Source organism: Pelophylax lessonae (assembly GCF_965119305.1).
Source record: "Pelophylax lessonae genome assembly, chromosome: 11".
Lineage (NCBI taxonomy): Eukaryota > Metazoa > Chordata > Amphibia > Anura > Ranidae > Pelophylax > Pelophylax lessonae.
The window spans coordinates 207,652,692-207,774,957 of record NC_138778.1 but is presented as its reverse complement, the minus strand read 5'-3'; the positions used below and the strand labels follow the sequence as shown (position 1 = coordinate 207,774,957).

The 122,266-nt window shown below is 45.2% G+C and overlaps 1 protein-coding gene across 3 annotated transcripts; it reads right to left on the bottom strand.

Moving 5' to 3' along the window:
* Positions 1–18,989: 18,989 nt before the first annotated feature.
* Positions 18,990–92,505, bottom strand: ZNF512B (zinc finger protein 512B). Of its 3 annotated transcripts, none has more exons than XM_082271528.1 (17): positions 92,424–92,497; positions 89,191–89,289; positions 70,216–70,289; positions 69,969–70,097; positions 66,204–66,376; positions 64,073–64,224; positions 58,120–58,191; positions 55,602–55,730; positions 48,263–48,387; positions 43,133–43,225; positions 41,612–41,710; positions 39,235–39,402; positions 36,410–36,613; positions 35,595–35,696; positions 29,013–29,075; positions 25,286–25,384; positions 18,990–19,729 (listed from the first exon to the last, which is right to left on the bottom strand). In XM_082271528.1, exons 2-17 carry the CDS (start codon positions 89,285–89,287, stop codon positions 19,442–19,444), a joined length of 2,067 nt encoding a protein of 688 aa, XP_082127654.1. In that variant the 5' UTR covers positions 89,288–89,289; positions 92,424–92,497; the 3' UTR covers positions 18,990–19,441. The 3 variants fall into 3 exon arrangements, with proteins under 3 accessions (XP_082127654.1, XP_082127655.1, XP_082127656.1); XM_082271529.1 differs by having other exon boundaries at positions 66,213–66,376; XM_082271530.1 differs by lacking the exon at positions 41,612–41,710 and having other exon boundaries at positions 92,424–92,505.
* Between the last annotated feature and the right edge of the window lie 29,761 nt (positions 92,506–122,266).

Below are 122,266 nucleotides of genomic sequence, written 5' to 3'. Positions count from 1 at the left end.
CGGCTTATACTCGAGTATATACGGTAGTTACTATACATCTCTGGGCACTAGATTATATTGTATACCCCCCTAGACATGGCACGGGCACTAGATTATATTGTATACCCCCCACAGACATGATATGGGCACTAGATTTTACTGTATACCCCCACAGACATGACATGGGCACTATATTATATTGCATACCCCCCATAGACATGGCACGGGAAATAGATTATACTGTATACCCCCATAGACATGACATGGGCACTAGATTATACTGTATACTCTCATAGACATGACATGGGCCCTAGATTATATTGTATACCCCCACAGACATGACATGGATACTATATTACAATGTATACCCCCCCCCCCCCAAAGACATGACATGGGCCCTAGATTATATTATATACCCCCCATACACATGACATGGGCACTAGGTTATATTGTACCCCCCTCCCCACAGACATGGCATTGGCACTAGATTATATTGTATACCCCCACAGACATGACATGGGCACTATATTACATTGTATACCCCCCATAGACATGACATAGGCACTACATATTATTGCATAACCCCTATAATCATGACATGGGCACTAGATTATATTATACACCCTCATAGACATGTAATTGGCACTGGATTATATTATATACCCCCATAGACATGTACTTGGCACTGGATTATATTATATACTCCCATAGACATGACATGGGCACTAGATTATATTATATACCTCCCATAGACATGAGATTAATACTAAATTGTATATGTCTCACGTATGACCTATGTGCCCCCGAATCATACCGTGTGTAACAGAGAGCCCAGATCTATCCTTCCTTATTATATACATTTATAATTATATTTATCAATCATATACTAAAAAAAACCTGATTCCAAAAAAAGTTGGGACACTGTACAAATTGTGAATAAAAACAGAATGCAATGATGTGGAAGTTCCAAATTTCAACATTTTATTCAGAATACAACATAGATGAAATCAAATGTTTAAACTGAGAAAATGTATCTTTTTAAAGGGAAAAATACGTTGATTTTAAATTTCATGGCATCAACACGTCTCAAAAAGTTGGGACAAGGCCATGTTTACCACTGTGTGGCCTCCCCTCTTCTTTTTATAACAGTCTGCAAACATCTGGGGACTGAGGAGACAAGTTACTCAAGTTTAGGAATAGGAATATTGTCCCATTCTTGTCTAATACAGGCTTCTAGTTGCTCAACTGTCTTAGGTCTTCTTTGTCACATCTTCCTCTTTATGATGCGCCAAATGTTTTCTATGGGTGAAAGATCTGGACTGCAGGCTGGCCATTTCAGTACCCGGATCCTTCTTCTACGCAGCCATGATGTTGTAATTGATGCAGTATGTGGTCTGGCATTGTCATGTTGGAAAATGCAAGGTCTTCCCTGAAAGAGACGATTTCTGGATGGGAGCATATGTTGTTCTAGAACTTGGATATACCTTTCAGCATTGATGGTGCCTTTCCAGATGTGTAAGCTGCCCATGCCACTCGCACTCATACAACCCCATCCCATCAGAGATGCAGGCTTCTGAACTGAGACTTGATAAGAACTTGGGTTGTCCTTGTCCTCTTTAGTCCGGATGACATGGCGTCCCAGTTTTCCACAAAGAACTTCGAATTTTGATTCATCTGACCACAGAACAGTTTTCCACTTTGCCACAGTCCATTTTAAATGAGCCTTGGCCCAGAAAAAACGCCTGCGCTTCTGGATCGTGTTTAGATATGGCTTCTTTTTTGGCCTATCGAGTTTTATCCAGCAACAGCGAATGGCACGGTGGATTGGGTTCACCGGCAATGTTTTCTGGAAGTATTCCTGAGCCCATATGGTGATTTCCATTACAGTAGCATTCCTGTATGTGATGCAGTGCCGTCTAAGGGCCCGAAGATCACAGGCATCCAGTATGGTTTTCCGGCCTTGACCCTTACGCACAGAGATTGTTCCAGATTCTCTGAATCTTTGGAGAATATTATGCACTGTAGATGATGATAACTTCAAACTCTTTGCAATTTTTCTCTGAGAAACTCCTTTCTGATATTGCTCCACTATTTTTCGCCGCAGCATTGGGGGAATTGGTGATCCTCGGCCCATCTTGACTTCTGAGAGACACTGCCACTCTGAGAGGATCTTTTTATACCCAATCATGTTGCCAATTGACCTAATAAGTTGCAAATTGGTCCTAGAGCTGTTCCTTATATGTACATTTAACTTTTCCGGCCTCTTATTGCTACCTGTCCCAACTTTTTTGGAATGTGTAGCTCTCATGAAATCCAAAATGAGCCAATATTTGACATGACATTTCAAAATCTCTCACTTTCAACATGATATGTTATCTATATTATATTGTGAATAAAATATATGTTTACGAGATTTGTAAATTAGTCCATTCCTTTTTTACTCACAATTTGTACAGCGTCCCAACTTTTTTGGAATCGGGTTTGTACCTATAATATGACCACTAGTTTTCAAACAGAAGGAACAGAACCTACTTTACTATCTTGAATGACAGAGAGGTAACACTGAACCCAAGCCTGACAATGATATATGGATTATAAATCAATGTTTTGATACTATGTATAATAATCATAGAGACAGAATGCAGGGTCTACATAGTACAGGTATTATTTATAGGGTACATATGCCTCATAGATATAACAAGGCCAACTGGACTGTAATATAGGGCATGTGGGTCTATATTGTACTGTATATTGCACTGATCATAGTACATTTATGGTGAGGTATACTACACACACAGAAATCAGGAACACAAAGAGCTGCAGCCGCTCAGGTGTAAGCTATAAGATCCTCAAATAATGGGTGCACGTCCGGTCCTCGACCTGAGCAACATTCAACAATCAGGAAAAGTAGACCGCACTCCGAGATGAAGATCAAACGGACTTCATTGATGAAGTAATGTTCAATCGTGACAAGCATCAAGGACACACGAACAGGAACAGTTAATGCATTTCAAAAACTAAATTTGCTTAGTCACAACATGACTAAGCAAATTTAGTTTGTGAAACGCGTTAACTGTTCCTGTTCGTGTGTCCTTGATGCTTGTCACGATTGAACATTACTTCATCTATAAAGTCTGTTTGATTTTTATCTCGGAGTGCGGTCTACTTTTCCTGATCGTTGGATATACTCCACACACACACCGCTTCTAACTTCAAGCGACATTAAAACTTCATTTAAAAAAAAAAAAATTTAAATAAATAACAAACATGTTATACACAACTGCTCTGTGTAATGGTTTTGCACACAGCAGCCCTGATCCTCTTCTTCAGGGGTCCCCCCGTCGGTGCTCCAGGTTCCTCCTCTTCAGTAAGTGCTCGCTCCCGAGCCACCCTGTCTGTGTCACACAGAGTGGGTGGCTCAGCCCTGCTCCCCGTTCACATGGCTCCTGTTGCTATCAATCTGTCCAGGGAGGAGGGAGACAGTGCCAAGGGCCGCAAGGGAGACAGTATCGAGAGCCGCAAGGGAGACAGCATCGAGAGTCGCGAGGGAGACAGCGCCGAGAGTCGCGAGGGAGACAGTGCCGAGAGTCGCGAGGGAGACAGTGCCAAGAGCCGCGAGGGAGACAGTGCCGAGAGCCGCGAGGGAGACAGTGCCGAGAGCCGCGAGGGAGACAGTGCCTAGAGCCGCGAGGGAGACAGTGCCGAGAGCCGCGAGGGAGACAGTGCTAAGAGTCTCGAGGGAGACAGTGCCAAGAGCCGTGAAGGAGACAGTGCAGAGAGCCCCGAGGGAGACAGTGCAGAGAGCCCCGAGGGAGACAGTGCAGAGAGCCGCAAGGGAGACAGTGCTGAGAGTCGCGAGGGAGACAGTGCCGAGAGCCGCGAGGGAGACATTGCTGAGAGCCGCGAGGGAGACAGTGCTGAGAGTCTCGAGGGAGACACAGCCGAGAGCCGCAAGGGAGACAGTGCTGAGAGTCGCGAGGGAGACTGTGCCGAGAGTTGCGAGGGAGACAGTGCCAAGTGCCGCAAGGGAGACAGCACCGAGAGTCGCAAGGGAGACAGTGCTGAGAGTCTCGAGGGAGACACAGCCGAGAGCCGCAAGGGAGACAGTGCTGAGAGTCGCGAGGGAGACTGTGCCGAGAGTTGCGAGGGAGACAGTGCCAAGTGCCGCAAGGGAGACAGCACCGAGAGTCGCGAGGGAGACAGCACCGAGAGTCGCGAGGGAGACAGTGCTGAGAGTCTCGAGGGAGACTTTGCCGAGAGTAGCAAGGGAGACAGTGCCTAGAGCCGCTGCTCTCATGCACGTCACTGGATTGGATCTGGCTCAGATAAGTAGAAAGGAGGCTGGGGGGGATTCTGCAACACATAGAATGCATTAAGGTGAAAAACCTTAAGGCTTTAGAAACACCTTAAGGCTTCAGTTGAGCTTCGAAAATTAAAGATAGAAGCTGATTGGTTGCAACACACAGCTGCTTAAGGTTCTTGCTGCTCCAATCCTAGTAAATTCCCCTCATTATATTTATAGGGTATATACTATACATAGATATAATATAGTCAGCAGCTGGACTGTAACACAGATCATAGGGCTCTACATATTACATTACTAAACACTGGAAACAGAATGTTGTTGCATCAGAGAGAACATATTACATATATCATTGCATCTATTCTCCTATTCCCTTCTATTCCAAATACTGTCAATGGGTTTCCTCTAAAAAAAAAAATATGTAAAAGTGGCCAAAGCCTTAAAAGTAATGAATTCAAGTTCTGTTACTATTAATGATTAGCTGCTTAAAGTAGTTTCAAATAGTTTTGTTTCCTAAAATAAAAAAACATATTAGGCTTACCTGCTCTCTGCAATGCTCTTCTTCTGGGGTCCCCCATCAGCACTCTCCCCTCCTATTCTTATAAGTGTGCCCTCATAGCAAGCTCTGTGCCATGAGGACACATGTGCAGGTGCGCTCCAGAGCTGGGTTGTATGCATCCATAGACTCACACAGCACAGTTGCCCCCCCCCCCTCCCCTTCGGTTCTCTGCTTATAAGATTTGACATTGCCTCCCAAAGCTTCCTCTGTGTCCTGTGACAGCAAGGAGAGAGTAGAGGGTCACTGCAGACAGGCACATCACTGGATTGAATGAGGACTCAGGTAAGTATTGTGGGGCTGAAGGGCATACAGTTACTGGGACATGTTTTAGCTTGATTCAGGGAATGTCTTGAATTTAGAACCACATAAAATTATAAAGTGCTTTGCAGATCATCGTGGTTGATCCAGTGCCAGCGGCCCTAAAACAAAACCCATCACTCTGCATAGACAAGTCTGTTCTCACTAAAGCAGGGGTGGGGAACCTTTTTTCTACCAAGGGCCATTTGGATTTTTGTAACATCATTCGGGGGCCGCACAAAATGTATGCATAAATGTAATAGGCATTGCTTTGCGGCAAAAAACGCTGTAAAAAATTGCGTGACTTTGAGGTCACAAAAGTGTGAAAGGGGCCTTCAGTAATCAAGGTATAGTGTGCCCTCTTTCAATGCAGACTGACCACAGCATGCCCCCTTTCAATGTAGACTGACCACAGCGTGCCCCCCTTTCAATGCAGACTGACCACAGCGTGCCCCCTTTCAATGCAGACTGACCACAGCGTGCCCCCTTTCAATGCGGAGTGCCCAGAGCGTGCCCCCTTTCAATGCAGACTGACCACAGCATGCCCCCTTTCAATGCAGACTGACCACAGCATGCCCCCTTTCAATGTAGACTGACCACAGCATGCCCCCTTTCAATGCAGACTGATCACAGCGTGCCCCCCTTTCAATGCAGACTGACCACAGCGTGCCCCCCTTTCAATGCGGAGTGACCACAGCGTGCCCCCTTTCAATGCGGAGTGACCACAGCGTGCCCCCTTTCAATGCGGAGTACCCACAGCGTACCCCCTTTCAATGCAGACTGACCACAGCGTGCCCCCTTACAATGCGGAGTGACCACAGCGTGCCCCCTTTCAATGCGGAGTGACCACAGCGTGCCCCCTTTCAATGCGGAGTGACCACAGCGTGCCCCCTTTCAATGTGGAGTGACCACAGCGTGCCCCCTTTCAATGTGGAGTGACCACAGTGTGCCCCCTTTCAATGTGGAGTGACCACAGACTGACCACAGCGTGCCCCCTTTCAATGCGGAGTGACCACAGCGTGCCCCCTTTCAATGCGGAGTGACCACAGCGTGCCCCCTTTCAATGCGGAGTGACCACAGTGTGCCCCCTTTCAATGCGGAGTGACCACAGCGTGCCCCCTTTCAATGCGGAGTGACCACAGCATGCCCCCTTTCAATGCGGAGTGCCCAGAGCGTGCCCCCTTTCAATGCTGAGTGACCACAGCGTGCCCCCTTTCAATGCGGAGTGACCACAGCGTGCCCCCTTTCAATGCGGAGTGACCACAGCGTGCCCCCTTTCAATGTGGAGTGACCACAGTGTGCCCCCTTTCAATGCAGACTGACCACAGCGTGCCCCCTTTCAATGCGGAGTGACCACAGTGTGCCCCCTTTCAATGCGGAGTGACCACAGCGTGCCCCCTTTCAATGTGGAGTGACCACCGTGTGCCCCCTTTCAATGCAGACTGACCACAGTGTGCCCCCTTTCAATGCAGAGTGACCACAGCGTGCCCCCTTTCAATGCGGAGTGACCACAGTGTGCCCCCTTTCAATGCAGAGTAACCACAGCATGCCCCCTTTCAATGCGGAGTGCCCAGAGCGTGCCCCCTTTCAATGCAGAGTGCCACTTTCAATGCGGAGTGCCCACAGTGTGCCCCCTTTCAATGCGTAGTGCCCCCTTTCAATGCGGAGTGCCCAGAGCGTGCCCTCTTTCAATGCGGAGTGCCCACAGCATGCCCCCTTTCAATGCATAGTGCCCCCTTTCAATCTGGAGTGCCCAGAGCGTGCCCCCTTTCAATGCGGAGTGCCCAGAGCGTGCCCCCCTTTCAATGCGGAGTGCCCAGAGCATGCCCCCCTTTCAATGCGGAGTGCCCAGAGCGTGCCCCCTTTCAATGACCACAATGCAGAGTGAACAGCGTGCCAAGCCCCAGTGCACTTAACTTACCTGTTGTAGCGGCGGGCGGCTTCCTCTCTTCGTCTCTTCGAGTCCTCCCGCGTCCCGCCTCCTCCTCGGCCAATGACATTGGCCGAGGAGGAGGCGGATCCGTGAGACAGTAGCGAATTTTCATTCGCTATTGTCACACAAATGGGCGGGCTCGAGGTGCACTGCTCTGCTGCGCCTCGGGTCCACCCACAGTGTCAGAACGGAGCCATCGGCTCCTTCTGACACAGCGGCACGGGGGGGGGGCGGATCGCAACGATTGTGCGGGCCGGACAGAAGAATTGTGCAGGCCGCATGCGGCCCGCGGGCCGGAGGTTCCCCACCCCTGCACTAAAGCCTCGTACACACGCAACGATTGTTGGCTGACCGATCGGCCGTCTTTTGTCCAGTGTTGTTGTGTTGGTTGAAATGTGCTATAGACTGCACACAAATTTTCTCGGCCAACCACAACCAACTTCAGAAGTGATGTCATGTTCTGGTTTACTTTCCGTGTGTTTTTTCTTCTCTGAGCATGCCCAGTCTTGCTCATCTGATTTTTGTCTGCCGAAATCTGTACTGACTGATGGAAAATCGGCCGTTCTGTTGACGCCAACAAAAATTTTATAGCATGCACACCAGATTTTGTTCGGCCGAAAAGTCGCAGTCGGTTGTCGGAATCATCATACTAACAAGCCGAAAATCGGCCGATCGGACGTTGGCCGAAAATTCACGGCCAACAATCGTGTGTACGAGGCTTAAAGCTAAACAGAAAGCAGTAACTTTCACCTTCATAGCCTACCCATCAAACAGGGCATAGAAACAGCCTTACCTGATCTTCATAGACGTGAAGCAATGGATACCATGGTGCACAAAAAACCTTACATCCATAATGAATGATACTCATACCAAATACCTGAAAACATGGTCTTCCTGGCTGGAATATAAATAGGACCTTAAGTTGGACAAATCTTTACTCTCGCTAATGTGTTAGACCAGCCTCTTTCAAACTTTTTAACACAGGGGAACCCTTGAAAAAACTTTCTGATCTCAGGGAACCCCTGCTAAAAATGACTGTATCTACAACTCATCATACAGTAGCTCATAAAAGTAAGTACACCCCTCACATTTTTGTAAATATTTTATTATAGCTTTTCATGTGACAACACTGAAGAAATGACACTTTGCTACAATGTAAAGTAGTGAGTGTACAGCTTGTATAACAGTGTAAATTTGCTGTCCCCTCAAAATAACTCAACACACAGCCATTAACGTCTAAACCGCTGGCAACAAAAGTGAGTACACCCCTAAGTGGAAATGTCCAAATTGGGCCCAAAGTGTCAATATTTTGTGTAGCCACCATTATTTTACAGCACTGCCTTAACCCTCTTGGGCATGGAGTTCACCAGAGCTTCACAGGTTGCCACTGGAGTCCTCTTCCACTCCTCCACGACGACATCACAGAGCTGGTGGATGTTAGAGACCTTGCGCTCCTCCACCTTCCGTTTGAGGATGCCCCACAGATGCTTAATAGGGTTTAGGTCTGGAGACATGCTTGGCCAGTCCATCACCTTTACCCTCAGCTTCTTTAGCAAGGCAGTGGTCCTCTTGGAGGAGTGTTTGGGGTCGTTATCATGTTGGAATATTGCCCTGCAGCCCAGTCTCAGAAGGGAGGGGATCATACTTTGCTTCAGTATGTCACAGTACATGTTGGCATTCATGGTTCCCTCAATGAACTGTAGCTTCCCTCAATGAACTGTAGCTACCAGTGCCAGCAGCACTCATGCAGCCCCAGACCATGACACTCCCACCACCATGCTTGACTGCAGGCAAGACACACTTGTCTTTGTACTCCTCACCTGGTTGCCACCACACACGCTTGACACCGTCTGAACCAAATAAGATTATCTTGGTCTCATCAGACCACAGGACATGGTTCCAGTAATCCATGTCCTTAGTCTGCTTGTCTTCAGCAAACTGTTTGCGGGCTTTCTTGTGCATCATCTTTAGATGAGGCTTCCCTCTGGGACGACAGCCATGCAGACCAATTTGATGCAGTGTGCGGCGTATGGTCTGAGCACTGACAGGCTAACCCCCCACCCCTTCAACCTCTGCAGCAATGCTGGCAGCACTCATACGTCTATTTCCCAAAGACAACCTCTGGATATGGCGCTGAGCACGTGCACTCAACTACTTTGGACGACCAAGGCGAGGCCTGTTCTGAGTGGAACCTGTCCTGTTAAACCGCTGTATGGTCTTGGCCACCATGCTGCAGCTCAGTTTCAGGGTCTTGCCAATCTTCTTTTAGCCTAGGCCATCTTTATGTAGAGCAACAGTTATTTTTTCAGATCCTCAGAGAGTTCTTTGAAAGGAGGTGCCATGTTGAACTTCCAGTGACCAGTATGAGAGAGTGAGAGCGATAACACCAAATTTAACACACCTGCTCCCCATTCACACCTGAGACCTTGTACCACTAACGAGTCACATGACACCGGGGAGGGAAAATTGCTAATTGGGCCCAATTTGGACATTTTCACTTAGGGGTGTACTCACTTTTGTTGCTAGCAGTTTAGACATTAAGAGTTATTTTGAGGGGACAGCAAATTTACACTGTTATACAAGCTGTACACTCACTACTTTACATTGTAGTAAAGTGTCATTTCTTCAGTGTTGTCAAATGAAAGGGTATAATAAAACATTTACAAAAATGTGAGGGGTGTACTCACTTCTGTCAGATACTGGACGCCCTTATCCTTTATGATGTTACGTGGATCACCATTGTGTTATAAATATTGCCACCCTTCATCAATAACAGATATTCTAGATTAGTGCTGAGGGTGTTCTCCATACCAAAGCTCATCCTTGGGTTGATCCGATACCCAGACCCTTTCTCCCATTTTGTTACCTATTCCTGTTATCGCCATCTTAGCAACCAGCTGACTGTCGCTAAATGTGCATATAGATTTAGGATTCTCCACCAGGGCTCTGTGAAACCTTAAGGTTAAGAGGTTGTTAGAGGTTCCTGGAGCTGTGGCTTACTGCCCTCTCATCTTAAGGGTGCCTCCATGGTTCCAGGTCCAGTGCCATTTGGCAGAACCAGTGGTATGACACCAATTAACATATTTACTGTGTGTGTGGCATTCTGACCACCACTGTAATAATTTAGTTCTTCCTACTGACCACCAATAAAAGGGGCTTTTTTCCTACTGACCTCTGATGAATTACATTTTTGCATGGGTTCCTCAAGACCCAAAAATTCTTTCAAAGATTCCTCTGGGGTAAAAAGGTTTGGAAAGGCTGATATACTGTATATGTTAGCATGCATGTTGGGTACCTTCCTTTGCAATTTACATGTTTTCTCTCATTTTGTACAACATACAAACTGAATGTACACCTATGGTATCCACTGTTGTATTTTGGATAATGTAAACCTTTTGGAAAAGAAATATAATTATACAGACCTGCTGTATAATTCTGATACAGCACGTCTTCCATGCCTGGAAGCATTTACAAAATTGAAAAGCAAGGGGGATTATGGAAGGTGTGTGGGAACCAGCCGGTCCCTAGTTTGATATACTTACCCACCAGTCTGCTAATAAACCAAATATACCTGTCTAAAAAATTGGGTTAAAAACAGGGGTTCAGTTAACACACATTTGCAAATGCATGTATAAGCTGCAAGGCCAACAACAAGGCACCCTGTGTTTCCCAGCTGATCACTTTTAGTTTACACCCTATGGCTTTTACACAGCCATTAGTTTTTCATTACCAGTCATGGATTGGAGCAGATTGGGGGAGGATTGGGCGATCTCCAGCCCATCTTTTTCCCATCCATCCATCAGCATTCATGTACTTCCCTTGTGGAGACACTCAGACACTCAGGTTGAGTAGTGCTAGGAAGTGTTAGGACTGCAAGATACACAGGGTGCCTTGTTGGCCTTGCAGCTTATACATGCGTTTGCAAATGCGTGTTAACTAAACTCCTGTTTTTAACCTAATTTGTTAGACAGGTATATTTGGTTTATTAGCAGACTGGTGGGTAAGTATATCAAACTAGGGACTGGCTGGTTCCCACACACCTTCTATAATCCCCCTTGCTTTTCAATTTTGTTATGTATAGTGATGGAGACGCTGAGCAGTGCTCGCCATGTCTCATCTAAAGTCCCAAAACTGCCCATTTTTTGGAAGCATTTACAAACCTTAATGTGCTCAGAATCGGCAGGGAAGCCTTTCAGAAGAAGAAAATCCAAACTGGTAGAACTTTTGGCAAGCCCGGGGACAGCAAGAGAAACAATGTGGAAGGTTATGTTTGCAAACTTGCTTGAGTTGATATGATAACTGAACTGAAAATGCAGCGCTGAAATAGACAGCAAATGAGTTTCCAAATGATAAATACAGTATGTATGCCTTTTTATAGTAAAACCCCCTATTCCAACTGCCGGGCTGGTATGGGAATATTGGGCGTTAATTCAGTCCTTACATTAAGGAACCAAAAGCACATACAAGAACCAAAAAACATTACAATATTAAATCATGTGAATTTATTGTATTATGAAGCCAGCTGCTACATGACAGATAAAGTATGAGAAAGAACAGTCAGTAATCAGCAAACGTCCTACGGAAGTAAACCATAACATAGGCTAGTCCTGTATATTCAGCTTTGTTATGCTGTAGGCACCTACACACATATATTTCTACAGGTGTCTGTAAGTCTAGCCATATACGAAGGTAAATATGTGCATAAAATGTAAATGTTGTGTACAGACGTGTGCAAAGGAAGCATCTATGCAAGTTTCAATAAACGCGTCTAAGTCAGCCATTTATACTCAGCAAAGATGGAGAAAGATTTTCATCACTGTCCATCCTAAAGTGAAGATAGCCATTTTGGACCCATACAGAATACAGCCTATCCGTTCACTAGAGACCAGTGACATCACTGAGAATACAGCCTATCCATTCACTAGAGACCAGTGACATCACTGAGAATGCAGCCTATCCATTCACTAGAGACCGGTGACATCACTGAGAATGCAGCCTATCCATTCACTAGAGACCAGTGACATCACTGAGAATGCAGCCTATCCGTTCACTAGAGACCGGTGATATCACTGAGAATGCAGCCTATCCATTCACTAGAGACCAGTGACATCACTGAGAATACAGCCTATCCATTCACTAGAGACCGGTGACATCACTGAGAATACAGCATATCCATTCACTAGAGACCGGTGACATCACTGAGAATACAGCCTATCCATTCACTAAAGACCAGTGACATCACTGAGCATACAGCATATCCATTCACAAGAGACCAGTAACATCACTGAAAATGCAGCCTATCCATTCACTATAGACCAGTAATCTCAAAAGAAATGTAACCTATCGATTCACTAGAAGGTGGTGACATCACTGAGAATTCAGCCTATCCATTTACTAAAGACCAGTGACCTGAATGTGAATGCAACCTATCCATTCACTAGAAACCAGTGACATCACTGAATGCAGCCTATCCTTTTACTAGAGACTAGGGACCTCACCAGCAGTGTTGCCTATCCATTTACTAGAGAACAGTGGCCTCAATGAATGCAGCCTATCCTTTTACTAGAGACTAGGGACCTCACCAGCAGTGTTGCCTATCCATTTACTAGAGAACAGTGGCCTCAATGAAAAAGCAGCCTATCCATTCACTAGAGACTGGTGAACCCATTGAGAATGCAGCCTATTCATTTACTACAGACCAGTAATCTCAATGGAAATGTAGCCTATCCATTCACTAGAGACCAATGACCTCAATGTTAATGCAGTCTATCCATTCACTAGAAACCAGTGACATCACTGAAAATGCAGCCTATCCATTTACTAGAGATCTGTGACTTCAATCGGAATGCAGCCTACCAATTCACTAGAGACCAATGACATCACTGAAAATGCAGCCTATCCATTCACTAAAGACAAGTGACATCACTGAGAGTGCAACCTATCACCACATCGGCAATATCATTTATTTACAAAGCACCACCATATTCCACAGCACTATACAATGATTTCCTGTTGACACTGAATCCGATTGGACCAATAACCTGCAGTCACCACATGGCTTCTTCTACAGTCTCGCATTAAATGGCCGACTTCGCCTTTTTTGAAACAGAGTAAATTATTTTCAGTAGGTGCAGTAACATCAACCTATTTATTATGTGCAGCTGTCTCCTGAGAACAGTCTACTCACCAAGGCTCATTTACAAACAATAAAAAGGCCCCTGGCTCCTGCCAAGTCAGCAGTTTTAATTTAGTAAATGACCCTTACTGACTAATTAATAAGTGCTTATTGAATATATAAATTAAATGTATCATAAAAATCTAATCGCACTGAATAAAGAATTTACATCCTTTTTGTAGCTAGCAAACCCCCTGTATGTACTGCAATCTGATATATTGTCATTATATTTACTCTCTGTTTTAAAGTGCAACTCCACAAGAAGCTTCTAGTGATCAATGCAGAATAAGTGCAGTTTTCACCAGTATTAATGTTTTCCTTAATTTTATCTTTCTGTTGGAGAGACTTTCTCCTTTGCCTGTTAAAAAAAAAAAATCCTTATTGGGAATCCATCTTATATTTTTTTTTAAAGCCCAACCCCAGTCTCATTTTTGTTTTCCATTGCTCCTCTGGCCCCATTAGAGAAGGTTCCCCTTGCTCCTCGGACAAGAAATATGGGGAATGATGGACTCGCCTAATCCAGATTAGACAAGGTCTGTTGGACCGCTCCTGCTGGACAATGGTCAGCTGACGGTGCCTGTGCCACTGACCTAAGACTGACATCTGATCTGGGCTACAATGGGCAATGGTCCCTCTCATGCCAATGGCCATCTTAACAATGAACAGACAGCATGGCCTATTAGGCACCACATGACCCTCTTGTTTGTGGTCGGAATTTTGAATGCAGTACCAAGACCTGCCCATGCTCACACACGACCTATGCACAGTTACGTTAGAAAGGACTCAAAAGGCAAAACACCATTGCTAGTAAAGAGAACCAGTCACATTGGGCTTATGCAAGAAAGAACATGCAATCCTAAATTATTACTAGTAAAAGTGTATCCATGTGGGCTATTGGAAGCCCAGTTGAAGTTTCATACCTTTTTATCTCTTTACTGTCCTGTAAAAGTGCCTTAAAGTACCCTTTTCCCTCAGTAATAATTCTGCTTCCTACCACCACACCATGGTGCTCTATGATGGCATAGTTGAGCAACAGCATGCACGTCATCTCAAGTGTCCTCACACAGACTCGTACTGCTGGGGGGGCTTGTCTGGCCAGGTCTGTTACTGAGAGCTGAGTGGGTAAAAAGCTGGCCATATATCTTCCACGGGTAGAAAGAAAGAAAATTTCTCGACTCCCTGTTGTGGAAATTCTATTGTGGACATTTCTTTAGTTAAATTGCCAGAATGTCTCCCAGTGTCAGTTCACCGGTAATCGCTATGCACAGTGAATATTGCTTTAACTGGCATTGAGTGAAAGATCTGTTAGTGAAAATCTTCCATTAAGATGGGATGGCACAATACTTGTAGCAAGGAGAGTCTATCGCACAAATATATACCCGCCATCCGGGGCCCCATCTATTTACTCCGGAGATGTGTTTGTGATGTAGAATTCTTATTGTTTTACCAAGATTAATGGATGGCATCTTTCACTCGTATTTGATCCATATGACTGAAATACTGCTGCTATTATCTTATGCAGATAAAGCCCCATTGACTGGAACAAATAGCATGGTCACTATTAAATATGGTTTTCTATGAACTATATTTGATGGGATCCACTAACAGGTAATGAGCCCATGTTTGTGAATTAACATGGCTGAATCATTAGAAGCCATGTGCTCTGTCCTTTGTGGCAGTTGGGAGTCTTAGTTTCAGTCATGTTCATTCATAGGCATTCACTCCTATTGTACTTTTTGAATGTATACATGTTCTGTGATTGGTGGTCTTGAAGCCACTCCTTGTAACCCCCTTTTGTTCATTTGCTGTAAATAAACCAAGCCCTGGCCTGAGACTCACCTGGCAGGAGACTCACACAGGAAGCTCGTAAACAGAGGACACAGACCACACATAGACACAACCACTCACACCCATTCATGCATGCAGACACAGAGAGACTTTAACACAGAGAACACGCACACACACACATCCACAACCACTCGCTCTCACCCACTCTCACGCATCCACACACACATACATACCCATAGAGAGAGACCCGGGCAGATGGCATCGATATGACCCAGCGTGTCTGTTCCTTTTTTTGTCGCCGAGCCCTTGGTAAACCTTATGCAAAAGAGCGGTACATTTGTACTTTTCAGTACAAGTGATTAATGGCGTTTGGTGCGTATTAATATCCACAAATGGGCTTTCCAGCACAGCAAAGTCTTCAGCACACTGAGCGGGTTTCTATGCTCCAAGCCCTATTAATTTCTACAACACTCCCCCATCAACACAGTCAGTGTTGAGGGGGGAATGCCTCCCACAACGTTATTGAGTTCTGCCGACAGGGAGCCTTCCCAGCCAGCAGAACACAATGAATACTACTAGCAACAATATCCACTGACAGTAATTGCATGTAAAAAATCCAGCAGGCTGGCTGTATTCAAGTCGATCGATGGATTGACTTGGGTACAATCAGTCTGCCCACAGATGGAGAGAATTTTGGCAGGTCACTGCTGACGCCACTGAGATTCGATACAACTATGACCGGCTTTAGTTTATTTTCGTTCAGCCAAATAAGGTGGAGGGAAGAATCCCACCTGCTGGCACATTGTATTCGAGCAGTGGGACCCGCCACAGCCAGGATACACCGTTTAGTGGCTGCAGCTGCTGATCGACAAAAGTTTTCCAGCATGTCCCTTCGACAGAGGGAAAAATCCCTGATGCCACGGAGTCCTATGGTGGTAATAAGAGAGACCACCTTAGGTTGGGCTCCCGCCAGGCCACGACCCCAATGTGTTTTGCTCTGCCCCCGGAACTTATTCATGGCTAACCCCCATGACTAAGCTCTAGGGGACGGAGCGAAACATGTTGGGGGAGTGGCCTGGTGGGAGCCCAGGCTGAAGCTTTCTCTCTTATTACCACCATAGGACTCCGTAGATGTGTAGCACCATGGATCTTTCCTCTCTTCCTTCCAGTGACTACAGGAGGCGGGACAAGCTCCATCCCTTGCTGGCACTCCTGCAGCAGAGGCAGCATCACCCACACAACTCCCCACAGTTAATGAGCCTGAGCGGCACACTAATAAACCGTGGGTCCCTTCGACAGAAGTCTTTCAAACGATCAACTTCTGTCAAGCAAAGACAGCCACACAATGATCGAAATTCATCCGGGTTCCTGTGTGGAGAGGTGCAGCGTGGTGCGGCGGCAGTAAACACTCAGGGTCTAGTTGCAGAAACAGAACTGTATAGTACTTAAAGCTCAACTACCAAGCGTAAAGATAACCCACCTGGGCGCACTCACAGAATGTTGCTGTGAAGATTTCAACAGTAGGTCTCAGGTGCAAGGACAGCGTCTGTGCGCAGAATGTGGCCTGGCAGGTTCATACCCAAACGGGGAGGCTTCCAGGAAGAATAGATTGTCCCTGCTTTTTTCCTATTCCCTGTCAGACGGGAGACCTGTCCTCAAACTGTTCACACACGATATGCAAGCCAAGCCTGTGAGCCAGGGTCTTAAATAGACTCTGTCTGTCCCAAGGTGTTCGCCAAAGTCACATGGAGCACCAGCATCCAATTGGATAGCTTCCCCAGTGACCCAGGAAACCATAGATGAACCATGCTCTTCTTGACTTTCTCTCTCTCTGCTGCTGTGGTTGAGTGCCACCTGCAGTGGAGAAAGCAGACTGCACCTGCCTATGCTTGTTGAACTGGTGGAATTTTGTTTAGAGATCTGTGGCCAATTTTACTGTGGTGCCTACTGGACTGCACATTCATACTTAATTTCATATCATGCTTGTTCCATCTTTGTTGCAGCTTCCATAGGGATGAACAGTAAAAGGCATATAAAAACACACTGTGCTGCAGCCATATGGCATGAAAACTCAGGCATACGTGTAACTTCTTTGCTGGAAGATGCTTGGCTCACATGCGGCAAAAAAAAAAAAAAAATAAAAACACCTTCCTTTCCCTATAGAACTCCCAGTCCCAGCTGCCAGGAAGTGTTCAGTGTGCGTATGATAAGCAGTCCTTTAGGGTAGATTTAGACATGCGTCTAAATCTCTCTTGCCTCTGAAGCCTGATCCGCGTTAGGATTGTGCTCAAGAGGTTACTGACAGGTGGTGAAGAAGTGATGCGACTCCCCCTCACCCCCTTTTTTAACCCCATTTGTGCCAACAATCGTGCCATTGCACACGGTTGCGGGGCGTTTGTGGTGCTTCCAGCAGGGGCAGTTCGCGGGTGGCAAAAACGTGTCTCATCGGCACATTTTTGCTGACCTCCAACCGCTAGTCTAAACAAGGCCTTAGGAGAGAGGTGGACCATGTGCATTCTTTCAATGAGCTTCATTAAGATGCCCGATTCCTGAGTGAGCACAACAGCATCAAACAACACGGCAACGACAATTTAAAATTATGTTGTTTTTTTTACTTGAGACTATTATGCAAACCCAGAAGCTGGGAGACAGGGCACTAATAGTCAGACTTCAACTGACTGCTGCACATCCAGCTGAGGCCCTCGTTCACATTGGAGTGACTTGTCAAGTTGAACCTTATTGTCGGCAATGGCTATGTTGAAATCGGTGCGACGGCGACTGTGCAGTGCAGCATCGATTTGAAAAAGTAGTTCCTGCACTACTTTTGCTGATTTTGGGTGGGACTTGCATACACATCTGTGCATGAAGCCGCACAGATGTCTTCAAAGATGCACTGACATGCGGCTTTGAAATAGTGCGAGTTCAGGTGAAGTTGCGCGATTTTAATTCAGCTTTCAATGACTTCATATTCTGATTCATGCACAAGTCCAGTTGTCACAGGTTCTCTTATAGAAGAAAGCCACTACATGACTAATTTACCCCATACTAGCTCGGGGATGGACTGAAGAGATTACGCTTTACTATCTCAGATATACACACACTAGTCATGCAATGACTGCTTCCATTGAAGCCTGACCACACCGGTGTTTTGCTTTATGACCAGATGGTTACAGATGTCCACATACACTATATTGTCAAAAGCATTGGGACCCCTGCCTTTACACACACATGAACTTTAATGGCATCCCAGTCTTAGTCCGTAGGGTTCAATATTGAGTTGGCCCACCCTTTGCAGCTATAACAGCTTCAACTTTTCTGGGAAGGCTTTCCACAAGGTTTAGGAGTGTCTATGGGAATGTTTGTTCAGGCCAGTCAAGTTGCCCCACCCCAAACTCGCTCATGCATGTCTTTATGGACCTTGCTTTGTGCACTGGAGCGCAGTCATGTTGGAACAGGAAGGGACCATCCCCAAACTGTTCCCACAAAGTTGGGAGCATGAAATTTTCCAAAATGTCTTGGTATGCTGGCGCCTTAAGAGCTCCCTTCACTGCAACTAGGGGGCCAAGACCAATGCTTGAAAGACAACCCCACACCATAATCCCCTCTCCACCAAATGATTTGAATCAGTGCACAAAGCAAGGTCCATAAAGACATGGATGAGCGAGTTTGGGGTGGAGGAACTTGACTGGCCTGCACAGAGTCCTGACCTCAACTTGATAGAAAATCTTTGGGATGAATTAGAGCGGAGACTGTGAGCCAGGCCTTCTCATCCAACATTACTGCCCGACCTCACAAATGCGCTTATGGAGGAATAGTCAAACATTCCCATTGACACACTCCTAAAGCTTGTGGACAGCCTTCCCAGAAGAGTTGATGCTGTTATAGCTGCAGAGGGTGGACCAACTCAATATTGAACCCTACGGACTAAGACTGGGATGCCATTAAACTTCAAGTGCATGTAAAGGGAGGCGTCCCAATACTTGTGACAATATAGTGTACACTGTCCCAGTCTAGCAATGGAGCAGACTTTTCCTACCAAGCCAATGGTTCTCCCAATTATTGTGCTCATTTCTAAGCCCTTCAAACAGTCAAAATCATGGGTGCTAAGCAATTTTTCTCTCCCTAGTTTGGGTTCCTCTGATGGAACTAAGAACTGGCCATGTGACTTCTCATCAACTGTCGCTTCCTTTTCCACAGTTTAAAATTTAATATTGACAGAATCATTTACATCTTCTTATTCCTCAGTCCGCATTATAAATCTGAAGAGCGATATTTATATCAATCTTATTTGGTCCTGTGCAAGGTGGCAGAAGTGCATCAGTGTGAAAGCCTCAGAAACGCCATACATACCATTTACTGAAGGCTACAAAACTGGATTCTGGGCTTGGCGCCATGCGTCATATTGTGTTATTTCCCTCTCTTAAATGTTGCGGCTTTCTGAATTTTCTCCTGGGGCTCCACATTATGTGCATTAGCGATAACGCTACCCGTGGCTGTGTTCGAGTGTGTATTTAGTGCAAGCGCAGTCTCTTTGTCCAGGGATGTGGCAGTACGGGTGGAACAAACCAAGTGTGTCTCCTCGATCTTCCTCTTTTTCTTCTTGCCGCTCACTTCCATTGCTGACTTATTAGAGGAGAAGTTCTGTTTTATTTTCCTTTTGACAGCTGAAGAGACGGCAGAAACCCGGAACCAGTTCTGGGAATACAAAAAGATTTAGGCACTGCACTATGACAACTCAACTATGGGACAACTGTAGAAAGTGTTTTTTTTTCCTTTCGGTAGGAAGAATAACTGGATTTTTGTAAGAACTTACCATAAAATCCTTTTCTCTTGAATCCATTGACAGACGCAGCTCTTATACTTCTTAGACCTTTGGGCTAGGCAGGAAAAAATTCACTGACACGCCTACAGGGACTGTCCTTCACGGCATAACCCCACACACACTCTGCCACAATACAGTTTCGTAGCAAGCAGTGAAAAAGAAGACACAAACCATCCCCCATAACAGAGGGGCGGGAGCTGCGTCTGTCAATGGACTTCAGAGAAAAGGATTTTATGGTAAGATCTTACAAAAATCCAGTTTTCTCTATGGTCCATTGACAGACGCAGCTCTTATGCTTCTTATACCATAGGGACATGCCAAAGCAGTGTAGGCTTGAGTGGTGGGAAGAACACAACCAAAAAAAACAGGTAACGTTTTTCCAAAGGCTAAACATAGCCAACTGGGTAACAAAGCGCAACCAGGAACCACAGGAGTTTACCAATAGAAAGCAAATATAAACCCCTGAAAGAGAAAAACAAGTCTCTTTAAACAGCAGCCTGCAAAACTTTGCGGCCAAAGGATGCATCTGAAGATGCCAACAAATCTACTGGCTTGTGGCAGAGAGTGTGTGGGGTTATGCCGTGAAGGACAGCCCCTGTTGGAGTGTCAGTGAATTTTTTCCTGCCGAACCCAACGGTCTAAGAAATATAAGAGCTGCGTCTGTCAATGGACGATAGAGAAAATTTTGTTTTCTCTTCCAGTGGCTAAGTAAAGAAGGTCAAAGCTAATCTTTATTGCTATACATATCAATGTCATGATTATGCTATGTGGCCATTCTTTGATATTGCATTTCCTTATGTGTGGAATCTCTGGAATGTTCTTCTATTTTTTTTTTTTCTGAATGGTTTGTTGATCTCTCTCCCAAAATGTTTTTCCTGATTAAAAAAAAGATATAAGCTTTGTGCCAGAAGTTTTTCTTACTCTACAGGTGGCACGTGTTTCCTGCTGTACCCAGCGCCACCATCCTAAGAGTCTTACCCAGAATGGCTTAACCCCCTTCCTGCCTACCCAGGGGTACCCTTTAAAAGTTAACGTCCAGGGGGTGGGAAGGATCGACAATCATGTGACCATTGTGATTGGTTATCTCAGAAGTGACATGATCGGCTACCAAGGTTTTCTCTGAAACGAGAGCTGTTTTCGAGCGGGCGCGGTCTTTGTGCTCCCTGCGCACTCCCAGCACATAAACATTGCCCGCCCAGCAATGCAAATGTGTGGCATGGGGGTGTCAAAGCCCAGCTTTTTACTGCCACACATATGGGCTATTGGGCCATAAAGGGGTTAGAATGGTCAAACATTCCCATAGACACACTCCTAAACCTTGTGGACAGCCTTCCCAGAAGAGTTGAAGCTGTTATAGCTGTAAAGGGTGGGCCAAGTCAATATTGATTTATACTCAACTTCAACAATGATTCCAAGGTGTATTCCCTACGTTCTCCTACATTCAGCTCCTCTCTTCCTGTTGCCTCCCCCGTTCTCGTCTATTACCAGCAATTACCCACTGTCAAAATGACAGCCGAGAATTGCCATGTATTACATAGCAGGAGCGGCTGTCAAGCGGCTGTCAAAATGTAGCTGCTGCTGCGTAACATAACACTTGCAGACTGTCTGCACGTGTCTTTGAGTAATATAGTGTAACAATGTATTCATTCAAATCTTTTTACTATTTTCATATATATATATATATATATATATATATATATATATATATATATATACATACATACACACATACATATACACAGTGCAACCAGAACGTATTCACAGCGCTTCATTTTTTCCACATTTTATGTTACAGTCTTATTTCAAAATGGATTAAATTCATTATTTTCCTCAAAATTCTACAAACAATAGCCCATAATGAAAACGTGAAAGAAGTTTGTTTTAAATCTTTGCACATTTATTAAAAATAAAAAATGAAAAAAATCCCATGTACATACGTATCGCAGCCTTTGCCATGACACTCAAAATTGAGGTCAGGTGCATCCTGTTTCCACTGATGATCCTTGAGCTGTTTCTACAACTTGATTGGAGTCCACCTGTGGTAAGTTCAGTTGATTGGACAGGATTTGGAAAGGCACATACCTGTTTATATAAGGTCCCACAGTTAACAGTGCATGTCAGAGCACAAACCAAGCCATGAAGTCCAAGGTATTGTCTCAAGACCTCTGAGACAGGACTGTATTGAGGCACAGATCTGGGGAAGGGTAAAGAAAAATGTCTGCATTGAAGGTCCAAATGAGCACAGTGGCCTTTATCATCCATAAATGGAAGTTTGGAACCACAGGACTCTTGCTAGAGTGGGCAGCCTGGCCAAACTGAGGGATTGGGGGAGAAGGGCCTTAGTCAGGGAGGTGACCAAGAACCTGATGGTCACTGACAGAGCTTCAGAGTTTCTCTGTGGAGGGAGGAGAACCTTCCAGAAGAACAACCATGTCTGCAGCACTCCACCAATAAGACCTGTATGGTAGAGTGGCCAGACAAAAGCCACTCCTCAGTAAAAGGCACATGACAACCAACCTGTAGTTTGCCAAAAGGCACCTGAAGGACTCTCAGAACATGAGAAACAAAATTCTCTGGCCTGATGAAACAACGATTGAACTCTTTGGCCTGAACGGCAAGCATCATGTCTGGAAGAAACCAGGCCCCGCTCATCACCGGGCAAATGCCATCCCCACCATCCCCACAGTGAAGCACGGTGGTGGCAGCATCATACTGTGGGGATATCAGCGGCAGGAACTGGGAGACTAGTCAGGATCGAGGGAAAGATGAATGCAGCAATGTACATAGACATCCTTGATGAAAACCTGCTCCAGAGTATTTGGGACGAAGGTTAATTTTCCAACAGGACAACGACCCTAAGCACACAGCCAAGATAACAGGAGTGGCTACGGGACAACTCTGTGAATGTCCTTGAGTGGCCCAGCCAAATCCCAGACTTGAACCCAGTTTAACATCTCTGGAGAGATCTGAAAATGGCTGTGCACCGATGCTCCCCATCCAACCTAATGGAGTTCGAGATGTCGTACAAAGAAGAATGGGAGAAACTACCCAAAAATAGGTGTGCCAAGATTGTAGCATCATACTCAAAAAGACTTGAGGCTGTAATTGGTGCCAAAGGGGCTTCACCAAAGTATTGAGCAAACGCTGTGATACTTATGTACATGGGATTTTATTTATTTTTATTAAACTTGCAAAGATTTTAAACAAACTTCTTTCATGTTGTCAATGTGGGGTATTTGTTTGTAGAATTTTGAGGAAAATAATGAATTTATTCCATTTTGGAAAAAGGGTAGAACATAACAAAATGTGGAAAAAGTGAAGTGCTGTGAATACTTTCTGGATGCACTGTAGATTACAAAGAAAATTAAATAATTTTTGCAAGACGGTGTTGCCAAAAGAAAGCGATGTTTGTATCCCTAAAAACGACATATGTGTAATGACAAAGTTATCACCAAATTAACAGTCCCATTACAGAAATGTAAACATTGCTGTAGTCCATATGGAGTATAAAGGTATGAGAGCTGAATTGGTGGAATCACACCACAATAAACACTTTGGATGCCAAGATCCTCAGTGTGCGGCCATTATTATTATGCTTTGGGTTACCCAAAGAATAACAGATTGCTCACCAACAACAGACAATGAGAAACTTTTCTATGCTTCTTTAGTTTCTTATGCCCGAGCATGCAAGATAAAGACAGACTAATTTAGGATGGAGGTAAATGAATGATGGTTGAAGAAGTACATTCAGCGTTTTCCAACATGCTGGGACCTCTCTGTGCCCTGTATAGGAGACCACTGACCCTCACAAGTGATTACCACTCATGCGTTGACCCCAACAGAGTCTAGTGGTTACAAGCCGCCCTTTTACTTATGCAGAGGTACAGTGCTGTGAAAAAAATATTAGCCTCCTTCCATTTTTTTTTGTCACACTTAAATGATTCAGATCATCAAACAAATTTTATTACACAATGATAACCCGTGTAAATCCAAAATGCAGTTTTTAAATTATGATTTCACTTATTAAGGAAAAAAAGCTGTCCAAACCTGCCTGGTCCTATGTGATAAAGTAATTGCCCCCCTTTGCTAAATCATGAATGAACTGTGATTATCCACATTGTCTGGAAAGCCGAGTTAAAATGCCACACCCAGGCCTGATTACTGCCAGACCTGTTGAATCAAGAAATCATTTTAATAGAAGCTGTCTGACAAAGTGAAGCACTCTAAAAGATCTCAAAAAGTAACAATAATGCCGTAATCTAAAGAAATTCAAGAATAGATGAGAAACAAAGTAATTGTTCGCAGGAGTGGACGGCCGACCAAAATTACTCCAAGAGCACGACGACGACTCACCGAGGAGATCAAATTAGAACCCAGAACAACATCTAAAGAACTGCAGGCACTCAGTTAAGGTCTGTGTTTATGATTCAACAATAAGAAAGAGACCGGGCAACAATGGTGTCCATGGGAGAGTTCCAAGGCCAAAGCTACTGGTGACCAAGAAGAACACAAGAGCTCGTTTCACACTTGCCAAAAAACATCTCGATTGTCCCCAAGACTTCTGGGAAAATATTCTGTGGACTGATGAGACAAAGTTGAACTTTCTGGAAGGTGTGCGGCCCGTTATAACTGGCGTAAAACGAACACAGCATTTCATAAAGAGCGTCATACCAACAGTGACACAAGGTGGTGGTAGTGTGATGGTCTGGGGCTGCTTTGCACCTTCAGGACCTGGACAACTTGCAATGATTAATGGAACGCGCTCTACCAGAAAATCCTGAAGGAGAATGTCCGGCCATCAGTTTCTGACCTCAAGCTCAGGCGCACTTGGGTTAGGACAACAATCCGAAACACACCAGCAAGTCCGCTTCCGAGTGGCTTAAATAACCCAAAATGAAGTTTTGGAGTGGCCTAGTCAAAGTCTGGACTTAAATTCGATTGAGATGTGACCTTAAACAGGCCATTTATGCTGGAAAACCCTCCAATGTGGCTAAATCATAACAATTCTGCAAAAAAGAGTGGGCCAAAGTCCCTCCACAGCGATGTGAAAGACTCATTGCCAGTTATCGCAAATGCATAAGTGCAGTTCTTGCCACCAAGGGTGGCACAACCAGTTATTAGGTTTAAGGGCGGCAATTACTTTTACTTTTTTTTTTGGAAATTACTTTTTCAGAGAGGGCCAGGCAGGTTTGGACAGCTTTTTTCCCTTAATAAATTAAATCCTCATTTAAAAACTGCTATTTGTATTTATTAGGGTTATCTTTGTGTAATATTAACATTTCTTTGATGATCTGAATTATTTGATTGTGACAAATAAGCAAAAAAATAAAAATCAGAAAGGGGGAAAATACTTTTTTACAGCACTGCAGGTAATCTGGCCTATAGAGCAGTCATTGGGAAGATATAAGATAAAAGAGTTTCCTCCTCACCTGTGAGTGTGTTTTTACGATGTGGTACTTCACTCCACTCTCAGAACTAAACTCCTTCTGGCACAGGAGACATCGATATTTTCCCACCAAGTACTCGCCCTGCAAGACACAAAGTGGCTGGATGCTAAACTCACAAAGTGTCACAATTGCTATTATACAAAGCATAACGTTAGAACTGGCCTTCCCCTAACATCTCTTTTGGAAATCCTGATTATTGTGCTCATTCCCCGGTTGTCACTTCTTAGTGAGATCACCATGGCAGCCCAGGAACTAGCATTTTTTAAAAGTGGCTCAGTACTGCAACACTTAGAGCCCATTCACACTAGCGCGACTTGTGAGGCAACTTGTGTTGCCCCAGGTAGCTTGACATAACAAAAGCAATGTTAATCAATCAGTGCCGTCTTAATTGGCACTACTGAAGTTGCTCCGACTTCAGAGAAGGGTCCTGTACTACTTTGAGGCGACCTGTGATCCGACTGTCCCATATACTTCAATGGGAGTCGCCTCCTTATCTTAATTGACACAACTTGTTATCAGACTTTCCAGGAAGAAGAAAGAGATTAGCCAGGCATTCCCCACAGACAAAGTCGCCTGTCTCTTCAAAGTAGTGCACAAGTCTCTTCAAAGTAGTGCACAAGTCTCTTCCAAGTCTCTAAACAAGTCTCTTCAAGTCACGGGGCGACTTTCTGGTAGTGGTAGTGTGAACCGGCTCAAAGTGGCTGTAAAGTTATTTTTTTCTAATTACAAACATGTCATACTTACCTGCTCTGTGTAATGGTTTTGCATAGAGCAACCCCAATCCTCCTCTCGTGGGTTCCCCTGCTGGCGCTCTGGGCTCATCCCCTTCTCCATGTGTCATTATAGAAAGCCGCTTCCAATAGGGCACATCTGTAGGCTTGATCCTGAGCCGTGCATGTCCACTGATTCGCTCCCTTGTCAATGGATTTGATTGACAGCAGCAGGAGCCTATGGCTTTCTCTGAATCCAGTGAGGAGGGAGAGAGAGCTGCAGCGCTGCGCTCCAGCAAAGCACTGAATTGAGAATGAGCTCAGGTAACTCTTTTTGGGGGACAATAGAAGGTTTCTTACCTTAATGCAGAGAATGCATTAGGGTAAAAAAAAAAAAAAAACTTCAGCCATTACAACCACTTTAACGACATTTATAACCAGGGCTTTTTTTTTTCAGAGAATAGGTGCAGGAACTCCCTCTTTTGGACTTACCCCTTGTCTCCGCCCCTACCTACCTCTGTGAACCATTCCTTGGTTCCACCCAATACCCACCTCCCAGTACCATCCCTTTTTGGAAATACAGAACCAAGTAATATTTGTGGTACTAAGTAATTTTTATGGAATTTGTTAATGATAACAGAAAAGCAGTAAATTAGATGTCCTGAAGCTAACTACAATAGATCCCCCAGCGACAACTGATCCAGCCAGAAACAATGGGCCATCAGCAGCAACAACAGATCTCCCAACAGACAGCATCAATAGACCCTTCAACAGCCAGCATCAATAGACTGCTGCCTAAACAGTAGATTCCTCCCAGCAACAACTGACCCCTCAGCAACATAAGACCCACCCAGCAACAATAGACCCCCTGCAAAAACGAGATCTGTTCCAGAGACAATAGATCCCCCATCAGCCACACTAGATCTCCCCAGCAGCAATAAACCCTCCTGCAGGAATAGATCCACTCCAGCATTAATAGATCCCTCTGCAGCCAGCATCAATAGACAATGTAGCACAACCCAGCACTCCTTGCCATTACATACATTCAGTGCTAGAGGTGCCGGAACTGCGTTCCTGCTGAAAAAAAGCCCTGTTTATAACAACCAATACTCTCTGACATAATGAAAGACCTTGAAATGTTATAATTTACCAGGCAGATTCCTGATCACACCTGCACCTGGTCCCATATACAGAACTACGGCATAGGTCAAGAGGTTACCACAAGAGATCAGGGGGGTACTATTAACAAGCCAGCCACTAAGCAGCTCTGCCTGAACACTCTGCTGACATCAATAACCCAAGATCCTCTGCTTCTCAAAATGTCCAGACACCACAGCAATTAATGATTGCCCCTTTAAAAAAATTAAAATCCTTGAAATGTTACATTTACTACATTGTTATTACTAATTAGTTATAAATGTGACTTATTGCTGGAATATTGGTTCACTTTAACCACTTAAGGACCAGGCCTATTAAGAAACCAATCATACAATAGATAGTGGCGCTAAACATAATCACCCGTGCATAAAGTGATTCAATTAAATCAAGTCCGTAACAAACAAAGTCCATGTAGGAGAACTGTCCACCACACAGCGTGAATCAGTGTCACCACTCCCTCTCGGCTGTCCACTCACCAGATATGTATGCCAAATATTCTCATATTGGCAAACAAAAGCAGGGACCCTCTCAAGGGTTAATGATAATCTCTGGAACTGGAGCTCCATAGAAGTGACACGGATATAGGGAGAAAAAGGAAATGGCCATAGTGTAATACTGTAAAAGCTCTTTATTAAAAAGTAATCCTCATGTATTACACTCACATTTGATAAATAAAACAATGGCAAAAAAACGCAGCAAGTGGGCTGACACATCGTGGTCGTGGCGGACTGAAAGAGATAGACTCTGTATCTCACCCGACTCCTCGCGGTGTTCCGGAACGTCCCTTCCGGTTTGCGTGCGTAAAAACTTCTAGTTGCTGTACAACCACGTCCCAGTTATGTTTATTAGAATAGAATATATATATATATATATATATATATATATATATATATATATACACACACACACACACACACACACACACACTATATTGTCAAACATATCGGGACGCCTGCCTTTAAACACACATGAACTTTAATGGCATCCCAGTCTTAGTCCGTAGGGTTCAATATTGAGTTGACCCACCCTTTGCAGCTATAACAGCTTCAACTCTTCTGGGAAGGCTGTCCACAAGGTTTAAGAGTGCGTCTGCAGGAATGTTTGGTTGAGGTCAGGACTCTGTGCAGGCCAGTCAAATTCCTCCACCCCCAAACTCGCTCATCCATGTCTTTATGGACCTTGCTTTGTGCACTGGTCCAAATCATTTGGTGGAGGGGGGATTATGGTGTGGGGTTGTTTTTCAGGGGTTGGGTCCGGCCTCTTAGTTCAAGTGTAGGAAACTCTTAAGGCATCAGCATACCAAGACATTTTGGACAATTTCATGCTCCTAACTTAGTGGGAACAGTTTGGGGATGGCCCCTTCCTGTTCCAACATGACTGCGCACCAGTGCACAAAGCAAGGTCAATAAAGTCATGGATGAGCGAGTTTGGGGTGGAGGAACTTGGCTAACCTCAACCCGATAGAGCACCTTTGGGATGAATTAGAGCGGAGACTGCGAGCCAGGCCTTCTTGTCCAACATCAGTGCCTGACCTCACAAATGAGCTTCTGGAAGAATGGTCAAACATTCCCATAGACACACTCCTAAACCTTGTGGACAGCCTTCCTAGAAGAGTTGAAGCTGTTATAGCTGCAAAGGGTGGATCAACTCAATATTGAATCCTATGGACTAAGACTGGGATGCCATTAAAGTTCATGTGTGTGTGTAAAGAAAGGTGTCCCAATACTTTTGACAATATAGTGTGTATTTTGTTTTTTATGTAAAATTACCAGGGGTCTTTTGATGACTACATCCACCAATAATGAGGACAATGGTAAATCACTATAATGGATTCTGTATACCTTGTTGCAGTTGGCAAGATGAGCCTTGAGCCCGGACACACTGGAATATATTGCTTCACAACACTGGTGGCAAAAGTCAAGAGAAAATCAATGTTAAACAATGAGACTTTTCAATTTTGATGTTCATGATTCAGAAAAATATAAGTTAAAACAATTTTGTATACATCTGTGGGGAAGCTCTGACATCCTAACACAACTGTACTCCTATGGCGGGGGGCTGTCATGCATGCAATCAAGCAATAGTAAAGAATGGGCTGAGCGCACAGCATTGTTTTGTACACCTCTCTGAGTGGTAGCCACCTACCAAAATACTTACAGTCACCCTCCCTCCTGAGTCCTTAACTGACCAGCGCCGACAGCCCATGCAGAAAAATTTCACGGCCTCTTCCATTGCCGACTTCACAGAAACTCAATGAGCTCAGCCCATTGTTTCCTATTCCTTGATTGCATGCATAACAGCCCCCTGCCATAGGAAGGATCGGACTTGCATGTGCAGTAAGCCCACGCAGCACATGGTAGGGATGCACAGCGAAGATTTCAGGAGAGGGGCTGAAGGTATTTTATTTAATTATATTACTTAATAGCCACAAAAGATAATAATCGACTTTCTGTGTACTAAATGCCTTTACAAAGCCAGATATCACCTTGAAAAGGTAGCCGTGACATCATCACTGTGCTGTACATAGCCTGGGCAGAGAGCAGAGCTGTGGGAGGGGGCCCAGCAACTGCACCCTCTACAGGCTGCCTGCAGAAACTACAGACAGGGGCGGAGACAAGACCAGTCACCCTCCACAAGGAGAGAGAGCAGTAGCGACTGGTCTTTATTACAAAAAGTAAAGCCTCACATTGGATTACTGCACAGATCTGTAAGAAATACAAAGCACACCAAGATTCAAGGAAGAATACGCATGACTCTTATATTTGGACAGTATTTGCTTTTATCAGAGTCTAGCTTTAAAGCCGTAGTAAACCACAGCAGATAAAAACAAAAAAGATCCCCTTCAAGGCAATGGCATAAAGTGCTAGTATGCGTTGCATACTAGCACATTATGAAATACTGTACTTACTTTAGATCGGTACCGATCACTCACTGTATTCATTTATACCCTCCCTTTTAGATTGTAAGCTCTAACGAGCAGGGCCCTCTGATTCCTTTTGTACCAAATTGTATTGTAACTGTAATGTCTGCCTTCATTTTGCTAAGGGCTGCGCAAACCGTTAGCGCTATATAAATCCTGTATAATAATAATAATAACTGAATCATAGTAAACAGTGTTTTCTATGTTTCAGTTTGTGAATGGACAGGGAGACAGTGCAGGGCTTTTCCTGTTCATTCCTTCTGTGCAGTTGAGGCTGGAGAGATAGAGATTGAGGAGTGTTTCCTCAATCTCCCTTCGCTGTCTCAAAAGTGAGACATCAGAGGTTAGTTTATACCCCTGATATTTCTCCAAAGCCCCCAAGAGAGCTGCTAAAAAAAAAAATTGTAAAAAAAAAAAAAAAACTACTGACTCCATTCACTGCCCACTGCTCAACCGACTGACTCTGTCCACGTTTGAGGTAGGCTAAGTTTATATTTCTACAGTGAAATTTGTTTTATTATATTTTTCTAAGCCTTCCTTGCTTTTTAGTAAGGCCTTGCTAGTACATTTTTTCTTTTTCTTTTTTTTTTTTTTTAAGAAAAGGAGAAGGGAGTCGAACTGTTGATCTCTTTCATGTTGTTCAGGTAGACGTCCACCTCTCAAAAGGTTGCCTACCCCTTGGTTAGAACCTCTGCCAGTATTTTACACCCTCTCACTTCCTGCACAAGTGACAATGTGTTAAGCCTCGTACACACGCAACAATTGTTGGCCGTGAATTTTCGGCCAACGTCCGATTGGCCGATTGTCGGCTTGTTAGTATGATGCTTCCGACAACCGACTGCGACTTTTCGGCCGAAAAAAATCTGGTGTGCAGGCTATAAAATTTTTGTTGGCCGTTTTTTCGGTCAGTCAGTACAGATTTCGGCAGACAAAAATCAGATGAGCAAGACTGGGCATGCTCAGAGAAGAAAAAACACACGGAAAGTAAACCAGCACATGACATCACTTCTGAAGTTGGTTTCTGTTGGCCGATAAAATTCCTGTGCAGTCTAGAGCACATTTCAACCAACACAACAACACTGGACAAAAGACGGCCGATCGGTCGGGCCAACAATCGTTGCGTGTGTACGAGGCATTACCGGCGTAGGAAATCTCCAAAAGGAACACACAAGAAAAAAAAAAAAACATTTTTATTTTTAAGTAGAGAAGGCTAGAATCTCAATCAGCTTTTTTCAATGCCTATGTCCTAAGGCTCCGTTCACATGTCAGTGTATGATCGCGGGCAGAACCGCCGCGGTTCCGCCCACGATCCGGAGATTTATTGAAAATCGCGGGACGCCTATCGTTGCCCGTTGATTTGCAATAGCCCCCCAAACGCAGAGCGATGTTGCCGCGATTTACGCCCGCCGGATCATACGCTGACATGTGAACGGAGCCTTAATCAGAAAAAATGTTTTAAAAAATATAATAAAAAATCAAAAACATTTTGAAAAAAAAAAATTCCAAATAACTTTTTTTTTTTTTTTTTAGCACTGTCACCAGTCAGTGTCCCTGATTACCACCACACCTGTTATATGATGATGCAGTACTGCAGTGGTGACAGTATGTTAAAAAAAAAAAAAAATTATATATATATATATATATATATATATATATATATATACACACACACACACACACAGTAAACCCCCGTTATATCGCGGTTCAGTTTTTGCGGTCCCGGTATATTGCGTTTTTTTTCTGTAATGTTATTTTACTAATTAAATCATTGATAATTAAATATTTTTGTGTTTTCCATAGCTCTTGCTCTGTCTCTCAGTATCTTTTATGTGTTTAAATGTGTTTCTATTAGGGATGCACCGAATATTCGGCGGCCGAACATCATTCGGCCGAAAATAGAAAAAATAGCACTTTCGGTGTTCGGCCGAATAAGTCAAAAGGCCGAATAATTTTGTGCCGAACAATAGGGCTGAACGATAGTCGATATGATATCGACTATCGTTCTGTGGCCGTAGGCGATATTCATATCGCCGAGGTCACGATATTTACAGGGGGAAGGGACTCGGAGGAGGACTCACAGACTTCCGTGTTAGGCAGGGGAAGCCGGGACACTTCAGCGGTGAGCATACATACATTACTCACTTGTGCACTGCAGCCCGCCCCACACATTCAGTGAGTCTTACTCTCCTCCCTAGTTTTTTCAATGGCACATTCAGGAAGCCAATCACGCCGTGATTAGCTGCACAGCGAACCAATCACACGTGCCTGCACACCTGATTGGTTCCGCTGTGCCGCTACTCACGGCGTGATTAGCTTCCTGAATGTGCCATTGAAAAAACTAGGGAGGAGAGTAAGACTCACTGAATGTGTGGGGCGGGCTGCAGTGCACGAGTGAGTAATGTATGTATGCGGCTGTGCTCCTTTCCAGGCTCCTACTAGTCCACCTCCAGCCTCCTACTACCACCACTATGAGAGACTGTCTGTCACTGTATAATCTGATCGAGTCCACACTGACACTGACACTGACTGACTGTCACTGAGTAATTGATGTTACCACATTAACCCTGACCTGCCCAGTGCCCTGTATCTGCAATTAAAATTTACAAGGCTGCCTGCATGCTTCCTGATTTCCATTCCCAGCATCCTTCCCAATCCTTACAGTGTCACTAACATTAACCCTATGGTACAAGGCTGCAGTGTGCACTGAATCCCATTCCCTACAGTAACATTTAGGGAGAGAGACATGAGAGGACAAGAGAGATAGAGAGAGAGACATGAGAGGACAAGAGAGAGAGAGACATGAGAGGACAAGAGAGAGAGACTGAGAGGACAAGAGAGAGAGAGACACGAGAGGACAAGAGAGAGGACAAAAAATTGGCAAAATAAATGGAAAAAATGCGAAACACCGCGTTCGGTATTCGGCCTTCGGCCTTCGGCCAAACATTTCATTATTATTCGGCTTCGGCCAAGAATTTCATTTCGGTGCATCCCTAGTTTCTATTGTTTTAAAAGTGTGTTTAAAGACCTTAAAATGCTTTTAAAGTACAGTGAAAGTTATAAAAACATGCCTACAGTGTATTTAAATAGGGGATTTCTATTTTGCGGATTTTTCTTTTCACTGGTGGGTCCGGAACGTAACCCCCCGCGATGGAGGGGGGTTTATTGTGTATATATATATATTTTTTTTTTTTTTACTAAATACCTTGGACTGTCTACTTTCCAAAAAGGGGTCATTTGGGGGGTATCTGTACTGTCCTGACATTTTTGGGCCTCAAGAAATTAGGCCGTCAGTACATCAGGATTGATCAATTTTCATATATATATTATTATTATTATTATATAGGATTTATATAGCGCAGACAGTTTACGCAGAGCTTTACTACTTGAGAGTAGACAGTACAAATACAATACACTTTAATACAGTAGGAATCAGAGGGCTCTGCTTACAAGAGATACATGAGGTATACCATAATTTGTTGACTCTATAACTTTCCTACAGAATAAATAATACTGATTTGGGATATTTTCACCAAAGAAATGTAGAAGAATACATTTTGGCCTAAATTCATGAAGAAAGATTGTTTATTTGCAAAATAATTTTACAGAAACAAAGAAAAAACTGTATTTTCTTTTTCAAAATGTTCGGTCTTTTTTTACTTTATTTAACAAAGAATAAAAAACCCAGTGGTAATTAAATTCCACCAAAAGAAAGCTCTATTTGTGTGAACAAAATTATAAAAATGTAGTTTGGGTAGAGTGTTTTGCATGACAGCGCAATTGTCATTCAAAGTGTGACAGCACTGAAAGCTGAAACTTGGCCTGGGCAGGAAAGGGCGTAAAAGTGTCCAGTATTGAAGTGGTCAAGCTAGCCATACATGCAGGGCTGGTGCTAGATTATTTTGCACCCTAGGCAAGACCAGATACTTGCACCCCCCCTAAAAAAAAAAACTGTACACATTGCCCCCTTCCTGTACATAATGACCCCCCCCTTTTACCCCACACTCCCCCTTCCTGTATACACTGCCCCCTTTAATCCTACACCCCCTTGCTGCACACACTGCCCACCTTTAACCCTACACCTCCCTTCATATACACACTGCCCCCCTTTAACTCTACACCCATTTCACACCCTATACACACTACCTTCCTTTAATGCTACACACCCCTTCTTGTACACACTGCCCCTCCCCCCCTTCCTGCACACACTGCCCTTCTTTAATGCTACACCCCCTTCCTGCACATGCTGCCCCTCTTTAACCCTACACCCCCTTCATATACACACTGCCCCCTTTAACCCTACACCCCCTTCATGTACAGACTGCCCCCCTTTAACCCTCTTCACACCCCTTCATATACACGCTACTTTCCTTTAACGCTACACACCCCTTCTTGTACACACTGCCCCTCCCCCCTTCCTGCACACATGGCCCTTCTTTAATGCTACACCCCCTTCCTGCACACACTGCCCCCCTTTAACCCACACCCCCCCTTTATATTCACACTGCCCACCTTTAACCCTACACCCCCTTCATATACACACTGCCCCCCTTCAACCCTACACACCACTTCATATACACACTACCTTCCTTAATGCTGCACACCCCTTCTTGCACACACTGCCCCCCTTTTAACCCTACACCCCCTTCATATACACACTGCCCCCCTTCAACCCTACGCATCCCTTCATATACACACTGCCCCCCTTTAACCCTACACCCCCCTTCATACAACACTGCCCCCCTTTAACCCTACACCCCCTTCATATACACACTGCCCCGCTTTAACCCTACACACCCCTTTATATACACACTACCTTCCTTAATGCTACACACCCCTTCTTGCACACACTGCCCCCCTTTTAACCCTACACCCCCTTCATATACACACTGCCCCCCTTCAACCCTACGCATCCCTTCATATACACACTGCCCCGCTTTAACCCTACACACCCCTTTATATACACACTACCTTAATGCTACACACCCCTTCTTGTAAACACTGCCCTTCTTTAATGCTACACCCCCTTCCTGCACACACTACCCCTTTTTAACCCTACACCCCCTTCCTATCCACACTGCCCCCCTTTAACCATACACACCCCTTCATATACAAAGTGCTGCCCTCTCTAGATGTGACATCCACAGGGTATGAGGAGGTAACAGGAGAGCAATGTGGCACTGGCCATGGCTGCGCCCTAGGTGGCAGTGCGCCCTAGGCGGCCACCTAGTTTGCCTAGTGGAAGCACCGGCCCTGCATACATGCAAATATTTCTCACAGTAAATCCACGAGCTGAACAAGGGAAATCGAACAGATTCCTCCATCCATGCTAAACGGCGTAGATGGAGACAGCAAAAACAACAACGAGAGGTTCTAATTCTCTCCTCTCCCCTCGCTATCCAAAACAAAACAATTCCTTTGTCTGGAGTTACTCCCCAAATATTGAACACTCCTGTTGTACACCATATTGTAAGGATATTAGGAATACTTATACACAGTGACTTACATTATTAGGGCAGCAGATGAAGCCGTTTTCTTTAACTATAGTCTTCCAAGTGTCCAGAAGTTGGGGGTTAAAGGTCGGCAGGCCAGGACGGAGGTAGTTCAGCTGTCATAGAAGACACAGGTTAGCCGTCATACCTCTTCCATACAGAAAGGGGTCTTTTACAGGCATCTCTATAGATCTACTATAAGGCTTTCATGTCTGCATTTTGTAGGTTCAAGAGCCGTCCATCCAGGACAAATGTAAATCCGATCAACAATTTCGGCAATATTTATGTGGCTATATCCTCTCTATAGAATGCCCAGATTATGCTGAAAGGAGCAGACAGCAGAGTGACAGAAAGATAACCTCATCAGTTTGCTGCTTCTCCTTCACTGTCTGGTCACTGTCTGGGGGAAGGACAAGGTCTAGATGTACTGCAACAGAGGATACCAGCCTTGCTGTGTGACAGGGATGTGTACATTGCAGAACTGAATGGACAAAAATACACATCTTTTGGTGGATAAAACAGTGACATCATTGTTGCTTCGGCCAATCAGATGTCTCGAGGACGCGAACCCAGAAGGAAGATGGGTGAACATGTCGGCCGTGTCAGCAGTGAGCAGGCCGCACTGAGCTTCACTCTAAGGTAAGTATTTCATAATGAGCTAGTATGCTATGCTAGTCCTCTGTTCAGAGGACTAGCGATCTAGCGTCTTCTAAGGGGTAGGGTTACATATGTTTTGTGCGCGGAGTGAGTCATTAACCATGCCCACATAACGAATACATTGGCGTGCAGATCACTGTCACATTGGGCAAAGAGAAGAGCTCTACCTCACCCTCTTACTGTCCGGTACAAGGTCCTCCTTCATCCTCCTACGACTTCCTTCCTTTGTCAGCTCATCCTCTGCAATCTCTTGTAGATGGAAGACTGCGACCTGAGCTGACCGCCTCCTTACTCGCCCACTTGGGGTCCGTTCAAAGTCCTCAATCTCCACCTCCTGCTTTGATGGTTGCTCTGGTTCTTCTGGACTAATCAAGTCCTAGGGAGAAACAAGAAAGTAATGGTCATCTCCAGGCGAAATGTGAAATGCAGCCTTGAAATGCATACAGGAGCAGTTTTCATGCATAGCTGTAGTGCACTCAGTCCACCTCACTGCCTTCTCATAGTAATCTGGTGATCTGGGAACTTCTTACTTAGTGATTTGTAATATAAGAGAGGAATTCACAAACACACCCAATTGCAGGTTCTTTGCTGTTTCTCACATATAGAAAGCTTCAAGCTGTCAGCGCTTATATACTCCTAATAGTCACCAATCAAATTCAAACCTGCTTTGAAAGTATGAATCTGATTGGTGATATGTTAAGCACAGAGAGAGAGAGAGAGGAAGTTACCCAGCCGGCGTATCAGGACCTGGCAAGCCCAACCTATACGTGAGGAGCTTTGTGAAATTTGGCATCAGGGAACTAAAAGCACAAACTGAGTGGGATTTTTGAATTTAAAGTGATTGTAAAGAATTGGCTACTAGCTGTTAACCAAATTTTGCCCTATGAAAAAGTTCTTTATGAACATAGAGAATGTCCAGGGAAATACAATAAGATTTGGGATGGCTGGTGTTCTTCTACTCAAACTATCTGTTAACCGGGTAGGGACCCTGATGCATTGCCTGGGGGAGGGGAGTGATTGGCTATTTGGATGTGAGACACTGGTATATGTGCCCCCCATGTTTTTCCTATATTTAGCAGGATCACCGCAGAAAGAAAAACACACCAAGTTTTGCAGTTGTTTTATGGGTATTATCTTTATTTGACATTCTTGGATATGTGCCTGACTGCCTTCTGTAATACTTACTGTACTTGATCAAACAATATTTCTATGCTAACATGTTGGCACATTTTCTTCTGTTTTTTTGTGTTGTTTTTTGTAAACTTTGCAATAAAAAGAGTTTAAAAGTGATTGTAAAACCCTCATTTTTTTTTTTTACATTAAAATAATAAACAGGTTATACTTACTTGCTCTGTGCAGTGGTCTTGCACCAGATCCTCCTCTTTTTGGGCCCGCCGGTGCTCCTGGCTCCTCCCTTCTGTCAGGTGCCCCCACAGCAAGCAGCTTGCTATGAGGGCGCTGAGCCACTGCTCTGTGTGTCCATTCACACATGGAGCCGCAGTTTGGCCCCGCCCCTCCGTCTCCTGATTGACTCACTGGCTGTGATTGACAGCAGCGGGAGCCAATGGCTCCCACTGCTGCCAATAGCCAATCAGGAGTGCGAGTCCCCAGAGAGGCAAGGCTCCCGTGGACATCGCTGGATCGAGAGGGGGGTTCTGTTTTTTGTTTAAGTTCTGTTTATTGAAATTTTTTTTCAAAAAGACAAAGAAAAACCGAACGTAGACCGTACAATCCGACATGAAATATGGTAAGTAGCTATGGAACAATATCAATGAATGCATGAACATCTCAGTGTGTGCCAAGCACACCCAGTCATAAAAAGACTGAAAAAACATAATGATAGCACAACATCTTGCATCATAAAACAAATGTCGGAGAGAACTTATAGAGAGGGGGCTCTGTTAAGTATTAAAGGGGCTGCTGCACACAGAAGATTTTTTACCTTCATGCATGCAGGTAAAAAACCTTGTGCCTTTACAACCACTATAAAACAGTTCAAGTTCACCGTGGCTAACATTCGCATTACACTTTTAAATTAAGAAGGGAGTAATCCCTGAAACTGGGTTTAAAGAGGAAGTAAACTCCTCAAATTTTTTTTTTTCTTCCCTGCAAAGTAAATGCATAATGTGCTAGTATGCATTGCATACAAGCACATTATGTGACACTTACCTCCAACGAAGCCCACGATGTCCACGCTGCTGGCCGCATCCATGTTCACCCATCTTCTTCCGGGTCTGCGGACTCCGGCAGTATTACTGGCTGGAGCCGCGTGACGCCACTCCCGCGCGGGAGCGGCCAGTCACGGCACTGGGCTCTGAAGAAACGGCACGGGCGGCCGTTTCTTCAGAGCGCATGGGCCGATGACGTCATGGGCTGCATGCACTGCAAATATCTCCTAAACGGTGCATGTTTAGGAGATATTTACAGCACCTATGGGTAAGCCTTAATATAGTCTATATCAAAAAAATGTGTCAATGCAGATCACAGTGTATGGTCATGGTCCAGCATGCAACACATTCAGCAGCTGCTGAATGTGTTGCATGCTGGACTATGACCATACACTGTGATCTGCATTGACACATTTTTTTGATATAGAGTGTTTTGTTTACAGTGGCTGCTAGTGTACATAGATACACACTATTTTATTGCACAAGTTATTTTACTTCTTATACCACTATTTTAAATTTATATATATTTATTCCAAATATATATTGTAATTGGGAGCGCCGGGCGGGTGTATGCAGTTTATCTTCAGACACCTCCTTTTAATATAAGCCTTAATATAGGCTTACCTATAGGTAAAAGTAATTAAAGTGGGTTTACAACCACTTTAAAAAATTCAAACCAAGGAAAACTGCTGGAGGTATTGCCCATAGCATGCAGTTAGTATTTGGCTTTTCTTCTTCTGGAAAAAGAGAAGAACATCTGATTGGCTGCTATGGGAACAGCTCCAGCAGTATTCATAGTCTGCACTTCAGATACCAAATTTGAACTTACTGTGCAGTGCTCGGAGCGCACGTGGTAGTCTCTCCCTGCTTTGGATCGGTACGCCTTGCTGCAATGAGGACAAGAGAAGTGTAGTTTCTCCCGGTCGCACTGCTCTCGCCCGCAACGCTGTGTGTGGTACTGGTAACCCATTAGACTGGAGAAGGAAGCCATGCAATTCTGGGGGAAAAAAATACGTGCTGGGTAATTCTAAGGGAAAACACTGTGTTTTTAACTACAATGACAGTTGTTAAACATAGTTAAGTCCAGTTGTGTATTCATTTAAAATTATTCAATGTACATTGTAACATATAGTAACAGCACCTGAATCTGTCCTTATATTAGATATAATACACAACAGGACAGGAAGGGTCAGTACAAGATAGCTCTATTGCTAGCAGGCTAATACCATAATTATATCTACAGGAGAGGAAAGCAGGGGGCGAAAATCTCATGGGTCTGCTGATGCTCCTTCATTGTCCACTCACAGGCTGGGGGCAGGTTGGTAACCAAACTACACTGCTCAAAAAAATTAAAGGAACACTACGAAAACACATCAGATCTCAATGGGGAAAAATCTCATGCTGGATATCTATAGTGATGAGGACTAGCTAATGGGTTATGAATGAAAGGATGCCACATAGTTTGATGGAAATGAAAATTATCACCCTACAGAGGGCTGAATTAAAAGACACCCCGAAAATCAAAGTGAAAAAATGATGCAGCAGGCTGGTCCATTTTGCTGAAATTCCATTGCAGCAACTCAAAATGATACTAAGTAGTTTGTATGACCCCCACATGCTTGTATGCATGCCTGACAACGTTGGGGCATGCTCCTAATGAGACCACGGATGGTGTCCTGGCGTATTTCCTCCCAGATCTGGACCAGGGCATCACTGAGCTCCTGAACAGACTGAGTTGCCACCTGGTGGGATCGGATGGACCGAAACATAATGTCCCAGAGGTGTTCTATTGGATTTAGGTCAGGCGAGCGTGGGGGCCATTCAATGGTATCAATATCTTCATTCTCCAGGAACTGGCTGCATACTCTTGCCACATAAGGCCGGGCATTGTCGTGCACCAGGAGGAACCCATGTTCTACTGCAGCAGTGTAGGGTCTGACAATGGGTCCAAGGATTTCATCCCGATTCCTAATGGCAGTCAGGGTGTCATTGCCTAGCCTGAAGAGGTCAGTGCGTCCCTCCATGGATATGCCTCCACAGACCATCACTGACCCACCATCATACCGGTCAGCTGAACGATGTTACAGGCAGCAGAACGTTCTCCATGACTTCACCAGACCCTTTCATGTCTGTCACATGTGCTCAGGTCGAACCTGCTCTCATCTGTGCAAAACACAGGGTGCCAGTGGCGGACCTGCCAATTCTGGTGTTCAATGGCAAATGCCAATAGAGCTCCACGGTGCCAGGCAGTGAGCACAGGGCCCACTAGAGGCCACCCTAATGAAGTCTGTTTCTGATTGTTTGGTCAGAGACATTCACACCAGTGGCCTGCTGGAGGTCATTTTGTAGGACTCTGGCAGTGCTCATCCTGTTCCTCCGTGCACAAAAGAACAGATACCGGTCCTTCTAAAGGGTTAAAACCCTTCTACAGCCCTGCCCAGCTCTCCTAGAGAAACTTGCTGTCTCCATGCTCTTGAGACTGTGCTAGGAGACACAGCAACAAACCTTCTGGCAATTGCACGTATTGATGTGCCAACCTGGAGGAGTTTTGGACTGCCTGTGCAACCTCTATAGGGTCCAGGTATCCCCTCATGCTAATTAGTAGTGACACTGACCCTAGCCAAATGCAAAACTAGTGAAAAGCAGTCAAAAAAGTGAATAGGGGAAAAAAAATTCAGTGGCCTGTGCACCTGTAAAACCATTTGGGAGTTGTCTCATTGTTACCCATCCAGTGTACCTGTTGTTAATTTCATTAACACCAAAGCAGCTGAAACTGATTAACAACCCTCTCTGCTACTTAACTGAACAGATCAATATCCAAGGAGTTTAACTAACTTGATGCTGTACTCTGAATAAATTGTTCCTTAATTTTTTTGAGCATTGTATTTTGCTTAACTGCAGTGGAGAAAAGTTAGGTCATTTTGCTGCCTGGCAAGCATGTCTGCATCACAATGTAGGCTGGCTGAACAAAATTGGAAGTCTTTAGCACCTATCACTGTTCACATATACAGTTTGCCCTAAAAATGACATATTTTTCTGTTTTCATGAGGTACAGCTTTAAACACAGGCTTACAGTTAATATTGTAACATTTTTTAATAAATCAATAATTTACACCTGATTAACATGAACCTACAGCTCTTTATGAAAATGACAGTCAGCCTGACAAACTTGCTCTCCAGATTTTCTCTTTGTCCTAAGGAATTACCTCCTTGGGGCAGCGCAGTTTTCCCATCTGCTTGAGAACTTTGCGCAGGCGTTCCCGCTCCCTGGGGTCATCCACCGGGACCTCGTCAGGGCTGGAAGACTAAATGGAAGTGGAGAAAGATCAAAGACTGAGGGAAGTACAATTATCCCATGGCCATCATGATGGGCTATTGCAGGAGAGTCAGATCATTCGTAGAGATGGGTGAAATGATTTTGCAGCAAAACTGATGTTGCTGCAGAATTCCTGATTCAAAACTGGCCATGCCAATGCAGACCACTTGGGGGAAATTTTCTTGGAAAAAACATACATGGCTCTGCTTACTAAAAAACTATATGATCACCATAATAGAGTACATTCAAAAAGATCACCCTGCTTTAATCCAGGCACAGCCCTATACAGAAAGGGAAATGTATGGTTCTCATTCAACGATAACTTTTTTGTTAATAAATTATAAATTATGAATTATGACCAACATGTTTCAGGGTTTTCCTATACCAAACCTTTACTGCATCTAAACAACATGTACCTTGCACCTGTGCCAAGACTATACCGTACCTATGCTGCATGCAGTTTAACTGGGACTGTCGTTAAGTGCACCAATGCTCTTAAAGGGCCCCATTGTTAGCCGGCAGAAGAACATCAGGGATATATAAAACACTGAAACATGCTGGCGTTAATTACAATTACATTTTTTACAGCCGGTGGGTAGTTCAGCCAACCAGCTTCCACCCATCACTAGAATATTACTTTTGGGTCCGCTATTTAAGAGCGATAGAATCTATGCTTTACCAATACAGGACAAAGCATCAGGTTCACTGTAATGCAGATCACTCCAGACGCAAATAGCTATCTTCCTTTTGTTTCCCCTGCCACTCCATTCTGCTGCAAGAAGTGGAAGGAAATAATTGTGTAGCACTGGAGTTTTATAACTAGCTATGTGATAGCACTGGTTGACCCAGTGCCACCACATATAGTAAAGTCACCACAGATGGTGCGATTTTCTTTCCTGCAACCACACTGACTGTGTTGATGGGGGAATCCCTCCCACTGAGCTATTGTGTTCTCCCAGCAGGGGGGCAGGGGTAGCCATCCAGGCCGGGAGAACAGCCACTTGCAATAATCACATGAAAAATCTGACAGGCTGGTTGTACCAAGTTGATGGATCAATCAACTTGGGTACAATCAGCAGAACCATACATGGTTTAATTCTTGGCCAGTCCCTGCTGAACTGGTTAAGATTCAAACCGTCTATGGCTGGCAATAGTCACATTCCCCTCCATACCTAAAAGTACGAACAGGAAACAGAACTGATTGTGCTGAAAGAGGTGCCAGGGGAACAAAGAAAAGATAAATGCATGGTGCTGGAGATGGGTGGAATAAGGCAAATGTGTTAAGTTGCCCTGAATTGGCACATTACAGAATTTCGTTAGGCCTCCAAGGGATATTATTCTCAATCAAAAGCTGCTATAATTCTAATTTGTGACCCCAAAAGGACAGGTGACGTAAAGATTATTTTATTACCTTATTGACGTGTTCGGCCATAGTGTGGTAATTCAGTCCAGCTTTTGATTTAAACTGTTTCCTGCAGTGCTGACACCTCAGAGCTTCTTGGAGCTGATGGAGAGAAAGATCCAAAGTTAGGGCACTTTCTTAGGAGACATAAAAGACTGGTAGGCTAAATGGAGAAGATTACTAATAAACACAATAGGCACTTTTAAATATCCCAGAAAATGAGGAAGGTTTGCATATATAAACTTTCAGCTGCCATCAAGGATCCTGCCAGGTAAAATTTACGTCTGTGTACTTTATGCAAGGCGCAATACGCATGTCACACTAGCAATCCTGACACTGGTAGCAACTCTCCACTGACAGGACCAATGCTCCTGGTCCCCAGTGGTTCCTGCTGCCGACTGCCAACATGACTACAGGACAAAGCAGTGAGGTGGAGAGCAGCAGAAGGAAACCACTGAGCGCAGCAGGGAACAGGAAATCAACACCTCTGAAAGTGCTGGGATTACAGAGTTCGGTGGCACAGGCTGAGGGAGGGGTAAGTACAAGGCCGGTGCTAGACTATTTTACACCCTAGGCAAGGCCAGCAACTTCCACCCCCCCCCAAAAAAAATTTAACTGTACACATTGCCCCCCTTTCTGCACATAATACCCCCCCGGTCTTTAACCTTACACCCCCTTCCTGTATACACCTCCCTCCTATTTCCCCTGCACATACTGCACCCCCCTTCCTGCACACACTGCCCCCCTTAAACGCTTTACCACCTTTCTGAACACACTGCCCCCTTCCGTCACACACTGTGCCCTTTAACCCTACACCCGCCTTCCTGTACACACTGCCCCCTTTCATGCACACAATGGCCTCCTTTAATGCTACACCCCCCCTCCTGTACACACTACCACCCTCTTTAATGCTACACCCCCTTCCTGCACACACTGCCCCCCTTTAACACTACACCACTCCCCCTCCTGTACACACTGCCCCCCTTTAACGCCAAATCTCCCCTTCCTTCACACTGTGCCCTTTAACCCTACACCCCCCCTTCCTGTACACATTGCCCCCTTCCTTTATGCACTGTCCCCCTTTATTTCTACCCCCCCCCCTCTTCCTGTACACACCGCCCTTTATTATCCACTATATTTATTGAAGGGAGTTCTTTTATTTTAAGTTTCAATTTAGCAACAGTGTCAAGAGAGCAAAAACAACAATTACATATTCTTATACTGTTTGCCGCTGGCTGAACCAGCTAGGCGTGTTCTCCATTCTCTGATACTCTACTGGAAAGAGAGATTCTGCAGATTTCTCACCAATGGTATGGCACCATAGCGGCAAATGTAGTTTTTCTTTTGCGATTCCTGCAATTTAATGCCAGTAACAGGATTGCTAATGTGGCGTGGCGTGGCTCTTACATCAAATGAGATATGTGAGAATTCCTCTAGATGTGCCGACTTCTAAAAACTTTAGCACAACCAACCATGAAATGTCATATGGAGAAATCTCTTCTCAGTTGTGCCTTCTTATCTCTGCAGCATTTTTTCTCATTTTCTGTACGTGCTATTTTTTCCACTCTACTATTGTATTGGCTCCTGTTGCTGTCAATTAAATCCTGTGAGCATAAAGGTGGGGTGGGGCAAGCCACGCTGTGTGTGTCTATGGCATGTGCCATACATACATATATCAACAGGATAAGAATTAATTATTATTTAATTCACTTTAATGACTTTAATATGTCTGGGCAAGTTTGCAATCCATTGAGGGGTCTGGCAGCTTGGAGCTAGATAATCAGAGAACTTTCCTCCCTTCAGCTACTGCTCAGTCTTGACACCAACTGCTTGGTATTGAGCGGAATCATTGACTGCGTCCTATCAGCTGCAGTCACTGTTTGGGTATTCTGACAGCTGCAGGTTCGGGATGTCAAATTGCAATAGACGTCAGCAGGAGAGTCCTCCATCTGCTGTTTGGCATGTATAGGGCAATCCATAGATTATATAAATGTGTCTCCAAATGCCCTTAAATAAGTCTCCAGGCCCTGATGGATTCACAAATGAATATCTCAGGTCCATGCAAGATCAACTAGCACCCCATCTGTTGAACCTTTTTTCAAATACGGTTAAGTTGGGCATATTACCCACTGAAATGCTACAAGCTAATATAATTACAATTCCTAAAGTTGGTAAATCTCCCACTGACCCTGCTGGCTATAGGCCGATATCTCTTCTGAACAGTGACATTAAGTTATACGCTAAACTTATAGCTAATAGGATCGCTTTAATTTTGCCCACTTTGATAAAGGAGGACCAGATGGGGTTTGTTAAGGGGAGACAGGCCCCTGACGCTACAAGGAGAGTTATTAACCTGCTCCATCAGGCAGAGCGCACCAAAACGCCTTCTCTGCTCTTATCTATAGATGCAGAGAAGGCGTTTGATCGCGTCCATTGGGGATACATGAGGGCAGTATTGGAAAAGTTTGGTTTCATTGGACCGATTTTTTCAGCTATTATGAGCTTATATACATCTCCAACCGCTAGAGTGCTCTCTGCGGGAACCTTATCCAAAACTTTTCCAATATTAAATGGTACGCGTCAGGGTTGCCCACTCTCCCCCCTGATATTTAATTTATTGTTCGAGCCCTTGGCGGAAACGTTAAGACAAAATTCTAGGGTCTCTGGCTTTAAAATTCAGTACCTACATCATACTATCACGCTTTTTGCGGACGATATTATTTTGAGCTTGACGAACCCCATCGTGTCCTTACCTGCTGTCCATGAAATTTTGCAGACATTTAGCAACATTTCCTATAAGGTTAATTTTGATAAATCAGTCATCCTAAATATGGGTATACAGGGCCATGCACTTAGCCATCTTAAGCAAAATCTACCTTACACATGGACGCCCCAAGCCTTGCAACATTTGGGTATAACCTTGACATTTCCGACCTCAGGGCTACAGACACTTAACCTGCGATCACTAATAACTTCTATTGCCAATGATACCAATAAATGAAAGAATACAGAACTATCATGGGCTGGAAGAATAGCTGCATTTAAAATGACGTGCCTCCCCAAGATACTGTATATCTTTCGCGCCCTTCCGACCCATATTCCTAAACATTATATTAACTCGCTCAACAAACTCTTGCGCACCTTTGTTTGGCAGGGGAAACGTGCAAGGTGTGCATATTTACATACGATACAACACAAATCAGTTGGCGGATTGGGACTACCAAGCCTTGAGGACTATTATCATGCATCTCGTTTGGCTCCTCTACAGTATTGGTTTACCCATAGAACCCATAAAATACCTCTTCCGTGGCCTCCGATAGAAGCCGCACTATCTAATTCTCAGGATTTATATACATTACTTTTGGCAGACATGTGGAAACCTATAACAATTCAGACCCTTCCGTTAACAATAAGAGCTTCTTTACAGTCCTGGCGTCATCTAATTGCTCAACTACAGTTACAACTACAGCCAAATAACATATCAGTTCCCATACCCCTATCGACAATGTGTATCTTGCTCCCTAGTGTCCATATTAACAAACTGGTGGCAGCAGGTATTGACACAGTAACACAACTATACCAAAATAATACTATTAAGTCTTTTGCAGTCCTCCAACGAGAATTTTCACTCACTCCTCAGGCTGTTTTTGCTTACATTAGTATAGTTAGCTTTATATCTAAACACCCACTCCCTAAACTTGAAATTCCTCAACTACTTTGGAAATATCTTACAGACCCAAATTCCAAGCTTAAAGGGATATCTGTGTTTTATAATCAACTACAGCAAAAACTTACCTTTTTTAAATCATCTTACATGACGAAATGGGAAAGAGACCTCGGTTTGTCCTTCTCCAACGAGCAATGGAGATGGGCGATACGAATGTCTTATAAAGCAACACAATGCGTAACACACTGGGAACAATTCCAGAAAATAGTTACTAGATGGTATCTGACTCCCTTCCGCCTGTCCTTAATATACCCTAAATATGATCCATTGTGCTGGCGTAAGTGCGACCAAACTGGCACAATTTTTCATATATTCTGGTCCTGTAAAGGCCTTATTAGTTTTTGGAGGAAAATCTTTGAAGTACTTTCCGAAGTTTCGGGCATACTGATCAAACCTGAACCCGCAATAGCGCTACTATTTTTGGGTATTGAAAATATACCATTTGATATCAGAACAGTATTTATACACATATTGATAGCAGCCAAAATGGTAATCGCTAGATGTTGGAAACAACCTATAGCCCCTTCCCATATAGAGGTAATAGGTTTAGTTAATCAACACTATTCTTTGGAAAAGGCATATGCCTACTCAGTGTTTCGCAGTAATTCCATACAGCTTGGCTTCTCTGGCAACAAAGCCCCTACTTTCACAGTGTCTAACGGAAAAATTGAGGCCGGTGGATGGTGCGACCCAGAGTATGGTGGTGCTTCCCTTCGTATCCTTTGTACCTTTCCTGGCATTCTTTTTTTTTTTTAGGTACCTCCAATGTATTTTCTATATACTTCCTAGGTAGTGTCCTAGGTCTTGAACGTATATAGTATTGGACCATTTTTGTCTCCTGTTCTTGCTACATCATGTCATAATGTACTGTAATCAACATATTATATCAATATTTTCTCTTTTCTTCTTCCCCTTTCTTTTTTCTTTTTCCTTCTCTCCTTTTATTATTTTTTGTTAACTTATTATGTTTCCCATATCTTTGTTTTTTTTTTGTGAAAACAAATAAAAATCAATTGAAGTATAAATGTGTGGCCAGCTTTGAACAGGAGACTACTCCATTGCTGTCTAAAGTCTTCCAGGCTTAGACTGAAAAATCTAATTTCCTAGTTTGTCATTTGATCTGGACTAATTCTACCTCCATCACATCACATATATTAATAATAACTTGAACGTGGATATGATTGAACCTTCAAAGAATTCCCTTAAATTGTGCAAGTACAACTACCGGGCCACCATAAAGTCTTGTCCATTTGCACTAAGCAACTGGTGGCTCGAAAGTCCCAGTATAATTTTAAGGCAATTGTAGTTCCTGGACAATTTTGGACGACTTTGGAGCCACCCATTATCTGTTGTGAACCTATAAAGAAGCAAAGCGCAGAGCTGCACACTGGTTAACACATACTGGGTCTCACCTGCTCACATACATCCATGTGCTTCCGCAGTCCTGCCACAGTCTTGCGGGTAACCGATCCACAGTTCGGACAGGTCACCTCCCCCCTTTTGTTAGTCTGTCGATGGAACTTGTCGTCCACACTGCCTGGTACAGGGGGGAAGAAGTGTGAAAGTGATCCTTATCCAAAATTCCATTTTGTTTAAAGGAGATCACCAGTTTTATTAAAAGTAAAACACTGAAAGCCCAAACTTCCCTCCGCTCTGCCTAAAAAAAAAAAAAGTGACTTAACCACTTTAATACCGGGCACTTTCAACCCCTTTCCTGCCCAGGCCAATTTTCAGCTTTCAGCCCTCACATTTTGAATGACAATTGCGCGGTCATGCAACACTTTACCCACATGAAACTGTTATCATTTTTTTCCCACAAATAGAGCTTTCTTTAGGTGGTATTTGATCCCCTCTGGGTTTTTTATTTATTATAAAAAAAAGACCAAAAATTTTGAAAAAGAAAGTTTTTATACATTTCTGTTATAAAATTTGGTAATTAACCAAGATTTCTCCTTCACAGACTGGCACTGATAAGGCACTAATAGGCAGCACAGATAGGCGGCACTGACAGGCATTACTGATGGCCACTGGTTGGGATCCTTAATGGGCACTGATTGACATCCCTGGTGGGCATGGGTTGGCATCCCTGGTGGGCACTTGTGGGCATCCTTGATGGGTCTGCACTGATAATTGATGCGTTGATAATTATAGTTAATTATATAGATAATTTGCAGCGCAGACCCCCCTCCCTCCCGTCAGGAGAGCCGTTGATCGTCTCTCCTCTACTCGCGCCTTGTCAGCGTGAATAGAGGAAAAGCCGATAAATGGCACTTCCTGGTTATACTTTTCACTTTTCTTTCCTGTATTATCTTGATGGTTAACTTCTTTAACGGAACTGGTATAATAAAAAAGGTACAGAATCTTTCTGGTGGCTTTCTTGGTTTATCTTTAAGTTCTCTCCTCACATCCTAATCACAGAAAAAGCTACTACCGGGGGATCCCCTACTGCTTTAAACCCGGGCAGCTTTAAAAAAATGATAATTGGAGGTCAAATTCGATTTGTGGTCTTATACACCAGTTCACATCTTTAATCAGGCTGTTACCCACCCCCCTCCTTTCCCTTTGTCATGGCTCTACCTTTATTGGAGTATTGTTGCTTACCTTTAGGGGTGGACAGTGTTTTTGGTGATACTTAGTGGTTGGTACAATTATTTAATGCTCAAGTACTGAAAGACCAAGCAGGTGGTTTGGTTAAAGTTTTAACAGTGGTAGTGGCCTGTGTGTTTAAAGCAGAACTAAAGTCTCCATACTTACCTGCCCAACGGTCCTGCGTCAGCACTTGCACCTTCACTTGAGTGCTGGTCTTCAGGCCTTTTCATTGGCTGGCAGGGGATGACATCACTCCTGCGTATGTGCCGGAGGCCATCATCCTAACACTCAGAGACCAGCGCGGTACTGTGAGCTGAGCTGCGCATGCGCACCTCAGTTTACAGTGCTGGAGGAGACAGAGAGCAGGCAGGTAGGGGCATTTTATTGCAGAAGAGACATGCACTGTAAAAGCTTGTCTGCTTGCAGTTTTTTTTTACAGCTGGACTTTAGTTCCACTAAAGGTAAAGGTGTGCTGTAATTATATTAAGGAGTGGGAAAGGGAGCTGGGTGTGGAGTTTACATCCCAGCAAACAATGAAAATTATGCATCTGGCCCATGTCTCCTCTATTAGTACTCGGGTCCAGGAATCTTCCTACAAATTCCTTTCCCGTTGGTATAGGACACCCTCACGACTAGTGCAGATGTTTCCCAATGCAGATCCCAACTGCTGGCGGGGTTGTGGTCAACGGGGTACGTTTCTCCACATTTGGTGGGACTTCCCAGGAATTAGGACATTCTGGGACTCAATTTTTTCATGGATTCAGAAACTTGACCATTACTCAGATTGACCGTACTCCCCTCCAATGTCTTTTCCATGAGGTCAGGTCCTCTGTTAAGCGATATAAGCGAAGGGTTATCCAATTTTTACTGAATGCTGCCAAATGCTTGATCCGGAGACACTGGAAACAAACTTCATGTCCCACCCTCGCTGAATGGAAGAGGGAGGTGAATGGTGTCATGAGAGCAGAACGTAGGGTTTATTATCTTAGGGACCAACAGGCTCTTTTTATGGACATATGGTCAGGATGGATGTTTTATTCTGATGAGATCCCTGATACATAGAGTTTGTGGTGTTGGAGTAAATGTCTCTCTTCCCTATTTTTCTTCAGGTCACAATATATTGTGCAATGATTGTACTGAATGGGTTATTATATGCCGCCCCGCTCTGGGGATTTCATGCTCTCACCTGCTCATGTGTCTTGGTATATGGTCCTTTGTCTGCTCTGTAACCTCTCCACCACCTCAGTTCCTAACTCTTACCTTTCGGTTCTCTTTCCTTCCTTTTTACCTTCCTTCATTTTCCTTTTTTTTTTTCTTGCATGGTTTCCTTATTTCTGCTTTTTTTTCTTTTTTTTATTATTACTGTTTAATGGCTGTAATATAGTAATTTTTGCACTTAAAACTTGCCTCGACACATTTGGGCTGGTACAGAGGGTCCATTCCTGAGACAACCAGTCCAAGTCTGCGGACAGGCCCTAGATGAGGATTTCCTCTGTTTGGCCTATGGGCACACTCTACATACAATGCCTGCTGTTTAGGTGTCTACTCGTTGTTATGACAATTGCCATATGTGTTTTACTTCTGCTAATGTATTCTGTTCTGGTTTGTTATGTATAATCCTTTGTTTAAAAAAATAAAGATTATTAAAAAAAAAAAAAAAGGTGTACTGTAATAAAAGGTTATAATATTCTGTTTGGACCCAAATAAAGGGTCCTAATTTTACACAATTTAGTTGCCTTATTTTCTTTATTATCATGAATAATATGATTTTTACTGTGTGGGTGTTGTAGGGGTGGGGTTGTACAGTCCCATGTGGGGGACAGCAGCAGCTTTGATGTTTTAAACTTCTGCTGGAGAGCTATTAAAAAACAAATTTGCCCGGAGTTGGGCTTTACAAGACACAAGTATCCACTTCAACACACCATCAGAATTCCTGTGGGTGTATGTGCCAACAGTTTTATAATTCTGCTTTATAGGGTACATTAATGTAAGAAATATCTATAAATATGTTAATTAAGGCTATTTCACTACTTCAAGCTTTCTGTGGATGACTCATAAAGGAAATTAAAAGAGATGTATTATTCATGAGTGGAGATGCTTAAAGTAAGTCTTTGAGATACACAAGATGCTTTTAACATGGCTTTGACACATCGGGGCTTATATAAAACACTGAAAAATCTTCAAAAGAAACTTTTCACAAAATAGCTAATAAAGTTTATGTAAATCCAGTGATCTGTTAGATTTTCATTGCGGTCTGTGTGCCCCACTGGGGTGATTCACCCTCTCTATTTGTCTCGGTGACCAGGTTTTGCTTCGTACATTGCAGTGCTGCCCAATGGGAACGCCTTCCTCAAAGCAAGTTTATGGATCAGGTCTGACCTGTATGAAAACAAAGCACTATTTATAAGGCCCTTTTCACACAAAGGGTCCGATCAGGTCCATCCGGCAGTTTTTCAGGCAGAACTGATCAGACGGTCTATTAACTCCTATGGACCGGCCCGTGTAAACAGACTTGTATCCGTTTACACTTGTCTACCTCCAATCTGCAAAAAAATATGGAAAGGGATCTGTCCTCCTCCATCTAGGCAGATCGGATCAGAGGGCTGTCGGGTGTAAACAGACAGCAAAGTCTGTTTACTCCCGGTCGCCCATAGAGAAGAGGGGGCTCTGTCTCTGTCTGCTGTGCATAAACTGTAGTGGTCCATGTAGTTAACTTGGTGTTGAGTTATTCACTTTAAGGTCATCACATAGGACAAGGGGTACTCTTTACGGCTGGAGGAAAAGAAATGTAATCTCCAAATACAGAAAGGCTTCTTCACAGTAAGAGCTGTGAAAATGTGGAATAGACTCCCTCCAAGAGCTGGTTCTGGCCATCTCAGTAGATTGTTTTGAAACACATAATATAACTGGATACTAATATTTATAGGTAAAGTTGATCCAGGGAATATCTGATTGCCTCTTGGGGGATCAGGAAGGAATTTTTTCCCCCCCGCTAGAGGAAATTGGACCATGCTTTATTGTTTTTTTTTGCCTTCCTCTTGATCAGCTGTGGGTATAAGATAGTGTATACCAGGGATCTCCAAACTAAGGCTCTCCATCCAGCTGTTGCGGAACTACACGTCCCATGAGGCATTGTAAAACTCTGACATTCACAGACATGCCTAGGTATGATGGGATTTGTAGTTCCTGAACAACTGGAGGGCCGTAGTTTGGAGACTCCTGGTGTAAACGGAGGTTTTCTATTTGAGTGTGTTTGTTTTCTTTTTTTTTCTTTGTTAAACTACACTGAACAAATTTAAAATGCAACACTTTTGTTTTTGCCCCCATTGTTCATGAGCTGAACTCAAAGATCTAAGACTTTTTCTATGTACACAAAAGGCCTATTTCTCTCAAATATTGTTCACAAATCTGTCTAAATCTGTGTTAGTGAGCGCTTCTCCTTTGCCGAGATAATTCATCCACCTCACAGGTGTTGCATATTAAAATGCTGATTAGACAGCATGATTATTGCACAGGTGTGCCTTAGGCTGGCCGCAATAAAAGGCCATTTTAAAATGTGCAGTTTTACTGTATTTGGGGGTCCGGGAGGGTCCAAAAACCAGTCAGTATCTGGTGTGACCACCATTTGCCTCACGCAGTGGAATGTTGGTCCACTCCTCCTTAATGGCTGTGCGAAGTTGTTGGATATTGGCAGGACCTGGAACACACTGTCATACACGCCGATCCAGAGCATCCTAAACATGCCCAATAGGTGACATGTCCGGTGAGTATGCTGGCCATGCAAGAACTGGGATGTTTTCAGCTTCCAGGAATTGTGTACAGATCCTTGCACCATGGGGCCGTGCATTATCATGCTGCAACCTGAGGTGATGGGCATGGATGAATGGCACAACAATGGGCCTCAGGATCTCCTCACGGTATCTCTGTGCATTCAAAATTCCTTCAATAAAATGCACCCGTGTTCATTGTCCACAACATACGCCTGCCCATACCATAACCTAACCGCCACCATGGGCCACTCCATCCACAACGTTGACATCAGCAAACCGCTCACCCACTCCACGCCATACATGCTGTCTGCCATCTGCCTTGTACAGTGAAAACCAGGATTCATCTATGAAGAGAACACCTCTCCAAAGTGACGGACGCCATTGAATGTGAGCATTTGCCCACTCAAGTCGGCTACGACGACAAACTGCAGTCAGGTGGAGACCCCAATGAGGAGGACGAGCATGCAGATGAGCTTCCCTGAGACGGCTTCTGACAGTTGTGAAAAAATTCTTTGATTATGCAAACCGGTTGTTGCAGCAGCTGTCCGGGTGGCTGGTCTCAGACCATATTGGAGGTGAAGATGTTGGATGTGGAGGTCCTGGGCTGGTGTGGTCACACGTGGTCTGCGGTTGTGAGGCCGGTTGGATGTACTGCCAAGTCAGCATGCCAATTGCACTCTCCCTCAAAACTTGCGTCATCTGTGGCATTGTGCTGTGTGATAAAACCGCACATTTTACAGTGGCCTTTTATTGTGTCCAGCCTAAGGCACACCTGTGCAATAATCATGCTGTCTAATCAGCATCTTGATATGCCACACCTGTGAGGTGGATGGATTATCTCGGCAAAGGAGAAGTGCTCACTAACAGATTTAAACAGATTTGTGAACAATATTTGGGAGAAATAGGCCTTTTGTTTACATAGAAGTCTTAGATCTTTGAGTTCATCTCATGAAAAATGGGGGCAAAAACAAAAGTATTGTGTTTATAATTTTGTTCAGTGTAGATGGTCTTTTTTCAACCAAATTAACTATGTAACATGGATGGCTCATCCACCTGCTCTGCTCTTATCTGCAAGGCATCAGCTGACAGATACCCTGCTGATCTCAAATGAGTTCACCCTGTGTGAAAGGGGCCAAAGGCTAAAGTGGGGTACACACTAGTAGAAAATCTGCCGAAAATTCCCGTCCGACGTAAAATCGTACGATTTTCGGCTAGTGTGTACACAACTTTCAGCAGCCGATGCCGACATTTTCAACGAAAAAAAAACGGAAGGACAAACACATCGTCCCCAGACGACCAGTTTTCGTTTAATGTGTATGCAGTACGTCCGTGAAAAATTGGATACGAAAGACTGCGCATGATCTGAAGTTGCTGACGACCCGGAAGTCTAGGAACAAATGTCCCAAAAAAAAAAAATCAGACGGGAAATTTCGTGAACATTATGCACTGTCAACTAAAAACGGTTATGACCGCTGAGCATGAGAGAGAGAAATTGGAGGATATTTTTTCAGATTTTCGTCAAGTGTGTACGGGCCTTAACTGAAGCTGTGTACATAATTAAAATTTGCGGGTTCTTCAGGAACTAGACAGATTTCAGTCTGTGCGTAGCCCTCTCTTTTCAACAGAAGCCGATCATTAGACCAGTTGCTGTAGAATGTTTCTGCTGGAAGACCAGCATTCAATCAGCCGCTGCAGTGCTGATCAGTGTATTCTTATGAAGGGGGAGTCCCGTGTCAGAATACAATAGCGCAGTGGGGGAGATCCCTGCATCCACTACCTCCAGTTTTAGTGACAACTGTAGAATTTAGGATTCTCTCACTTTCTATATACTTTAGGCACATTTAAGCACATCTTCAGTGCAATTTCAGTTTGATGAACCAAGACTGAAGTGTGTTTCACTTATTTAAAATGGGGGATCTGCTTTCTCATATGAAAGCGCTGTCATGGTATAGGCCAGTGATGGCGAACCCATGGCACGCGTGCCACAGCTGGCACACAGAGCCCTCTCTGTTAGCACGTGAGGGCCACTGCCACTGGCCACATTGTGACAAGGGGAGAAGCGAGCGGGGGCTGTCAGTGTATTTGCCTAGCTCGCCCCCCTTCTTCTAAAAGCGCGGGACAGGGACAGAGCAACGTTTGCAGGGATCACCGCCCACTTTGATTCCTCCCTTTTTATGAATTAAAGAAAAACTACAGCCCCAGTAAGCACTGAGAGTGCTGTATTTGACTGCAATCCCTCTTGGAGTGAGCGATCTTCACCTGGGTGGCTGCGTGTTTGCAGTTTAATTGCAGTGTTGGCACTTTGATAAATATAAGTTGGTTTTGTGATAAAGTTTGGGCACTCGGGTTCAAAAAGGTTCGCCATCACTGGTATAGGCTAAAGTTTTCCTACCTGAAGAGGCGGCCATGATGTGCCCCAGCTTTATACAGGAAGTCTCCTGTCTCTTCTTTGTCTCCCCTATTCTCCCCCGTACAAGCTTGTTGTGTCTCACCCTGGATTTGTCTTCTGCTTTTCCCAGGCCTGTGAATGGAACATAAGAAACTCAGCAAAAAATCCAGGCACACATAAAATGAGCTGTTATATGTGTATTTTTCTATATATTTTCCTCCTGTAATCCCCTTCATGGCAGGACTCAAACTGGACAAAGGAGGGCCAGCACCGAGAGCAAATCACACTCTATTACATAGCACAATACATTCAATCAACACTGGGCGACTACAGAGAGGAAGAGAAAGCACCGTGGTGACCTCAGCAGACTGGGGGCAGGTCACTGACCAAACTGTGTTGTGTGAATGCAGTGGAGTACAAATGAGGTCAGTGATGTGACTGTGCTATGTGGGTCAGGAGTGCCTGGATCACAAACCTGGCTGAACAGAATGACAAAGCCTTTTGCACTTAATACAGCTCATGTTTACTGTATGTACGCCAGCTTGATATTTAGATGCCTGCCTGCAGTTCAGTTTTTATTATGGCTCAACTGACCTGGGGGCCACCAGGTAATGTCATCTGTTTTTCCAAAAATGTTTTGGTTTCATTTTAATAATTTTACACAGTTATTGTGTTGCACTAGGAATCTGAGCACTCAACTGAACCTCAACTGAAGGCCATAGGCCAGTGATGGCAAACCTTGGCACCCCAGATGTTTAAGAACTACATTTCCAATAATGCTCAACTACACTGCAGAGTGCATGAGCATCATGAGAAATGTAGTACCAAAGCAACTGCGGTGCCAAGGTTCGCCTTCACTGTCATAGGCCATGAGAGCAAAACCTTTTTTTTTTCTCCTCCAGATCAAATTCCTAAGAGTACACTATATTAACAAATGTATTGGGACTCCAGCCTTTACACACACATGAACTTTAATGGCATCCCAGTCTCAGTTCGTAGGGTTCAATATTGAGTTGGCCCACCCTTTGCAGCTATAACAGTTTCAACTCTTCTGGGAGGGCTGTCCACAAGGTTTAGGAGTGTCTATGGGAATGTTTGACTGTTCTTACAGAAGCGCATTTGTGAGGTCAGGCACTGATTTGGATGAGAAGGCCTGACTCGAGGTCTCCGCTCTAATTCATCCCAAAGGTGTTCTAGCGGATTGAGGTCAGGACTCTGTGCAGGCCAGTCAAGTTCCTCCACTCCAAACTCGCTCATCCATGTCTTTTTTTATGGACCTTGCTTTGTGCACTCATCCAAATCATTTGGTGAAGGGGGATTATGGTGTGGGGTTGTTTTTCAGGGGTTAGGCTTGGCCCCTTAGTTCCAGTGAAGGGAACTCTTAGAGCGTCAGCATAACAAGACATTTTGGACAATTTCATGCTCCCAACTTTGTGGGAACAGTTTGGGGGTTGGCCCCTTCCTGTTCCAACATGACTGCACACCAGTGCACAAAGCAAGGTCCATAAAGGCATGGATGAGCGATTTTTGGGTGAAGGAACTTGACTGGCCTGCAGAGTCCTGACCTCAACCTGATAGAACAGCTTTGGGATGAATTAGAGCAGACTGTAAAACAAGGCCTTCTCATCCACATCAGTGCCTGACCTCACAACTGCGCTTCTTGAAGAATGGTCAAACATTCCCATAGACACACTCCTAAACCTTGTGGACGGCCTTCCCAGAAGAGTTGAAGCTGTTATAGCTGCAAAGGGTGGGCCAACTCAATACTGAACCCTACGGACTAAGACTGGGATGCCATTACAGTTCATGTGCGTGTAAAGGCAGGTGTCCCAATACTTTTGGTAATATAGTGTATATACAGAATAAATATATATTAACCTATTACTGTATATTATTCATGTATAGATACATAATAAGAAACACTGGGAGTCACTGGTAAAATTAGCATGAAAAACTTCCAGAATTGAAAAAACCTGGTTTGGACTCTACCAATTCTCATATACTGAATAAAGGACCCAAATAAGGCAAAATAAAAAGACCTTCTTTATTTGGGTCCTTTATATTAGAGGATTGGTAGAGTCAAAACCAGTTTTTTTTTTCAATTTTGAAAATTTTTACATAGGTCATAAGACATGAAGGCCATAGGTCTTTCTGCTCGGATCTGTCCTGCCCTGCATAAATAAATTTCTCTACCCAGTTGAAATTTTCTCATTTCCCCATCTAAGTTGTACCACTGCAACTGTATCTGTAGCACAACTATCCTAATTCCCTTTTTTTTTTTTTTAGATAACTGCGTTTCCATTGGTTTCATCCTGTTAAGAGCAGTGATGGGGCAAGTAAATTGCGGAAACAGTCGTCAAGGGGACAACTGGCTCCCACTTCAAGAGGTAATTTAGCTGGAATAAAGAAAAGCCCTCATATACTGTAAGAAGAGTAATATAATAAATGGATCTGTGAGAGTTATCTATGTCCACATGGAAAACGAGGCTGGTAAGGTGAGTGTATGAAGGATGGCACTTACCTTTCAAGCCAAACGTGGTGGTGATGGAAGGTTGCTCCCCTGTGAACTTTTTGGGCGTTTTCTGTTTCCTTCCTAACTCCAACCAGAGCACAAACAAAACCGCTGCATTACAATCATTTAAAAGAAATAGATGGGGCAGAATAAAATAGTAAAAAAATAGAAATTGGAATTCTACACAAGTCCTTGCTGTCTTGGAGCGGCTTCACAAATTTCTACACATACAACGTATAGAACAGGGGTCTCCAAACTTTATAAACAAAGGGCCAGTTTACTGTCCTTCAGACTTTAGCGTGGCCGGACTGCGGCCAGTGGGGGGTAGAAATAATTCCCCATTGATTGTTTTAGTGAGAGTAATTGTGCCCCATTGTTGATGTCAGTGGGAGGAATAGTGCCCCATCATTGGTGTCATTGGGAGGAATAGTGCCCCATTGTTGGTGTCATTGACAGGAATAGAGTCCCATCGTTGGTGTAATTGGGAGGAATTGTACCCCATTGTTGGTATCATTGGGAGGAACAGTGCCCCATTGTTGGTGTCATTGGGAGGAATAGTGCCCCATCATTTGTGTCATTGGGAGGAATAGTGCCCCATTGTTGGTGTCATTTGGAGGAATAGTGCCCCATAGTTGGTATAATTGGGAGGAATAGTGCCCCATCGTTGGTGTGATTGGGAAGAATTGTGCCTCATTGTTGGGTCTCATTGGGAGGAATAGTGCCCCATTGTTGGTCTCATTGGGAGGAATAGTGCCCCATGGTCGGTGTAGTTGGGAGGAATTGTGTCCCATCATTGGTGTCAGTGGGGGAAATTATGTCCAATTGTTGGTATCAGTGGATGAAACAGTGCCCCAAGGGCAAGATAAAAGCAAGTAAAGGGCCGAAAAAGTTTGGAGACCTCTGGTATAGAAGAACTCACAGCTCCCCTCTGTGAAAGGTACACAACCTACAGTATATTTCCACATGGAATGTCTGGGTCATTTCCTTATGTTCCACACAAACTCAAGAGCTATTGGCCAACTACTTGGCCAACTTCTATAAAGTGGAAGTATTGCATTCCCAACTCTCACTTTTACTATGCTGCCCTCTCTTATCCCCTCCTTCTTCCATACTTTTTACCAAACTTCCCCCACCCTTCATTTCTTCACCTACCGAACTTCCCTCACCCTTCATTTCTTCACCTACCGAATTTCCCACACGCTTCATTTCTTCACCTACGGAACTTCCCCCACCCTTCATTTCTTCACCTACCGAACTTCCCCCACGCTTAATTTCTTCACCTACGGAACTTCCCCCACCCTTCATTTCTTCACCTACCGAACTTCCCCCACGCTTCATTTCTTCACCTACCGAACTTCCCCCACCCTTCATTTCTTTACCTACGGAACTTCCCCCACCCTTCATTTCTTCACCTACCGAACTTCCCCCACGCTTCATTTCTTCACCTACCGAACTTCCCCCACGCTTCATTTCTTCACCTACCGAACTTCCCCCACCCTTCATTTCTTCACCTACGGAACTTCCCCCACCCTTCATTTCTTCACCTACCGAACTTCCCCCACGCTTCATTTCTTCACCCACGGAACTTCCCCCACCCTTCATTTCTTCAGATACCGAACTTCCCCCACGCTTCATTTCTTCACCTACCGAACTTCCCCCACCCTTCATTTCTTTACCTACGGAACTTCCCCCACCCTTCATTTCTTCACCTACCGAACTTCCCCCACGCTTCATTTCTTCACCTACCGAACTTCCCCCACCCTTCATTTCTTCATCTGCCGAACTTCCCCCACGCTTCATTTCTTCACCTACCGAATTTCCCCCACCCTTCATTTCTTCACCTACCGAACTTCCCCCACGCTTCATTTCTTCACCCACGGAACTTCCCCCGCCCTTCATTTCTTCACCTACGGAACTTCCCCCACCCTTCATTTCTTCACCTACCAAACTTCCCCCACCCTTCCTTTCTTCACCTACCGAACTTCCCCCATCCTTCATTTTTTCACCTACCGAACTTCCCCCACCCTTCCTTTCTTCACCTACCGAACTTCCCCCACCCTTCCTTTCTTCACCTACGGAACTTCCCTCACCCTTCCTTTCTTCACCTACCGAACTTCCCCCACCCTTCATTTCTTCACCTTCGGAACTTCCCTCACGCTTCCTTTCTTCACCTGGTTATATGCCTTCCTAAGGCTGGATTCACAAGAGCTTCAGCTTGTATAAGAGCAGCGATTTGTTATGAGACTTTCAGCAGACTTTTGCAAAACTTTTGTCACGCTTCCCCATTTCATAGAAGCCTGAATGACCCAAAAGGTGTATATACTTTATTGGGTCCACTACATCTGGTAAGCCTTCATTGCAGTTGTCCTGTTGGTGGTGGTCAAGCACCTGAATTCACAATAGAAGACTTATCAGCACCTTTGCACATCTATGGTGGATTTGAGGACTTTATGCTATGATGAGCATTTCACATTGAAAGGATCAGCCACTTTATCACTTATGCACTTTTATATATTTTTTATATATACGTTTTTATGATTTTGTGGTCCATATCTAATTTTGCACTTTATTGCCTAGTACTGCCGTCATTTTGTGGTTCTTATGCAATTTTGCACTTTATGTATTGAAGTATTTAGATACTTTATAAGTTGCACACTTCAGCACTGTAATTACGTGATTTTGCATATAGTCAATGCACTTTATTTTTTGGTTACGAGAGGCGATCACGACAGTTTGCCCGATATTATCCGGTCATGCAAGCATAAAAATTTTGATCGTATTATAACACATCGTACGATAATCGTATTATCAGTATGTTGTTCGTCCTAAAAAAATGGTGAGCAGTAGACAGCGCATGAGCAGTAGACATCATTTCCCCTCACACGCTACAACGTGGTTACGCATACCGGAAGCTTTTGAATAATCGTCCGAGAAAATTCGTATCGTAAGTAACCTCTCCCATTGGCGAATATAATTGAAAGTTCCTAGCAACCAAACAAAAACGGATGGAACGTCGTCCGATTCTCGGATCGTGTGTACTGGGCATAAGGCAGGCCATACACGGTGTGAATTTCTTTCCTGCAACCCATAATTTCCACGGTTCCCCCATCAATTGCACGATTCTCTCACTCTTTCACTCTTAGGCTCCTTTCACACTTGTGCGACCTAAAAAGTCACGCGATTTTGCCGTGATTTATACTGGATTTGAAGCAATGCCTGCATAATCTTGAGGTCTCTGGACCTCAAAACGCATCAAAGTCAGACCAAAGAAGTGCAAGGACTACTTTGAAGTTGCACAGCTCTGAACGGTACTCATTGAAAATCATGGAGTACAACTTGTCTTGAAACTTTGCAGTTCCAAGTCGCAGGACAAGTCGCACAAGTGTGCCAGGGGCCTTACCCTACTTAGTATATCCTGAAAACCTCAGAAAAATGTTACTGTTTAAATTTTTTTTAAAAAAATTAAAAAGCAGAAAAGTACATACAGTAGAACAGCACAAAACAGAGTATTATAGCTCATTACTAGATATATAATGTTTATCTTGGCAAAATAAAAAATGCATATTTACCCCATGTTTTACCCCTTAACAAATGTTGCACTTTCAGAAAAATAGCTGTTGATGTGCAAAAAACTCAGTAAGCTCCTAATTTCCACTTCGAGATGACAACTGCTTTATTGCTGATGAAGGAGCGCACATGCACAGGACTGGCATCGCGCACTCAGAAATGCGTTGGGACCTCCCCCCTCTGGTGACGTCATCTATGCGCTCTGCGGTCCATGCCGCAGTCCAGCTTCATTCCCTCTGCTCGGCTTTACACCTGAGGACTTTACGCCAAGCCTTCTCCATGCAGCATCGGACACTGGCAGTCCACATCGCGGACATCCATCGCGGACATCCCGGACTACCCTTCCTGGTGAGCTTGTTTTACTTCACTCCATGTGAGTTGCCCCTTGTATTTTATTGCACCTAATAAACCTGTAAACTGTCTGCACTAGAGGCACATTTTCTTCCCTCTCCTGCCTGCCATTTAGAGCCCGCTCCTGCGAGCAAGCCTGCCCTAATGCTTGGACACCATGTCTAAGGATCCGCCCCTTCTTGTTGGATCACTTCCTCCTGTCCTATGAAGTTCATACTTACATGGACTTCTTATGAAATATTTATACAGCTCCTGCCCCTATCACACAGGGTCTGGGTACCTGTTGGCACCTTCTATCCTTGTCATGCCCCTCTCATACTTACCTGAGCCCCATCTCGATCCAGCGATGGCCACGAATACCTTGACTGTCCGGGACTCTCCCTCCTGATTGGCTGAGCCACAGCAGCAGCACCATTGGCTCCCGCTATTGTCAATCAAACTCAGTTAGCCACTGAGGCAAGAGAGGGCGTGGGGCCGAACCGTGTCTCCGTGTCTGAATGGAAACATGAAGACACGGCTTGGCTCAGGTGCCCCCGTAGCAAGCTGCTTGCTGTGGGGGCACTCAACATGAGGGAGGGGCCAGGAGAGCCGAAGAGGGACCGGAGAGGGGGAGGATCCGGGCTGCTCTGTGCAAAACCATTCCACAGAGCAGGTAAGTATAACGTATTTGTTAGTTTAACCACTTCAACTCTGAAAGGTTTTACCCCCTTCCTGACCAGGCCACTTTTTTGCGATACGGCACTGCTTCCTTTACCTGACAATTGCACGGTTGTACGATGCTGTACCAAAATAAAATTTATGTCTTTTTTTCCCCACAAATAGAGCTTAGTATTGGTGGTATTTGATCACCCGTGTGGTTTTTATTTTTTGTGCTATAGACAAAAAAAAGAACAATTTAAAAAAAAAAAAACAATTATTTTTTTACTTTCTGCCATAAAACATACCCAATAAAAAAATTTATAAAATCAAATTTTTTCATCAATTTAGGCCAATATGTATTCTGCTTTATATTTTTGGTAAAAAAAATCCTAATAAGTGTCTATTGATTGGTTTGCGCAAAAGTTAAAGCGTCTACAAACTATGGGATACATTTATGGACTTTTATTTTTTTTATTGTTTTTACTAGTAATGGCGGTGATCAGCGATTTTTAGCAGGACTGCGAGATTGCGGCAGACAAATCTGACACTAAGTGGTAGATTTACTAAAACTGGCGCACTCAGAATCTGGTGCAGCTGGGCATGGTAACCAATCAGCTTCTTACTTCAGCTTGTTCAATTAAGGTTTGGCAATAAAACCTGGAAGCTGATTGGTTTCTATGCAGAACTGCACCAGATTTTGCACTCTGGTTTTAGTAAATAACCCCCTAAGTGACACTTTTTGGGGACCAGTGACACTAACACAGAGATCAGTGTAAACAAAATTCACTTTTACTGTAAAAAAATGACACTGGCAGGGAAGGGGTTAACACCAGGGGCGATCAAGGGGTTAAGTGTGCTCCTAGGGGGTGCTTTATATCTGTGGGGGGGGGGGGGGAGTGGATGCACTAGAGGAAAAAAGATCTGTGTTTCAGCTTAGCTGAAACACAAGATCTCTATTTTACTCCCTGACAGAACAGCGGTCTGCCTTGTTTACATAGGCAGACCACCATTCTGTCATCCCTCGAACAATCAGCAAGTCATTGCGGCCCCTGTTTGGTTCCCGCTGTGTCCAATCACAGCAGGAATGGCGCTACGGCTGCGCGCGCACCCTCTACATCACCTGCACAAAATCACGTACATTTACATGATTTTGCGCAGCCAGGCCGCCCTGCCGCGGTATATATGCGGTGGGTGGTCCGGAACTGGTTAATAGAAAAAAAAAAAAAAAAACGAGACTTTACAAGAGCCTATTAACAAAATAAAAAATCTGTTACAGAATAAAAGAAACCGGTATAGTACAACAGAAAAGCATTGTAATAAAACAGGACATAATAGTGTTCTATGGATCAGCAAATATAAGGAGGAGTCTCTCCCCTACTGCTGATATTAAGCCCCACCCCCTTACTGTGCCTCATCCTCTCTGGATCCTCATCGGACAGACAGGCGTCTCCCTGTTTCACCCTGCCCTTGGTGTGCGCCAGGTCTCCGTTCTCCTCTAGGGGGGGCACTGTTGTCTGCTTAGACCCTCTGTGGGTCAGGGGTCCTCTTTTTACCACCCTAGGAACAATAGAAAAACAGGTTAAACAACAGGCCGATGTCACAAGTTTTTAAAAAAATGTTAAATTGTCATCGAGGATACTGTCTTCGGAATTTAAACTAATTGGAGGAATTGGACAAACTAAAGATTCCTCACTAGTTTTGTCTGCTGTGTGTAAAAAAAAAAAATATAAAGATTTCTCCTCCCGCATTAGTGCTCCTCTAGGATTACATGTCTGTAGATAATAATCACCCAACATGCAGTCACAGTCACATGACAGCTGCTAAAACAATGCAGTCATTCTCACATGTGTAATTATGTTATTTAAAGTGGTTGTAAGCCTCAGACATGAAATATAAACAAAGCATATCCCTTTATAGCAGCCTTTCTCAACCAGTGTGCCGCAGCACACTGGTGTGCCGCCAGAGGTCCTCAGGTGTGCAGCGGGATCATGGGAGAGAAGGGCTGTCAGGTGAGCCCATTCTCCCGATCCCCTGCCGAACTGTACATCGGCACTGTGAGTCTGCTCCGTCAGCCTCAGTAAAGTGAAAGTAAAGGAAGGAGGAGTGTTCTGTGCTCTCTGCTTCCCCCTACAGTGCAGTATCCGGCTGAATGAGGAAAGGTACTGTGCTAGAACATTTTAAAAGGGCTTTATAAATGTGTATGTGTACATGTGTGTATGGGTGTATGTGTACGTGTGTGTGTGTGTGTATGTATGAATGTGTATGTGTTTGTGTGTACATCAGTGTGTGTGTGTAAATGTGTGTGTTTGTGTATGGGTGTGTGTGTACATGTTTACATGTGTGTATGTATGTGTGTGTACATGTATCTGTGTGGGTACATGTGAGTGTCTGTGTGTGTATGTGTGTGCATGGGTCTGTATTTGTGTACATGTGTTTACACATGTGTCTGAATGTGTGTACTTGTGTTAGTATGTGTGTCTGTATGTGTCTGTGTTTGTATGTGGGTACACATGTGTCTGTCTGTTTGTTTTAGTGATCGACCGATATTGTTTTTTTATTTCCGATACCGATATTTTGGTCATCGGATATCGGTATCAGCCGATATTTTCGGACATTTAAAAAATATTTTCTTTTTTTTTCTTTCTTGACAGGTAATCCTTGTGGAGGGATCTGGGGGGTCCTCTCCTCTGCACTTAAAAGCATTCAAAATGCCAAGTTTGGCTGTTTTGAACGCGGTCATATTTTTGAATATGGCGCCGAGTTTTTATATGGAGACCCGTTCAGAGCCAAATGCAGCTTTGATCGGGTCTTCTCTTCGGTGGCCGTGCAGGTAGGATGCCTGGGTCGTGTTTTTCCCGAATGATTGGTGTTGTTGCTACAGCCAGTCGTAAACAGTGGCCAGGAACTGTCGATGATAGTGCGGTCATAGTGCTGGTGGCTCTGAGTAAGCGCGCTCCCAGCACAACATGGCGACACTGGCTGTACGCATATCGGTGACAGCACAGCGGTAAAGCCCCCTGCCAGGCTGCCACATATATGCTTCCAGCCAGCAGAAGGGGTTAATGCTTTAAAGAGGGCCCCCCCAAGGAATGACATATGAGTGTTTATGATGTCCTGGGCTCATAAGAAAGGGGTTGCATGACAGGAAGTAGCAGGAAACCTCCCTGACAGGGACACAGACATTGCAGAGGCTCTAATGCAGGGGTCTTCAAACTGTGGCCCTCCAGTTGTTCAGGAACTACAATTCCCATCATGCCTAGCCATGTCTGAGAATGTCAGAGTTTTACAATGCCTCATGGGATGTGTAGTTCTGCAACAGCTGGAGGGCCGTAGTTTGGAGATCCCTGCTCTAATGCTTTAAGCAAAAAGAAAGGTTATGGCTGCAGTTGCCCTCAAAGTTCCTCTTTGGCATGAAGCACCATATTTTGGTTGGAAACAACCCACATCCCCCCAGTGCACTCCCTCCCTCATTAACAGCCTCTAAGCACTATAGATGTCATCCAAGGTCCATAAAGAACTCTGCGCTGTTGGGGTACCCATTGCACCTCTCTTTCGCCCTGCTAGGGAGGCCTGGTGGACTCGCCCTACTCTCCCGGCTGTCCTCCTTATCTGAGTGGTTCCAGTTGAGGTGTTTCTGCAGCTGAGGCTTTGAGGCAAAAACGGCTTCGCAGTGAGGGCAGGAGACCACCATCCGGGACAGGAGCGCGGCCTAGACAGAGAAGTACAGCACGTTAGAGAGCACCAAAACCCCAGAGTATAATATCTACAAAAGAACTCCAGTCTAAGGGCTCTTTCACACGGCCGCTCCGTGTGAAAGCTCCGCTGCGGGACTTTTTCTCTTTTTTTTTCACGGAGAGGATGACATTTGTGTCATCCGCTCCGTATGTCCGCATATCATCCAATCCGTTTGCGGATGATATGCGGACATAATGTTAGTCTATGGGCATTGCGGATGTCAGCGGATGACACTGCTGACATCCGATTTTCCTTCCTTTCCGTTTTTTACACGGAGGAAAAATAGGGTTCTGTTCCGTTCCAAAAAACGGAACAGAACTGAAAGAAAGAAAATCGGATGTCAGCGAATGCCATTGACTTACATTATGTCCGTATATCATCCGCAAAAAAATAGGATGATTTGTGGACAAACGGAGCGGCCGTGTGAAAGAGCCCTAACAAAAAAAAAACGATTATCAAGTAAAAGCAAAAAATATAACCTAGGTCCTAGTGCAACTAGTCTGTCTGATGCCTCGTACACACGCAACGATTATCGGCCGACCGATCGTCCGACTTTTGTCCAAAGTGGTGTTTTGTTGGTTGGAATGTGCTCTAGACTGCACACGAATTTTCTCGGCCAACAAAAATCTACTTCAGAAGTGATGTCATGTGCTGGTTTACTTTCCATGTGTTTTTTCTTCTCTGAGCATGCCCAGTCTTGCTCATCAGATTTTTGTCTGCCGAAATCTGTACTGACTGACGGAAAATCGGCCGTTGTGTTGACGGCCAACAAAAATTTTATAGCCTGCACACCAGATTTTTTCCGGCCGAAAAAAAAAAGAGTCGATTGTCGGAAGCATCATACTAACAAGCCGAAAATCGGCCGATCGGACGTTGGCCGAAAATTCCCTGCCAATAATCGATGCGTGTGTACGAGGCATAATTTTCCATATGAAAGTATCTTGATATATCAAACTCAGGGAACTGCCACAAACAGAAATTAAAGTTAAAATTCACACAAAGTGACCTGACAGTTACAAAATTTCTATGTAACTCTGGTTTTCATAAAAAAAAAAAAAAAAATGGAGGCTACCTTAGCCCTGCAAGGGTTAAATGGTCGTTTTTGTCTGTGGTAACATAAAAAGCAGTCAGTGCTCTTCACTTCTCATTGGGTTGTGGGTGAGCCCTTGGTGTCCTCACTTACAGTGCAGGACGGCTGGTCCTGCACTGTACATGATGACGTTACAGTGCAATTGACAGATCAGTGAAGAGAACAGGCTTTATGTGACCAGTTGTGCAGCTGGAAGCCTGCAGAAGCGAAGGATGGGGTCAGTAAAACTGCTTTTTTTCCTTCCCTAGACAAAATCGATCATTGCAGTGGCTCAATTTTTTTCCCAGATTTAGATTTAATTGGTTTAAAATAATTTAACTTTTATGTTGCCATTTAAGAGACGATTACTGCTTAGCATTTTTTTCATGTCTCATGGTGGTCCCACTACTTTCTAGTGGATTCAAACAGATAGGCTGGGTATAATTCAATATGTAGAGTAAGCAAGACTAAACAGTACCATGGACAAAGCGGCCTGAAAAAGTGGCTTAAAGAATATGGTAGACAAAGGTGGGGGCTGGAACAATATGGACGGCAGATAGTGACATGAACATTACCATGGACAAAGTGGCATGAGTATGGTTCTTTAACAATATGGAAGGCAGATAATGACCTGGACAGCCCCATGGAGAAAGAGGCCTGAGTAGGGGCCTTCAATAATATGGAAGGCAGATAATGACCTGGACAGCACCATAGACAAAGTGGTCTAAAAAAAAGGGGGCTCAAGCAATATGAAAGGAGGATAAGGACATGAACAGTACTATAAACAAACTGGTCTTAGTAATGGCCTTCAACAACATGGAGGGCAGATAATGACTTGAAGAGCACAATATAGACAAAATGGCTTGAAAAGGTTCTAAAACAATATAGAAGGCAGATAATTACCTGAAGAGCACCATGGACAAAGTGGCCTGAGTAGGGGCTTTAATAATATGGAAGGCAGATAATGACTTAAAGAGCACCAAGAGCACCATGGACAAAGTAGCCTGAGTAAAGGGCTTCAACAATATGGAAGGCAGATAATGACCTAAAGAGCACCATGGACAAAGTGGCCTGAGTAGGGGGCTTCAATAATATGCAAGGCAGATAATGACCTGAAGAGAACCATGAACAAAGTGGCCTGAGTAGGGGGCTTCAACAAAATAAAAGGAAAATATGACCTGAAGAGCACCATGGACAAGGAGACCTGAATAAACCCTGATACACACGGGCCAAATATCAGCTGGTATCGGCAGGTTCAATAGAAATCGGCCGACATTCGGACCGTGTGTACTAGGGATCGACCGATATTGTTTTTCCTGGGCTGATACCGATTTTCCGCCACCCTTCAGGCTGATAGTCGATATTAGGTGCCGATATTCCGCACATTTAAAGTTTTTATTTTTACACTGTCCTTTTAACATTTTTTTGATCACTTTTATTGCTTTCACAAGGAATGTAAACATCCCTTGTGACGGTAATAGGCAGTGACAGGTACTCTTTATGGAGGGATCTGGGGTTTAAAAGACCCCAAACCCCTCCTCTGCACTTAAAAGCATTCAAAATGGCAAGTTTGGCTGTTTTGAATGCTGTCATCTATTTTTAAATCTGGCACCTTCATGACATCACTTCCGGGTTCTTACATCAGAGACCCAATCAGAGCCGAATTCGGCTTTGTTCGGGTCTTCGGCCAGTGGGCGGACATGTTGGCTTCTTCACTCGGGTCTCCCAGTGGGACGGGAGACCCGGGCGAGCCACGGTAGGCGGCAGGAGGGGGCGTCCCCTCCCGCTACTTGTAATGACAATTGAGCGCATTGGTTGTCATTACAAGAAAGCCAACTGTCGGTTCTAAACAATGGTACCAGGGTGATGCCTCTAGCTGCAGGCATCACTCCGGTACAACCACTTGAAGCAATATCGGCCATATCGGCAAGTTTGTGGCCGATACTGATACTTAAAAAAAAAAAGTGAATATCGGCCCCACCGATAATCGGTCGATCCCTAGTGTGTACATCAACTTTGCTGGCTTTTGTTGACCGGGCATGCTAGAAAAACCAGCAGCCGGCTGGCATCCGATCAGCACTGGCAACTAACATCGCATAGTCAGTACAGTGAGCATCTCAGTTTTTTTTTCACCCCACTGAATTGAAAGAAAGAAAAAGGAAAGTGTGTACCAGACTTAGGAGGCTTCAACAATAATGGAAGGCAGGTAATGACCTGAAGAGCACCATATATACAAAGTGGCCTGAAAAGGTGGTGGAACAATATGAAAATCAGATAATGAACTGAGAAGCATTATAGACAAAGTGGCATGAACAAGTGGCTGGAACAATATGGCAAACAGAGAGTGGCCGAAACAATATGGAAAGCAGATAACCTGAACATTACTAAGGACAAAGTATCCTGATTTGGTGGCTGGAATAATATGGTGTACAGATAAGGGCCTGGTTAACATTAGAAGGTGCCGAAGGTTCTTCTTGAACGTTAGTAATGTACGTACCCCCTGGCATCTCTGGTAATGTTGTTTTAGACCATATACGCTTGGGAACTCTAGCCAACAACCGGAGCTTGGACATTTTACTCGGGGTGATGTCTTAAACATCTCCTTCCATTCACTGATCAGAGAGGCCTGATAAAATGAATACATGAAGTGTCAATCAATGGCCATGGCAGCCACATAGAGGTCAAGCAGCAGTTGGCCAGCAAAGCAACCAATCGCATTATTCACTGGCTCATGCATTACTTACCGGTATTCCCTGTAGCTCTTGGATTCCGGGTCTGGCATATTTCCTCTGGACTGTCCTCTTGTTGTAATAGATTCCTATGAGGATAGAAGCACAAATACATTAATGAAATGGCCTAAACTGGCCATCCAGCATCTCAGCCACTTTGCCTGATAGCATACATGGACCTGGAAAGGCTTCGGGCATCTAAGCATCATAAGTTGTTCACTGTAACCATTTTGTTTTTTTTGGATGGCATTTAGATTACGGAAGCCTTTGCCATTTTTAAAAGCTGAATTTCAGAAATTCAGCCATTTAAAAAGTGAAGGCACACTGTGAGTTAAGTCCAAGGAGCTGCATGACATCTCCTGAGCTTATCTCTAATATTTATATCTGACATGTTTATTACTCTGCTGGGAATTTCACTGGAGACTCTCAGGCTGTGAGAGACGAGAAAGGCACACAGAGCAGCTATGCCCATCCCTCCCCTCTGCAGCCCATTCAGAGAAGCCTTTATGAGTGTGTTCACATAATACAAAGGCTTCTGTGAATAGGCATGAGGAAAAGAGGGGCGGGCATAGCAGCTGCAGTGATTTTTCTGTTTAGGATGCATTGCACAGAAGGATCAGCGCCACTCTCCCAGAGCGATAGCTGTCTTCCGGGAGTACTATAAAGCTGTCAGATATAAATAACAGAGCTAAGCCCAGGAGGTGTCATGCACCTTGCTGGACTTAACTCATAGTGTGCCTTCATTTTTTTTTACAAAGGAGTTGAATTCCTGTAGTAAAAGCACGTCCCTCACTACACTTAAACACCAACTAGGCCGACAGTTAACCCTATGATCGCCCTTGATGTTAACCCCTTCCCAGCCAGTATCATTAGTACAGTGACAGTACATATTTTTAGCACTGCTCACTGTATTAGTGTCACTGCTTCCCAAAAAAGTGTCAGGTGTCCAATCTGTCCGCTGCAATATCGCAGTCCAGCTATAAGTCATTGATTACCGCCGTTACTTGTAAAAGATAAATAAATAGAAATTCCATAAATATATCCCATATTTTGTAGACGCTAAAACTTTTGCGCAAACCAATCAGTATACACTTATTGGTATTTTTTACTAAAAACATGTAGCAGAATACAGTGGCTTAAACTGATGAAGTAATTTGATTTTGGATATTGGATATGTTTAATAACATAATGTTTTTTAAATTGATGGTCGTTCTTTGTTTATAGTGCAAAAAATAAAAACTGCAGTGGTGATCAAATGGTAAAAAGTGGTGCAGCGCTATTCAAATAACAAAAAAGTCCACATCCAGAGAGAGAGTCCCAGTGGAAAGCAAATAGCGTGTCTTCAATCCTTATGTGAGGACCACCATGGACACCCAATCACACAGCCTCTTACCATATGTCATAGACCCTTACTACAAAGGTCTATGGAAGCAATGCTATATACATCAGGCAAAGGTGATAGTGGAATCCTCCAGTACTCCTCTAGCAATACTCTCCGCAGACATAACATCTCATATGGAGATAAATGAAACACTCCCCATGATGTAGTCGTAATAATCCAATTTATTATAAATAAAAGATCCACTCACAAATTAGTTGTGAAACTCCAGCGTATTTGGGTATATCTATCCAGTGTTTCAAGCCAACAAGATGACTGCCATATCCCAGCGCGTACCAGCGTCATACATCATCGACTCCTCCCTACGCGTTTCATTATATCAGGGGCCCCTGATGATGTCATATGATGACAAAACACGTAGGGAGGAGTCGATGATGTATGACGCTGGTACATGCTGGTATATGGCAGCCATCTTGTTGGCTTGACACATCTTGTTGGCTTGATAGATATACTCAAGATGTGCTGGAGTTTCACAACTAATTTGTGAGTGGATCTTTTATTTATAATAAATTGGATTATTACGTCTACAACATGAGAAGTGTTTCATTTATCTCCCCATGAGATGTTATGTCCGCAGAGAGGATCGCTAGAGGAGTATTGGAGGATTTTACTATCACCTTTGTCTGGTGTATATAGCACCGCTTCCATAGACCTTTGTAGTGAGGGTCTATGACATACGGTAAGAGGCTGTGTGATTGGGTGTCGGTGGTGGTCCTCACATAAGGATTGAAGACACGCTCTATGCTTTCCACTGGGACTCTCTCTTTGGTTGTGGACTTTTTTGTTATTTGAATAGCGCTGCACCACTTTTTACTGTTTATGTTATATTGCTCATTTCCCAATATTGTGTCAGCTGCTTTTTCGCAACATTCTAAATATTGTATTTTATTACGAGGCGCAGCAGATATATATTATAATATAGTGGTGATCAAATACCATCAAAAGAAAGCTCTATTCGTGGGAAAGAAGTGCAAACATTTTAGTTGGGTAGTTGGGTAAGGCCGCTCCAGCACTTTTTTTTTTTTTACGGACACGGATGACACTTGTGTCATCCGCTCCGTATGTCCGCATATCATCCCATCCGTTTGCGGATGATATATGGACATAATGTATGTCTATGGGATTGCAGATGTCAGCGGATGACACCGTTGACATCCAATTTTGCGTCCTTTCCGTTTTTTAAACGGAAGAAAAAATAGGGTTCTGTTCCGTTCCAAAAAACGGAACAGAACTGAAAGGACGCAAATCGGATGTCAGCGGATGACCATCCACTGACATCCGCAATCCCATTGACATGCATTATGTCCGTATATCACCCGCAAATGGATGGGGTGATATACGGACATACGGAACGCCCGTGTGAAAGAGGCCTTAATCTTCCGGAGTTGAAGTGGTTAAAAAGCCTAAAAATGACTTTGAACATGTTAAGCTCATATGAGATTTTAGTCATTGAGCTTACATATATTTGCAGCATGAAGAATAAATGGAAAGTGACAAATGTGAAGGAATCCTTTAATCTGTTTAAATATGTTCTCAGCTGCAGCTGGCACCTTCCCGGCACCTCTCTGAAAGTCTCCAGTGTATGAAAAGATACCTCGGCTCCGAGCTCCCACCTACCTCGCAATTATCACCTCTCACAGACAGAAATGGTGTGATTTGCCACACAGCGCTTGTCAGAAAAGCAACGGCGGCACAAGAACCATCCCAACTTGCTAAAAATAAAAATGAATGCCAGTTCCTGTCTGTTTTGGAAGAAATGCTTCCGTTTTTTCAACCTGCAGAATTAAAGAATCCCTTCACTCAAATCCAGAGTCTTCAGGGTAGATATGAGTGGATTGAACCACTTTTTACAGAATGTCCCTGGTGTATGTACTCCGAGATGTAAAGGATACATGGTGCATTTATTGCCCCTTCCCCTGACCTATCCTAACCTAGCCTAACCCTCCATGTTTTTACAGCGGCTGTTTTCGGAGTCAGACGTTTATTTCTGCAGCCAGCAAACTCCCCTCCATGGTATCCTATGTGTCCATACACACATAGGCTGTTATCAGCAGTTTTTGGCAAGGGGCATTTTCTGGCTGGAAAAAAAAAAACAGAACTAGTGGAATTTTTCAGCTGCAAAAATGCTCTAACTCTGATAAAAGATGGAAAAAGCTGAAAACCACAAAAAAAAAAAAAAAAAAAAACGGCCAAAAAACGCAGCTATTCAGTGTTTATCAACGTTTTTGAGCCATAAGCCTTTGTGGGAGTATAGTTTTGCTAAAAAATGCTACAGCTGAAAAAAAGCTAAAAAAAAACCGCTGAAAAACGCTACTGCAAAAAAGCCTAAAAACCTTCTACAGCTACAGCTTTCTACTAATGTTCTGATCACGTCCAGTGTGCATGAGGCCCAGGGCAGCAATCAGAAATTTTGGGGCCCCTTACAGGTTTAGGCCTGGGCTCCCAGGACCTGACCACAAGGTTACATCCTCCTCTTCTGCGGGGGCCTGTGAATGCATATGATTGGGTGCTACTCACCAATAATTTTGACAGCGGTGGCCAGTGGCAGGATGGGAGTCAGGAGCCAGTGCAGTGGGTGGCACCAGTGGGAGTCAGTGTAGGGGTGACAATGAACAAAAGGGGAGTTGCCAACTTGGAGCCTGGGGCATCCCAGAGGGACTGGGCCCCTCGGGACGCCTGGGCCCCCTACATCTGTATGGGCTGTACCCCCCTGATGGCGGCCCTGATGAGGCCTAACAGTCTATGGGGCTGTGTCCCGAGGCTAAAGATGATTATAGACGGTCCCATACATGTCTATGGGACTGCGATACACAGGAGCTGCTAGGACAGTAGGATTTGCACCGTTGGATGTAAACAAACAGTGCACATGTGGCTGTCGGATACATTTAAGTATACACTATTACCAAAAGTATTGGGACGCCTTTACACACACATGAACTTTAATGGCATCCCAGTCTTAGTCCGAAGGGTTCAATATTGAGTTGGCCCACCCTTTGCAGCTATAACCACTTCAACTCTTCTGGGAAGGCTGCCCACACTAATGTGCTTCGGGAAGAGTGGCACAAAGAGGCAGGGGGGGCGGTAAAAGTAGCGGTTTTAAGTCTAAAAAGACTAGAACCACTGCCAGGTTCTTCTGTGATTTCACTACGTAGATTCACCCATTTATCCTGGTGACTGAGATGGTAAAATTTGAATGGGCACTTGGACAGGAATAGAGGGGAAATCTTTTAAAGGTGGGTACCAGCAGGGCCGCTGATAGGGGGGGACCACCAGTCCTCCTGTAGGGAGCCCGGGCACACAGGGGGGCCCCAACAGCACGGGGAATCGGTGCGGTCCGGCAGAGGGGCAAATACAGAAGGAAGCCCTGTGTGGCTCTCTGAAGCAGCTGAAAGCCAGTTTCTCCCCCTCCTGACAGCTTTCAGTTGCTGCGAGGAGAGACACAGACTCAGGGCATCATTCCTGTAATTGCTTCTCCGACATCGCTCCCCCTCCCTGTTCTGCCTGATTCTGAGCCTCCCCCTTTCACTGTGCCCCCCCCCCCCCATTCCCGCAGAGCTGCAGGCTTCCCTGTCCTGTAAATAAAAAACAATCTGTAAAAAAAAAAATAATAATAATTAACCAGGGGGGGGGGGATATGATATCAATGTACAAATACTGTACTGGCGACCCTAGCATAAGGAACAAACTATTCAGAGAGAAGAGATACAATAAGACACGTGGCCATTCACTAAAACTAGAGGAAAGGCGGTTTAACCTTAAAATACGTAAGGGGTTCTTCACTGTCAGAGCGGTAAGGATGTGGAATTCTCTTCCACAAGCAGTGGTATCAGCAGGGAGCATCGATAGTTTCAAAAAACTATTAGATGGGCACCTTGGAGACCACAACATACAGGGGTATACAATGTACGGTTAAAAGCAAACACACACACATCTTAGGTTGAACTGGATGGACTGATGTCTTTTTTCAACCTCACTAACTATGTAACTATGTAACCACTTTAAGACCGGAAGGATTTCCCCCCTTCCTGACCAGGCCCTATTTTGCGATTTGGCACTGCGTTACTTTAACTGACAATTGTGCGGTTGTGCGATGCTGTACCAAATAAAATTGACGTCCTTTTTTCCCCCACAAATAGAGCTTTCTTTTGGTGGTATTTGCTCACCTGTGCGATTTTTTTTTTTTTTGCGCTATAAACAAAAAAAGAGCGACAATTGTTAAAAAAAATCAAAATAAGCGTATTTTGATTGGTTTGCACAAAAGTTATCGCGTCTACTAACTACGGGAAAGATTTATGTCATTTTTATTGTTTTTTTTTTGTTTTACTAGTAATGGCGGCGATCTGCATTTTTTTGTGGGCCTGCGACATTGCGGCGGACAGATCGGACCCCTAAGAAGCTCTTGTACTTTTTTGGAGCGTATTGCGTCCCGCGATTTTTTGTTTGCGCGATGTTGCCGCGATTCGGCGGGCGTAAATCGCGGCAACATCGCTCGGCGTTTGGGGGGCTATTGCAAATCAACGGGCAACGCTAGGCGTCCCGCGATTTGCAATAAATCTCCGAATCGCGGGCGGAACCGCGGCGGTTCTGCCCGCGATTATAAGCTGACATGTGAATGCAGCCTAATTCACACGGGTTCTCTGTTATGTTTGCGTCCGCTAATAATTATTTTACTGTATTTTTAGTGAAAATATTGTGTTGATATATTCGTTGGGGGGGGGGGGGGGGCTGTCAGGTAACCTGTAGGCCAGGGATCCTCAAACTACGCCCCTCCAGCTGTTGCAGAACTACACATCCCATGAGGCATTGCAAAACTCTGACATTCACAGACCTGACTAGGCATGATGGGAATTGTAGTTCCTGAACAACTGGAGGGCCAAAGTTTGAAGACCCCTGCTGTAGGCTATACGGAGCCCCGTGATTTCTAACAGCAGCCCGCGGCACCAGTGACAAATATATAAAAAAGGATCTAATAATCATAATATTTATACTAGGGTGATTACCTGGATAGAGAACTGGCTCCAGGGGAGAGTCCAGAGGGTGGTGATTAATGGGGAGTACTCGGATTGGGCGGGTGCGGAAAGTGGGGTCCCCCAGGGTTCTGTCCTGGGGCCAATCCTGTTTAATTTATTCATAAATGATCTAGAGGAGGGGATATCTAGTACAATCTCAGTATTTGCGGATGATACTAAACTAAGCATGCCAATATCTTCTATGCAGGATGTGGAAACCTTACAAGCGGACCTGAACAAAATAACGGGGTGGGCAACTACATGGCAGATGAGGTTTAATGTTGAAAAATGTAAAGTAATGCACTTGGGTGTCAGAAACCAGAAAGCAAGCTACTCACTAGGGGGGGAACCTCTGGGTGAATCTAAGATGGAAAAGGACCTGGGGTTACTGGTGGACAACAGGCTTGGCAGTGGCATGCAATGCCAAGCCGCTGCAAGCAAAGCCAACAGAATACTGGGATGTATAAAAAAGGGGATTCACTCCAGAAATAAAGAGATTATTCTCCCGCTCTACAAGACTCTGGTCCGGCCACATCTGGAGTATGCTGTCCAGTTCTGGGCACCGGTCCTCAGGAAGGATGTGCTGGAACTGGAGAAAGTCCAGAGAAGGGCAACAAAAATAATTAGGGGAATGGAGGACATCAGCTATGAGGAAAGACTACAAGCACTGAACTTATTCTCTCTGGAGAAGACGATTGAGGGGGGATATGATATCAATGTACAAATACTGTACTGGCGACCCGAGCATAAGGAACAAACTATTCAGAGAAAGGGAATACAATAAGACACGTGGCCACTCACTAAAACTAGAGGAGAAACTATTTAACCTTAAAATACGTAAGGGGTTCTTTACTGTCAGAGCAGTAAGGATGTGGAATTCTCTTCCACAAGCAGTCGTATCAGCAGGGAGCATTGATGGTTTCAAAAAACTATTAGATGGGCACCTTAGAGACCACAACATACAGGGGTATACAATATACGGTTAAAAGCAAACACACACACACATCATAGGTTGAACTGGATGGACTAATTTCTTTTTTCAACCTCACTAACTATGTAACTATGTATAATTATTATTATTATCCTATTATCCACCTGTCGCCCACTAACAGCACATTTACTGCTGGCAGCAGAATAGCCAGGCACCTGTCACCAATCTACCCATACACTGTGGTGTTCTTCCTGGTTTAGAGTCACACCCCCCTGCTGACCTGTGCTGTATTTGGACACAGTACAAATTTGTCAGCAGGTTACAGCCAATCATTTGGGCTGTATGCCTGCTGATTGGTTGTGGCCAATCACAGCACAGATCTGTATGTTTGTAAACACAGGCTCTGGCTGGATTCCCCCCCCCCCCCATTCAGAAATAAGAGCAGCCAGAAGGTGAGTAGAGATGGGCTCAGACGTGTTCTGGATCGTAGTCCCCACCCACCTGCCCGATCCCGCCAGGAAGCCGACACTGCACACCGCTAATCACAGGCAGTGAGACATTTCCCGATCCGCAGCTCACAGAAATATCTCACTGCCTGTGATTAGCGCTGTGCAGTGTCGGCTTCCTGGCGGGATCGGGCAGGTGGGTGGGGACTACGATCCAGAACACGTCTGAGCCCATCTCCAGGGCCGCTGATGGGGGGGGGGGACCACCAGCCCTCTTGTAGGGGGCCCTAGCACACAGGGGGGCCCACACAGAGAGGGGGATTAGTGATGGACAACAAATACAGAAATCTTCCTCCAGCACCTGAATCTGATCTGTCCCTCTCCCTGCTATCAGCTTTTATCTGTTGAGAAAGAGACAGTCGTCCCTCACTAATCCCCCTCCCTTGTGTGGGCCCCCCTCCCAGCACTGGCTCTAATGTTATCTCTGCTCAGGAGTTTATTTGTAACTTTGTTTCTCTCTCTCTCTCTGATCACTGAGCTCCAACTGCCCAGCCTGTATATTTTTCTCATCTCATCTTCTTTTTTATTTAACATAGTTTTTTTTTCTTAGATTTAGCAGGAATTATTTGAGTTATGTTATATCTGTGTCTGATAATAGTGATTTTGTTGTAATTTTAGATAAATAGATCTTTAATATTTTCTTGAGGGGGCCCTGCCAGGTAGTCTGTACGGGGCCCCACAATTTCTAACAGCAGCCCTGCCCATCTCTAAGGGTCCTTTCACAGCGGGGGATCGATCCCTGCTTTGTTTAGCGGAGGACTGATCCGCCGATCCCTGCTGAGCAGGTGGATGACAGGTCCGTCTCTGCTCACTGTGCAGACACAGAGCTGTCAGATCCCCGCTCTCCTCTATGGGAGATCGGATGAAAACGGCTTGCCTGTCCTATCCGATCCGATCCTCCAGACGGATGGAAAATAGGGTTACCATCAGTCTTGATTTCACGGACAGGATCGGATTGGATAGCAGCGGGTGTCAGCAGAGATGTCACCACTGACATCCACTGCCCCATAGGGGTGAATGGACAGGTGGACAGGCGGACCGGATCGGAAAGCTGTGTGAAAGGGGCCTAATGATGAATAAGAGCAGCACACATGCACTTGTTAGGCACACACGCTTAATCCGTCGATTGCCCTCCTAATCACCCCTATCACCCAACCAGTGCAATTAGTATAGTGTCAGTATACAGTATTATCATTGATCGCTGTATAAGTGTCACTAGCTACGGTAGTGTCAGTTAGTGTCCCACCCACCCCCGTGTCAGTTAGCGCCAGATGTCCCGCCACACTATCAGTCACATTAGAGGTCACTAATCACCGCCATTACTCGTATAGTGTCTGTATACAGTTTTATCATTGATCACTGTATATGTGTCACTAGCTACGGTAGTGTCAGTTAGTGTCCCACCCGGTCAGTGTCAGTTAGCGCCAGATTTCCCACCACACTATCAATCACACTAGAGGTCACTGATCACCGCCATTACTAGTATGGTGTCTGTATACAGTATTATCATTGATCACTGTATTAGTGTCACTAGCTACGTATGTGTCAGTTAGTGTCCCACCCAGTCCGTGTCAGTTATTGTCCCACCCAGTGTCAGTTAGTGCCAGATTTTCCGCCACACTATCAGTCACACTAGAGGTCACTGATCACCGCCATTACTAGTATAGTGTCAGTATACAGTATTATCATTGATCACTGTATTAGTGTCACTAGCTACGTTAGTCTCAGTTAGTGTCCCACCCAGCCAATGTCAGTTAGCGTCAGATTTCCCGCCACACTATCAGTCACACTGGAGGTCACTGATCACCCCCATTACAAGTATAGTGTCTGTATGTATGGATCAGTGTCTTGATAACAATCAGAACTATACTAGTGTCCCCAAAAGCACAGTGTTAGCAGGGTCAGCCCCCCAGCACTTGTGACATGTAGCAGAATACATTTTGCCCTAAATTCATGAAGAAATTTGATTTTACTAGATATGCTTTTTAACCACTTTAACACTGCTCATTGTGCTGCAACTGCGGCACAGTGGCTCGTTATCGTCTGGCGACGTAGACCTACGTCACCAGACATTACCCTCTCTCGGCGCCGCGCGCGCGCCGCTGGATGCTCGCTCCCACTGTATTCAGTCACAGCAGGAGTCGGGCCAGGGGAAGAGAGGCGGTGATCACCACTGCTCTTCCCCGATCGTCGGGGATCGAGTGTGGAGATCCGCCCGCTTGTGTAAACAAAGCGGGCGGATCTCCTAAGTGACAGGCAGGGTCAGATTGCAGGATTCAGCATAGCTGAACCTGTGATCTGTGCCTGTGTCACTCAGACACCTCCCCCCACACACGTCAGTAAGCAGCAGGCATACATTAACCCCTTGATCACCAATAAAAGTTAACCCCTTCCCTACCAGTGTCATTTTTACAGTAACAGTGCATATTTATAGCACTGATTACTGCAGTAATGTCACTGGTACCCCCAAAAGTGTCAAAAATGTCAGTCAAGGGTCAGATCTGTCCGCCGCAATGTCGCAGTCCGGCAAAAAAAAAAAAAAAAAAAAAAAAAAAAAAAAATCGCAGATCGCCGCCATTACTAGTTTAAAGAAAAAAAACAATAAAAATGACAGAAATTTCCCGTAGTTAGTAGCTGCGATAACTTTTGCGCAAATCAATCAAAATACGCTTATTGCGATTTTTTTTACCAAACATATGTAGCAGAAAACAAATTGGCCTAAAATGTTAAAAAATTTTGATTTTTACATTTTGGGGGGGGGGGAATTTCATATAAAAAAAACTGTGAAAAATATTATTTTTTCAAAATTTTTTTGTTTATAGCGCAAAAAGTAAAAATCGCACAGGTGATCAAATACCACCAAAAGAAAGCTCTGTTTGTGGGGAAAAAAGGACATCAATTAAATTTGGGTACAGCGTCGCATGACCGCGCGATTGTCCGTTAAAGCAACGCAGTGCCGAATCGCAAAATAGGGCCTGGTCAGGAATTGGGTAAAATCTTCCGGTCTTAAAGCGGTTAACAATACGCTCATTGAGAATTTTTTTGTCAAAGACATGTAGCTAAATACATTTTGGCCTAAATATATGACAAAAATTTAATATATTGGATATTTTTTAACTGTCAAAGTAGAAAAATATTGTTATTTTTTCAAAATTGTCGCATTTTTTATTATTATCGCAAAAAATAAAAAATCGCAGAGATGATCAAATACCACCAAAAGAAAGCTCTGTTTGGTGGAAAAAAAGGACGTAAATTTTGTTTGGGTACGGCGTTGCATGACCACGCAATTGTCAGTTAAAGTCGCACAGTGCCGAATCGCAAAAAGTGGCCCAGACGTAAGACAGCAAAATCCTCCGGTGGTAAAGTGGTTAAACAGAAAGTAAAAAATATTGGGGGGGGGTCAACATTTTCAGTCTTCTTTCATTTACATAATAAAAAATAAAAAAATATCAAAAATCAAAATCAAATACCACCAAAAGAAAGCTGTATTTGTGTGCTAAAAAAATGATATAAATTGCATTTGCTTACAGAGTTGCAACTGCAAAATGACCAATTAAAGTAGCGCAGTGCTGAATAGGAAAAAAAATAGCCTGGTCATGAAGGGGGAGGAACCTTCCGGAGGTCAAGGGGTTATTATTATTCTTTGGAGACATCTCCTAATAGCACAAAAACAGCTACATTGGTTTACCCATTCCATACTCTTTAGGCTAGAGGTATACTTGAAGGTAGGACACCATTTCCCATAATATATTATCTTACAGCAAAAAGATTGTCAGTGATACCCAAAGCAGCCAATAGGATTCCAGCTGTCATGATTTACCCAGCTTAATCCGACTGGCTGTTAGAGGAAATAAAGGCCACTCCCCTTTCTCCTAGCCCAATTACAGCAGCTTATCTGCAGGGTGCCAACTTTTCCTCCCACGAAAAAAATAAAAAATAAAGTCACCTCTAAGTTTGTCTCCATTGCAGAAAGTCAGCTCTGTCTTTCCTTCCATTGATGAGAAATCAGAGGCAGCTTGGAAGTCTCTGGAGCCCGGCTTCAAAGCTTCAACCGGGATGGGCAGCCTGGCCGAGAGAGGAGCCCCTGGCAAACACGGCGGCACACTTTGAAAGGGTACCAAAGGGAACGTGAACCGCCAGTGGCAATCACAGCATCTCTCTGACTGAAGAGTCAAAGACTTCCCCGGGGGGGGGGGGGGACATTTTATTTTTCTATCTACTTTCAGCCCACTAAGTGGTCTATGTCCTGGTGAGCCGAGATTAAAGTAAGGCTTGACAAATCTGCTTTGAGTCTAGGAGCCAGCTAAAAAAGTTAGTTTTCCCTCAAATTTCCCCTCCTAGCGTAAATCCGCTTCCACAAATCCCCCCTCCTAGCATAAGTCCTCGCCCCCAAATCCCCCCCCTCCTAGCGCAAGTCCTCGCCCCCAGATCCCCCCTCCTAGCGCAAGTCCTGTTCCCCAAATCCTGCTCCTCCTAGCGCAAGTCCTCTCTCCCAAATCCCCCCTCCTAGCGCAAGTCCTCTCCCCCAAATCCCCCCTCCTAGCGGAAGTCCTCTCCCCAAAATCCCCCCTCCTAGTGTAAATCCTCTCCCCCAAATCCCCCCTCCTAGCGTAAATCCTCTCCCCCAAATCCCCCCTCCTGGTGTAAATCCTCCCTCCAAATCCCCCCCCCCTCTTGGCACAAAATTCTCCTCCCCACATCCCCCCTCCTAACGTAAATCCTCCTCCCAAATACCCCCTCCTAGCGTAAATCCTCTCTCCAAATCCCCCCTCCTGGCACACATCCTCTCCTCCAAATCCCCACTCCTAGCATAAATCCTCCTCCCCCACATCCCCCCTCCTAGCATAAATCCTCCTCCCAAATACCCACTCCTTGCGTAAATTCTCTCCCCCCCCCCAATCCCCCTTCTAGCAAAAATCCTCCCCCCAAATAACCCCTCCTAGTTTAAATCATCCTCTCTAATCCCCACTCCCAGCATAAATCCTCCCCCCAAATCCCCCCTCCAGGCACAAATCCCCCCCCCCAATCCACCCTCCTGGCATAAATCCTCTCCCCAAAATTCCCCCTCCTAGCGTAAATACTCCCCCTAAAACCCCACTCTTAGCACAAATCCTCCCCAATTCCCCCTCCAAGAGTAAATTCTCCCCCAATTTTCCCCTCCTAGCATTATTCCTCCTACCTAATTCCCACTCCTAGCGTGAATCCTTCCCCCAAAATCCCCCCTCCTGGCACAAATCCTCTCACCAAATCACCACACCTAGCATAAATCCTCCCCCCAAATCCCCCCCCCCCCACCTAGGTTAAATCCTCCCCCCAAATCCACTCTTCTAGCGTAAATCCTTCCCAAATCCCCCCTCCTGGCACAAATCCTCTCACCAAATCACCACACCTAGCATAAATCCTCCCCCCAAATCCCCCCTCCTAGTACAAATCCTCCCCCGAGGCGAGCCACAGCTCCCTCTGTCCATTCAGCAGGAAGCAGCGGCCTGGGCCCCCCTCTTTCTCTCCTCATTAGCTGACTGACATTGATTGACAGCAGCGGGAAATAATTGCACTTTCCTGCTGTCTCAGTCAATGAGGAGGGGAGTCCCGGGCAGCTGAGACACTACTGCAACATCAATGGATCTAGATGGACCTCAGGTAAGTATTTGGGGGGCTGCTGTACATAGAAGGCTTTTTATACTAATGCACAGAATGCACCTTCTGCTTTTACAACCACTTTAAGTCCTGATAGATCACTTCAGGCTCACCCCTTTTGCAAATATAGCTATGTCAAACATTACAAATAAGTGCCTATACTGTGTCTTAACTCTGCTCTGCACATGCTCAGTTGCTCTCTAGTCTCGGGACTGTGCCTAAAATCAAAGCCACTAGAGGCCAATCTCCTGACAGCTTTAAGATTTACTGTTGCTGAAGGGGGAAGAAAGCAACAGGAATGACACAGACTGTGCAGAGGGAAGAAAAGAAAAGCAGGAGAGGTGAGAGGACAAACTCTGCTGCCAGGGAGACACAAAATAATTAAGCTGGTCATAGATGGTTTAAATCTAGACAGTTTGAATCTTGGCCAGGTCAGCAGGAACCGGGTGGGATTCGAAAACCATATTTGGGCAGGCTGAATGTACCAAGTTGATAGATCAATCAACTTGGGTACAACCAGCCTGCTAGACCTTACACGTGATTATGGCTAGCGGTTGGTATTGCCACTAGCCATAATCACTGTCTTCTCCTGAAGGGGATGGCTTCAATTGCTGCCCCAACCCCCCCCCCCTGCTGGGAGAATACAAAGACTAGACAGGAGGGATTTTCCTGTCAGCACTGTGTGTGTTGATGGGGGAACCACATTTCTGGGTATATATCTTGCTTTGAAAGTATAGGATTCCGCGCTGTGGAATATGTGGTGGGTATATCAGTAGGCTGCAAGTGACAAGTGCCAATAGCTATGCTGGATAAGAAATGCAAAAATATTAAACAGTAACTCAGTGTCAACAACCAAGTATGATATACTGTATTTATCGGCGTATAACACGCACTTTTTCCTCCTAAAAATGGTGGAAAAAGTAGCAGTGCGTGTTATACGCCGATATGAAAAAAAAAAAAGTCCAGGAAGCAGCGCCGAGAGGTAGAAGGGGGCGGGCGGGGCCAAGGAGAAGGAAGGACGCGCTGTCATCGGAAGTCCCGCCTCCTATGCCGACGTCTATCATAGGCGCCGGGACCTCCGATGACTGCGCGGCCCGCCCCCTTCTACCTCACGGGGCTGCTTCCTGGACTTTTAAAAAATTGATTCACATAGTGTCATTGGCACTGGCGAGGCTGCAATTACGGGCACAGCGCTGGCGAGGCTGCAAGTATGGGCACAGCGCTGGCGAGGCTGCAAGTATGGGCACCGCGCTGGCGAGGCTGCAAGTATGGGCACCGCGCTGGCGAGGCTGCAAGTATGGGCACTGCGCTGGCTGCAAGTATGGGCACTGCGTGGGCGAGGCTGCAAGTATGGGCACTGCGCTGGCGAGGCTGCAAGTATGGGCACTGCGCTGGCGAGACTGCAATGATGGACACTGCGCTGGCGAGGCTGCAATGATGGACACTGCGCTGGCAAGGCTGCAATGACGGACACTGCGCTGGCAAGGCTGCATTTGTGGGCACTGCGCTTATGAGGAGGCTGCATTCGTGGGCACTGGTGAGACTGCATTTGATGAAAAAAAATGTTCTGAGTTCAAAGCTGTTTATTTTAAATTTCAGCTTTTTTCCTGAAATTTCTCTCCTAAAATGTAGGTGCGTGTTAAACGCCGATAAATACGGTAATTAGTGAATCAATGAATAAACATGATTAAATAACATTGATGATGATCCAATAAGGTGACTGAGTGACATGTTTAGTCCATTCAAGTGATAGATATTTTTATAAGGAAATAAATAAGCCCCGTGGAGGGTGGTGGGTGAGGTGTTGAGTGACCCCTACGGTAAGTAGGCCTCTTTTTGCCCTACATGCCATACCTGGTCCCGATATGCTTGGTTGATACCGGAGTACATACCCCATACCTGAGCGGACCCCCCTGATACCTGGGCCTTTCTATAGGACCCCACTGGCCACCCCCCGGCATACCTGTATCCTAGGACCCCCGGAGGAGGACGGGACCTATCAGAGGGAATAATCCATACTTCTATACCCGCTCTTTACCCCTGTGTGGGGTGGGTATGTCCGGTGAGTGGGCTACTTACCGTAGGGGTCACTCAGCACCTCGCCCACCACCCACCACGGGGCTTATTTATTTCCTTATAAAAATATCTATCACTTGAATGGACTAAACATGTCACTTAGTCACCTTATTGGATCATCATCAATGTTATTTAATCACGTTTATTTATTGATTCACTAATTATATCATACTTGGTTGTTGACACTGACCCGTCACTGTTTAATATTTTTGCATTTCTTATCCAGCATAGCTATTGGCACTTGTCACTTTAATTTTGATTCCACATTTATTAACACCTTCTTTGTGTTATATTACCTGTTTAGCCATTTTTACTCACTGCACGTATATTGGATATATATATTTATATAATTTTCCCATTTTATACACTTGGTCACTTTAATTTACCATTGTTTATTCAAACACCCCCACTGGATTTACACTTATATTTTTGCTTGTTATATTTTATTTGTGATATTTTTATCTGTGTTTTTATACATTACCCGTTTTACCTTACATATTTAATCCTGTCTATATATTACCACCTTTTTAGTAGACAGCGCCATCCCCACACTTTTACCTTCATATATCTTACTTTACTTACAAGAAAAGTGTATTATCTCATCTCTCTGATATACTCTCTCCTTTCTCCAACAATGCAGCCTGTGAACTTCAGCACTGTAAAGCCTCTGTAATCCTTCCTCTCTATCTGAGCCAAGACATACAATCAAGGCTGGAAATGTACATCTTTTACTTGAAGAAAGTGACATTGAGTTTTTGAGACCAAGGAGAGGGGCAGAGTTTCCAATAAGAGAGTGACTACTGTGGGCTTCAACAAAATGGCGGCCTCCAGCAAGAAGAAACAGGAGCAACGCTGGGGACAATTTACAGCACACACACATTTTAGTAGCATAATTACTAATGTGGAATATATGCTCCTTGCTAAAGAACATTAATTATTATCAAATTGTTATGGGTAAAGTTCCCATTAAGTGCCGGTTCACATTATTGCGATGACAGACATTGCATGTGATTCGGAGCGCACTGCTCTGAAAATCACTACACATTGCACTTTATGAGAATTCATCGGCATCATACTATGACTCTGCAGTGCTTTTTCCAATTAATCCAACTTCTATGCAGCTTTTTGAATCCCATGAATATTGCCAAATATTTTATTTGAGTACTCTTGCAGTCAGAATATCCAGGGGACCAGTTTCCTATTAATGGGGTGTTTCTCTATTTAGCTCAGCCCACCTCCTCCTTATATAGGGTTGGATGAGGGCTCAGCCCACCTCCTCCTTATATAGGGCTGGATGAGGGCTCAGCCCACCTCCTCCTTATATAGGGCTGGATGAGGGCTCAGCCCACCTCCTCCTTACATAGGGCTGGATGAGGGCAAAGCCCACCTCCTCCTTACACAGTGCTGGATAAGGGGTTAAGCCCACCTCCTCCTTTTATAGTACTGGATGAGGGCTCAGCCCACCACCTCTTTACATAGTGCTGGATGAGGGCTCAGCCCACCTCCTCCTTATATAGGGCTGGATGAGGGCTCAGCCCACCTCCTCCTTATATAGGGCTGGATGAGGGCTCAGCCCACCTCCTCCTTATATAGGGCTGGATGAGGGCTCAGCCCACCTCCTCCTTATATAGGGCTGGATGAGGGCTCAGCCCACCTCCTCCTTATATAGGGCCAGATGAGGGCTCAGCCCACCTCCTCCTTATATAGTGCTGGATAAGGGGTCAGCCCACCTCCTCCTTATATAGGGCTGGATGAGGGCTCAGTCCACCTCCTCCTTATATAGTGCTGGATGAGGGCTCAGCCCACCTCCTCCTTATATAGGGCTGGATGAGGGCTCAGCCCACCTCCTCCTTATATAGGGCCAGATGAGGGCTCAGCCCGCCCCTCTAATATAGTGCTGGATGAGGGCAAAGCCCACCTCCTCCTTATATAGGGTTGGATGAGGGCTCAGCCCACCTTCTCCTTATATAGGGCTGGATGAGGGCTCAGCCCACCTCCTCCTTATATAGGGCTGGATGAGGGCTCAGCCCACCTCCTCCTTATATAGGGTTGGATGAGGGCTCAGCCCACCTCCTCCTTATATAGCGCTGGATGAGGGCTCAGCCCACCTCCTCCTTATATAGGGCTGGATGAGGGCTCAGCCCACCTCCTCTTTATATAGGGCTGGATGAGGGCTCAGCCCACCTCCTCCTTACATAGGGCTGTATGAGGGCTCAGCCCACCTCCTCCTTATATAGCGCTGGATGAGGGCTCAGCCCACCTCCTCCTTACATAGGGCTGGATGAGGGCTCAGCCCACCTCCTCCTTATATAGCGCTGGATGAGGGCTCCGCCCGCCTCCTCCTTACATAGTGCTGGATAAGGGGTCAGCCCACCTCCTCCTTATATAGGGTTGGATGAGGGCTCAGTCCACCTCCTCCATATATAGGGCTGGATGAGGGCAAAGCCCACCTCCTCCTTATATAGTGCTGAATGAGGGCTCCGCCCGCCTCCTCCTTACATAGGGCTGGATAAGGGGTCAGCCCACCTCCTCCTTATATAGCGCTGGATGAGGGCTCAGCCCACCTCCTCCATATATAGGGCTGGAAGAGGGCACAGCCCACCTCCTCCATATATAGGGCTGGATGAGGGCACAGCCCACCTCCTCCATATATAGCGCTGGATGAGGGCTCAGCCCACCTCCTCCTTATATAGGGCTGGATGAGGGCTCAGCCCACCTCCTCCTTATATAGGGCTGGATGAGGGCTCAGCCCACCTCCTCTTTATATAGTGCTGGATGAGGGCTCAGTCCACCTCCTCCATATATAGGGCTGGATGAGGGCTCAGTCCACCTCCTCCTTATATAGGGCTGGATGAGGGCACAGCCCACCTCCTCCTTATATAGGGCTGGATGAGGGCAAAGCCCACCTCCTCCTTATATAGGGTTGAATGAGGGCACAGCCCACCTCCTCCATATATAGGGCTGGATAAGGGCTCAGTCCACCTCCTCCTTATACAGGGCTGGATGAGGGCTCAGCCCACCTCCTCCTTATATAGCGCTGGATGAGGGCTCAGCCCACCTCCTCCTTATATAGCGCTGGATGAGGGCACAGCCCACCTCCTCCTTATATAGGGTTGGATGAGGGCACAGCCCACCTCCTCACTATATAGGGCTGGATGAGGGCACAGCTAGTTCTCAGATTTTTACCTGCTTTCAAGCAGAGAGTAAATCTCTGTGTGACGATATCCCCCCCCCCCCCCACAATAAACAGATGACTTTGTAGCTAATCTCTGACAGCACAGCTCATGCACGATCAGAGCAGGGTGTGCCCCCAGTGCATTGTGGGAGATGGCACAGCTTTAACTCATTATAAAGCAGTTATTTTTGGACTAAGATGATAAAAAAAAAAAAACTTTTCTTGTAAAAGCAATGCTGTGAATGCAGCAGACTGACCTGAGTCACAGGCGAGGACCTGCAGCTGGGTGGAAGCTCGCGATTTGCTCATACGGGGAAACTGTCGCCGGGATCCTGTGGCCAGAGAGTCCTCCATGGCTGCAACGTAAAGAGCGTGAGGGCAGGTGTCAGTGTTTTCAGTGTGCCACAGTGCAGGTGTCAGTGTTTTCATTATGTCACAGTGTAGGTACAGGTGTCAGTGTGTCACAGTGCAGGTACAGGTGTCAGTGTGTCACAGTGCAGGTACAGGTGTCAGTGTGTCGCAGTGCAGGTACGGGTGTCAGTGTGTCGCAGTGCAGGTATGGGTGTCAGTGTGTCGCAGTGCAGGTACGGGTGTCAGTGTGTCACAGTGCAGGTACGGGTGTCAGTGTGTCACAGTGTAGGTACGGGTGTCAGTGTGTCGCAGTGCAGGTACGGGTGTCAGTGTGTCACAGTGCAGGTACGGGTGTCAGTGTGTCACAGTGTAGGTACGGGTGTCAGTGTGTCACAGTGTAGGTACGGGTGTCAGTGTGTCACAGTGTAGGTACGGGTGTCAGTGTGTCGCAGTGCAGGTACGGGTGTCAGTGTGTCACAGTGCAGGTACGGGTGTCAGTGTGTCACAGTGTAGGTACGGGTGTCAGTGTGTCACAGTGCAGGTACGGGTGTCAGTGTGTCACAGTGTAGGTACAGGTGTCAGTGTGCCACAGTGCAGGTACAGGTGTTAGTGTGTCACAGTGCAGGTACAGGTGTCACGAAAAGAAGCAATCAATGTAATCAGGCGCTCTGTGAAGGTACAAATGTCAAAGTAACCAGGAACTGTCAGTGCAGGTAGAAATATCAGTGCAATCAGAATCTGTCAGTTCAAACAAGAACTATCAGTGAATGTACAGATGTTAGGGCAATCAAAGGCTGTCACGTGTGTCAGTGCTATAAGGAGCTCTCAGTGCAGGTACAGGTGTCAGTGCTATCAGGAGCTCTCAGTGCAGGTACAGGTGTCAGTGCTATCAGGAGCTCTCAGTGCAGGTACAGGTGTCAGTGCTATGAGGAGCTCCCAGGGCAGGTACAGGTGTCAGTGCTATCAGGAGATCTCAGGGCAGGTCCGGGTATCAGTGCTATCAGGACCTCTCAGTGCAGGTACGGGTATCAGTGCTATCAGGAGCTCTCAGTGCAGGTACAGGTGTCAGTGCTATCAGGAGATCTCAGTGCAGGTCCGGGTATCAGTGCTATCAGGACCTCTCAGTGCAGGTACGGGTATCAGTGCTATCAGGAACTCTCAGTGCAGGTACGGGTGTCAGTGCTATCAGGAGATCTCAGTGCAGGTACAGGTGTCAGTGCTATCAGATCTCAGTGCAGGTACGGGTATCAGTGCTATCAGGACCTCTCAGTGCAGGTACAGGTGTCAGTGCTATCAGGAGCTCTCAGTGCATGTACAGGTGTCAGTGCTATCAGGAGCTCTCAGTGCAGGTACAGGTATCAGTGCTATCAGGAGCTCCCAGAGAAGGTACAGGTATCAGTGCTATCAGGAGCTCCCAGAGCAGGTACAGGTGTCAGTGCTATCAGGAGCTCTCAGTGCAGGTACAGGTATCAGTGCTATCAGGAGCTCTCAGTGCAGGTACAGGTGTCAGTGCTATCAGGAGCTCTCAGTGCAGGTACGGGTATCAGTGCTATCAGGAGCTCTCAGTGCAGGTACAGGTGTCAGTGCTATCAGGAGCTCTCAGTGCAGGTCGGGGTATCAGTGCTATCAGGACCTCTCAGTGCAGGTACAGGTGTCAGTGCTATCAGGAGCTCTCAGTGCATGTACAGGTGTCAGTGCTATCAGGAGCTCTCAGTGCAGGTACAGGTATCAGTGCTATCAGGAGCTCCCAGAGCAGGTACAGGTGTCAGTGCTATCAGGAGCTCTCAGTGCAGGTATGGGTATCAGTGCTATCAGGAGCTCTCAGTGCAGGTATGGGTATCAGTGCTATCAGGAGCTCTCAGTGCAGGTACGGGTGTCAGTGCTATCAGGAGCTCTCAGTGCAGGTACGGGTATCAGTGCTATCAGGAGTTCTCAGTGCAGGTATGGGTATCAGTGCTATCAGGAGCTCTCAGTGCAGGTACAGGTGTCAGTGCTATCAAGAGCTCTCAGTGCAGGTACAGGTGTCAGTGCTATCAAGAGCTCTCAGTGCAGGTACAGGTGTCAGTGCTATCAAGAGCTCCCAGTGGTGGTACAGGTGTCAGTGCTATCAGGAGCTCTCAGTGCTGGTACAGGTGTCAGTGCTATCAGGAGCTCCCAGTGCAGGTACAGGTGTCGGTATGTCATATACAGTAGCAGTCTGAGCAATCAGAGACTATGGGTGAAGTACAAACTTCAAAACAGGAGCTGCCAGTGCAATCAGAAACAGTCAGTGCAGGTACAGGAAGAGATGTCAGTGCAGGTAGAGATGTCAGCGCAGATAAAGGTGTCAGTGCGGGTAGTGGTGTCAGTGCAGGTAGTGGTGTCAGTGCGGGTAGAGTTGTCAGTGCGGGCAGATAGGTCAGTGCAGGTAGAGATGTCAGTGCAGGGAGAGATGTCAGTGCAGGGAGAGATGTCAGTGCAGGTAGTAGAGATGTCAGTGTAGTAGGTAGAGGTGTCAGTGTAGATAGAGATGTCAGTGCAGGTAGAGGTGTCAGTGTAGATAGAGATGTCAGTGCAGGTAGAGGTGTCAGTGTGGGTAGAGATATCAGTGCAGGTAGGGGTGTCAGTGCGGGTAGCGGTGTCAATGTAGGTAGAGATGTCAGTGCAGGTAGAGATGTCAGTGCAGGTGTGGGTGTGAGTTGCGGGGACAGATGTCGGTGTGATGGGGAGCTGTCAGTGCAAGTAGTGATGTCAGTGTAGGTAGTGATGTCAGTGTAGTAGGTAGAGATGTCAGTGCAGGTAGAGATGTCAGGGCAGGCAGTGATGTCAGTGCAGGTAGAGATGTCAGTGCAGGTGTGGGTGTGAGTTGCGGGGACAGATGTCGGTGTGATGGGGGGAGCTGTCAGTGCAGGTAGAGATGTCAGTGTAGTAGGTAGTGATGTCAGTACAGGTAGAGATGTGAGTTGCGGTGACAGATGTCGTGTGATGAGGAGATGTCAGTGTAGTAGGTAGAGATGTCAGTGTAGTAGGTAGTGATGTCAGTGCAGGTGTGAGTTGCGGTGACAGATGTCGGTGTGATGGGGAGCTGTCAGTGCGGGGACACGGTGTGAGTAGCGGGGATCGGTGACAGGTGGACGGTGATCGGGATTCGGGCTCTCACCTGCCGGGCCCGCCGCTGCTGCCGGTCATGCGCTGAGCTCTCTCCGCCCCCGGAGCCCGAACTCTCGCGGTACTGAGGGGGGAACCGGGGGAAGAACCGGGGGAGGAGATCCGATCCGTCTGGACCGGCCGCCTATAGGCGGATCATGTGACTGCCCGCTCCGACATTTCACCGATCACAGCTGTGCGAGCGACTCACATCTCCCCGACATTGTATATACATCACCCTATACATGGATGGTATATACATCCCCCCGACACTGTATATACATCACCCTATACATGGTATATACATCACCCCGACACTGTATATACATCACCCCATACATTGTATATACATCCCCCATACATTGTATATACATCCCCCATACATTGTATATACATCACCCCGACATTGTATATACATCACCCTATACATTGTATATACATCCCCCCATACATTGTATATACATCCCCCCATACATTGTATATACATCACCCCGACATTGTATATACATCACCCTATACATGGTATATACATCCCCCATACATTGTATATACATCACCCCATACATTGTATATACATCACCCTATACATTGTATATACATCCCCCCATACATTGTATATACATCACCCTATACATTGTATATACATCACCCCATATATTATATATACATCACCCTATACATTCTATATACATTTCCCCATACAATGTATATACATCCCCCATACATTGTATATACATCCCCCATACATTGTATATACATCACCCCATACATTCTATATACATCACCCCATACATTGTATATACATCACCCTATACATTCTATATACATCACCCCATACATTCTATATACATCACCCTATACATTGTATATACATCCCCCCATACATTTTATATACATCCCCCCCATACATTCTAAATACATCACCCCATACATTCTGTATACATCAGCCCATACATTCTATATACATCACCCATACATTGTATATACATCACCCCATACATTCTATATACATCACCCCATACATTCTGTATACATCAGCCCATACATTCTATATACATCCCCCGATACATTGTATATACATCCCCCCAACATTGTCATTTCTCCAGTGTTGTCACATGAAAAGATATAATAAAATATTTACAAAAATGTGAGGGGTGTACTCACTTTTGTGAGATACTGTATATACAATGTATGGGGTGATGTATATACAATGTATGGGGTGATGTATAGTATCTCACAAAAGTGAGTACACCCCTCACATTATTGTAAATATTTTATTATATCTTTTCATGTGACAACACTGAAGAAATGACACTTTGCTACAATGTAAAGTAGTGAGTGTACAGCTTGTATAACAGTGTAAATTTGCTGTCCCCTCAAAATAACTCAACACACAGCCATTAATGTCCAAACCGCTGGCAACAAAAGTGAGTACACCCCTACGTGAAAATGTCCAAATCGGGCCCAAAGTGTCAATATTTTGTGTGTCCACCATTATTTTCCAGCACTGCCTTAGGCTATGTTCACATGTAGGCGTTTTGGGGGCGTTTTTCTGCTCTAGGATCAGCTCTCAAAACGCCCAACAAGACAAAACCTATTCATTTCAATGGCCCCTGTTCACATCTGAGCGTTTTGACGCCGTGAGCAAAACGCCCAATGCTCAAAAAAGTACATGAGCTTCTTTTTGGGCAGATTACAGGCATTTTCCATTGGTCTCTAGTCAATCTATAAACGCCTGCCCAAAAAACGCCTATAAAAACGCCCATTAAAACACCTGTAATAGCAACGCCAAGATGTGAACGTAGCCTTAACCCTCTTGGGCATGGAGTTCACCAGAGCTTCACAGGTTGCCACTGGAGTTCTCTTCCACTCCTCCATAACGACATCACAGAGATGGTGGATGTTAGAGACCTTGCGCTCCTCCACCTTCCATTTGAGGATGCCCCACAGATGCTCAGTAGAGTTTAGGTCTGGAGACATGCTTGGCCAGTCCATTGCCTTTACCTTCAACTTCTATAGCATAGCAGTGGTCATCTTGGAGGTGTGTTTGGGGTCGCTATCATGTTGGAATACTGCCCTGTGGCCCAGTCTCTGAAGGGAGGGGATCATGCTTTGCTTCAGTATGTCACAGTACATGTTGGCATTCATGGTTCCCTCAATGAACTGTAGCTCCCCAGTGTCGGCAGCACTCATGCAGCTGCAGACCATGACACTCCTACGACCAAACTTGACTTTGCATATGACGCTGAGCATGTGCACCTAAATTTGATGGTTGACCATGGCGAGGCCTGTTCTGAGTGGAACCTGTCCTGTTAAACCTCTGTATGGTCTTGGCCACCATGCTGCAGCTCAGTTTCAGGGTCTTGGCAATCTTCTTATAGCCTAGGCCATTTTCATGTAGAGGAACAATTCTTTTTTCAGATCCTCAGAGAGTTCTTTGCTATGAGGTGCCATGTTGAACTTCCAGTGACCAGTTTGAGAGAGTGAGAGTGATAACACCAAATTTTACACACCTGCTCCCCATTCACACCTGAGACCTTGTAACACTAACGAGTCACATGACATTGGGGAGGCTATAAGAAGCTAACTAACACCCCTCCCCACCCCCTCAGTACCTACCCTTGAGGTTGCCAAGCTTTCAGCACTCTGCAGCTGCTTCAGCAGTCAGGGGATTTGAAATCTCCGCTCTTCTCCATTAGTGCTTCCAGGACGGAGCAGATCCATGCCGATTGGTCAGTGCCATCACTGTGACCGGGTACCCATCCAGAGTCTAGACCGAGAGCTGCATATGTGCAAAGCTACCCTTTTGTCACCGCACATATTTGTTGGACGGTCTCATTTTTAGTGTATGGGCAGGCAGATGTAAATGGACATGTGCCAGATCTTTCATGCTTTGATCCAAATTTTTCGGACTTAGGCAGGCTCATAGATAATTAGATAAAAACAGAGGCATGTCCTTATAGATCCACAATCCATACAATTGCATGGAGCTTTAGTTCAGATCTGCCTGAAAAACTGACAGGCGCTCTGAACTGAACAGTCCTGTGGAAAGGACCTGGGTCAGGATAAGGGGTGGGCAGGGGGAGGACAGTTGCCTCAGGCGCAGTGAAGCAAAGGGGCAAAAAAGGAATGCAGGGTGGTACACCCATTCTACGGCAAATATTAATAGTGAGGGAAGGAGGCATAATTCTGCATCCTTGTTCTGGGCACTGGATCACCCTGTCCCGAGACTGGAAAGGGCGTAACATGGGGGGGGGGGGGGTTACTAATATTGGTGCTCACAGAATCTGGTGCAGCTGTGCATAGAACCCATTCAGCTTCTAGATTTTATTGCCAAAGCTTCATTAACCACTTCTGGACCAGTAGATTTTCCCCCTTAACGACCAGGCCATTTTTTTGTGATTCGGCACATATGCGTTATTTTAACTTACAATTTCGTAGTCAGGCAACGCTGTAACCAAATAAAATTGATGTCCCCCCCCCCCCTCCCCCACAAATAGAGCTTTCTTTTGGTGGTATTTGATCACATGTGCGATTTTTTATTTTTTGCGCTATAAAGAAAAAAAAGAGCGACAATTCTAAAAAAAAAAAAAATATATTTTTCAATTTATGCTATATAACATTCCCAATAAAAAAAATGCAAAAATCCAATTCTTTCATCATTTCAGGCCAATTTGTATTCTGCTACATATTTTTGGTGAAAAAAAAAATTTTGATTGGTTTGCGCAAAAAGTTATCGCGTCTACAAACTAGGGGAAAGAATTATGTCATTTTTATTTATTTTTTACTAGTAATGTTGGCGATCAGCAATTTTTAGCAGGACTGCGACATTATGGATGACAGACAGGACCCCTAACTGACATTTTTGACACTTTTGGGGGGACCAGTGACATTACTACAGTAATCAGTGCTAAAAATATGCACTGTTACTGTACTAATGACACTGACAGGGAAGGGGTTAACCCAGGGGGATCAAAATGTGAGCCTAGGGGGTGTTTTCTAACTGTAGGGGGGGGGTGAACTTATGGAATCCTCACAGGGACCTGTGTTCCTAAAGAGGAGGAACACAGGAGCCCTGTGATGATTACTGAGAGAACAACGGTCTACTGTGTTTATAACAGTAGACCGCCCTTCTTTCTCCATGGGGATCGATTGCAGGTACCCAGCGGCAATCTCGGCTGCCAGCCCCCCGCGCCACAGCTTCCCCAGGTGGCGCGCCCTCAGGATCGCTCCCGCGAACTGCCGTACAGGTATGTGTATATATATATATATATATATATATATATATATATATATATATAAAATCAAAAAAGATCCTGCGCTAAAAATTGAGTAATTGAATGAATGATGTGAATGAGAAATTGGTGAAAGCGGCTGGAAACACTTGATTATAGTAAATCAAACAATATAAGACACAAAATAGTGCAGCGCTATCAAACATATGATGTGAACCATACAAATGTAAAATCAACAATAAGGTGTAAATAACACTAAGTGATAGAGTGAATAAAAAAGTCCATAAGTTGATATTCGTGACTTCCAAATCAAAAAAAGTCCTAGAAAGGTGATGTTAAAGCGGAAGGCTTGAATCCCAAGGAGAGATATAGGAATACACCAGTGGTATATATGTCAAAGTGGCCGCTTACCAGAGGTTAAAGCCTCCAACCTAATGGAACGGCCATACACACTTTAGATGTTAAACCAGATAGGTTGTATCCTTCATAGTCCAGGGAAACCAGATATATTCCACTATATATGTACCAACTCCAAACGTGATGTCTGCTTTGTGCAACCCTGATCCTTCTGTGCTGGGGTCCCCCACTGGTGCTCCTGGCTCCTCTTGCCTTCAGAGTGCCCCAAAAGAAAGCCGCTGGGCCAATGCTTAACAGTGAAATGAGCCTGCATTGCCGTTTCTATCTTCAAGTTGAGCTCTGTACCTACAACACAACCAGCACTACGTAGTGCTGGTTGTGTTGTAGGTACTACACAACTTAGCAAGCAAGCAAGCGGTTGTATCCTCAAAAAAAAAAAAAACCCTGCAGGAAAAAGGCATAATGAGCTAGTATGCATTGCATACTAGCTCATTATGAAATACTTACCTTAGAACGAAGCCCCGACACGGTCGCCCTGACGCCACAGAGGCAGCTGACATCTTCCCTCAGCGTCTCTTCCGGGTTCAGCGCCTCCGGCGATGTGAGTGGCCGGAGCCGCGATTACGTCACTCCCACGCATGCGTGCGGGAGTTCATTTTCCGCCAAGGAGCTCTGAAGGTCCGCCGGACCTTCAGAGCACATGTACCGCTGGTGTCAGCAGCTGCATGCAGGGCGAATATCTCCTAAACCATGCAGGTTTAGGAGATATTAATTGTACCTACAGGTAAGCCTTATTTTAGGCCTTATTATAGGCTTACCAGTAGGTAAAAGTTAAAAAGCGGAGTATACTACCACTTTAAGGTGAAAAAGTTTGAGATCTTACAATACCCCCCCCCCCCCACTATACTTATTACATTTCCAGTAATCATCAGAAGTAAAACATTTTTCTATACTATTTACCCTATTTTGCCAGTCTAAATGTGCATTTCCGCTGTACCTTGCCAGGGCGAGGTAAGTCATATCTGGTCGCCCATTGGCTCCTGAGATACAAATGTCATCAATCCCAGGAGTCAATGGGCAGCCTTTGCTTCTAGCATCACAGTGTTTCCAAACCAAAAATGACTCGATGCCTGGCAGAGATAAGCGCCATTTTTAAATAGGGCAGCCAGTCTGTTGTTGCTATTGTTACTGTAGCGTCGGCGGAGAGGGGATCGGCAGCGGCACCGGTGGCAACAGCAGTATTTTGATTGAAATAAACAGCAGGATTGTGGCACTGCAATACAATGAGTGCGCCGATGCACATGCGAGAGATTGGGATGCGCATGCTTGGTAGCCAGCAGCATTATAACCCAGAAGGAGCAAACAAGAAGGCTTCAGATGCCCACACTAAAGATGAGATTGTGCCTGCTAAAGAGATTAAAATTAGTTATTTAAAAAAAATATCTAACAAAAAGGGAACATGTAGATGATGTAACACATATTCCACAATATATTACATAAGATGAGACCTTCGCGGGGAAAAAATAATAATTAGCTGGAGCTTTAATTATTTTGATTCTTGGCGATAGTTTTCAGCCAGTATCTTAAGAAATAATCACTGATACTTTAAAGAGGATATTGTAACTTTTGACACATTTTGTATTTTATTGCATGTACCTTGGGTGATGTGCTTTGTATACCCAAACCTAAAATGTCTAGACGTTTGCTTATCTGAACTTGCAGTGTATTGCTTCTGTTTCTAGGTTATGGGAATAGATTCAGTCATGCTTTGTTTTATCTAATAGTTATAAGACTGCGATTCTCTACCCCCATATGCACAAAAGAGATTTATATATATATTTATTTTATCCTGTAACTAGATATTTGGCTTTGAGTTCCAACGCTGGTTCATACCCCCTCTAGTGGGCATTCTGTTAATTTTTATTGATATTCAATATACTGTATATTGTTTTTGTATCAATGTTTCTACATTTATTATTTAATTTTTTTTGTATCCTAAGTGAAGGTGGATTTTTTGGTCCTTGAAATGCATTGTTTTCTTCTTCTCACTTGCGGAAATAAAGTTCTTTAGACTTACCACTTGGCTGTCTGCCTTCCAGTGACTTTCACCATATTTGCGTTTTGAATTTCCATTAGTCAAGCTTCAGCAAATTAAATGTCTTTTGGGAGATAGGTTCAATCTTTACGAGTTAGTTCCCTTGAAACGATATTTTAGTTAAAGGTGGAGCTCCCCAGCATCTACTAAGAACTCAAATATCACAATGCTAAATGCCAGCATTGTGTGGACTGAAGCTTTGAATAGAAATTAAAATGTATTTATAGCCATCAAGTCAGGAACAGTCAAAACCAATCAGCTTGGATTCTTGCAAACCTGTTGTGGAGATTTCTCATAATTTCCTGTCCTGGAGACATAATAGGAAATTAGAGAAAATGTCTGTAAAGTGAAGTGAGAAACAGTGTCTACACTGGGAGGTTTACCCTCCCCCTACATTCCTCTCCAACAGGGTTCCCCCTTCCCCATACATATCTCTCCAACAGGGTTCCCCCTTCCCATACATATCTTTCCTACAGGGTTTCCCCTTCCCTATACATAGGGAGTCGTTTGTAAGTCTGTTGTATGTTTGTAACCCGGGGACCGCCCGTACATATCTCTCCAACAGGGTTCCCCCTTCCCCATGCATATCTCTTCAACTGTGTTCCCCCTTCCCATGCATATCTCTCCAACAGTGTTCCCCCTTACTCATGCATATCTCTTCAACAGTGTTCCCCCTTACTCATGCATATCTCTCCAACAGTGTTCCCGCTTCCCCATTCATATCTTTCCTACTAGGTTCCGCCTTCCCTATACATATCTCTACAACAGTGTTCCCCCTTCCCCATACATATCTCCCCAACAGGGTTCCCCCTTCCCCATACATACCTCTCCAACAGGGTTACCCCTTCCCCATATATCTCTCCAACAGGGTTAAACCCTTCCCCATGCATATCTCCCCAACAGTGTTCCCCGTTTCCTATACATATCTTTCCCACAGGGTTCCCCCTTCCCCATGCATATCTCTCCAACAGTGTTCCCCCTTCCCCATGCATATCTCTGCAACAGTGTTCCCCCCCTTCCCCATGCATATCTCTGCAACAGTGTTCCCTCTTTCCCATACATATCTTTCCTACAGGTTTCCCCCTTCCCCATGCATATCTCTCCAACAGGTTTCCCCCATTCCCCATGCATATCTCTCCAACAGAGTTCCCCCTTCCCCATTCATATCTTTCCTACCAGGTTCACCCTTCCCTATACATATCTCTCCAACACTGTTCCCCCTTCCCCATGCATATCTCTCCAACAATGTTCCCCCTTCCCCATACATATCTCTTCAACAGTGTTCCCCCTTCCCCATGCATATCTTTCCAACAGTATTCCCCCTTCCCCATGCATTTCTCTCCAACAAGGTTCCCCCTTCCCCATACATATCTCTCCAACAAGGTTCCCCCTTCCCCATGCATATCTCTCCAACAGTGTTCCCCCTTCCTCATGCAAATCTTTCCTACATGGTTCCCCCTTCCCTATACATATCTCTCCAACAGAGTTCCCCCTTCCCCATTCATATCTTTCCTACCAGGTTCCCCCTTCCCTATACATATCCGTCCGACAGTGTTTCCCCTTCCCTATACATATCTCTCCAACAGCGTTCCCCCTTCCCCATACATATCTCCCCCAACAGAGTTCCCCTTCCCCATACATATCTCTCCAACAGGTTTCCCCCCTTCCCCATGCATATCTCTCCAACGGTGTTTCCCCCTTCCCCATACATATCTCTCCAACAGTGTTCCCCCTTCATATCTTTCCTACCAGGTTCCCCCTTCCCTATACATATATCTACAACAGGTGGGCTGAAGGTGGGCTGAAGACTCAGGTGTACTTCAAGCCCACTGATCGGAATGGGTATCTCCCAGTCCAGAGTGGACACCACCAGCAATGGTTGTCTAATATCCCCAGGGGTCAATTCCTTCGTGTTATAAGGAATTGTACAGCCGATGAGGATTTTCAAGTACAGTCCCAAGTTCTCAAACATAGATTCATGGAAAAAGGCTACCAAGCTGCTAAATTGGACAACACGATAGCGGAAATAGGGAGGTTATCACAGGATGATTGTCTGAAGGATACTGAGAAACGTAATACCCAAGGTCATGATTGGAGTTTCATTTCCCAGTTTAATGCTCAACACCGGGAGGTGGAAGAGATTTTCAAAAGGCATTGGCCGGTCCTGTGTATGGACAAAGTGTTGAATGGGGTGTTGCCTGATACCCCAACATTCATATACAGAAAAGGACCGACCTTTGGTGACCAGGTGGTTAAGAAAGTGTTGGATCCTCCCAAGAAGCCGACAATGTTCTGGGATAACACACCTGGTTTTTTTGCTTGCAGGAGGTGCAAAACCTGCAAGCAGGTAAATACTCATTTAAGAAATTTTACCAGTTTTGTATCTCCATCGAACGGGCAGTCTTTCGAAATAAAAGACACAATTACCTGCAGTAGTACACATGCGGTGTACTGCATACAGTGGCCATGCAACATGTTCTATATTGGGAGGACTAAGAGAACAATTACTACCAGGATCTCGGAGCACATAACAAACATCCGGAATGGATTCAAAGACCATAACCTCTCTCTCCACTTCCGGGATTTTCATAATAGGGATCCCACTCATTTAAAGTTCTGGGGGGTGGAGAAGGTAGCACCTGTATGGAGGGGATCTAATCGTGTCCGAGAGATATCCAAGCGTGAAACACATTGGATATACTTGACCGAGTCTTTGCATCCTAAGGGTCTAAATGTTGATTTGGACATTAATTGCTATATTAGCAATTATTGATTTTGGGTGATCAAAATGTCCCTATAGTACCCAATATGGATCGAGTGGTCTTCTATCCCTATATTTGTTTGTTTTTTCCTTTTTTTCTTTTATTGTCTGATCTATAGGGTCAGTAGTCCTTTAAGTTTGAGATGTTCTCTAATTGGCTCATGAGTTGGTCTGGGCCTTTAAATTATATGCATAAGAGCCTTATGCTGGTATCTATATTCTTATACCTATTTATGCTGTAACTATTGGGTAGATACTATATTTTAATTTATTATATATATATATATATTTTTTTTTATGAATTGTTATATTTTTAAATGGTTATTTAATATGAGATTTCTCTGTCTGATGCCCGTTTTTTAAAACATTTTTTAAACATTTAAAATATTGTTGTAAATATTTGCACATATATGCTGTGTAATATATACAGTATATGGGTGCGGTTTTATATTTGTTTTTTGTCATCTTACTGTATATGATTATTGTACAGTGAAGGCATCTAGTGATTATTATGACACCGCAAGAAATTGTAGTGATTTTATATACGGATGCGGTAGATGTGGTTCCTTTTGGGGCCATAGATCGCTGACTGCGGTCAACAGATGTAAACAAACGTCACTTCCTCTTAGTTGGTCCGGATCCGGAAACGATGCGGTGAGGGGAGATTACGTGTGGTACTTGTTGCCGCCTCCCTCTCACGCTGGGCGGATGTGTCGATTGACGCATCACGCTCTGTAATCCGGCATTAGATGATGACGCACTTCCGGGCGGACGTCAGTGGAATGACTTGCGCGCCGGAAGGGGCGGGATCCAATCGCCCCTTTCTGACCGGAAGTGTCAGCAGAGGAAGTACTTTGGATTATCGGTCCGGCGCAGCGCTGAGGCGCATGCGCCGGCGTGTATATAAATATAGGTCGACTGCGCCGCGCACACAGGCTCTTTGATAAAGTCTTTAAGACGAAACGCGTCAGAGAGTGTGTGCGCGGTCGCCATTACATTGTACTATATACTCCGGACACCTTCCTTGGCAACGCAAGTGGTCTATTGGGATTCGGTGGTCATTAAGTGTACTACATGCCTTCATTTATTCTGGCTTCTTGTGAGTAGACATCTTGAGGGGAGAGGGGCTCTTTATGTGTGATTTTAATAAACCTTATTTGCGGAATTACACTATTGTTTGCCCCCACTCTGTTCATTTGTATATGCTGGGGTGGACGGAGTACCAGCGTGATAAGAAGGCAAGGAGATTCGGTTCTGGAGTCCTGTACCCTGAAGAGAGGTGGTTTATTGTGAAGGGCTCATACATACCTGTTATCTGGTGAGTTCCCATTACAGGGGGGGAGCACTTGGCGGTGGTGGAAGTGAGGTGCTTTCTATCCAGGTCCCTCACACCTTTCCCTTGAATAAGAGATTCAGGGAGATACAGGAGTCTCCATGGAACTTTGAACAGACTGCTTTACGGACTTGTGCGAGTGCACGAATGTCCCTTGCATTTCAGCGCTGTTAGTGTTTGTGGTTTATGACGTATTTTGTTAATGATCCTTTTGAACACCTACTATGTATATATCTACAACAGTGTTCCCCTATTCCCATACATATCTCCCCAACAGGGTTCCTCCGTCCCCACACATATCTCTCCAACAGTGTTCCCCCTTCCCCATACATATCCCTCCAACAGTGTTCCCCCTTCCCCATTCAAATCTTTCCTACAGGGTTCCCTCTTCCCCATACATATCCCTCCAACAGTGTTCCCCCTTCCCCATGCATATCTCTCCAACAGTGTTCCCTCTTCCCCATATATATTTTTTCCTACAGGTTTCCCCCCTTCCCTATAGATATCTCTCCAACAGTGTTCCCCCTTCCCCATACATATCTCCCCCAACAGGGTTCCCCCTTCCCCATACATATTTCTCCAACAGTGTTCCCCCTTCCCCATACATATCTCTCCAATAGTGTTCCCCCGTGCCCATGCATTTCTCTCTAACAGTGTTCCCCCTTACTCATGCATATCTCTCCAACAGTGTTCCCCCTTACTCATGCATATCTCTCCAACAGTGTTCCCCCTTCCCCATACATATCTCTCCAACAGGGTTCCTCCTTTCCCATACAGATCTCTCCAACAGGGTTCCCCCTTCCCCATACATATCTCCCCAACAGGGTTCCCCCCTTCCCCATACATATCTCTCCAACAAGGTTCCCCCTTCCCCATACATATTTCTCCAACAGTGTTCCCCCTTCCCCATACATATCTCTCCAATAGTGTTCCCCCCGTGCCCATGCATTTCTCTCTAACAGTGTTCCCCCTTACTCATGCATATCTCTCCAACAGTGTTCCCCCTTACTCATGCATATCTCTCCAACGGTGTTACCGCTTCCACATTCATATCTTTCCTACTAGGTTCCACCTTCCCTATACATATCTCTACAACAGTGTTCCCCCTTCCCCATACATATCTCCCCAACAGGGTTCCCCCTTCCCCATACATACCTCTCCAACAGGGTTACCCCTTCCCCATATATCTCTCCAACAGGGTTAAACCCTTCCCCATGCATATCTCCCCAACAGTGTTCCCCGTTTTCTATACATATCTTTCCCACAGGGTTCCCCCTTCCCCATGCATATCTCTCCAACAGTGTTCCCCCTTCCCCATGCATATCTCTGCAACAGTGTTCCCCCCCCCCCTTCCCCATGCATATCTCTGCAACAGTGTTCCCTCTTTCCCATACATATCTTTCCTACAGGTTTCCCCCTTCCCCATGCATATCTCTCCAACAGGTTTCCCCCATTCCCCATGCATATCTCTCCAACAGAGTTCCCCCTTCCCCATTCATATCTTTCCTACCAGGTTCACCCTTCCCTATACATATCTCTCCAACACTGTTCCCCCTTCCCCATGCATATCTTTCCAACAGTATTCCCCCTTCACCATGCATTTCTCTCCAACAAGGTTCCCCCTTCCCCATACATATCTCTCCAACAAGGTTCCCCCTTCCCCATGCATATCTCTCCAACAGTGTTCCCCCTTCCTCATGCAAATCTTTCCTACATGGTTCCCCCTTCCCTATACATATCTCTCCAACAGAGTTCCCCCTTCCCCATTCATATCTTTCCTACCAGGTTCCCCCTTCCCTATACATATCCGTCCGACAGTGTTCCCCCTTCCCTATACATATCTCTCCAACAGCGTTCCCCCTTCCCCATACATATCTCCCCCAACAGAGTTCCCCTTCCCCATACATATCTCTCCAACAGGTTTCCCCCCCTTCCCCATGCATATCTCTCCAACGGTGTTTCCCCCTTCCCCATACATATCTCTCCAACAGTGTTCCCCCTTCATATCTTTCCTACCAGGTTCCCCCGTCCCTATACATATATCTACAACAGTGTTCCCCTATTCCCATACATATCTCCCCAACAGGGTTCCTCCGTCCCCACACATATCTCTCCAACAGTGTTCCCCCTTCCCCATACATATCCCTCCAACAGTGTTCCCCCTTCCCCATTCAAATCTTTCCTACAGGGTTCCCTCTTCCCCATACATATCCCTCCAACAGTGTTCCCCCTTCCCCATTCAAATCTTTCCTACAGGGTTCCCTCTTCCCCATACATATCCCTCCAACAGTGTTCCCCCTTTCCCATGCATATCTCTCCAACAGTGTTCCCTCTTCCTCATATATATTTTTTCCTACAGGTTTCCCCCCTTCCCTATAGATATCTCTCCAACAGTGTTCCCCCTTCCCCATACATATCTCCCCCAACAGTGTTCCCCGTTCCCCATCCATATTTTCCTACCAGGTTCCCCCTTCCCTATACATATCTCTCCAACAGTGTTCCCCCTTCCCCATACATATCTCCCCCAACAGTGTTACCCATTCATATTTTCCTACCAGGTTCCCCCTTCCCTATACATATCTCTACAACAGTGTTCCCCCTTCCACCTACATATCTACCCCAACAGTGTTCCCCCTTCCCCATTCATATATTTCCTACCACGTTCCCCCTTCCCTATACGTATCCCTCCAACAGTGTTCCCCCTTCCCTACACATATATCTCCAACAGTGTTCCCCCTTCCCCATTCATATCTTTCCTACCAGGTTCCCCCTTCCCTATACATATATCTACAACAGTGTTCCCCTATTCCCCATACATATCTCCCCAACAGGGTTCCTCCGTCCCCACACATATCTCTCCAGCAGTGTTCCCTCTTCCCCATACATATCCCTCCAACAGTGTTCCCCCTTCCCCATGCATATCTCTCCAACAGTGTTCCCTCTTCCCCATATATATTTTTTCCTACAGGTTTCCCCCCTTCCCTATAAATATCTCTCCAACAGTGTTACCCCTTCCCCATACATATCTCCCCCAACAGTGTTCCCCGTTCCCCATTCATATTTTCCTACCAGGTTCCCCCTTCCCTATACATATCTCTACAACAGTGTTCCCCCTTCCCCATACATATCTCTCCAACAGGGTTCCTCCTTTCCCATACAGATCTCTCCAACAGGGTTCCCCCTTCCCCATACCTATCTCCCCAACAGGGTTCCCCCCTTCCCCATACATATCTCTCCAACAAGGTTCCCCCTTCCCCATACATATTTCTCCAACAGTGTTCCCCCTTCCCCATACATATCTCTCCAATAGTGTTCCCCCGTGCCCATGCATTTCTCTCTAACAGTGTTCCCCCTTACTCATGCATATCTCTCCAACAGTGTTCCCCCTTACTCATGCATATCTCTCCAACAGTGTTCCCCCTTCCCCATACATATCTCTCCAACAGGGTTCCTCCTTTCCCATACAGATCTCTCCAACAGGGTTCCCCCTTCCCCATACATATCTCCCCAACAGGGTTCCCCCCTTCCCCATACATATCTCTCCAACAAGGTTCCCCCTTCCCCATACATATTTCTCCAACAGTGTTCCCCCTTCCCCATACATATCTCTCCAATAGTGTTCCCCCCTGCCCATGCATTTCTCTCTAACAGTGTTCCCCCTTACTCATGCATATCTCTCCAACAGTGTTCCCCCTTACTCATGCATATCTCTCCAACAGTGATCCCGCTTCCACATTCATATCTTTCCTACTAGGTTCCGCCTTCCCTATACATATCTCTACAACAGTGTTCCCCCTTCCCCATACATATCTCCCCAACAGGGTTCCCCCTTCCCCATACATACCTCTCCAACAGGGTTACCCCTTCCCCATATATCTCTCCAACAGGGTTAAACCCTTCCCCATGCATATCTCCCCAACAGTGTTCCCCGTTTTCTATACATATCTTTCCCACAGGGTTCCCCCTTCCCCATGCATATCTCTCCAACAGTGTTCCCCCTTCCCCATGCATATCTCTGCAACAGTGTTCCCCCCCTTCCCCATGCATATCTCTGCAACAGTGTTCCCTCTTTCCCATACATATCTTTCCTACAGGTTTCCCCCTTCCCCATGCATATCTCTCCAACAGGTTTCCCCCATTCCCCATGCATATCTCTCCAACAGAGTTCCCCCTTCCCCATTCATATCTTTCCTACCAGGTTCACCCTTCCCTATACATATCTCTCCAACACTGTTCCCCCTTCCCCATGCATATCTCTCCAACAGTATTCCCCCTTCCCCATGCATTTCTCTCCAACAAGGTTCCCCCTTCCCCATACATATCTCTCCAACAAGGTTCCCCCTTCCCCATGCATATCTCTCCAACAGTGTTCCCCCTTCCTCATGCAAATCTTTCCTACATGGTTCCCCCTTCCCTATACATATCTCTCCAACAGAGTTCCCCCTTCCCCATTCATAACTTTCCTACCAGGTTCCCCCTTCCCTATACATATCCGTACGACAGTGTTCCCCCTTCCCTATACATATCTCTCCAACAGCGTTCCCCCTTCCCCATACATATCTCCCCCAACAGAGTTCCCCTTCCCCATACATATCTCTCCAACAGGTTTCCCCCCTTCCCCATGCATATCTCTCCAACGGTGTTTCCCCCTTCCTCATACATATCTCTCCAACAGTGTTCCCCCTTCATATCTTTCCTACCAGGTTCCCCCTTCTCTATACATATATCTACAACAGTGTTCCCCTATTCCCATACATATCTCCCCAACAGGGTTCCTCCGTCCCCACACATATCTCTCCAACAGTGTTCCCCCTTCCCCATACATATCCCTCCAACAGTGTTCCCCCTTCCCCATTCAAATCTTTCCTACAGGGTTCCCTCTTCCCCATACATATCCCTCCAACAGTGTTCCCCCTTCCCCATTCAAATCTTTCCTACAGGGTTCCCTCTTCCCCATACATATCCCTTCAACAGTGTTCCCCCTTCCCCATGCATATCTCTCCAAAGTGTTCCCTCTTCCCCATATATATTTTTTCCTACAGGTTTCCCCCCTTCCCTATAAATATCTCTCCAACAGTGTTCCCCCTTCCCCATACATATCTCCCCCAACAGTGTTCCCCGCTCCCCATTCATATTTTCCTACCAGGTTCCCCCTTCCCTATACATATCTCTCCAACAGTGTTCCCCCTTCCCCATACATATCTCCCCCAACAGTGTTCCCCATTCATATCTTTCCTACCAGGTTCCCCCTTCCCTATACATATATCTACAACAGTGTTCCCCTATTCCCCATACATATCTCCCCAACAGGGTTCCTCCGTCCCCACACATATCTCTCCAACAGTGTTCCCTCTTCCCCATACATATCCCTCCAACAGTGTTCCCCCTTCCCCATGCATATCTCTCCAACAGTGTTCCCTCTCCCCCATATATATTTTTTCCTACAGGTTTCCCCCCTTCCCTATAAATATCTCTCCAACAGTGTTCCCCCTTCCCCATACATATCTCCCCCAACAGTGTTCCCTGTTCCCCATTCATATTTTCCTACCAGGTTCCCCCTTCCCAATACATATCTCTACAACAGTGTTCCCCCTTCCCCATACATATCTCTCCAACAGGGTTCCTCCTTTCCCATACATATCTCTCCAACAGGGTTCCCCCTTCCCCATACATATCTCCCCAACAGGGTTTCCCCCTTCCCCATACATATCTCTCCAACAAGGTTCCCCCTTCCCCATACATATTTCTCCAACAGTGTTCCCCCTTCCCCATACATATCTCTCCAATAGTGTTCCCCCATGCCCATGCATTTCTCTCTAACAGTGTTCCCTCTTTCCCATGCATATCTCTCCAACAGGTTTCCCCCCTTCCCCGTACATCCCTCTCCAACAGGGTTACCCCTTCCCCATATATCTCTGCAACAGGGTTACCCTTTCCCATACATATCTCTACAACAGGGTTACCCCTTCCCCATGCATATCTCCCCAACAGTGTTCCCCGTTTCCTATACATATTTTTCCTACAGGTTTCCCCCTTCCCCATGCATATCTCTCCAACAGGTTTCCCCCCTTCCCCATGCATATCTCTCCAACAGAGTTCCCCCTTCCCCATTCATATCTTTCCTACCAGGTTCCCCCTTCCCTATACATATCTCTACAACAGTGTTCCCCCCCTTCCCCATACATATCTCCCCAACAGGGTTTTTTCTTCCCCATACATATCTCTCCAACAGTGTTCCCCCTTCCCCATGCACATCTCTCCAACAATGTTCCCCCTTCCCCATGCATATCTCTTCAACAGTGTTCCCCCTTCCCCATGCATATCTGTCCAACAGTGTTCCCCCTTCCCCATACATATCTCTCCAACAGGGTTCCCCCTTCCCCATGCATATCTCTCCAACAGTGTTCCCCCTTCCCCATGCATATCTCTGCAACAGTGTTCCCTCTTTCCCATATATATCTTTCCTACAGGTTTCCCCCTTCCCCATGCATATCTCTCCAACAGGTTTCCCCCCTTCCCTATGCATATCTCTCCAACAGAGTTCCCCCTTCCCCATTCATATCTTTCCTACCAGGTTCCCCCTTCCCTATACATATCTCTATGTAATGTTCTGGTAACTCTGGTACCCTTATTCCACTTTCTAACTCAGTGTATGCGTCTCACCATTCTCTTCTGGTAAGTGCGCATACACCTTTAAGACCAATGCTGTCATCACTGAGCGCCGCAGAGCGGCTATTTCAACCGCTGGCGTTCTCACTCACATGTTCGTTCAACCTGCCTTGAAGCTCATATGCTTACAAGCATACCTCGCTGTCGGAACCTCGCTGCTGATCCCTGTATCCCGCTACCGGATCACTCGCTCATACCGAACCTCTCTACTACTGCTTGCTATTAGTGATAAGTACCCCGCAGGGGAATCCTCCATAAACCTTCCTACTAAAGCTTACACTATCTAGCTCTGCATACTAAGGACTATAACTATCATCTGCACTGTTGTTTAGATTGCTAGCTCTTGAGCCTACTAACATCTATACTTGCACTGGGTTAGTCTCTCCTGTATGTCATCTGCTGTCCTACCACCTACTACCATACACGATTGCTAACCTATCTGCATCCTACTTGCTACCATCTATACTCTCATGAACATTTCTCTCAAGTGCTGTTAATCTATTGTCACTGTTCATACCTGTCTCTTCAGCTCATCACCACTATACTGCTATATACATCTATCACTCCAAGGAACATCTTATTGAGTGTGTATATTTGTATGCTGAATCAGACAGACCACAGTGATGAGTTTTGGGAGTTGGGATTGGTATTTCAACATATCCCTACATGACTGCTGAGTGGAGTTTTTCTGCAGCTGCAAATCCATCTTGTTTCAGAAAACGCAGGAGCGTTACAGATTGAACGAACCTAAAATGGATTCAGCAGATTTACCCACTCAAGTGACACAATTAAAACAACAGGAGACTGCGTTAATACACGCTCTTACTGAAATAAAAGAAGACAATCAGGCTCTGAAGCAGCAGATAACCTGTTTATCACAACTTGCTGCTGCTCAGCCCCCTGAACACAAAATAAATCCTCCTCTAGTGTTTACAGGTGATCGCAAAAAATTTTGTGAATTCAAAAACGCTGGTCAGTTACTTTTCTTGCTAAAACCTCGTACCTACCTTACTGATCATATCAAAGTCTGTACTATTATTTCATACCTAACAGGTGATCCACGGGCCTGGGCAGACTCTCTCTTTGAGAAAAATGATCCGCTTCTCAACTCCTATGCCTTATTTTTAGCGGAACTCGCTAGACTATATGATGACCCCAATAGGCAGAGTACTGCCGATATTCAATTAAGGTCCTTGAAACAAGGTAGGAGACCTGTAGAAGACTTTGTAGCGGAGTTCAAGAGATGGACCCTTGATTCAGGGTGGAATGATACATCTCTGAGAACTCAATTTAGACTGGGCCTATCAGAAGCCGTTAAAGACGAGCTCGCCCGAGCGGATTTACCGGACACCCTAGATGCTTTGATACAACTCAGTATCAACATAGACAGAAGGCTGCGAGAAAGAAAGGCTGAAAAGATGGGAATGCCATGGTCCAGTCCTTCTCGGAATTCGGCCATTGATCCTACTCCTATGGAGGTAGGAACCATACGCCCACCTTTATCAACTACTGAAAGAACCAGGAGACGATCCAGCAATCTTTGCTTGTACTGCGCATCCCCGGATCACATGATAAGCGTCTGTCCCCTTGTCCGCAAAAAAGAGGGTGATTGTTCACATGTCCTCCTAGGGGGATTGACAACTTAATTTACTAACCCTTATCTTTTTGTTCGTTTGACATTACAGTGGGACCAGACTAGGATTACCACTAAGGCCATGATCGACACAGGATCTTGCGGAAATTATATCGATATACGTTTTGCTACTTTAAATAAAGTACCTATTATTTCAAAACCTAAGCCTGTCTCTGTGAGTCTTATTAACGGTGTTCCGTTATCTTCTGGCCCAATCACTAATCAGACACAAGCACTCCTAGTCACCATTAACGAGTCTCATACGGAGACCACTACCTTCGACCTATTGTCTTCGCCCCACTTTCCCATTGTTTTAGGACTTCCCTGGTTACACACACACATCAACCAACCATAGATTGGAAGAAACGGACCCTAACCTTCCTCTCTTACTATTGCGAGAGTACGTGTAACCTCCCGTCGTATGGAAAGATCCTGTCTGTGGTGTCAGATGAGATTGCACCACTATGTTATCAGGATCTGTCCGAAGTTTTTCTTGAGAAAAATGCTCAAGTACTGCCTCCCCATAGGGATTATGATTGCACTATTGATCTACTCCCAAATTCTAAATTACCTTTCGGTCATGTTTATCCTCTTTCACAGGATGAACTTTCCCATCTCAAGGAATACTTGGATGAGAATTTGACAAAAGGTTTTATTAGACCTTCCACTTCTTCCACAGCTGCAGGACTTTTCTTTGTCCGCAATAAAGACTCAAGTCTCAGGCCTATTATCGACTATAGGCAATTGAACGCCATTACAGTAAAAGATCGTTATCCTTTGCCGCTTATCCCTGAACTCATTGAACAGGTGCGTGGAGCTACCTACTTTTCAAAATTAGACCTGAAAGGGGCATACAATCTAATCCGAATCCGTGATGGAGATGAGTGGAAGACGGCATTCAGAACCAGATACGGATTGTTCGAGTATCTTGTAATGCCATTTGGGCTATGTAACGCTCCCGCAGCCTTCCAACGATTCATAAACGATATCTTTAGAGACTTACTTGATGTCTGTGTTGTGGTATATCTGGACGATATACTTATTTATTCACGATCCTTATCTGAACATATAAAGCATGTAAGACTTGTGTTATCCAGATTACTCACACACAATCTATACGTGAAACTAAAAAAATGCTTATTTCATAAAGAAGAAGTATTATTCCTAGGATACATCATATCCAAAACAGGAATCAAGATGGATATGAGTAAGATATCCTGTATTCAGGATTGGCCTATACCAACCACCCGCAAAGCACTACAGCGATTCCTTGGATTTTCAAACTTCTATAGGAAGTTCATTAAGAACTTCTCTGCCATTGTGAGACCTCTCACACAACTCACAAGTATTAAGAAACCATTTAAATGGTCAGTTGAAGCAAATGAAGCTTTTTGCTTGTTAAAAACAAACTTTACCTCTGCTCCCATACTACGCCATCCAGACCCATCCCTCCAATACATTCTGGAAGTAGATGCGTCAAATATGGCAGTAGGAGCAGTACTCTCCCAACGACCAACGAATACTTCACCACTCCATCCAGTCGCCTTCTTCTCTAAATCTCTAAGCAGCCCAGAGGTAAATTACCCAGTGGGTGAAAAGGAACTGCTTGCTATAAAACTGGCTCTGGAGAATTGGCGACATCTACTTGAAGGCACCCGATTACCAACACTCATATATACAGATCATAAAAATCTTCAATATCTTCAGACTAACAAAACCCTCTCCCACCGGCAGGTACGATGGTCACTATTCTTCCTAAGATTTAACTTCCTAGTGACCTACACACCTGCAGACAAGAATAAAAAAGCAGATGCGCTATCACGATTAACTGAAGATAATTGCTCTGAAATCCCTTCCGTTCCTATAATACCCTACAAGCGTATTATTGGGATTGTCTGTTCCTTGAAGGAAGAGATTCTGCACAGTATAGGTTTGGATTCACCTCCACCACAACTAAGTGCTGATGCAGAGGGCTTCCTCTACTACAACGACAAACTCTACATACCCCCTACTATGCGCACCAAGATCTTAGAATTGTCACATGATGTGCCTATGGCAGGACACATGGGTATGACAAAGACTCTTAATTTGCTTACCAGGCAGTTTTGGTGGCCTGATATGAAGACATCTATACAAAAATTTGTCTCCTCATGCAACGTCTGTGCCAGGTCCAAAATAGACACTACAAAACCATCCGGTCTACTATGCAGTCTACCAATACCCCAGACTCCATGGGAAGTTGTGTCCTTGGACTTTATAGTAGAACTACCACCTTCCAAAGGATTTAATACCATTTTAGTGTCAGTGGACCATCTGACAAAGATGGCACATTTCGTTGCTATTCGCAGACTACCTTCGTCCAAACAAACAGCGGAACTACTGATGAAACATGTCTTTAAGTTACATGGTATTCCAAAAACTCTTTTGTCTGACCGTGGATCACAATTCATCTCCAAGTTTTGGCAAGAACTATGCCACATACTACGAATTGAGCGAAAGCTCACTTCTCCCTACCATCCTCAAACCAACGGACAGACTGAAAGAGTCAACCAGTGCATCGAGCAATATTTACGTTGCTATACATCTTACCTACATGATGATTGGGTGGATCTCCTCCCTCTGGCAGAATTTGCCTACAACAACACAACCCACAGTACGACCAAACAGAGTCCGTTCTACTTGAACTATGGGTTTCATCCCACTATTCTTCCACCACGCATCCTTCCATCAAGTAACCCAGTAGCCTCAGACTATCTTACCCATATAAAAGACTCTCTGGGTTTACTTAATACTACCATCTCACACGCTCATAGTCAACAAAAAAAATACTATGACCTTCGTAGAAGACCTTCTCCTCAGTATGCTATTGGGGACCTCGTTTGGCTATCAACAAAGAACTTAAGATTAAAGATCCCTAGCAAAAAGCTTGGGCCTCTATTCTTGGGACCCTTCCCAATCAGGAAACTTATTGGAAAAGCTGCAGTACAGCTCACATTACCAACAGACCTCAAGATACATCCCATCTTCCATGTGTCGCTACTGAAGCCCCATGTTCCTGACCAAGGAATAAGGCCTACCATCCCACCTCCACCTCCTGTACAAGTTGAAGGCGGAGAAGAATATGAGATAAAGGAGATTCTGGATTCCCGTATCCACAGAAGAAGACTCCAATATCTAGTACGATGGAAGAACTATGGGCCCCAAGATGACACCTGGCTGGATACCTCTGATATACATGCCCCTAGGCTGATTCGCAACTTTCATGCGAAATACCCGGAAAAACCAGTTCTAGAGGCCTTCCGGAGCCGGCCTTAAGGGGGGGGTACTGTAATGTTCTGGTACCTCTGGTACCCTTATTCCACTTTCTAACTCAGTGTATGCGTCTCACCATTCTCTTCTGGTAAGTGCGCATACACCTTTAAGACCAATGCTGTCATCACTGAGCGCCGCAGAGCGGCTATTTCAACCGCCGGCGTTCTCACTCACATGTTCGTTCAACCTGCCTTGAAGCTCATATGCTTACAAGCATACCTCGCTGTCGGAACCTCGCTGCTGATCCCTGTATCCCGCTACCGGATCACTCGCTCATACCGAACCTCTCTACTACTGCTTGCTATTAGTGATAAGTACTCCGCAGGGGAATCCTCCATAAACCTTCCTACTAAAGCATACACTATCTAGCTCTGCATACTTAGGACCAGGGCAGCCATCAGAAATGTTGGGGCCCCTTACACAGCTTTAGGCTTGGGCCCGCCAGAGGCCTTATCACCAACATTCCCCAGAGCCCGCCCACTGGCCATTCAACCAAAACCAACAGCCCCATATATTCAGCAAAGAGACATCCCCATATATTCAGCAAAACGACAGCCCAATCTAGCAAAGAGACAGCCCAATCCAGCAGAGACATCCCTACATATTTAGCAAAGAGACATTCCAATTCAGCAAAAAGACATCCCCATATAGCAAAGAGACATCCCCATCCAGCAAAGACACAACCCCATTAAGCAAAGGGACATCCCCATCCAGCAAAGAGACATCCCCATATAGCAAAGAGACATCCCCATCCAGCAAAGAGACATCCCCATCCAGCAAAGGGACAGTCCCATCCAGCAAAGAGACATCCCCATATAGCAAAGAGACAGCCCAATCCAACACAGAGACAGTCACGGCACAGACCCAAATCCAGCAACATTGTCAGGCAGTTTACCAAAAACGTGATGCCTAACAACTTGTCCCTAGCACAGCTCTTCCACATGCCTGAGCTGGGACTGGTGCTCAAACCAGCATCCAGTCTGCAGGGAGAGGTGGAGTGCAGATGATATCACTGGAAATAAATAAGCTGCATCGGATCACTCCGCTCCCTCACTGTCTCTGGGGAGTAAGTAAGTTAACAACTTGTTGGTTTGAGGGCCTGGACCCGTACCAACGAGTTGTACTTGTTACTAAACAGCGGCAACAAGTGTTGGTTGGGGCCTGGGCCCCTCGGTACGCATGGGCCCCCTACAGGTGTATGGGCTGTCCCCCCCTGATGGCTGCCCTGCTAAGGACTATAACTATCATCTGCACTGTTGTTTAGATTGCTAGCTCTTGAGCCTACTAACATCTATACTTGCACTGGGTTAGCCTGTATGTCATCTGCTGTCCTACCACCTACTACCATACACGATTGCTAACCTATCTGCATCCTACTTGCTACCATCTATACTCTCATGAACATTTCTCTCAAGTGCTGTTTATCTATTGTCACTGTTCATACCTGTCTCTTCAGCTCATCACCACTATACTGCTATATACATCTATCCCTCCAAGGAACATCTTATTGAGTGTGTATATTTGTATGCTGAATCAGACAGACCACAGTGATGAGTTTTGGGAGTTGGGATTGGTATTTCAACATATCCCTACATGACTGCTGAGTGGAGTTTTTCTGCAGCTGCAAATCCATCTTGTTTCAGAAAACGCAGGAGCGTTACACTCTACAACAGTGTTCCCCCCTTCCCCATACATATCTCCCCAACAGGGTTTTTCCTTCCCCATACATATCTCTCCAACAATGTTCCCCCTTCCCCATGCATATCTCTTCAACAGTGTTCCCCCTTCCCCATGCATATCTGTCCAACAGTGTTCCCTCTTCCCCATACATATCTCTCCAACAGGGTTCCCCCTTCCCCATGCATATCTCTCCAACAGTGTTCCCCCTTCCTCATGCAAATCTTTCCTACATGGTTCCCCCTTCCCTATACATATCCCTCCAACAGTGTTCCCCCTTCCCTATACATATCTCTCCAACAGCGTTTCCCCTTCTCCATACATATCTCCCCCTTCCCCATACATATCTTTCCTACAGGGTTCCCCCTTCCCCATACATATCTCCCCCAACAGAGTTCCCCCTTCCCCATACATATCTCATCCAACAGGTTTCCCCCCTTCCCCATGCATATCTCTCCAACAGTGTTCCCTCTTTCCCATATATATCTTTCCTACATGTTTCCCCCTTCCCCATGCATATCTCTCCAATGGTGTTCCCCCTTCCCCATTCATATCTTTCCTACCAGGTTCCCCCTTCCCTAAACATATATCTACAACAGTGTTCCCCCTTTCCCATACATATCTCCCCAACAGGGTTCCTCCTTCCCTATAAATATCTCTCCAACAAGGTTCCCCCTTCCCCATACATATCTCTCCAATAGTGTTCTCCCTTCCCCATGCATTTCTCTCTAACAGTGTTCCCTCTTTCCCATGCATATCTCTCCAACAGTGTTCCCTCTTTCCCATGCATATCTCTCCAACAGGTTTCCCCCCTTCCCCGTACATATTTCTACAACAGGGTTCCCCCTTCCCCATACATATTTATCCAACAGTGTTCCCCCTTCCCCATACATATCTCTCCAACAGGGTTGCCCCTTCCCCATACATATCTCTCCAACAGTGTTCCCCCTTCCTCATGCAAATCTTTCCTACAGGGTTCCCCCTTCCCCATACATATCCCTCCAACAGTGTTCCCCCTTCCCCATACATATCTTTCCAACAGTGTTCCCCCTTCCCCATACATATCTTTCCAACAGGTTTCCCCCCTTCCCCATGCATATCTCTCCAACAGTGTTTCCCCCTTCCCCATACATATCTCTCCAACAGTGTTTCCCCTTCCCTATTCATATCTTTCCTACCAGGTTCCCCCTTCCCTATACATATATCTACAACAGTGTTCCCCCTTCCCCATACATATCTCTCCAACAGGGTTCCCCCTTCCCCATACATATCTCTCCAACAGGGTTCCCCCTTCCCCATACATATCTCTCCAACAGTGTTCCCCCTTCCTCATGCAAATCTTTCCTACAGGGTTCCCCCTTCCCCATACATATCCCTCCAACAGTGTTCCCCCTTCCCCATGCATATCTCTCCAACAGTGTTCCCTCTTCCCCATATATGTTTTTTCCTACAGGTTTCCCCCTTCTCTATACATATCTCTCCAACAGTGTTCCCCCTTCCCCATACATATCTCCCCAACAGGGTTCCCCCTTTCCTATAGATAGCTTTCCTACAGGGTTCCCCCTTCCCCATACATATCTCTCCAACAGTGTTCTCCCTTTCCTTTGCATATCTCTCCAACAGTGTTCCCCCTTCCCCTGTGCATATCTTTCCCACAAGGTTACCCCTTCCCCATACATATCTCTCCAGCAAGGTTCCACCTTCCCCATACATATCTCTCCAATAGTGTTCCCCCTTCCCCATGCATTTCTCTCTAACAGTGTTCCCTCTTTCCCATGCATATCTCTCCAACAGGTTTCCCCCCTTCCCCGTACATATTTCTACAACAGTGTTCCCCCTTCCCCATGCATATCTGTCCAACAGTGTTCCCCCTTCCCCATACATATATCTCTCCAACAGGGTTCCCCCTTCCCCATGCATAGCTCTACAACAGGTTTTCCCCCTTCCCCATGCATATCTCTCCAACAGAGTTCCCCCTTCCCCATTCATATCTTTCCTACCAGGTTCCCCCTTCCCTATACATATCTCTACAACAGTGTTCCCCCCTTCCCCATACATATCTCCCCAACAGGGTTTTTCCTTCCCCATACATATCTCTCCAACAGTGTTCCCCCTTCCCCATCCATATCTCTCCAACAATGTTCCCCCTTCCCCATGCATATCTCTTCAACAGTGTTCCCCCTTTCCCATGCATATCTGTCCAACAGTGTTCCCCCTTCCCCATGCATATCCCTCCAACAGTGTTCCCCCTTCCCTATACATATCTCTCCAACAGCGTTCCCCCTTCTCCATACATATCTCCCCCTTCCCCATACATATCTTTCCTACAGGGTTCCCCCTTCCCCATACATATCTCCCCCAACAGAGTTCCCCCTTCCCCATACCTATCTCTCCAACAGGTTTCCCCCCTTCCCCATGCCTATCTCTCCAACAGTGTTCCCTCTTTCCCATATATATCTTTCCTACAGGTTTCCCCCTTCCCCATGCATATCTCTCCAACAGTGTTCCCCCTTCCCCATTCATATCTTTCCTACCAGGTTCCCCCTTCGCTAAACATATATCTACAACAGTGTTCCCCCTTTCCCATACATATCTCCCCAACAGGGTTCCTCCTTCCCTATAAATATCTCTCCAACAAGGTTCCCCCTTCCCCATACATATCTCTCCAATAGTGTTCCCCCTTCCCCATGCATTTCTCTCTCTCTATAAGTGTTCCCTCTTTCCCATGCATATCTCTCCAACAGTGTTCCCTCTTTCCCATGCATATCTCTCCAACAGGTTTCCCCCCTTCCCCGTACATATTTCTACAACAGGGTTCCCCCTTCCCCATACATATTTATCCAACAGTGTTCCCCCTTCCCCATACATATCTCTCCAACAGGGTTCCCCCTTCCCCATACATATCTCTCCAACAGTGTTCCCCCTTCCTCATGCAAATCTTTCCTACAGGGTTCCCCCTTCCCCATACATATCCCTCCAACAGTGTTCCCCCTTCCCTATACATATCTTTCCAACAGGTTTCCCCCCTTCCCCATGCATATCTCTCCAACAGTGTTTCCCCCTTCCCCATACATATCTCTCCAACAGTGTTTCCCCTTCCCCATTCATATCTTTCCTACCAGGTTCCCCCTTCCCTATACATATATCTACAACAGTGTTCCCCCTTCCCCATACATATCTCTCCAACAGGGTTCCCCCTTCCCCATACATATCTCTCCAACAGGGTTCCCCCTTCCCCATACATATCTCTCCAACAGGGTTCCCCCTTCCCCATACATATCTCTCCAACAGTGTTCCCCCTTCCTCATGCAAATCTTTCCTACAGGGTTCCCCCTTCCCTATACATATCTCTCCAACAGTGTTCCCCGTTCCCCTTCCCTATACATATCTCTACAACAGTGTCCCCCCTTCCACCTACATATCTCCCTCAACAGTGTTCCCCCTTCCCCACCAGGTTCCCCCTTTCCTATACATATCTCTCCAACAGTGTTCCCCCTTCCCCATACATATCTCTCCAACAGGGTTCCCCCTTCCCCTTACATATCTCCCCAACAGGGTTCCCCCTTTCCTATGCATATCTGTCCAACAGTGTTCCCCCTTCCCCATATATATCTCTTCAACAGGGTTCCCCCTTCCCCATGCATATCTCTCCAACAGTGTTCCTTCTTCCTCATGCAAATCTTTCCTACATGGTTCCCCCTTCCCTATACATATCCCTCCAACAGTGTTCCCCCTTCCCTATACATATCTCTCCAACAGCGTTCCCCCTTCTCCATACCTCTCTCCCCCTTCCCCATACATATCTTTCCTACAGGGTTACCCCTTCCCCATACATATCTCCCCCAACAGAGTTCCCCCTTCCCCATACATATCTCTCCAACAGGTTTCCCCCCTTCCCCATGCATATCTCTCCAACAGTGTTCCCTCTTTCCCATACATATCTTTCGTACAGGTTTCCCCCTTCCCCATGCATATCTCTCCAACAGTGTTCCCCCTTTCCCATACATATCTCCCCAACAGGGTTCCTCCTTCCCTATAAATATCTCTCCAACAAGGTTCCCCCTTCCCCATACATATCTCTCCAATAGTGTTCCCCCTTCCCCATACATTTCTCTCTAACAGTGTTCCCTCTTTCCCATGCATATCTCTCCAACAGGTTTCTCCCCTTCCCCGTACATATTTCTACAACAGGGTTCCCCCTTCCCCATACATATTTATCCAACAGTGTTCCCCCTTCCCCATACATATCTCTCCAACAGTGTTCCCCCTTTCCTATACATAACTTTCCTACAAAGTTCCCCCTTCCACATACATATGTCTCCAACAGTGTTCCCCCTTTCCCATGCATTTCTCTCCAACAGGTTTCCCCCCTTCCCCGTGCATATCTCTCCAACAGTGTTTCCCCTTCCCCATGCATATCTTCCTACCAGATTCCCCCTTCCCTAAACATATCTCTCTAACAGTGTTCCCCCTTCCCCATGCATATCTCTCCAACAGTGTTCCCCCTTTCCCATACATATATTTCCTACAGGGTTCCCCCTTCCCTATACATATCTCTCCAACAGTGTTCCCTCTTCTCCATACATATCTCCCCGACAGGGTTCCCCCTTCCCCATACATATCTCTCCGACAGGGTTCCCCCTTCCCCATACATATCTCTCCAACAGTGTTCTCCCTTCCCCATGCATATCTCTCCAACAGTGTTCCCTCTTCCCCATGCATATCTTTACAAGTGTTCCCCCTTCGCCATGCATATCTTTCCAACAGTGTCCCCTTCCCCATACATACTTTTTCCACAGTGTCTCCTTCCCCCTACGTGTCACACAGTGTCCACTCTCCCCCTATGTTACTGTCACACAGTGTCCACTCTTGCCATACGTTGTCACAGTGTCCCCTTCCCCCTACGTTACTGTCACACAGTGTCCACTCTCCCCATACGTTATTGTCACAGAGTTTACCCTCCGCCCCATATGTTATTGTCACAGAGTGTCCCCTCTCCCTATTCATGACTGTTATATAGTGTTCTCCCTCCCCATACATTTCTCTCATTCTGTCATTCATCAGTGGAGTGGTTATGAGTAAGCGATCATCTGTATCGTGAAACGCGTCAACCTGGCATGTCTTTTTGATGCACTGTCTATACGAATTTATCCATGAGGAATAAAGGGTATCATTGATTTCATCTTATCCTTGAGTGCCGTCCTACTCTTTTGATTTTTAACTATTGCGGATGACAGATCCGACCTGCACCAGGATTACGCCTCACCTGAGCGGCTTTCTCCCCTTTGTTTCCATTCATCAGTGGAAGTAACCCATGGTCTGACTTCAGTATATGTAATAAATACCCTTGAGTCAGTGGTAGTACCAATATTATAGGTTAGTGGGAGCTTTTATTGCTCCTTTGTCAGTGGGGAAAATGGTGAACCTGTGTCATAATAGCTCCTTACTGCCCCTAGAGAGCGATACATATCCTAAGCAGCCCATTAATGGTTACCCCTAAAGCAGAGCTATACTCAATTTCTCTGTAGCGCTGCGATATCCTGGAGCTCCAAGTTCCACTTTAAGCTGGCCATACACTGATTGGAATTCAGCCAGTCCAGCAGATGTCAGTGTGTGGGCTCCCCTACTTGACAAAAGTGGATTGTTTGACATCTGTCAAAGGGACATGTTGGAAAATTGCTTATTGATTAGCGGTTGTAGCCAATCAGCTGCAGCAGTTAATTAGTGTATTCTAACATTGTGTTCTGCTGGAACAGGTCACTAGCTGAACACAAAAGCTAACCA

Coding starts and splice junctions, on each gene's coding strand:
- ZNF512B (XM_082271528.1), bottom strand. CDS start 89,287: ATGGAGGACTCTCTGGCCACAGGATCCCGGCGACAGTTTCCCCGTATG. Junction 58,192..64,072: donor TCCAGAGAGGATGAGGCACA/GTAAGGGGGTGG, acceptor GGTTGGAGTTAG/GAAGGAAACAGAAAACGCCC. Junction 39,403..41,611: donor AACTGCGCTGCCCCAAGGAG/GTAATTCCTTAG, acceptor TTTTTCCCCCAG/AATTGCATGGCTTCCTTCTC.